At 39.8% G+C, this 119569-nt stretch overlaps 19 protein-coding genes and 4 long non-coding RNA genes across 38 annotated transcripts; 11 read left to right on the forward strand and 12 right to left on the reverse strand.

Annotated features, from left to right (window-relative positions):
* The first annotated feature begins 9987 nt into the window (after nt 1-9987).
* LOC116208584 (LEAF RUST 10 DISEASE-RESISTANCE LOCUS RECEPTOR-LIKE PROTEIN KINASE-like 2.5) lies at nt 9988-13393 on the forward strand. The gene is made up of 3 exons (XM_031542111.1): nt 9988-10885; nt 11783-11818; nt 11941-13393. The coding sequence occupies exons 1-3, from the start codon at nt 10066-10068 to the stop codon at nt 13110-13112; spliced, it is 2028 nt and encodes a 675-aa protein (XP_031397971.1). The 5' UTR covers nt 9988-10065; the 3' UTR covers nt 13113-13393.
* LOC116208588 lies at nt 11379-12289 on the reverse strand. The gene is made up of 2 exons (XR_004157097.1): nt 11908-12289; nt 11379-11803 (listed from the first exon to the last, which is right to left on the reverse strand). It is a non-coding gene; the product is annotated as an uncharacterized LOC116208588 (long non-coding RNA).
* LOC116208582 (chloroplastic group IIA intron splicing facilitator CRS1, chloroplastic) lies at nt 13317-17539 on the reverse strand. The gene is made up of 8 exons (XM_031542106.1): nt 16720-17539; nt 16046-16550; nt 15543-15673; nt 14810-15160; nt 14577-14733; nt 14111-14403; nt 13926-13985; nt 13317-13454 (listed from the first exon to the last, which is right to left on the reverse strand). Exons 1-8 carry the CDS (start codon nt 17512-17514, stop codon nt 13404-13406), a joined length of 2343 nt encoding a protein of 780 aa, XP_031397966.1. The 5' UTR covers nt 17515-17539; the 3' UTR covers nt 13317-13403.
* Nucleotides 17540-18137: 598 nt separating this feature from the next.
* Nucleotides 18138-19925, reverse strand: LOC116208794 (glycosyltransferase BC10). The gene is made up of 2 exons (XM_031542355.1): nt 19055-19925; nt 18138-18944 (listed from the first exon to the last, which is right to left on the reverse strand). The coding sequence occupies exons 1-2, from the start codon at nt 19664-19666 to the stop codon at nt 18300-18302; spliced, it is 1257 nt and encodes a 418-aa protein (XP_031398215.1). The 5' UTR covers nt 19667-19925; the 3' UTR covers nt 18138-18299.
* A 1063-nt stretch (nt 19926-20988) lies between these two features.
* On the reverse strand, nt 20989-25821 carry LOC116208866 (plastidic glucose transporter 4). 2 transcript variants are annotated; one of them, XM_031542432.1, is made up of 14 exons: nt 25395-25821; nt 24874-25138; nt 24134-24248; nt 23875-23942; nt 23614-23746; nt 23423-23522; nt 23232-23344; nt 22994-23087; nt 22702-22855; nt 22439-22585; nt 22255-22328; nt 21838-21926; nt 21623-21737; nt 20989-21534 (listed from the first exon to the last, which is right to left on the reverse strand). In XM_031542432.1, exons 2-14 carry the CDS (start codon nt 25130-25132, stop codon nt 21352-21354), a joined length of 1644 nt encoding a protein of 547 aa, XP_031398292.1. In that variant the 5' UTR covers nt 25133-25138; nt 25395-25821; the 3' UTR covers nt 20989-21351. The 2 variants fall into 2 exon arrangements, with proteins under 2 accessions (XP_031398292.1, XP_031398293.1); XM_031542433.1 differs by lacking the exons at nt 24874-25138; nt 25395-25821 and adding an exon at nt 24546-24700.
* A 9598-nt stretch (nt 25822-35419) lies between these two features.
* On the forward strand, nt 35420-36450 carry LOC116207192 (zinc finger protein 6). Its single transcript, XM_031540076.1, has one exon. It carries the CDS (start codon nt 35697-35699, stop codon nt 36279-36281), a length of 585 nt encoding a protein of 194 aa, XP_031395936.1. The 5' UTR covers nt 35420-35696; the 3' UTR covers nt 36282-36450.
* Nucleotides 36451-37192: 742 nt separating this feature from the next.
* LOC116207585 (chloroplastic group IIB intron splicing facilitator CRS2-B, chloroplastic-like) lies at nt 37193-40279 on the forward strand. Of its 3 annotated transcripts, none has more exons than XM_031540595.1 (9): nt 37193-37373; nt 38081-38303; nt 38402-38583; nt 38746-38818; nt 38913-38963; nt 39081-39154; nt 39246-39304; nt 39411-39537; nt 39883-40279. In XM_031540595.1, exons 2-8 carry the CDS (start codon nt 38085-38087, stop codon nt 39524-39526), a joined length of 774 nt encoding a protein of 257 aa, XP_031396455.1. In that variant the 5' UTR covers nt 37193-37373; nt 38081-38084; the 3' UTR covers nt 39527-39537; nt 39883-40279. The 3 variants fall into 3 exon arrangements, with proteins under 3 accessions (XP_031396455.1, XP_031396454.1, XP_031396456.1); XM_031540594.1 differs by having other exon boundaries at nt 37201-37373; nt 39411-39487; nt 39883-40181; XM_031540596.1 differs by having other exon boundaries at nt 37210-37373; nt 38402-38486; nt 38751-38818; nt 39411-39487; nt 39883-40181.
* A 565-nt stretch (nt 40280-40844) lies between these two features.
* Nucleotides 40845-42023, forward strand: LOC116207586. Its single transcript, XM_031540597.1, has one exon. The coding sequence runs from the start codon at nt 41042-41044 to the stop codon at nt 41702-41704; it is 663 nt and encodes a 220-aa protein (XP_031396457.1). The 5' UTR covers nt 40845-41041; the 3' UTR covers nt 41705-42023.
* A 42-nt stretch (nt 42024-42065) lies between these two features.
* LOC116207584 lies at nt 42066-46309 on the reverse strand. Of its 2 annotated transcripts, XM_031540592.1 has the most exons (5): nt 45723-46309; nt 45075-45620; nt 44886-44956; nt 43131-44730; nt 42066-42925 (listed from the first exon to the last, which is right to left on the reverse strand). In XM_031540592.1, the coding sequence occupies exons 2-5, from the start codon at nt 45256-45258 to the stop codon at nt 42222-42224; spliced, it is 2559 nt and encodes an 852-aa protein (XP_031396452.1). In that variant the 5' UTR covers nt 45259-45620; nt 45723-46309; the 3' UTR covers nt 42066-42221. The 2 variants fall into 2 exon arrangements, with proteins under 2 accessions (XP_031396452.1, XP_031396451.1); XM_031540591.1 differs by having other exon boundaries at nt 45075-46309.
* Nucleotides 46310-47085: 776 nt separating this feature from the next.
* On the reverse strand, nt 47086-48575 carry LOC116209462. The gene is made up of 2 exons (XR_004157238.1): nt 47920-48575; nt 47086-47404 (listed from the first exon to the last, which is right to left on the reverse strand). It is a non-coding gene; the product is annotated as an uncharacterized LOC116209462 (long non-coding RNA).
* A 1325-nt stretch (nt 48576-49900) lies between these two features.
* LOC116207037 (ubiquitin carboxyl-terminal hydrolase 51-like) lies at nt 49901-51293 on the reverse strand. The gene has a single exon (XM_031539890.1). The coding sequence runs from the start codon at nt 50916-50918 to the stop codon at nt 50052-50054; it is 867 nt and encodes a 288-aa protein (XP_031395750.1). The 5' UTR covers nt 50919-51293; the 3' UTR covers nt 49901-50051.
* A 3326-nt stretch (nt 51294-54619) lies between these two features.
* On the forward strand, nt 54620-57237 carry LOC116208592. 4 transcript variants are annotated; one of them, XM_031542120.1, is made up of 10 exons: nt 54640-55104; nt 55351-55446; nt 55728-55812; nt 55949-56070; nt 56168-56192; nt 56280-56363; nt 56458-56487; nt 56575-56680; nt 56780-56844; nt 56927-57237. In XM_031542120.1, the coding sequence occupies exons 1-9, from the start codon at nt 55015-55017 to the stop codon at nt 56841-56843; spliced, it is 702 nt and encodes a 233-aa protein (XP_031397980.1). In that variant the 5' UTR covers nt 54640-55014; the 3' UTR covers nt 56844; nt 56927-57237. The 4 variants fall into 4 exon arrangements, with proteins under 4 accessions (XP_031397981.1, XP_031397980.1, XP_031397979.1 ...); XM_031542119.1 differs by having other exon boundaries at nt 54647-55104; nt 56978-57237; XM_031542121.1 differs by lacking the exon at nt 55351-55446 and having other exon boundaries at nt 54620-55104; nt 56978-57237.
* Nucleotides 57238-58635: 1398 nt separating this feature from the next.
* LOC116208593 lies at nt 58636-59590 on the reverse strand. The gene is made up of 2 exons (XR_004157098.1): nt 59313-59590; nt 58636-59224 (listed from the first exon to the last, which is right to left on the reverse strand). It is a non-coding gene; the product is annotated as an uncharacterized LOC116208593 (long non-coding RNA).
* A 4558-nt stretch (nt 59591-64148) lies between these two features.
* LOC116207948 (elongator complex protein 5) lies at nt 64149-67678 on the reverse strand. The gene is made up of 9 exons (XM_031541094.1): nt 67440-67678; nt 67270-67362; nt 66827-66993; nt 66642-66688; nt 65437-65506; nt 65061-65287; nt 64867-64956; nt 64664-64739; nt 64149-64563 (listed from the first exon to the last, which is right to left on the reverse strand). The coding sequence occupies exons 1-9, from the start codon at nt 67604-67606 to the stop codon at nt 64373-64375; spliced, it is 1128 nt and encodes a 375-aa protein (XP_031396954.1). The 5' UTR covers nt 67607-67678; the 3' UTR covers nt 64149-64372.
* A 912-nt stretch (nt 67679-68590) lies between these two features.
* LOC116207945 (mannose-6-phosphate isomerase 2-like) lies at nt 68591-72069 on the forward strand. The gene is made up of 5 exons (XM_031541087.1): nt 68591-69194; nt 69525-69692; nt 70385-70594; nt 71017-71283; nt 71546-72069. Exons 1-5 carry the CDS (start codon nt 68874-68876, stop codon nt 71864-71866), a joined length of 1287 nt encoding a protein of 428 aa, XP_031396947.1. The 5' UTR covers nt 68591-68873; the 3' UTR covers nt 71867-72069.
* LOC116207950 lies at nt 71931-74619 on the reverse strand. Its single transcript, XR_004156989.1, has 3 exons — nt 73446-74619; nt 73123-73275; nt 71931-73024 (listed from the first exon to the last, which is right to left on the reverse strand). It is a non-coding gene; the product is annotated as an uncharacterized LOC116207950 (long non-coding RNA).
* A 25-nt stretch (nt 74620-74644) lies between these two features.
* Nucleotides 74645-76303, forward strand: LOC116207947 (UDP-N-acetylenolpyruvoylglucosamine reductase-like). Of its 4 annotated transcripts, none has more exons than XM_031541093.1 (4): nt 74649-75087; nt 75262-75542; nt 75616-75815; nt 75907-76303. In XM_031541093.1, exons 1-4 carry the CDS (start codon nt 74853-74855, stop codon nt 76193-76195), a joined length of 1005 nt encoding a protein of 334 aa, XP_031396953.1. In that variant the 5' UTR covers nt 74649-74852; the 3' UTR covers nt 76196-76303. The 4 variants fall into 4 exon arrangements, with proteins under 4 accessions (XP_031396951.1, XP_031396950.1, XP_031396953.1 ...); XM_031541092.1 differs by having other exon boundaries at nt 74653-75187; nt 75269-75542; XM_031541091.1 differs by having other exon boundaries at nt 74645-75542; nt 75673-75815.
* LOC116207949 (protein ABA DEFICIENT 4, chloroplastic) lies at nt 76172-78872 on the reverse strand. 3 transcript variants are annotated; one of them, XM_031541096.1, is made up of 7 exons: nt 78735-78872; nt 78374-78510; nt 77810-78011; nt 77579-77679; nt 77252-77380; nt 76550-76638; nt 76172-76469 (listed from the first exon to the last, which is right to left on the reverse strand). In XM_031541096.1, exons 2-7 carry the CDS (start codon nt 78425-78427, stop codon nt 76328-76330), a joined length of 717 nt encoding a protein of 238 aa, XP_031396956.1. In that variant the 5' UTR covers nt 78428-78510; nt 78735-78872; the 3' UTR covers nt 76172-76327. The 3 variants fall into 3 exon arrangements, with proteins under 3 accessions (XP_031396956.1, XP_031396955.1, XP_031396957.1); XM_031541095.1 differs by lacking the exon at nt 78735-78872 and having other exon boundaries at nt 78374-78723; XM_031541097.1 differs by lacking the exons at nt 76172-76469; nt 76550-76638; nt 78735-78872 and adding an exon at nt 76645-77145 and having other exon boundaries at nt 78374-78728.
* Nucleotides 78873-79132: 260 nt separating this feature from the next.
* Nucleotides 79133-83904, reverse strand: LOC116207946 (caffeoylshikimate esterase). Its single transcript, XM_031541088.1, has 9 exons — nt 83456-83904; nt 83163-83368; nt 82249-82278; nt 81483-81609; nt 81243-81389; nt 80553-80683; nt 80317-80454; nt 80112-80210; nt 79133-79568 (listed from the first exon to the last, which is right to left on the reverse strand). Exons 1-9 carry the CDS (start codon nt 83511-83513, stop codon nt 79326-79328), a joined length of 1179 nt encoding a protein of 392 aa, XP_031396948.1. The 5' UTR covers nt 83514-83904; the 3' UTR covers nt 79133-79325.
* Nucleotides 83905-87357: 3453 nt separating this feature from the next.
* On the forward strand, nt 87358-89568 carry LOC116209540. 2 transcript variants are annotated; one of them, XM_031543196.1, is made up of 4 exons: nt 87358-87612; nt 88329-88518; nt 88606-88669; nt 88835-89568. In XM_031543196.1, exons 1-4 carry the CDS (start codon nt 87387-87389, stop codon nt 89129-89131), a joined length of 777 nt encoding a protein of 258 aa, XP_031399056.1. In that variant the 5' UTR covers nt 87358-87386; the 3' UTR covers nt 89132-89568. The 2 variants fall into 2 exon arrangements, with proteins under 2 accessions (XP_031399056.1, XP_031399057.1); XM_031543197.1 differs by having other exon boundaries at nt 87597-87684.
* An 11357-nt stretch (nt 89569-100925) lies between these two features.
* Nucleotides 100926-102498, forward strand: LOC116209521 (LOB domain-containing protein 40). The gene is made up of 2 exons (XM_031543178.1): nt 100926-101364; nt 101585-102498. Exons 1-2 carry the CDS (start codon nt 101175-101177, stop codon nt 102262-102264), a joined length of 870 nt encoding a protein of 289 aa, XP_031399038.1. The 5' UTR covers nt 100926-101174; the 3' UTR covers nt 102265-102498.
* Nucleotides 102499-103318: 820 nt separating this feature from the next.
* On the forward strand, nt 103319-107981 carry LOC116208324 (KH domain-containing protein HEN4-like). 3 transcript variants are annotated; one of them, XM_031541698.1, is made up of 8 exons: nt 103319-103578; nt 104046-104730; nt 105469-105939; nt 106074-106319; nt 106418-106630; nt 106886-107031; nt 107110-107209; nt 107348-107981. In XM_031541698.1, exons 2-8 carry the CDS (start codon nt 104104-104106, stop codon nt 107663-107665), a joined length of 2121 nt encoding a protein of 706 aa, XP_031397558.1. In that variant the 5' UTR covers nt 103319-103578; nt 104046-104103; the 3' UTR covers nt 107666-107981. The 3 variants fall into 3 exon arrangements, with proteins under 3 accessions (XP_031397558.1, XP_031397560.1, XP_031397559.1); XM_031541700.1 differs by having other exon boundaries at nt 107128-107209; XM_031541699.1 differs by lacking the exon at nt 103319-103578 and adding an exon at nt 103638-103841.
* Nucleotides 107982-118611: 10630 nt separating this feature from the next.
* On the forward strand, nt 118612-119343 carry LOC116207776. The gene is made up of 3 exons (XM_031540871.1): nt 118612-118639; nt 118759-118964; nt 119059-119343. The coding sequence occupies exons 1-3, from the start codon at nt 118612-118614 to the stop codon at nt 119341-119343; spliced, it is 519 nt and encodes a 172-aa protein (XP_031396731.1).
* Nucleotides 119344-119569: the final 226 nt, after the last annotated feature.

Below are 119569 nucleotides of genomic sequence, written 5' to 3' on the forward strand. Positions count from 1 at the left end.
CGCGTTTCCATCTGTTGTCTGCTGTTTGATGCGTGTGGTTTCTTACTTGTAGGGGCCCCTGGCTGTGGTCTGTTGGCTGCTCAATTTGCCGATATAAGGAGCGGCATACAACAGAAGAATAGCAGAAGCATTCCTCTGTTAAGGTAATTTCCCTTTCATCTGTGTCCGAGTTCTTGAACGATTTCTGCATCTTCCTTGACTGCTTATTCGGTTGCTGAGCTAAATCATCTGAAAATATAAGCTGTGGTATGGTTTTCTTTTTGGCGTGTTGTTGCGATGCGATGATTTTGTTGCTGATGTCTAATTGCTGGTGCATATGTTATGTCAGTCTGTTTGTGTGATTTTTGAAAGCTGAGAGACGAGCTGTGCTACTGGTTTCTGTCTGCCGAAGTACTGATGGAATTGTCAATTTTTACATGCAATTTCCATCAATGCCTTAGCTTCAGATATGTGATTGTACTTGCTAGATCTTCACATACTATGCTGTTAAACGTTTGCTAAGTGTTGTATGAGGGTCATGCATGTTGATTCATCTTTGTTGCATCTTCGAAAAGCATCAGTTCTGTTTTGCATTGTCTGAAAAAAGTAATGCATGTCAGTGCAATTTCATTCTGCAAGCTTTAGTCTGAGGACTGAGATTGCGCTGCGGTATGGGGTTATAATACTAGCTAAAATCGTGTTCTGTTTTTGATTCATTTGTTGCGAGAAACACCATAGATGTTGGTATCTGGACTAATACCCCTCAAACAAATTTGTTTTGCATGTGATTTTGTTGAGGTCTTGGAACAGCATGGCTCAAAAAGGTGAAAATATCATCGAATGGAGTGATGAAATGGATGTCGGTTTCCTAAACGTACTGCTTGAGATGAAGAGAAGAACACACACTACAACATGGAAGAGTAGCACTTGGAAAGAGATCACACAGGAAATGATCAACCTTTTTCCCGAAAAGCATCTGTGCTTGCAGAAGGTGAAGGAAAAGTATCAAAGAATGAAGACAAATTTCACCCGATTTGCTGAAATATTAAAGCATACAGGCGTCGGATGGGATGCTGACACAAACACCATCACCGCCGACTCAGATTTTTGGGATATGATTATAAAGGTACATGCTTTTTTCTTTGTCCTTTTATGATTCTATTGTTGTTTCCAGCATCTGTCACTGATGCTGGACGATCATGTCGTTGTTCTTGGTACAGAAGAATAGGGCGTACAAGACTTTCCGGAGTAAGGGATGCAAGCACTACGATATGCAGAAGCAACTGTTCAGTTCTTCCGTGGCCACCGGTGTTCTGCGCATATCCTCGACTGATCCACCACCAACTTTAGAGGAAGAACGGCGGCTGAATGCGGAATTCTTATCTAGGGGGAAGGGAAAGCAGAAACAGAAGGGAAGTGAGACTTCCACTTCAGGTATCCATGTTATAGAGATTAATGTATCTACTACTTCTACATCTTGGGTATTAGATACCGGATGTGGTGCTCATATTTGTGGAAATATGCAGGACCTAAAGGACAGTAGATCGTTGACAAAGGGCGAGGTGGACCTACGAGTTGGAAATGGAGCAAGAGTTGCTACATTAACTGTAGGGACTTATCACCTAGTTTTACCTACTGGGCTTGTATTAGATCTTAATGACTGTTATTATGTACCTGCTATTAGTAGAAACATAATATCTGTTTCTTGTTTGGACAAGAAGGGATTTTGTTTCACTATAAAGAACAAGTGTTGTTCTATGTACATGAATGATGTATATTATGGCAGTGCACATTTAAGTAATGGTCTGTATGTTCTTGATCTAGATACGCCTATTTATAATGTGGAAACCAAACGGCTCAAATCTAATGATTCGAATCCGACTTACCTCTGGCATTGTCGTTTAGGCCATATTAGCGAGAATCGCATCTCTAGACTCCATAAGGATGAATTACTGGACTCGTTTGATTTAGAATCGATCGAGACATGCGAACCTTGCTTAATGGGGAAAATGACTAAGGCCCCTTTTACCGGAAAAGGTGAGCGAGCTAGTGATCTTTTGGCTCTCATACATACCGATGTATGTGGACCAGTGAACAAGCTTGCTAGAGGTGGGTATCTCTACTTCATTACATTTACTGATGATTTCAGTAGATTTGGATATGTGTTTTTGATGAAACACAAATCTGAATCCTTTGAAAAGTTCAAAGAATTTAAGAATGAAGTGGAGAATCAGTTGGGTAAGAGCATTAAAGTTCTTCGATCAGATCGAGGAGGTGAATATTTGAGCTATGAGTTCGCTGACTATCTTAAACAGTGTGGGATTTTATCTCTACTGACTCCACCTGGAACACCACAATGGAATGGTGTAGCTGAGAGGAGGAATCGAACTTTATTAGATATGGTTCGATCTTTGATGAGTCATGCAAACTTATCTGACTCCTTCTGGGGATATGCTCTACAGACAGCTACTCTCATATTAAACAATGCTCCGTCGAAATCAGTTGAAAGGACACCATATGAGATGTGGTATGGGAAACGTCCCAAGATGTCTTTTCTAAAGATATGGGGTTGCGAAGCTTATGTGAAGAGATTGTCTTCGGATAAGCTTGGCCCTAAATCGGACAAATGTTACTTCGTGGGGTATCCTAAGGAAACTCGAGGATACTATTTCTATAATCCCATCGAGGGCAAAGTGTTTGTCGCTCGAACTGCGGTATTTCTTGAGAAAGAGTTTCTCTCCAAAGGAACTAGTGGGAGGAAATTAGAACTTGGGGAAGTTCTACCACAAAATGACATTGACCAATCGACGGGCGATGTTGCAGAACAAGTACCACAAGTTGTTGTGGCACAATCTTCTACACAGGTGACACAGGAGCCTCGTAGGTCTAGTAGGATACGTCATGAGCCCGAGAGATATGGATTTCTCGTGACTCAAGACAATGACGTATTGCTCATAGATAATGATGAGCCTACAACCTATGCGGAAGCCGTAATAGGCCCAGACTCTGAGAAATGGCTGGAGGCCATGAGATCTGAGATGGAGTCCATGTACACTAACCAAGTATGGACTTTGGTTGATCCACCTGAAGGGGCAAAACCCATTGGGTGTAAGTGGGTCTTCAAGAAGAAGACTGACATGGACGGTAATGTGATTACCTTTAAGGGCCGACTTGTGGCAAAAGGTTTTAGACAAGTTCATGGTGTTGACTATGACGAAACCTTTTCCCCGGTAGCTATGCTTAAATCCATCAGGATCTTGCTTGCAATTGCAGCTTATTATGATTATGAGATCTGGCAAATGGATGTCAAAACTGCTTTCCTGAACGGGAAGCTCCTCGAGGATGTGTTTATGACACAACCTGAGGGTTTTGTCGATCCACATTGTGCCGGAAAGGTTTGTAAGCTACAACGGTCTATTTATGGACTGAAGCAAGCTTCTAGGAGCTGGAATCTTCGTTTTGATGATGCAATCAAAGAGTTTGGTTTCATCAAGAATGAAGATGAACCCTGTGTTTACAAGAAGGTTAGTGGGAGCGTAGTAATCTTCCTGGTGTTGTATGTAGACGACATACTTCTGATTGGGAATGACATTCCTTCCCTACAGTCTGTGAAGACTTGGTTGGGAAGGTGTTTCTCTATGAAGGACTTAGGCGAAGCTACCTACGTGCTAGGTATTAGGATCTATAGAGATAGATCCAAGAGACTGCTTGGCCTAAGTCAGAGTGCATACATAGATAAAGTGCTTCGGCGCTTTAGCATGCAGGATTCTAAGAAAGGGTCGCTGCCTATGTTACATGGCATAAGCCTTTCGAAGGCTCAGAGTCCTTCTACTCGAGAGGAGAGGGACAGAATGAATAGGATTCCATATGCGTCAGCTATTGGATCTATCATGTATGCTATGTTATGCACTCGATCAGATGTCTCGTATGCTTTGAGTATGACGAGTCGATACCAATCAGATCCAGGTGAAAGACATTGGATTGCAGTAAAGAACATCCTTAAGTACTTACGAAGGACTAAGGAGATGTTTTTGGTATATGGAAGCGAAGAAGAGCTCGTTGTAAGAGGTTACACCGATGCTAGCTTCCAGACCGATAAGGACGACAGTAGATCGCAGTCAGGGTATGTGTTCTGCCTGAATGGAGGTGCTGTGAGTTGGAAGAGTTCCAAACAGGAGACAGTAGCCGACTCTACCACAGAGGCCGAGTATATTGCTGCCTCTAACGCTGCAAAAGAGGCCGTTTGGATCAAGAAGTTCATAACAGAACTTGCTGTGGTTCCTAGCATCGCAGACCCAGTGGATCTCTATTGTGACAACAATGGAGCCATTGCGCAAGCTAAGGAACCCAGGTCTCACCAACGATCTAAACATATACTCAGGCGCTTCCATCTCATTCGCGAGATTATTGACAGAGGAGATGTGAAGATATGCAGAATATCAACAGATGAGAATCTCGCAGATCCACTTACGAAGCCTCTTGTGCAGCGCAAGCACGAGGCTCACACTAGATCTATTGGCATTAGACAGATGCCAGATTGGCTCTAGTGCAAGTGGGAGATTGTTGGGAATTGGTGTATGCCCTAGATGCAATCTATCATCAGTTCTGTAATATGACATGTATTTCATTATATTACGAGGCATATCTGTTATTGTGTAGATTGCGCTAAATATGATTTTACACAATAATGTCCTTGGAATAGTAGGTTCAATAGGCATCAAGTGTGACTTGATTGTGAGATCCTATAATTACTGAACATTATTCCTAAATGTCCATAGTCAAAGTATTATCGTTAATTAGGACAACGATAATACGGTTAGATTAGTGTAAGTGTTGATTGATGATCAAATCTCATAGGTCATGGATATGGAGATATCAAATCACACCACATGTATACATTAAGAGTAATGTGTATAGGACTGATCCGCCATGAGATTGCTACATGGGTTGTTACGTGACTGTCATTAGCATATCTCAAAGTGACTATAGTGTAATGGTCCTTTGACTTGAGGTCACCATAGATTCCTACATGTAATGTCATATACTTTGATACTGTCAAACGCCACTGTAACAGGATGGTTATAAAGACAGTTATTGGGTATACCACAGAGCATGGAGAGGAATGTGAGTGATCAAGATAGGATTTGTCCCTCCTACGAAACGGGAGCGATATCTCACGGCCACTTGGTGGTTAAGTCTAAAAGTGTATGCATACCCAAATGAGTCGATATAATGATATCGAGCTCATTTGTTCTGATAGACTTACCCGGTAAACCAAGAAAAAGAGATATTGAGCCATACAAGGATGTCATCGACCATGCCTTGGGCTCAATAGAGATATAGAGGACAAAGGGATTATATTACACGGTAACGGAGGTCACAAGGTTCGTCGAGAAATTGACTTTCCGATTACTTGAGTAACAGTGATGCATTGCTAGATGCCACTCACTGTTTGTAATATTGAAATAGAGATTTTGATATTACTGTCAACGTAATTGGGAACCTACAGGGTCACACACTACGACTAAATTGACGAGATATTTTGAAACAATAAAATCATCTAATAGAGATTAGATGATCTATGGTGCGACTAATTAATTGGATATTTAATGAGATTAAATTTGTCGATTAATTAGACTCGATTTATTAGATTAAATGGACCAAATTGATGCACGATTAATATGGTGACACATGGCTTTTATGTGGATTAACATGTGTAAGGACACATGTCATAAGGGAACCTTAATTCCCTAAATCCCACATCGGTTGGGATTTCATCCTCACCCCCCCATATTGCTTATAAAAAGGGGCAGTAAGCATGATTATATATATATATGCTTATATATAAAAACGCACACATATTATATATATATGCTAATATATATATGTACGTGCATATATGTGTGCATATAAAATATATATATTTTGGGTTGAATTGTTCAACTCAAATTAGGTCCATTAGTCTGAAAATTTCGGGTGTCGCATCGGTGTTTCTTTCGAGTGTTGGTCGCTAGCACCGCCGATCTCGAAGACTCGTCGACAAAGTCGGTGTGGATTCCAGTAGAGGCGTCACGCGTGGGACGCTCGGTCGACAACTTTAAATATTCCAGGTACGTTTTTATTTACTCTTATTCTTCTAGTAGGTCTTGGAATTAGTTTCACGGGTAGGAAATTTTGAATTTCTGTTCCTTTTTCGTAGTGTGTGACCCTGTAGGTTCCCAATTACGTTGACAGTAATATCAAAATCTCTATTTCAATATTACAAACAGTGAGTGGCATCTAGCAATGCATCACTGTTACTCAAGTAATCGGAAAGTCAATTTCTCGACGAACCTTGTGACCTCCGTTACCGTGTAATATAATCCCTTTGTCCTCTATATCTCTATTGAGCCCAAGGCATGGTCGATGACATCCTTGTATGGCTCAATATCTCTTTTTCTTGGTTTACCGGGTAAGTCTATCAGAACAAATGAGCTCGATATCATTATATCGACTCATTTGGGTATGCATACACTTTTAGACTTAACCACCAAGTGGCCGTGAGATATCGCTCCCGTTTCGTAGGAGGGACAAATCCTATCTTGATCACTCACATTCCTCTCCATGCTCTGTGGTATACCCAATAACTGTCTTTATAACCATCCTGTTACAGTGGCGTTTGACAGTATCAAAGTATATGACATTACATGTAGGAATCTATGGTGACCTCAAGTCAAAGGACCATTACACTATAGTCACTTTGAGATATGCTAATGACAGTCACGTAACAACCCATGTAGCAATCTCATGGTGGATCAGTCCTATACACATTACTCTTAATGTATACATGTGGTGTGATTTGATATCTCCATATCCATGACCTATGAGATTTGATCATCAATCAACACTTACACTAATCTAACCGTATTATTGTTGTCCTAATTAACGATAATACTTTGACTATGGACATTTAGGAATAATGTTCAGTAATTATAGGATCTCACAATCAAGTCACACTTGATGCCTATTGAACCTACTATTCCAAGGACATTATTGTGTAAAATCATATTTAGCGCAATCTACACAATAACAGATATGCCTCGTAATATAATGAAATACATGTCATATTACAGAACTGATGATAGATTGCATCTAGGGCATACACCAATTCCCAACAGAAACACCATGTCGATCTCGAAGAAGGATCCGACGAGAGTGACGATCCCGTCAATGTTGCAGATCCCATTTTAACCGAGTGTCGACATCGAGTGCCGAAAAGATCGCAAAGCAAGAGCTCACAAATGCAGGAGTGCATGGACATATTCAGGGGGAGTTTCACGAAAAACCAACAGCACACCCCACAGTCAGCAAAGAAAAGCAAGTCTGTATCGAGCCCCGAAAAACCTGAGAAGAATAGCATCGAGGAAGCCCTCGATGAGTTGGCTAAGTTGGAATCGAAAATCCCTCAGTCCTTGTTTGTGAAAGCGGGCAAAGCACTCCTTGATCCGGCCTCTCGAAGGCTTTTCATGTGGTTCAAGGAAGAGTCACGAATGGAATGGATAATGCAGCTGGAGCAACCTTGAAGCAAGGGTTATCAGAGCTTCCTTTTTTTTCCTCGCGCATCGAACACAACATTTTTTAAATTCCTTTGACTGAACTCGTACTGCTGATGTTTGTTATGTGTGTTTGATAATGGTGATGCGTTATTTTTTTCATGTGTGTGATGAATGTTATTGTGTTATGATTATAATTGAGTTGTCTCACTGTTAACGATTCATTCATGATTTCATTTCCACAGTAAAAGGCAATCATTTGGCGAACAATATGTCTCGTTATCGGACGCCTTCAGACAATGACAATAATCCCGGAGAGAACGACAATGAACGTATGCAACGTATGTTCTACTCCTTGATGATGCAATATTATCAGATGGATGATGCCGTTCCACAGAACTTGCCGTGTAGAAATTCTGCCCTTCAAGGACGGCAGTATATTGTTGAACTATTAAGGAGTGACGTCCGGTACTTCGAAAGCTTCAGAATAGAACCACACGTGTTTAGAAATCTATGCGACACGTTGCGGTTGCGCAGTGGCATCACAGATACTAGAAAAGGTATTACCGTTGAAGAGCAAGTCGGCATGTTCATGTTGGTTATTTCACATAGTATGCGATTTTCAATGGTCGCTGAAAGGTTTCAGCATTCGAAGGAAACGGTTTCACGAATTATCAAACAAATTGCACGCGGAATGCACGATTTATCTGCCCATTTTATAACACCGCGGAACGTTATTGTCCAGCCGGAAATTGAAAATGATGAAAGGTGGCGCTTCTTTAGGGTATGTTATCTACTAATTCCATATTGTAGACATGCATGTATTCGGATTAATATTTGAGATAGATATAATTGTGCGTTTTTTTTCATGCAGCATTGTATTGGAGCTATCGATGGAACTCATGTCGATGCATGCATGCCACATGCGAACAGAGTACCTTATCGCGATCGTAATGCCGATATATCACAAAATATATTGGCTGCTTGTTCACACGACATGATGTTCACATACGTGATGACCGGCTGGGAGGGTTCAGCTCATGATTCAAGAATATTGTCTGATGCTGCGTCACTTGATCGCTTTCCAGCACCGCGTGGCCATGAGTATTTGCTTTTAATTCTTATGATGTTAAACGAAATTGCTTGTCGAAATTCGTTTTCTTTAAATTTCATTTTTTTTTCCAGGACAATATTATGTTGTTGACGCAGGGTTTTCAAATATACCGGGATATTTGGCTCCATACAAGGGAGAACGGTATCATCGGAGCGATTTCCCTAATCATTATCCGCCGACATCAGAAAAAGAGCTATTCAACCATCGCCATGCGTCAGTGCGTAATGTTATCGAGCGTTGCTTCGGTATTTTGAAGAAGAGATTCGCAATACTGACTGCCATGACGAACTTCAAACCGTATACTCAAGGAGAAATTGTCCTTGCTTGTTTTGTTTTGCATAATTTCATACGCCGTAATAATTATCATGATAAATTATTTATGGAGTACGGCGATACGTGGGCGGATTACGATGAATTTCGCAATCCACCGCAACAACAAGGAACTAGAGTTGATGTGGACATGAATAGCACGGAAATGAATGTTGTACGCGACCGTATCGCTAATCGGTTATGGCGTGCTGAGCGAGGAGGTCGATGATATACGCTGAGGTTTTTGTATTTGAAATTAGTAATAATTATTGTTATGATTCATCATTGTTGCAGTTTGATTTTTGCTGGCATGCGTATTTTTTTCATGTGTACAATCACCCGATTGTTGCGGCACGTTAATCCGAACAAAAGTCACAGGAAGATAAACAAAAAAAAAAATTGCCTCAAAGGCAGCCACTTTAAATTGAACTGCAGGAAGCCGTGCAAAGCAACTGTTCAAGGGGGAAAATGTATCAGTCAATTGTCATGATTATGGGTCCCACAATATTAATTTATTTCAATCATATTTTGTCCTTTTATGAATTAAATTGAGTTGAGTTGGACATAGTTTCAAATCCAAACGAACCCTAATTGATTTGTAATGATTGTATAGTTGAATTATGAGAAAAAATGTAAAAAAGTAATAAATAATTGAGAGAAAATAATGATTAAGTAATGATTGTGTTGTTGAATTGTGAAAAAATAATGAATAGTTGAGAGAATTTAATATTAAAAATTGAATTAAATGATTAAAAAAATTTAAAAAATAAAATAAAATAATGACTGTGATGTTGAATTAAATATAAGTGGAGTTGAGTTGAGTTGAACAATTTTTCGAAAACAAACACACTCACCTTAAACAACACGATATATATAATAATGTAAAAGGCCTGTTGATGGTATACTTCAATGCAGGACTGGAGGACCTTTTGATCAAACTAGGAAGAATGGGTCAAAGTCTGACCCATCAATTTAACGCGGCTTTTTATGTTATACTGGCCAGCCGCCATCGTCAGAATTTTCTAAAAGCTGTTTTTTTTTTTAATTATCATTATTGTACCGGCACGCCTCCACCCAAGTTAGTAAAAGAAACTCCGTTCCAAGTGGTCAGTTCTATAGCCATTGCCAGTAATGGGTCATCCTTGTTTAACAATATCCCTCGTCACCACCCTGATCCTGATCCAAGTCCCGGCATCTCTCGCGGCCGACAAAGCTGAGTATACAAACTGCAGCGCCCCAATCCAATGCGGCACCGCGCAGAATGTGAGCTACCCTTTCTGGGGAGTGAATCGGGCGGACTACTGTGGTCTCTCGTCGGATTTCCAGCTAACCTGTGTAGATGACACAAGCCTGCAGATCAATATCTCAGGGCTAAGCTACCGAGTCCTTCGGGTGGATAACTCCTCCCGTCTCTTCACCGTAGCGAGAGCGGATTACAACAGCACCATCTGTCCCCAGTATCTCCATAACAGCAGCATAGATACGAACATTTTCTCCTACAGCTCAGACACAGTGGCGACCAACCTGACTCTCTATTACGGCTGTGATACTCCGCCCGCGTCAGTCTCGCAATCCCTGAACACTACGAGTCAGTTCAAGTGCTCGGTCAATGGCAGTACTGATAGTCCTGGATATTTCCTAACAAGGAGCCCAGAAGATATCACCGTTGTTGGTGTGTCAATCGGGGCACAACTCACGAGTTACTTTGGGAGTTGCGACACGAGTGTTGTCGTGCCAGCGAACAGGTCAGCAATTCAGACGATAGAGGATCTTCCAACTCAGGCCAGCGTGGAGGCGGCTCTTGAGGCCGGTTTCGGGCTGCAGTGGGCGGCGAATGATAGCGGTAGATGCCAGGCGTGCATCCAATCAGGCGGTCAATGCGGGAGGGAGCCAAATTTGGTTGATTTCGCATGCTATTGTTCCGATAAGTCCTACTCATCCACTTGTGGAGGTGAGTTCCCTAAATCCTTCCTACCTGATATCTTAGGTCTGATGAGTTGATAGCTGAGACAAATTGGTACATGGCGAATTTATTATTCATAACAATGCCAAAACTTTAGCTGTTAGCACCAAATTTTTAGGGAAAAAGCTCACGGCCAAGTCCTAAGATGCTAAAAACTATAGATGCCAGAGCTTAGAACTCAATCTGGGTATCTAAGAGCCTTCTCGTTCCGCAAAGTTTCCGGTATGACTGAGTCATGCCGGGTGAATTAGTTTCCGGTACAGCTGAGTCATGCCGGGTGAATTTCTAATCAATTTTTACATTCAATATCTTCTCGATTAATTGATTGATTGATTGATTGATTACAAGAATGGTTCATCGCGACAGTACCCCCTCCAAAAATTCCTGAATATCTCTTCCTTCCCCAATCTAGTCCATGTCACGTACGGAGCCTGTGGATCAGCGTTCATGAGCCGTAAGACAACCCATAAGAATAAGCAAGAGAAGTCAACATCCTTCTAGTTACATCTGCATAAGCGGTCAACAAAAGACAGCCGCAGGTTGCCGAAGACGACCCACGATGTTATCTTCATTAACAATTGAAATATCCAGCTATACCTCTCTAGCCAGAAATAATAGATATAGTTACAATTAAAAAGTTGCTTTGGAACCTTAGCTGCATCCCTGGTCAGGCCAAATGAGCTGAAAAAAAAAAAGAAAAAAAACTTCACAAGCTTCCTCCAGCTGCTTCACTCCACAACTGGTTCAGTTGTTCATCAGTTGACCTGAAAGCACTTTCCATGTTTACCATTGAGTCGTATGTGAGTGGATGTTCGTGTGCATGCTTGTCTCCATGAGAGTCTCTTTCATCTGAATCACTTGAATTCTGCCGTCTCACTGCCACAGGATCGGGCCACAATCTAGCCACTGCAATCATTGGAGGTAAGTATTAGTTGAGAAAAATTCACAGCTAATTTTTCTCCGAGGAAGTGAATGAGTATTTATGGTTTTGAATCAGTCAAATGAAACACCTGACAGAACTTTCTTATTTGGATGTTTTGCAGTTGTAGCTGGTCTGTCTGGTGCTGCTGTTTTGTTTATCCTTGTAATAATCTGCCGCCGCAAAAGCTGGTGCTTATTGCTGAAGACTATTATTTGCAGCCACAAAAATGGTCAGGATCATGTCGATGTCGAGGCATTCATTGCTGCTCATGGATCTTTGGCTCCAAAGAGGTACACATATTCGGATGTGAAGAAAATGACAAATTCATTCTCCGAGAAATTAGGCAAAGGAGGATATGGCAGCGTGTACAAAGGGAAGTTGAGCAACGGCCATCAGGTGGCTGTCAAGGTCTTGACAGAGAGCAAAGCAAATGGTGAAGAGTTTCTGAATGAAGTTACAAGCATCAGCAGAACAGCTCATGTCAATGTGGTCACTCTGCTGGGATTCTGTTATGAGAGGAAGAGAAGAGCTCTGATTTACGAGTACATGCCCAATGGCTCTCTGGATAAGTTCACACCGACCACAGAAGCTTCAGATATGGACTGCCCCTCCCTGGAATGGAAGACCTTATACCAAATTGCGCTTGGCATTGCACGAGGTCTGGAGTACCTGCATCAAGGCTGCAACACGAGGATTCTGCATTTTGACATAAAACCGCAAAACATTTTATTGGATCAGGATTTCTCCCCAAAGATATCGGACTTCGGCCTAGCTAAGCTGTGCAAGGGGAAAGAAAGTATTGTATCGATGCTGGGGACAAGGGGAACTGTCGGGTATATTGCACCGGAAGTGTTCTCGAGAAACTTTGGGGGCGTCTCCCACAAATCTGATGTGTACAGCTACGGAATGTTGGTTCTTGATATGGCAGGTGGAAGAAATAAATCTACTGCTCAGATGTCACATACCGGTGAATCGTACTTCCCTGATTCAATCTACAGGCATCTCGAGCGAGGTGGATGCCTAGAATTGCCTGGGCACACAACGGAAGAGGAAGAGATAGCAAGAAAGTTGATTCTGGTGGGTTTGTGGTGCATTCAAACCCGTCCATCTGACCGCCCATCGATAAAGAAGGTCATCGAGATGTTGGATGAAAGCAATCAAGTTCTGGAAATACCACCAAAGCCCTTCCTGTCTTCTCCCGCGAGTTTGCCTCATAACTCCTTTACATCATCAAGTTTCATTAGCAGCATCCTAAACAAGGAGACAGTTCCAGAATTACAAGTGAAGTTGTAGCAGCACCGTTGTATTGGACACAGCTCCTAGGATCTTCTCCTAGAATGGCACAGTACCTTTTCAGAATTATATTAGTTAAAACGTAGTTCTTTCCTCCAATGATAATAGAAGGGAAACAAAGAAAAACATTTATATAAGAATAACCAGTATGTTTCAATGTGTACCTCGTACGATTGCAGAGGCATTTGCAAATGACTTCGAAGGCTTATATGGTAGAAAAAATAGGCCAGGGTTACTGATGACCCAGGGATCCTCCTAAGTATAAGAGAAGAATCCAAGATTATCCATGTCTCATGGTTTCTGAATTTCGTGGTCCTTGAGCAGCTGACTCTCCAGTTGAGCCTAACATTTCACAAGAATCACAATCACATGTCCATTCCACAAATCAAATGCAATGTGAACTAGAAGCAGAAACAGAATTTAGTTCTCAACATTTTACTCTAATTTGGAGTTGAAACAACTCCCAGTAAACTTCCAAAAGTTGCACTTGAAAAGTTAAAATAATGTAGTGCAATACAAGGAATAACTTATTAACGAGAAAAAAAAGCGTCAAAACAGTTCTGTGCACAGATCAGTGTCTAGAAAGAAGTAGATGCACTCTTAAGAGCCAAAAATCTTCTGAAAAGATCTAGTATGCCCATAACAGGAGAGACGCATTCTACATGAGTTTTCATGATCTATCTATTATTGGATTAACATATACCTTAAGAAAAGCTGAATAGCTGCATCATGGTTTTCGATGAAATTATCACCAATTGCTAGCAGATGCAACAAAGGAGATAAATTAAATTATCTATCTGCGAGAATCCTTACCAGCTTCAGTTTCAAATCAGAGATTGCCCGCTCTTTACGACGTGCGAAAAACTTCAAAGACTGGGAAGAAAGAATGATTAAACTCAAACAAGTGCCCCCAAAAGTGAAATCGTAACAAAGTAATAGGCATTTTCTTAAACAATAAAAGTGGTTGAATTACTGGAAATCATTGGAGCCATACTTACACCCAATCTCTGCATTTCAAGAGATCTAAGCAATGCTCTTCTCTTCGTCAAAAGATGCTTAGCTGGCAGCTTCAAAGGACGCCTGTAGTTTTTTCCACGATAAATTATTATAGCATGGCCCTCCTTTTGCTCATCAACTGATACTAGAATCCCGCCACTTTCTGCTTCAAGCAAATTTGCTGTCTCGATTATTTGTGCATACATTCTTTGCATAGTAATAACCTTCACCACCTCCCTGTGCTTCCAGTGCTGATGTAAGGCCTCTATTGCACCATCAAAGACCCCACGCCTCCCTGAAGAAACCAAATTAGATCATCAGCACAGCTTGCAAGAAACAGCTGTATCTGGAAAGAACATACACCAAAGGAAGTATAACTTTCTGGTAAAATGATAATCAGGAAAAGTTCATTCATATCCCACCTAAAGGATGAAGTCATCATAAAATTATATAAAATATCCCCCTTACCAAGCGCCAAGTAATCATCCATCTTCAGTCCTATCTTCCTTAAACATTCTCTCTCCTCTTCTGTCATCATGCCTTGGTCAGGGTCCCATTCTGCAGGCTTCCATCCAGAGTTCAACTTCAGGAGCCGTTTCTCTGATATATTTGACTTACTTTTGAGCTGCAGGTACATTGGTGAATGTTATTGCAAGTAGAAGAGCACAAAAGACAGTAGGAGAGCTGTTGGATGGACATACAATGAAAAGCCTACGCCCTTGTTTCCTCAATTCCTTCCTCAGTCTCTCTATTTCAGCTTCCACTTGGAGATTGGCCCCTTTGTTTCCCACTCCTAGGTCCCGATGTTCTGTGTGGATCTTGTTGAAGTCCGACAAAGTACCAGTTGTACTAGAGGTTGGCAGAGGATCATCAGCCAGAGGAATACTTTCAGAGGCTTTGCATCTTGCATCTTCTTCTTGGAGTTGGCATCTCTTCAGCTTTAGCTCCCTCTCTGCCACTGAAGTGGCGACTCCACTTGGAAGGAAGTCCTTCCCTCTAAAAAGAATTATATAAAACTTGTTACGCAGCAACAGAACACCTCCTGTCAGATGCTGCATCACAAAGATTCAGATTTTATAACGCAGATAAATACAGTTTAGAGTTGAGACTAATTGTACAGAAAGATTGCAATTTGCAAGCATAGCATTTCCCTTGTAGAAAAAAAATCACATAAATAAGTACGTATGACTGTACTCCTAAGTGATTGTAGCCCATACAAATTAAACACATATGACGATAGAAAACAGCTTTTGTGGGTAGCTTTGGGGCTTCAGGCAAATCTATTTACAGCAAATATGCAGCTCATCTAGCCCCAATTTTAGCCCTTAATATGGTCCCAAGGCTACTCGATGAGGCTGTGTATAAGTATGCAGGAAAGTAACTAACTGATAAAGCAAAATTAAAGAACCATCGATCTCTCACAGATATACTTACCTTGAGCTCATTCGCCATTTCCTCATTGTCAGTGTTTGGTACACCCCACTTCACAGCTATCTTCGCAATAAGACTTTTCTCCCACAAATATATTATGGCAGCAGCTAAGCCTTGAAGTCTCCTGTTTCTCCCTTCACATATAAGAGCACACTGGATCAATGAAACCTCTTTTTTGATGAATGGATCAATAAAACCTCAGTATAACTAAGAATTGTACTAACAAAAAGTATGAAAGCAAATTGTCTATTGTTATATAGATATCACCATGTCTACACCACTCACAAATTATTCAAACTATTTCTCATGGGAGAGATCGTAACACCTAGAAGCTTTAGTATATGCCGTTTTCTCTTCTTGTCTTATTATCATCAGTTGATAGATTTAGAAGTAAATAAACCTTCTCTGTCTATCATCTGTACCATCTGTATAGCCATTTGAATTTTGAAGCTGAGTTATTTTTCTAAAAGAACCCTACTGGTTAGGTTTATAGGTAGCGATAATACCAAGGACAAAATGGGTTGGTAAAGGGTGTGCTATCTTCCTCAAGTATGTCAGCTCATCATCTGTGAGCTGTGATCTCTCATTTGGAGGACACATTCTCAGGGGAGGTCTGAATCCGGGGACAACTTCCGGAAGCACGTCTGCATCGACAGGCAATGGCTTTCGCATCCACCAGTCCTCAAAGCGAGGACCTAAACTGTCTAATAGCCTATCGGTTTCCCTCTCATACAATGATTTATCGACTGATGCAGGACTTTTTCCAGCACTCATGAAAATGAAATCTTCCCATTGACCAGTCACTCCTTTGAATTCTTTATCCATGGCACGTCCATTATACTCTACTGGACGTATATCAGCACTGCCTGAGCTCATTTGCTGGGTATCTGATATCTGACCATTATATAAACCACCATCTCTTTCGGAAGATCTTTTCGAGTGATAATCAACCCCCCTGTAGATAAAAAGAGTATCTTTCCTTCTCCAAACAACCAAACCTCCAGTCTTCTCCTGTGGGCAAGAAATAATTGAAGAAAAACCATCTATAAGTTCGGTGATAGAATCAATATACGCAATAAGAAAGACGGAATACGGGCATTTTGGTTGTTTTGATGATCAAGAAAATTTGCTTGAAGAGCATACTATCTTCCAAGTAACACAAAAGGTACCCAGAACGAACCTCCACAATCTCTTGCGCTCTGTCCATATTTCGGGATAGTGGTATATCGAACTTCACCATAACCAGCTCATTCCTCCTCCAAATCCTATTGATCTCGTCAACGACCTCCTCTGAGACTCCAATTTTCATCACCTTCACCCATTTCCTCATCTTCTTAGCTTCTCCTCTCAACCTCGCCAACAACTCCTTCTCGAGAGTCAGCTCCGCTGCAGTCACCACCTTCTCTTTCTTCACCCTCCTGAAAAGAATCCTCTCGTCCTGCACCCAAGGCAATTTCCCGCCAGAATCAGATTTTCCGTCACCCTCAACTTCTTTATAGGGAATCCGCAACCCGAGGTCAATGTCCTCCGAGTCGGAATGACATCCAGCTGACTGTCGGGTCCGCTGCAATCTCTCAATGCTCCGAACTATCTTCTGTACTGTCTTGCTCCCCCTGACGCCGCCAACCTTGTCAGTCAACGCTCTGTCTGCTTTCTCAACTTTGCCACTGCCCGAGCTCTTGCCAACCTGAGTTTTTTTGGGGTCCAGAACCTCGTGGGATGGGAGAAGAAGGGGACCCTTCATCCATGGAGCTGTGGGCATCTTGACGAAAGCATTGGATCGGGAATTCAGCTCCGGCGAAGGCGGAATTTCTTGGATTTTGGAGGGGAACCTTTGCGCGGGAACTCTAGTCGGAGGCTTAGAGCTGGAGGAGGAGGATACAGAAAGGGGTGGAGCTGGAGATGGTGCATTGCGGGAGAGGGTATTGGAGGGCTTCGGTGCTGGGGATGGAGAGAGAAATAGAGTGGCCATCATTTCGGATTGGAATCAGTTTCAGTTATCATCGGGCACTGATGAAGAAAAAGAGGAAGAGGATCAGCAGAGGAGAGAGATCTCAGTTATGGGCCGTGACATTGGGCCTCTGTCGATGGAGTTCGGCTTGCATGCTCCAGAGAAAGCCCAGTAAAAGCACTGGCAACTGGAAAGTACAGTGTTGGGCTTCTTTGTGGACTCAGCTTTTGTTAAAAGGCCTGAAAGAACTTCATGGGCCGTGGGCTTGTGGGGGCCTGACAGCCATCTGGGCTTGAGCCTAACATTTAGTCGTTGCAATTAGTACTCTCCTGCAAACCGTCTAGAGAATTTTCCCTGAAGAATTTGTACGTATGGATTGACAGAAAATGTAACTGTCGAATTTCTGGTAGGCAATAAGGAAGTTAGGATTCTAGTGTTTGGAAACTTCTGAAGTCCCACTGTAACAAGATTTTCTGCATAATGTGGTAAGAAGTCGTCCTGTGATGTGACTAGCATCATGAAGATTGAAGAAGTTCTGTCGATCTATCAAGGAATAGAAAGTGAAAACTCGAACTAAATTAGTTCAAAATAAGTATCTAAAAGTTTTCTTCGTGAGATTTATTACTGGATCAGTTCAGTAGCAGCAATCTTTGTGTTATTATATTTTTGACAAATACACACCGTTGAAGTTGACAAGTTCTTGTCTCTATATTAAAGGTCTGCAATAGGTGGAAGAATGGAGATCAAATTTCAAGAGTTATTGTCCCCATAAAACTGCCGAGGAGTCAAGGATCAATACAGTATGGTTTTCATGGATCTAGACCAAGCAACACAGGCAAGATTCTCAGGAGCTGCTCGAGAGTGCTTGGTAGAAATTTCCGAGCAAAGAGGAAGCACATGGTGGTCGACTTGCCACTGTAAGTGCAGTTCGACCCGTACCTGATTTTGTCCAGGAACTCATCGGTCATGTCATCCCAACCAAACTTCCTAGGGTGGGGCCCATCTCTCGACCAGTCGACCCAAGTCACAGTCCGGTTGGAATTCAAACTCGGTTGAAGTATGTTCAACAGGGTGGGGATATAGTGCTCGTCCACATAGCATGGTGGGTGGCAGAATTCTTGGAAGATCGGGTAGTATTTCTGATCCGCTATAACTTGGTGGGCAAGATCTCGACGGAGCTCAAACCACTGGGACCCTTTCCTCCAGTTGGTGACGTTTATGGTGGGGGCCATCTGAGGATTGTAGCGGCCCCGAGCATTCTTCCTGGGATGGTCGAAAGACGCTTGGAGGCTGAGGTTTGTGTTCACGAGGTAGTTGTAAATAGTCTTGAAATCAAACAGCGGAATGCAGGATTCTGAGAGGAGGATGAATCTTAGGTTGGAAGGGTCTAAGAGGGCATTCGCCAGTAGACGCCTCTCAGCATCCATCATGCTTGAAGTCCCCCATTTCACCTCCTGCCAGTATATATATATATATATATAGGTTTCATCAGTCAGAATCCGAACATGCGGGAGAGGCATAAGAGTTAGTAAGGATTTGCCACAAGGCCAGCCTACTAACCGACCTGACTTGGAATTCTCGTGCCATAGAATACAGAGTCTTCCGGCATAGCATCATTGTACGAAGGACGTGCATGCCAGTAAACAGAATAAAAGCCTTCGTGCCCAATAAAGAACTTTTCCCACACGGGAGACAGATGCAGAGGCCCGTAGGTCAAGAACATGAATGCCACTTTTGGCACTATTGACCCATCCGAGAATTCCTGCCCCTGAACCATCGCAGCCCTCCTCAGCAGCTCGTCATCGCTCATGTTATGCACCAGGGACACCTTCTCTTTTGAAACAGGAACACTGTCATGATGATCAGGTATTGTGTCATTGGTCCCTCGTGACCATTCCTGTAATCTCGAAGGAAATAACAGATGCCCCCGTTCAAGAAGGTCACGATGATCGGGAAGCAATGGGATCAAGGGCTTGATGAACGCAGGGGCAGGAACATTGATCGCCAGTAACCAGAAGCTCGTGATGTATATGAATATGATTCCAAGGGAGAGGCCAACAATGAAGAGTAGGAAATGGTGGAAATGGCCGAGCTTGAGCTGCGAACAGTGGGAACCGGAAAAACTCCGGTTCAGCTGCTTGATTTTGGAAGGCATTAGGTCCCATTCACTGCCCATTGGTGCCTGCCAGTTTGACTGAGGGAGGGAAGACGGTGCCTGAGGTCTATGCTACATTATTTATTACTGCAAGAGAATGGGTGGAAATCCCTTGTTTGAATTGGCAATTCCTAGTCGAAATACTTCCATCGTAAGTGATGGAGGAAGATTTCTACTCAGCATGTGCTTATTGACTTTCTCTTACTGAGGAATGAAGCTACCGGTTTAGGACCTTAACTTCATCCCATTTTCATCATGGACGAGAGTAATGTCCATCTATCTCAACGAAGGCAAGCAACGTTATACATTGCGTGCTTCGTAAGTTTGATCGCTCTGCCAGACTCCAATTCCTTTACTTAACTTTGCGTAGGACAATCATATAAAAAGTGAGCGGAGAATCTTCAATCCTTTTTTGAGGATATATATTACTGGGTTTGCAGGTGAAGACGAGTGTGCTAAAAGAAAGGAGAATTAAGCATACATTAGTTGCTAGTTTAATTCCACTCGGAAGTGTCAGGTCATTCCTGGAATGAATCTAACGGCCACGCCAGCAAGGCCCCTGCAGAAGAAGACAAACCACAATCTAAGCTCAATTTCAGGCCATTCCGTTCTCTTCCCTTCCCCGCACGTTACTCTTTTCACTGCATGTTCCCATTCGCCTATAGTCAAGTCAAAGAGTTCTTTCTTTCAAGGGTTGATTTAAGGAATAGAATTGCCTGTCATTGTGAGAAAATGTGGACTCAGAGATCTGCTATAGTATCTAATCACAATTAGTTTATGACCCTGCCTGTCATTCTTGGAGGTTTCATCATATGGGTGTTTGACCCTGCTGAATAGACTAATCATCTCCATTCTCCACTAACATTTGCTTAATGGCTTCATGTAGACTTGGCTGAAGTTCTTTATTTGCAGTTGAGAATAGGAAGCAATAAGCATCCCTCCAAAGATTTGGCAGCACATTTATTTGTATGACTAATCTCAACAAGATGAGCGGAATATGAAAATCCAGAAAAGACTTGACATTTTTAGGTGACATTTGATAACGGAATATAATATGATTCTACTTAATTTCACGGTGGGAAGATAAAAGTAATTAGAAAAATTTATTATTAAAAAATTAATTATAATTACGATTAAATATATATATATATATATATGTGAGAGAATTTATTATTAAATTGAAGGAGAAGATAAAAAAATAATTATTGTATTGTTGAATTAAGAGAAAAGTAATGAATTGTTTGAAGAATTTAGTATTAAAATATTAATTGTAATAATGACTAATAAAAAGTACGTGATAATTTATTATGAAATTGAAAAAAAATAATGATTGTGTTATTGAATTACGGAAAAAGCAAGGTGGAGTTAAATTGAGTAGAGTATGACTCCGTAAACAAACAAGACTTCCTCAAGGTTTTGTTCCCCATGGAGCTTATTCATGGTTAACTCTCGCATATATTGACAGACAAGACTCTAGTTCAATGTCTCACGATGTCTTATGGTGACTAACCTAACGATTCTACAGAAAATTCCAGTAAGAAACTGGTTAACTGTCGAGGTCGAACAGCCAAGCCCAAAACATCAAAATGCTGGATTAAGGACGAATCTTCACATTTAAGAACAAGAAACGCTATTATATCTGCAGGAGTGAGTGGTCCGCCTGAGGGAAGAATTCACGTAGAGTAGTTGCTGCCAGTGAAATTTTATCATATTGCAGGATTAAGAGCACGCTCTATTTCCTCCAGTGAGCGTCCTTTAGTTTCCACTACATTACCAGCTATGTACAGGACAGCAAGGAGACAGACAGATGCGAATCCCAAGTACACTGAGCTGATCCCAAACTTGTTCACGACGCTCAGGAACCACAGTCCAATCACAAAGTTGGATATCTGATCAAATGGGAGGAAAATAAGAAAAAGCATGATTAATCAACTACATGCAATGACTATACCCGAAATAAAAATAGAAAACATTTACCCAATGCATGCCCAGTGAGAGTGAAACAGCTTTCGCACGGATCCTCGAAGCAAATATTTCAGGAAGAAGAAGTGCGGGCACGGGTCCGGCACCAAGGGAGAAGGACAAAACATAGCTGTATAATCGGAATGGATATCAGATAAACAATCCATAGGCCACTGCAGTAGAATCACACTTTCAGAGAAAAAGAATTTTGCTTTAAGAGGTACACTCACAGGACAGTGCCGATAACAGCAAGAGAGCCCGCATATGGTGCCAGGACATTCCAGGTGAAGGACAGGGAAAGAAGCAGCATTGAAGCAGCCTGTATAGAGAATGAAGACATGAAAACATAAGTAAACCCAGAATATGGAAATGGAAGTTGGACTCAGATAAATGGTGAAGAAGACATAAGACTTGGAAACATGATTGCAATATTAAGAATCCAAATACGCATGAAGAATGAAGATATCTAATTTTTAGGGATAGCAAGATCAACCTATGGAATCAACTAATTGCCACAAAAAGAATAATTTCCTGTAACTAGTACTAGGTTTAATATCAACTGAGTAGGCTTGTGATTTGATTCAGGAAATAGCGAATAGTCACAGGTAATCTGATCGAGCTGGAATCTTGATAGGAAGTAACAATACCATTCCACCAAAGCTTATTAGCAGAAGACTCTTTCTCCCTTGCCTGTCCATCAAAGAAGATGCAACAGTTGTACCTGCATGAAGAATGCATACAAGTTAGTGATGTGTAATGTATTTGCAAAATTTGCCCCAGGTTAAAAGCATATTTCTTGATTTTCAGATGGACAGCTGGCTGCAGACTAACCAAGAACATTCGCTGTCCCAACTAGAGCACTTGCAGCGACATCAGACTCAATCCCAGCACTGCGGAACACAGAAGTCGAGTAATATACCACAGCATTTATGCCTGCCAACTGCTGAAACAAGAAAAGTGCAGCACCAACACTCACAACTGCATAACGGAAGCACCATAGTTAGGTTTACATATGTACATATATATGCTACTCTAGTTAACTAAAGTTGAGTAATGTTTATTTATCTATTGTTCTCAGGGTGGATACTACATACCTTTCCAGTAACGGCTACTGAACAGGTCGAACCACCCCACTTCGGGTTCCACATTGCCTTGACAAGATGCAGTTAAATCTTGCATAACTTCAGCAACCCTTTCTTTCCCACACAATGTCTTTATGGCCTTTTCAGCCTCAACAATTTTCCCTCTCTAGGAATAGATATTATGGCTTAGTGCTTGCAACAATAATACCAACAACAAACTGCCTAGGATAAGAAGCTGAAACAGAGAACTAAAACCACAAGTAAAAGAGCCAGTTGTTGCACGTAAGGACTTGGGGGCAAGAACCTGAAAGAGCCAGCGAGGGCTTTCTGGAGAAAATATCATCCCTATTGCCAGAAGAACAGAAGGAACAACCGCAATACCAAACATTGTCCTCCACCTGTCATATGATTGAGAACAAATTTATACCAAAAGAACAGAATCACCAGCATCGGCCCAACTCTCCATGAACTGCCAACACCGAAGCTAAAATTTGTGTAATGGATAGGGAGCTAAACAAGGAGTGGGGAAATTGTGGAACTACCATAAAGGATTTCCGGATAAGGGCAATCCAGCTACCAATGCTGCGAGAATTCCGATGCATATGAACAGTTGATTAACTGATCCTAGGGCACCGCGAATCTCAGTTGGTGATATCTGACAATGAGAAGAAAGACTCAGCAGCAAAATACAATATTGAATGTCAAAGGCAGGGCAGAAGAGAAGCCAAACTACCTCAGATATGTATAGAGGAACAATAGCGGAAGAGATCCCAATTCCAATTCCAGCAAGCAGACGACCAATTATCATTGTTTGCACACTTTGTGCAGTAGCACTGAATATATTTGGACCCATTAGTCAGATTACTGGAAGTGATTTTGTGCACAAAATTGTCAATTTATGATATAAACCAGACAGCAACATACCAAAGAAATGCACCTATAGCTAGTGGGATCGCATCTAGCTGGAATGTTCTTGTCCTGCCAAATTTATCTGCTAATGCTCCTCCAGTGAATGAGCCAACCGTGGCACCAGCGAGAAGTGTGCTCACAACCCATCCTGGAAAAGATAACACATTATGGAATGAAATTCTATACCTAACTGAAAGTCTGAAACTATGGGGTTCAGGTGTCAAGCAGAAGATATCACGTCGGACCAAAGCCAATACGCAGGTAAGAAATACATGCCTTGTAAAACGGTATTCTCAGCAATTCCAAGATCTCTAGCAAGGTACTCAAGAGCACCATTGACAACTCTGCAGCAATGCGGAAGGAAGCATAGTAGTTGAGTGAATTTTCATGCACCATCAAGTCAATATACAGATATATATTGGTTGCTCAAAGAAAGTGAGATTTCATTGCGAGAATCATGCACCCCATCTATAATATTCTGAAAAACTACACACTCGACAAGCTAACAAAGAAACACAGATTTTATAAATCATACCCGAGATGATAGCCAAACAAAATCGCTCCAAGACAAGCCACCCCGACGTAAGGCAAAACTGATCCAGAACTTTTGCCTTGTGGCATCATTGGAACAACATCCTCAAGATCTTCTCCTACACATTCAGTTTCATAAGCCATTTAGAGCAGAAAGAAGTAAACGGATTTTTGTGCACTCATCATTCACAAGAAGGATATATAAACCCTTTAATATACTAAGCAGAGAGAGGGTGCCATCAACAAGATTTTATGCATCTCATAGCAGAACAATGCACAATAATATAGTTCTGGACAGGATAAGCCACATTCCATCTGACGGAAAGCATCAGAACTTTCAAAACAATCAAAACAAACGAGAACATGAACTCCCAGAAACTTTTATTCAAGGAACTTCTGAATGAAGACAGTACTACCCATCACTGCCGTTTCAAATCTGAGATTGTTCACACTCACAGGCTCCATCCACAACATAGAAATGCAGCAGTTTCATACTATAGCTAAAGTTTCTAGAGTGGGGGTCCTTCCACAGTACAAGCAATTACTGAAGCATTAATGTGGGTGGTAGCATATGAAAGCTACGACTGACCCAAACTAAAGGTAAAGGAATAGAAGCTAAATGGAACTTAAATTGTTATATGACAACAGCATGCCTAACTCTGGCTTGAGAAAGAATCAAGAAAACAGCAAGCAAGCGAAAGACGAAGATCACAAGGTTTATATAATACAAACAGAGAAACGCACCCGAGGCTTGGGATTTGACTGATCTAGACTTGGCAGAGGACCTAAAGAGACTGTCGATGCCGCTTCTAGCACGTGCAAGCTCTGGCCCCATTGAGCCCGAACTGAGACGCAATCCCCTGCAGCTGACCTTATCAGTCTGCCGAGTACTCCTCAACTCTGTACATCCTCTGCATCCAAAACCAGACAAGCCTGTTGACCTCTGAAGCCCATACCCATACCCTATACTTCCTTTCACAGTACAAGGTGCAGTCGCTTGCATCTTCAGCTGAAACATCAACACGAAAAGTCAAAAGAGAGTCCAAGCAAGCCAATCGATAAATGAATTAAATTAAATAATTAAGGCGTTACGTAAATACATTTGTACAGAGGAAGGGAAGAAAACCCGATAACGGGCAGAGTCCAAAATTATATAGTAAATCAAGAACAAGAAATTGAAGAACAATGCGTGGACCCAGAAGTTCTGATCCGTGGTCAAGAAACAGGAAAGACACGAGCTTTAATCGTCAAAGGTGCCAGATTACCAGATTCCAACGGAGACCCGCAACGCTGATCGCTTGAGCTTGTAAAAAATCTCTCTTTCTACCTCCTCCTCAGCGGCTAATGTATATCGATTCGTAGGAATTAATATTGCTCAGGAGTGAAAAATGAGAAAAGCTTCGGAAAGTCCGCTGACAAAAGAGGAAGCAGGAGACTTGTCTGCTCACAAACAACAAACATATGACGAGAAAGTATGGGTGACAAAAAACGATGAAAGGGGGTGAACAAAGAAAAAGGGGGCAATTAAACAGTAGCAACGAAGTTGGTGGAGAACTCGATTCTCTTCTCTGCTAGAAAATTTTCATCTGTGATGAGATGACCTTCACTATCATGAGCCGATCATAAGAACAGGGAAAAAGAAGATAATTTACTCTCTTTTTTTCTTCTTCTTTTTTTGCCTTTTTCCTCTTTTGGAACTTTTATTCTCCGGAGTAAATTTCCCAAAAATAGTGAGGAAATGCGCAAAAACAGAACAAAATTTCTATTAATTAATTACTAACGAAATAAATAAATAAAAAACCTTTTTATTAAACCCAAGAAAAAAAAAAAGAGAGAAATAGAAAAAAAGAGTGAAGCGAAGGGACGATGACGATGTATGGGGGATGAGTACGGCCGTACACGTGGGATTCAGATTAGATTTGGGATTCGGATTAGATTTGGTTTTGCGTCGGAGATGTCAAAGCGGACGTGGCACGCTCAGCCGAGTTTTTTATTCTCTGCTTCCCACTCCACTGCAATCGCTTCTATCATTTTTTTTCCCCATGATTACTGCAGTCGCATCTATAGTATGATCATTTCCTTTCTGTTCCTTTCCTTTTTCCTCTCTTTCTTTTTTTTTTCCCCCATAAAATCGACAACTTCCTTTTTCTTCCTTTCTGCATAATTTCACTGTCGACAACAATTAGTACATGAGAGCATCATAATATAAGAGCTCTGAGCAAAAAAAAAAAAGGAAAAAGAAAAAGGAGAGAGCATTATAAGAGCTCATCTATGATTAGAAGGATAATACATTTTTTTTTATTTATTACTGAATGGTAATTGGCCCATGGAAGAACTATTTCTTCATAATTTTTCTATTGATGACGACATATTTCCATCCAAAAAAGAAAAAGAAAAATATTATCCTTTAGTAAGTATTGAAAAAATTGTTACGATGACTTTCCCTATCAGAGACTTAAACTTGACATATTCGAGGCTAGGATTTTGATGGATCCGAAGCACAGCCATGCCATGATCTGCATGCTAGGATTTTGATGGATCCGAGGCACTGCCCTGCCATGATCTGCATGGGCATGCATGATCTATTTATTAATTAATGTCTAATATTAATAGCATCGGTTTCTTTTCTTGCAGAAGGAATTAAGAGAAATAATTAAAAGAGCTGCTTAAAGAAAAGAAGGAAGTAGGAAGCATCAAACATCTAAAATGATTTGTTTGAATATCTAGCAGATTTCTATAGAAATCGCCGCCGCCGCCGCCTCCTCCTCCAGTCTTTCACTATGTTTCTCTCAATTTAAATAGAAGATAAGGCGTTCATTTTCATTGGGGCAGAAGGCGTCTACTATGAGTCCAAGAGTTTCCTCATGGTTCGTTCTGTCATAAATTGGTTTGGAACTTTCTCTAGTCACGTTCGCCAACTTATTTCATATGGTGGTCGTATAAGCATCTCTCCCAGAACAAGGGATCGACTGGCCTAATTAATTAATTCACGCAACAGACCCACAACAGATGGCTACAAATGTTACGCAGGCCCATACTCTCTCTTCTTGGGCTATATATATAGTCCCTCTCGTTCTTGATCTTTTTTGCCATTCATGTGGCAGAGCAGATCTCTCTTTAGGCTTGTTTGAGAGATTATTTTATCCAGCGGCCGGCCCAGCAATTTATATTTCCCTCTCCCAGAAGACAGCAGTGTTCCTTCCAGGGCGATTATTACTGATTCCTTCCAGAAAAAGCCATCCGCTTTGGCAGCAGCAGCAGCAGCTGTATTATTATTATTATTTTCCATTTTTCTTGTAAGCTTGGTTTTCTTTCTTGGGCTAACTAACTGCAAGCCTTGCCTTTAGTGCGATCCAAGTAATTAAGAGACTTTAGCTATATATAAGTCTTCTTCTTGGGAGTACGTACTAGGTACTACCAAATTGAATGAGAAATTCTTTCCAAAACTCTTCTAGAATATTACATTGTACCATGCATATTTTATCAATATTATTTACAAGAAGATCATCACCACGTCGATCGATTCTTCCAAGACAAGTTTCTTATATCGATCTGCTTCCGTAGCTGTTTATCTCGTCTGCAAGTTTTGAGAACTAATCAATAATCACCTCCTTATAATCAATAAATCACATTAATTGTAGGATATATGAAAGAGCATTAAGAGATTGGTCTAAGTTAACATGGTACTTTCAAATCCCATATATCTGATATAGTCATCAAGTCTAGAAGACTGCATGCAGCCAAAGTCCTTCTTAACTCCACCAGTATCCAATCGGGAGAAGATTAATGATCCAAGGACCTTTTTCAATCCTACTACTTGCATTGACTCGCAGGACTTGGATCATGTTCTTCGTCGATAATAATAATAGTAACAATAATAATAATAATGATAATAAAAGGACATCAATTATGTTCCTAGTATACCGCAGCAATAACCAAAAGGGAAAAAATAATCATTTTTCTGAAACTAGTTATAAGATTATATGTAATTTCGTATAGCCTCTCCCGATGGAACGAGCTAGAAGGACAATTAGAAGCGAAGAGATAATTAATAACAAAAGTTTCTTGATCAGATCTATGGCAGCAAATAATTTATATGCGGAGTACATTTGTAATTCTTTGGGAAAGCCTGGACCTTCATGTGTTGGAGGTCTCCTTCGTGACTCGAATGGTAAATAATTTGTCTATTTGCTGCTCCGGTTGGGATTATTGGATCAAATATATATTTGCGGAGCTGCTTGCTGTTAAGATGGCGCTTCGACCGTCATCTTGCAGCTCACTGCTATTTGGCTCTTGTCTCATAATCTAGTCAGACTCCATGAATGTTGTGGGATGGATTCAAACGGATTATGGTTCACCTTGGAAGTACAAGGAGATTTTTGCTGATATTCATCATTCCGCTCCTCACTTCAGCATCATCGAATACCCACACTCCTGTACAGAGAAGGATAAACAATCACTGACATGCTTGCTACATAAGTCGCGAGTCAATAGGACCCAAGATTTAATTTTTCTTGGTCTCGTCCTCAAGCTATGTTTTCTAATAAAACCTCATTGAGTTTTAGAAAAAGAAAGTATAAACAATTAACGTTCTATCTTTTCTTTCCCTCGTTTTGTCTTTTTTATTCTTAAGAAGAATATTAATATTTATACTCGTGTAGGAGAATATCTGCAAAATTATATGCATGCAAGAAGTTTGGCAGGCGAGCTGATCGAATATATAAGCTGCTATGTATATTTGTTTGAGCAATAATATGTAACACCGTAATCAATTAACATCTGCCTCAGGTTCTAGGAAACAAAGAACAAAAAAAGGACTCCTTAATCAGTGGGTTCTTATATCATATTATGTCGCTTTTCAATTACCGGGTGCATAGACTATAATCATTGAGGAGATTCAAAAAAACATCTTAATTATCTAATAAAAGGAAAGAAAAAAGACTTATTTCTTATAATATGATCTCTATCATATTTTCTACTGAAGCAGATTTATTTTTAGAATAAAAAAAGATATAAAAAAAATGATGAAAATACGAGAGAGTATCGTTCTTGCCGAACAAATAGATGGTCTATATATATATATATAAAGTTATATCCCCGTAATTAATAGAGTTAGAAAGGTAATTTTATATATAGTACAATGTCATAAATGTAAATGTCTAAAAAAATTGTAAATGTATATACAATTATAATTAAATTAATAAATGCATATAAATCATTAAATACTTAATAATTTTGTTATGCAAGCACATTCTTAATTTTAAAAAAAGTAATCTCAAAATTTATTTTAAAAAAATATAATTTCTTAAAATAACATGAAATAATTGATAATTAAATATACAAATCTATTGATATGAAAAACACTTTTGAAATAATAAAAGATAAATCTATTTATCAATTTTTTAAAAGTAAGAATTCGCATGAAGAACTTATGATTTTAGACGATTTGAACTTCTTTTTTTTTTTTACAAAATACATGGAAATCATCTATTACATTTTTTTAGAATTTGATATTTAAGAAAATGTAATATGTTTTCTAGGTAAGATCATTTTATTCGTCCATATTTGGTATTATAATTCATTTTCAATTGTCCTTACTTTGTTATTGTATGCACTAATATTTGAATAATTTCAATTTAAGAATATATATATATAAGTTATTGAACATCTCAATTGCGATGTCAAAATTTTAAAAATCCATATAAAAATAACCACTCTAACCAATAACTTGTGCTTAGCATGGGCAAAAAAGCTAGTTTCAGCAATAATTAAGTTCCCATGAGCAACATTAATTTGGTGCCTGTCCCTGTATATTTATGTATAACAGTGTAGAGATGATGATAAATTGATTAGGTATACTTTTATTGGTAACTGTCAAAGGAAGCACTGGATTCTCCGTTCATGTGTATATATGTAATTTAGTAGCATATATATATATATATATACATAGGTGATAGGTAAACGATGAAAATAAAAGACGTCGTTGCTTGCAGTGACACTTTATTGATAATATATGACCTATGTTCACATGTGTTTGCAAGCATATATATATATATATATATATATATTATTAGGGTTTCTCAGGTTTTCTTCAATCCCATGTGCGTCATTTCTTCAAATTTTCTTCAGTAATGTTGGGGATCGGGCCCCACCCGAATGATCCGGTGTGATCCCCCCCGGCCCCCCATTGATTTGAACAACGTAGAATACTGAAAATTTTGGTAAGTGAGAGAAGTGCACAACCTAACTTAGAAAGATTGATTGATATGCCTAATGAAGAAGATATCATATATATAATGAATGATCAAGTTATATATGTTACATATACAAGGTAGCTTTAATAATCTGATAATATATGTCGTGTGGCTTTTAGCTAGCTTATGTCAACACTTTGCCGCTTAATGTCTATTCTTGTCGTCTAGATCTCACTTTGAAAATCATACACAACGCATAGCTTCATCGTGCAATATGAAAGAGGCCCTTGTCTGTTAGGTAGGACTCACTAGAGACAGGAGAAAGCCCAGAAAGTTTTTCCAACCAAAAGAGAGAGCTAGTGTCATGTTTCAACGACTTTAAGCAAAGCTAGCTAGCGGTTGCAGCAAATAAAGCTATATATATGTATATATAACTATCTACTTACATAAATATCACTATTAATTAATTTTGGCTAAGGATTAGATGTTTGTCTAAAAAAAAAAAAAGCTGAAGAAAGAGAGAATTATAGCAAATTGGATCTTTTAATTAGGACAGAAGAGAAATGGTAGTGTGGTGGTTCAGAAAGAGAGAGACAAGAGAGCACTCCAGGGTCATTTTTTTCCCCCTCCGTGAGAAATGGGATGAAGTTCAGAGTGATTATCAAGCTTCGCTCCTCAGTTTTGGTATCAATAATTAAATATATTATGGGAAGATTTCTTCCCATAATAATATAAAATTTTATTTCTCATTAAATTGTTTTGAAACTTTTTAATTGCTATTTGTATAATTTTTAAAGGTATAATACACTCTTTTTTTTTGGATAGTCTTATTGCCTAATATAAGGATGGAAGACAAAGTAAAAAAAAAAAAAGGACACATAAATCTAACTAGTAATAATTGAACGCATAACCTCTTGACCCTGATTCGACACCTTATCCTACTATGTACACTAACACCTCTTCCTCGGGTATAATACACTATTACACTTTCCAACTAAACAAATTTACATTTTCGATTATAAGGGAGGTCAATGTATCTAATACAAGAAAATAAAAATTATTATATAGCTAATAAAGTGATTGGCCTTATATATATATATATATATATATATATTCTTGTTCAGAGAGTGGAAACCACAGTAACACACACACATATATATATATATATATATATGTCAAATGATGGAATCATGCAGGTTAGGTTTAATTAGTTACTGTAAACAAATGTGGATGTGATGACCAGTTGCTCTCAATTAAGCAAGCTGTAACATTCACTCATTCATTCATCAACCACCAAAAAGAAACCTGTTTGACGCGTATCACTTCCTACTCCCTGCTCTTCATATGTTCCCTCCGTCCTTACTACTAACTCCAATGAGAGGTCGTCCCGTGTCAATAATGGCTTATGATCATAAAGCAATGTGCCAATAAGATCATAGATAGAGGACTATATATATTTCTCATCATCACATCATCAGACAAATTAATTAATGCTTGTGAAGAACAGTATTATTATTATTATTATTAATTGGTTATTGACTCCGTGCATTGCAAATATTTTATAAAGAAAATTTTATTATGATAAGTTAAAATATTTAGACAATAATTGATATCGATTTATAGTTTATACTAGGTTATTGAACCCGTGCGTTGCATGAAATTTATAAAGGAAAATTTATTATAAGAATTTAAATATGGAGACACTAATTACTATCATTTTATAATTTATATTAGTTTATAGAAAAATCATTTTTTATATTATATAAATTTCAATTGGGTAAATTTCAAACTCATGTTAAATAATAATAATTGAAGAGTTCAAGTAAATAATTCAAATAAAATATTTCGCATACATAATCACAATCATCAATCTAATTTATAAAAAAATAATTTTAAAATCCTAAAAATTTATATTTTTAGCTTTATTTAATGAAATAATAATAATCATAATATTTATAAATTTTTACAGTTAGCACTGAGTTAATTTTTATTCTCAAACACATTTCGTGTATTAAGTTTTGTGAGTTTGAATAATTTTTGATAAAATGGGTTTGATGTGAATTTTTTTATTGAAATTTTATAAAGCTAACGGTGATTCTTAATATATATTTCTAAATTTTAAATAATTCTCAATTTTCTTAAAATAATGAATAATTATTTACTAATGAAATCCTGAAAATTATGAATATTTATCTACTTATGAAATAATGATAAGTGATTAATATATTTTTTGGATATATTTAGTTCTTTATTGCCAATAATAATAATTGTTTAATTTCTATATTATATATTAATTTATTAAGACATTTACTATATTGATATATTTATCTTTTTATAATAATAACTATTATTATTGTGATTTAAAATCTATAATGCATATTAGTTTATTAAAATATTTACCATTCTACTCTATTTATTACTGTGGATACAACTTTATATATATATATATATAACATGTTAATTTTATTAAGACATTTATTATTGTATATACTTATTTCTTTATAAGAATTATTATTATTATTATTATTATTATTATTATTATTATTATTATTATTATTGTGATTTAAAATCTATATTGTGTATTAACTTATTAAGATATTTACCATTCTACCCCTATTTATTATGGTGGATACAACTTTATATATATATATATATTAGTATACAAAAAAATTATTTTTATACTATATAAGCTTAATATGCTAACTTTCAAATTTACGCTAGATAGTGCAAATCAAGAGTGCGGAAGCAAGTAATTCATGTAAAATATGTCATCGACATATAATCTCAATTATCAATTTAATATTTAAGAAAATTAGAATATTGAAAATTCAAATTTATAGATTTAGTTAATGAAATAATGATAATCATAAAATTTATAAAATTTTAAAAGGGAAGTATTGACCATTGTCTTATACTATCTCATATTTCATTCATTATATATAAATTTTTCTGAATATGAATAATTAAAAATAAAATGACCAATCATTTCGTTGAGAGATTTACTTAATTTAAATTCTATAAGGCTAACAATGATTGTTAAAATTAATAAAGAAAATTATAATATAATTTTAAATAATTCTTAATTTCCTCAAAATTATGTATATTTATTTACTAATAAAATAACAATAAGTGATTGTCATGCTTCTTTAATATTTATTTGGAATATTATCTTTAATTACAATAATAATTATTATTTTTATTTCATTTCTATACGACATACACAATTATGAAGATATTTACTATTTTACTCCCATAAATGAGGGTGTTGTGAAGTTTATATTCTTTCGATATTTGCTAATAAGATAACAATAAGTGATTGGCATCTTTTGTTTGATATTTTATGGGCATATTATCTTTAATTACAATAATAATAATTATTATTATTATTTAATTTACATACAACATACTGAATTATTAAGATATTTAGTGCTATTCCACCCATATTTATTAGGATGTTGTCGAGTTTGTATATTATATAGATTACTAATTGAACCCTAAAATTGTGGGTAGTTAGTAAGATTCGAATAGATTTCCTCCATTATTAATTAAACAAAACCCCACAAAAGGAAGAAGCCCCATCAATCACGCAAACAAGCAAGCGATAGACAAGTTCATTAGATTAGTCACGGTTGTCCTTCATGTGTTAAGTGGACCCTTGATTAGCTAGCTTTCATCCATCGATCACCTTAACTAATAATAATCGCAGCCATGTATTATCAACCCACTCTCTCTTTTTAGGTGAAGCCGGCCAGTGTTTTTGCTGTTGCTGACACTGCCCTTCTCCGGAAGTATATAAAATTGCATGTGCATTTTGAGAAGTGTTTGAGTGAGACTGATTAGACAAGGTACACATTATAAGTATGATGATGTGTTGATATACATTGAACTCGGAGCTTTTACAGCACTTTCACGCATGTAAAAAGAAATGTCTCTCCACAGTACTTAATAGAATTCTACATTTATATTTATATTTATATATACACGCACACATACAATAATATTACAAACTATATATATATATGGGCAATTTCCCTACAAACTATATATGTATGCACATATATCCAATTGGGAAAGTTAATAAAATAATTTGAGATAATTAATACCGCCGCATGTTTTTATAAAATAGTTCGAGATAATTAAGTACAGGTCTAACTTTTGTAAGCGATAGCTACCTACATCAATCCCTTTACGTGCGTACATATACAGATAGATCATCATATAGGAATTAAATAATCAATTAAATTTCGAGCAAAAAAAAAATTAATTAAATGCATAGTGATTAGATGGAACACCAGCCGAATCCAGCAAAAATTACGTGGGATCACCGACTGCAGCATATACATATAGCTAGCGACGGAAACAACATCTATCGGACGACGACTACTTCACCCTTTTCTTCTCTTCTATTGTCTATTATGGGGGTCCCCCTTCTCCCTAAAGCTATGTATCTGTTTGTTATTGATTTCTTTCAATGTCGTAGATATGTTATTCGGCGAAACTATAATTTAATTTGTGTATTATTTTATTCCACCATTGCCTTATCATCCAATTGAATCCATTATGTATATATGGCGTAATTCATTAAGGCAAATTTAAAATTCAGATATCATCAAATACTATAATGCGTGTTAAAAGAGTTTCACATTATTTCACTGAAAGGAGGAAAAAAAGAAAAAAGAAAAGGAGTTTCACATGTATAACCACAATGGTCTAGCTACTGAAACTTATTATCATAGTTGTCTTGCCACGTAATTTTTCTGTTTTCCATCATATATAAGAGAGACTCACGATTTAGCGGATAGAGAAAATGAAAATAATTTTGTTTAAAAAGTCCCACAATGAGAATCGAATTTATAACATATTAATTTGATATTAAAGTATCACTATATTAAACCTTAACATTATTATCACATATATAGTTGGATACTTCCAAGAGTTCCCATATGGTTTGGAGAGACTTATTCCTTCTTTTGGAAGGATACTTTAGCTAGAATAGCACGAGTATTAATTTGACTTCTATGCTTTGCTTCTCCAAGATGTATATATAAACTAAGAAGCTTCGCTAAAACAAGAAATATTCCCGACCAAACTCTCTTACTCCTTAATTTCTTGCGTCTTTCTCAGTCACATCCATCTCCTCCCGTACGTCTCATTGATGAACGCACCTCCCCCTGCACCCCCACACACTTCAACTTCATTTATATATATTAAGTAGTACACACACACACACACACAGATATATATGTATATAAGAATAAGAAAGCCATATCGATCACCACTTTTAACGTTACCCATCAATTTTGTGCTCTCTCTCCAACCAAACCAAACCAAACCAAACCTGAGCGTGCCTCTCCTCTCTGTCTCTCTCCAGTAATGGCGGATATAGACTGCAGTCAGTTGTCGAAGCCGCCGCTAAAGCTCTTCGGCATCGATATCTCATCTTCATCGGAATTCACAGAAGTAGACAGCACCAACACCGGCTCAGATGCCCCGACCAAGTCCCCATCCGACGGCCGCAAGTTCGAGTGCCAGTACTGCTGCCGTGAGTTCGCTAACTCTCAGGCGCTCGGCGGCCACCAGAACGCCCACAAGAAGGAGCGCCAGCTGCTCAAGCGCGTCCAGATGCAGGCCGCGCGTCGGAATCCGGCCCCACCGCTCGTCCCTTGCAACCCCTTTGTGGCAACGTTCACGCCGCCGCCCCACCTCATTGCCCATGCCCATGCAACTGGCAGTGCAGGCCCAGCCTCCCCGTGGCAGCTGTACCTTCCACAAAGTGGGGCCGCCATGCTGGCCCATGGGCTGCAGGCGCGCGGTGGGAGCTTTCCGGCTCTCAGAAGCTTGGCCGGAGGAGATGGTACTAATGGTGGTGGTGGTGGTGGGCAGGGAAGGCAGGTCTTAGAGAAGGGTATGGGCTTGGACTTGCAACTGGGTCTCGGGCCTGGTGCTTCATGGTCGTGATTTTTTTCATTGATGATGATCTTATTTTTGTCCTTCTTTGGTTAATGTTTAACCCGATCCACTCGTAAGTTTGGTGGATTTGGAGTTACACGGCTCTACAAAGTCGATTATTGTTGCATCAAAATGTTTTTAAGAATTCAAATCACTGAGACGACGGAGCCACCGCAAATTCCATGCACCCTTCTCTCTTTTATTGAAAAATATTCAATGAGTATTACTCATTCACAGATAATAAGTAATAATCAATGAAAATATTTATAAGTGGAACCTATGGACCCATTACGAAGCCAATTATTCACTTTCAAGCATTTTGATTGGAAGTTATATGGCCAAGAGGCTAATACTCATCGAATATTTATTTCTCTTTTTTAACTCTCGAGACGAGATGTGCCATAAATGTAAGATCAACCCATTAATTAGCGATGCTGTAGCTTCTTTGTGTATGTGCATCCTCATCGAATAAGAATTCATGTTGATTATTCTACTGATAGAGACTGATCTTAAAGCACACGCATTATATATATTTGAATCCTCTCGCAGTTCATTATATTCTTCTCGACCTTTGTCGTAACAGTAACAATTAAAGAGAACTAGATTTAAACGAGCCAAGAAATCATTTGGCGAGAAAAAAAAGGTTGCATATCAAAGTTCAAAGGTAGTTCACTGGACTATATGATATATGCAACCATCATACATACATACATACATACATATATGTATCATATAGTCCAGTACATATATGATGGTTACCTATATATGTCATAATGTAACCAATCAACCTATCAATAAAAATATGTAACCATCAACATCCATTATTAACGGGGAAATGAATAACAAGCCCAATATGCAGCGGGCAGGACCCATCATTATTATTTTGTCTACAAGCCCAAGAGCCTCGTTTCTCTTCTGGGCTGTGAAGAGATCAACTGCGGAAGAAAGGCGAAAGGGACGGAGTCCTTATAGCTTACCAGCGGCCGAAAAAATCTGAGCTTTAATCATCATCAGCTGAGCTGAGCTGCGCTCCTCTGTCTGTCTCCGTCTCTGCTTGCCCAGTCTTCTTCGAACCGAGGCTGCTGAATTTAATCACAGAAGGTTCGGTATTTCTGACAAATTTAGTCACTGTTCTTGCTTGAAAGTAGTGGTCTTTGCTGTTGTCATACGCTCACATATCTGTGTCGGAAGTTTTTCCATCTCTACTTCAGCCATCATGTTGCCATTCTCTGCTCTCTTTGCACCTTCACAGCTTGTTTGGACATAAAGGAGTTGAGGGGAGGGAAGGGGAGGGGAAGGGAAGGATAAGGAGGGGTGGGGAAGGGAAGTATAATGAATAACATGGATAGAAAAAATTATAATGTGGGTGGGGAAGGGTGGGATAAAATAGGCCATTCCATGTTTGGATAGAAAATTAAAATGGTGAGATGGGAAGGTGTTATTTCGATGAAAGTATTTTTTTGTTCTTATCATTTTATAAGATTACTGGAGAGGGATAGATAAACTAGTCTTTTCACATCAATTAAAATGTGGGGTTTGGAGGGATAACTAATCCCTCCTAGTCCCTCCCCTCCCCTTAAAATAAATACCCAAACATGGGTTAAAGAATCCAACCCCTCCCCACCCCTCCTGATTCCTTCCAATCCCTCAATCTAAACATAGCGTCACTCCTTTTCAATGAATATTATGTGCCGGCCGTGTCTCGGTTTTGGTCCTGGGAGTTGAGTCCAATGTTTTCCTCCTTTCAGAGGCTATTGAGCTCAAGTTAGGATCTCTAAACTAAGTAAATTTGGTATTCTTGCACGCAGGTAGATGTTGAATGCAGTTTCTGCCACTAACTTGAGCATATCATGTCCGAGAAGACTTCAATTTCAGCATCCCTGCCTTAGGAAAATTCGCTCAGCTCCCATTAGGATTCGAATATATGCTTCCGCGCCAAATGATGAGGAAAGACTTAAAGTGGAGTACACTCCTTGGCTAATTGTCGGATTGGGTAACCCTGGAAATAAGTACCATGGCACTAGGCATAATGTAATTTCACTCGCGGAACATAGTCCCTTGTTTGATATATTTTTTCTTTCAAGCAATTTGCTTGTGTCCTGAATGGTCTGAGGACTTTGTTTTGATAGGTTGGGTTTGAAATGATTGATCAAATATCTCAAGCAGAGGGTGTTCCAATGAACACAATCCAGTCAAAGGCCTTAATTGGCATAGGTAGTTTCTGTGGTGCTTTTCCCTTTCAGCAAGATGCTACCACCAGCACATTGTTTATTGGCCAAAACATATACATACTGTACCATACACGGAAAATGTGCGTATGACTTAACAACTGAAAGTGGAGTTCTGTTTAATGCTCAAATAAATTGGTGTGCAGTGCTTATTGGATTACTTGTTGCTTTGAACTTCATCGTAGAAATGCGGCTTTAGTTCAGTGTTCAGCTAGATTAGTTATATCGCCGTTTGGTGTTATCAGTGCAGGTTCTATTGGAGAGGTACCAATTGTATTGGCCAAGCCTCAGGCATACATAAATTTCAGCGGGGAATCGGTTAGTTCCTGTAATATATTTTGTTTGATGGTCGTGCTCTTGTGCAAATGCAGCACATGTATCTGAGTTCTGACCTTTCTTCATCATTCTTAAGGTTGCGCCACTCGCATTATATTACCAAGTGCCCCTACGACATATTTTACTGGTATGTGCATATGCATTTTCACTCTTGCTGTAATTATGAAATAATGAATAGTTTATGCTTCTATTGTAAGGATAGCAATTTGACGAATTTAGATATGGCCTATCTAAAATCTTGCAGATTTATGATGAGATGAGCTTACCCAATGGTGTTATGAAGCTCCAGCCAAAAGGAGGACATGGGCATCACAATGGGTAACTGTTTGTCATCTTAAACCTTCCCCGCGTTTATGAGAGAAGACAATGAGAAGTGACTGTTGCTGATAACTGATTCCATTCATCGCAGTGTGAGGAGCGTTGTGGGTCATTTAGATGGCCGTCGCGAATTTCCTCGTTTATGCATAGGTAATTGAGTGTTGTTTCGATTCTCTGCGCACTATTTTCTTAGCTTCTTCTATAAATCTAAATGCATCTGATTTCTTGGTTGCTGTAAATTTTATGCATTTTGCAGGAATTGGAAATCCACCGGGCAATATGGATATGAAAGCTTTCCTTCTGCAGAAGTTCAGCTCAGTAGAGCGAGAACAGGTACATATATTATCCTTCTGCAGAAGTTCAGCTCAGTAGAGCGAGAACAGGTACATATATTATCATTTACACAGTTTTCGAGTGGAAAGTCAGCTCATGATTTTAGTCGTCAAGGACACCCTGAGTCGTGTTCGGTGAAGTCATAGTTGATTTACTGCTCATGTTTCATTCAATCTATGGCACAGGCGATTCAAGATTATGTCGACTAATTCTTCCTTGAATATGTACTCCTCATATAAATGAATCGAACCATTCTTTTTAACATCATCTGTACAAGTGAAACATCTGAAAGATCTTTGTGCGTAAGCCAAGTTCATGTGCGCATATGCAGAATGACTTTAAATGCTGGAAATTGCTATGATTGTCTTTTTATCGTTTCTGGATTGCGTGGACAGATCAATGCAGCATTGGTCCAAGGAGCTGCAGCTGTAAGGACCCTGGTGCTCCATGGATTTGATAAAAGTATCAGAAGATTTAATTTGGGCCAGAGATACAAGTATCACAAAGTTTGACATATTTTTCCATATCGCTCAGTGCTGATGTAGAGAATGATGAAACAAAGAGGTTCTGTCATGTATAGACAGTTGCAGCTAGAGGCGTCGTTTTTGCTTTTGTCATCCCATGTTATGAGCACGTTACATAATGTTTCGAAACTACAAGCTGAAAGCCTGAAACCCGAATAAACTGGACCGAAGGATAAAGTGATTGCACGGTCCAAAAAATTGCACCGGAGGAGAAGGTCTTGTGACATCACCACATGATATATCACATTTGATTACAAAATTTTCTTGTACTGGAGGACTAAAATTGCAGTTTTTATTCCATCTTGTAAATTACAATTACTGAATTATTGGGCGTATTTGTATCAAATTGCACTCTTTTTTTTAGTATAATGAAAGAGAAATCTTAAATAACTAATAAAAGGCGCGAATAGTCTCACTAGTATTGAGTCTGCGAGTTAATAAGTGAGAGCTGCATGATTGAGCTATATCCTTTTTTAAACCACAAGTTTATTATTGGACTAAAAAAAGAGCAAGAACAACTATTCTGAGAAGAGTCGAAAATTAAATTCAACTTTAAGAGAAATTTTAAATAATTAATAAATAATACGAATAATCTCACTAATATTAAATCTAAAACCTCTAAATCAATAAATGAAAATATATATCATTCCGTTACCTCCCTTTTATTAAAAAAGAACAAGAACCAGCTCCAGATCAGGAGAAGAACCGAAAACTAGATCCAACGGTCATCATCCACTCCGACTTCTTTTCAAACAGTGCATTTCTTTTTTCAAGGGGAGGGACCCGCCGCCTCAATCGGACCGTTGAAAGCAAAACAGAGTAAGACTCTCTCTCTCTCTCTCTCTCTCTCTATCTATCTTCTCTTTCTGCTCTACCTTGAGCCTACAGGATTGGAATTAGACCGTTGGCCAACTCGATCTGTTCAATATCCTACACAAAAAGAAAGTTTACCCCCAACAAGATTTTACTCCCGACGGATAGGAAAAGCAGAGCAACAGACACAGTATCCCTTCCTCAATTCCAATCGACAATGGCAGAGATCAATGGCTCTCTGCAAGGAAGGGATGCCCTCCAATCCCTCTTCCACGCCCTCGACCCAGCTTCTGTCCTCATCTCCGAGAACTCTCGCTCCGATGATCAGCCCATCATCCCTCTCAGCCTCAGACCCGTCACGGATGCCTACTTTTTCATGGAGAGAGGGCCCAGATACACGGAATACGCAGAGCTGCGAGAAGCGAAGCTGAGAAGGAAGCACATGAGGCCGCCAGAACCCGACATTCGCGACACCATGCAAACCCCGCCCAGGAAACAGGTCAAGTTTCAGGGAAGTTCGGTCAGTGGCGGTCGGAAGGGGTTGTCCATCTTGACCCAGTCGGTGCCGGATTTCTCCTCCGTTATCAGGAAAGAGAACAGGAAGCCGATGAATGCTCTCCCTCCGCTGCTTGAAATGACTCCTCCCCCGTCCAAGAATAGGCCCAAGGGCACCGCTGTCGGTTCGAGCGCCAGGGGATCCAAGTCTGCGAACGCGGGTGAGAAGAAGCAAGGTGGGATGATGGTGAGAAAAAGCTATGCATGTGCTGAGGAACTGAAGGGATTGTCTTCCGCGGCAGCCGCTTCCATTGGCCGAGATAGGATTGGAGGGAGGAGCCTCCGAGGGACTAGAAGGACTGTTCTCGGGTCTAGACCAATTTGAATGAATTCGGGTTTTTACATAAGGCTTGATTTTACTGCTGTGAGGTTCTGACGATCCACGAGAACTATAGGAAACAGGTGGACCGTTCGTTTTCTTTTCTTTTTTTTTTTTCTCGAAGGTCAATCGACCGGAGTGTTCATAATGGATTTGCTTTTTCTTTCATCCTTCTTTCGTATTCAGCTTTTGAGATAGGTTCAGAGTGAGGTTAATAATATACAGTCTCGAGCTTTCGGGGTATCAAAGATTGGCTTCCGCCTGTTCCGGTTTCGTATTCAGCTACTCCTTTATTGAAGTGGAATTCAAATTCTTCTCAGTTGAACATGATCCGAGCGCATTTGATATATCGAATTGCATCTTGACAAAAAGATAAAAAGAGCAGCGACTTAAATTTCTCAAAGGCAAATGGATGTAACTTAAATTTACAGCTTGAAGAAGCAGCCGTCTCTTTGTACAATAAAGTTGGCCTTAACAACAAAAAAGGAACAACAAAAAGTACTCGGGTCACTTTGAAACCTAGCTAGATGGAATATTTCAGCTTGCTTGCACCATGAAGGTCTTCGATAAGTTCTTCCATTAAACTTTTAAATATGTAGCCATCAATTGCAATACCATTCTCCAGCGCCTCGTTTCGGAAATTTGTCCATTTCTCAGAGAAATTACCCATCTCCCATTCTATTATCTCATCGATGCTCATGCTTGATAGACCAGCCCAGCTTCTGATTTCACCCTCGACATCTTGGATCCACGTCTCCAAATCCATAGATAATGGCAGTTTTTTCCATGGGCTGCATTTATCATGGCAAAAGAACCTCGAGTCCAGACATTCTAACAAGCAGTTCAGCAGAAATTCCCTGAACTGATTTCGACTATTTTCAGTATCAGAACCCATGAATGCAGTAATACTCGACAAAGAAGAACTGGCACTCCTCTCCAGTTTGTTAAGGAGAAGACGGATAACTCCGAAATCCATCTCACAGCATGTGTTGAATGAATTCGCATCTGGAAAGAGCAGTTTGACGTCCTTGGCAACCATTTGGGCATGGCTTAGCTTGTACCTTGATGCCCTAGCAACACCAAAATTGCAAAAATCTTTGGTTGTACGGGCATAGAGATTAGTTACTGTATTCCTGTGAAGCCCTTCCCGTTGGTTCAATTTTCCGGATCCAAAAGGTCGTGGGTGATCATAAGTTTTGTTTGCAAAATCTTGGTGCACCCTGGGTACTGTAAATCGTAGATAAACCATTAGAATAGACTCCAAGAATTCAATTTAAACATGGGGAAAGCATTCAGATAATTTCAATGTCACGTTCACGGACAAATACTGCCAAGCCAGTTAATAAATTCATTGCCTCATAGTCTATGTAAACGTGTCCTATACAGTTGTGGTTGCTAAATAACATGCCAGTAAAGATCAAATATTGTTTACCTGAAGGATCAATCAAATTGCTTGAGATACATCTGCAATTGGAAAATGAATCCGCAGCATTAGGGATACGGAAAAATTCACCCATGTGCGTTGAGGATGAATTAGATGCTAAAGATATAGCACAATTGACGTTCTTCCGATTTACTGGAACACTTTTTGCTCGGTTTTGTGATCTTCTTTCGATTAAGGCATCATTATAGCAGTGAACCACAAGACCCTTCTCTTTCCCTGTCAATAGAGGGCCTTCTAGATTCCTTTGAGTCCTTGATGTGGAGCTGACAAAGCTTGGATTTTCAACAAGGCATTGCGCTTCTATGAATCTCCTCTTCTGCCCTGGGGTCCTCAGCTGAGATGAAGAGTTGGCTCGCCCTATTTTGGCGACATAAGCATCAGCATTGGAGGTCTCCGGTACAGCTGACACCATCCTATCAATCTGGCCAGTTGGCCTACTATTGATGCCAACAAAACCTTTTGTCCCATCAACATAATCTGCAGCAGATGCAATTCTTTTCTTGTGAAAATTACTGACTTTTGCCAGTGTTGGCATTCTCTCTTCTGCAGATGAAAGCCACCTCTCTTTCATGGTCCCATTCTTCAAGGCAGTGGACGGCGATTTGTCATGTAGATTACTGTCACTTTGTCCACGATGTTCCTGAGTATTTTGCGAAACTGAGATTCCATTCTGGAGCAACACTCTGTGCTCCATTGTATCATTCCTCAGTCGTGCAGCTAACGACACTGAATTCTGTTGACTTGCCATGCAAGATACTTTCTTCTCTTGCTCGCCAGGGCCCAGAGATGGCCGTTGTTGAGTCACTCCTGAATGATTAGGAGCATCAACAAAATCTGAGGTAGAGGCAGCACATTCTGATAACCTCGCAGCTACATTTGGTCTTAAGTCTGCATTTTCCAGCAGATAGCCACAGTTCCTGCAAGCCGCGTGTCCAGCAAAGAGCTTAGCTGAAGCTGTATTATAATCAGATTGGTTAGCCCTGTCTGCTGGGCAAACTTGGGATCCAACTAGCATGACCTTGTCTGGGGCGGAACAAGTTGCGTCGCTGGGAAAGCCGAGGGAGTGTCTGTATTTATTTTTAGCCACCAATCCTGGTTCTAGTATCTTGGTGGCAGCATCAATTAGCCGAGAACGAGATACCCTAGAGACATTCCTCGCAGAAGACACCCTTGGACTCTTCACTGGTGCTGCAAGCTTGGAATGATGATGCTTCCTGTTTCTCGATAGGACACCCTTAAATTGCATTCCTTCATGTGCAAATCGAGTCAGAGCTTGCCTATTGGACAGCCCTGTCTTCTGAAGCTTCTGAGGTCTGTTTTCATGCTTTAGCTGCCCCTTTTCCAAATGCAAACCTTCTCTTTCACCCTCCTCACTGGTATCCACGACCACAGATTCATGTCTCCGATCATTGCGAGGTACACCCAGTGATGGTTTTTTGTTTTTATCCCGATGCACGGCCGGCATGAACTCGAGACCCATCAACCTCGCAACCAAGCAAGGGGCTCGCATTTCTTGCTTCTGTACTAGTTCAGTACCCTTTGAGTTCTTCTTCAATTTGGGGAAGCCTCCTTTATTCTCGTCAGCTATCTGTAGTGCAATGACAGAGCAGTACTATGTTTATCAGTGAGTCCCAAAAAGAGCTACATGAAAGGCAAAAAGTCGCCGGCCAAGAAAAGAAGAAGAAGAAGAAGAAGAAGAAGAAAGGCAAACAGTCGTTAAGAAAGTGAAAGCGAAGGCAGTACCAGTTGGAGCTTGCCCATGGGCATCTTCTCATCTCCTTTGAACTTCTTTGCGGCCTGTTTTGCTTGATAGGCTGCAAGAAGAGCGAACAAGAACATAAAAATTCAAGCTTTACGGTATTCTTGAGAGAATGAGTGAGAAAGAAACCAGTGAAGGAGGGGAGGAAGCAAGCAAAGCCGTGACAAGGTTACCTGCAGGAGTGAGCAGCTTCCGGGAGAAGAGCTTCTTCTTGGCGAACCTTCGGTTCCAGTCGAAGAGGCGGAAGAGGATGCCGGTGCAGCCTCCAGTTCTGTGTTCCTGCCGCTTCTCAGTGATGGCCGTACAAGAGGCCGTTTCACTCTCACAGACTGAATCATTCATCTCGTCCAACCCCATCAACAACCACCTGAACTTCAAGCAGTCCACTCAGTACTCCCGCCACATACATTAATGTCCGTAAGATCTTCCTCGACCTCCGGAAGCAATTGCATTTACTCCATCCATCATATAAAACCAGTTCAAGTACATATCATCTCTCACTCTCTCTCCATCAGCCATTAAACCCATGATAAGATCGCGAGTGTCCGTACATTGTTAACACGATTACAGCACTGAAAGAGTCAGATCAGATCAGCATTTTCACCGTTGATCACTCACTCATCTCGTCAATCCATGAAAGTAGAACTGATGTGGAGCGATCAGGCGGATAATCCGTACCCTATCGCAGGAATTCGCAGTCAAAAGCGACTCCGGTCACCCTGCCGAGATGCAAGAGCAAGAGCAAACCCTGATAATAATACCGAAAAAAAGCCTGAGATGAAAAGCGACAACTGAGGGAGAGGGCTGAAAGAATGGGGCACCTTTCATCTGTCTTCTTCGATTCTTCCCCTCTCTCTCTCTCTCTCTCTCTCTCTCTCTAGTCTCTCCTAACCTAAAGGCTACAGCTTTATACAGCACTCCACGCAAAGCCGAAACGCTACTGTACAAGGGAGATGCTGAAAGATGCTGCTAAAAAGTTTCCGATTGCATGGAAAAGCTCATGAATGAATTGAAGAGGAGAAACAGAAGAGGCCAAAAAGATTTTGGGAAAGCACTGACGAACAGATAGAAGAGAGAGATTGTCTGTGCTGTCTCCTTCCATATGCTATCTGTAAGACAGACGGTAGCTCGAGGAAGGAAAGTCACTTTGCATGCAGTCGAGAGCGGGAGCCTCGGTCGGCGCGCCGGAAGGGAGAACGACGGAGTGCGAAAGCAAAGCAGTCGAAGAGCTTGTCATCGTATTGTGACCGACCTGTCTGTGGGTCTTGATGGGTGCATGCAGTGCAGTGCATCCGATGATGTTCGTAATTTCATTTTTTGGCTCGAGAAGGAGAAATGGTCCCTTCCCCTATCTATTTTGGGGGCACATAAGTTCGAGTGAATTATTGTATTCTACCTAAGGAAGCTTGATAACCTAATCGAAGGCTCGTTTCTAGTGGACGCTCGGCCGAACATGCTCATTGCACCTAACATGGCAATGGAGACTTATCGGTTAGCTTATGGAAAAAAACAAAAATCTCTAGTTATTTTTAATTTCGAAGGGTGAAAAAACAAAACCATCACATGGTTGGTTGGGCCCGAATTCGAGCGAACTAGTTAGTACATATGATATATAGGCAAGGCAACAAGAGAGAGTGAACTAGGTTGCTCCCTCCAATTGTATGTGTAAGGGCTGCTTCATGTAGGGTCATGTCAAGAAAACCATGGGCATGGGATAGGGCCGGCAATTCGTATCGTGTCGTGTCTAAACGGGTTCGTATTATCGAAGTCATAACCCGTATACGACACGATTATTAAACGGGTTAGGTTTTGGAAACCCGTACACGACATGGTTATATTCGTGTCAACCCGTACACGACACGTTTAAACCCGTTTATCGAAACGTGTCATAATAGGTACACGAATACACGACACGATTATAACCGCTACCCGGATACGTTTACACGACCCGTTTATCCGATAAACCCGATTACCCGTATACGTTTACACGACCCGTTTATCCGATAAACCCATTTACCCGGACACGTTTACACGACCCATTTACCCGTTCAATCCGGTTACCCGAACACGTTATACGACCCGTTTATCCGTTTATTTCCTCCATGCATTGCACAGTTGCACTGCAAGCTCAACAAAATTTCAAACAATACAATTCAGATCTTACCAATACAATTAGTTCCGGAATTATGCAAACACGACATGTTCATTGACAATTCCACTGGCAACTTAATCATTAAGGAGTTCCGCCATCAATGTCAAAGAACGAGACTCAAAAATGAATTCATCAGTTCATAAATTCAACCCAGTAAATGAACTGTCTTGCTTACGACATCAAATGAAAAGCTGTAATGAACGAGACTAAAAAATGAACTGTCTTCTGATTCTCCTTTAGACTCTTCATCCGACACTTTTTCCTCTTCATCGTATGGAACGTCAGTTTCCTCCAGGAGATGTCAATTGAATCACGCCTCTCACCTTCACCGTTGCTCTCGCTCTTGTACATCTGGATATAACAACTGGACACTCAGTATCTGAATACATAAATGCTCAATATCAGGGACAAACCGTTCTCTTTTCAGCAGATAAGTCAACAAAATCTTTTCAATAGTACAATGTAGATGCTTATAGCATTCTCACAGGATTAAGCCCCCGAAGATTTACATATGGGTTCAACAGATGCACAAGTTTCATAATGCATGAGGAAAGAGGAAGGGAGGGAGAGAGAGACAATACTAGAAAGATATTTTGAGCTGTCAAACAGTTAGGTGTTACTAAACACAATCATAAACTGAACGGACAAAAAGGAACACAAAAGCAATGTTGAACTTTGGAAGATGAACTCAAAGAATGTTGAACTTTGGAAGACGAACTCATCGGAACTAGTCTCATATAATTTCCTCAAGAGGAAGAAATAGCTAGTAGCCAAGTAAAAATATCTTCCAACCGAGTTCTCCTCCAAGCCGCCTCACCTAATTCCTCTCCGGCAACAGAAACAGTGACGAGAATCAGCAAGCATACCTGATACTAGAAGGTGGATGCGAAGAGGAGTATGTTGATGATGAGGAATGTGACGGAGAGGATCAGAGTGGAAACCGTGTCCGATCGAGATCCAATCGAAGCTCCGACGACGGAAGGGGAAGGATACTTCCAGTGAGGTTCTCCTCCGGCCAAAAGGCAACGAAGACGAGAGATCTTTGACTGGACTGTGAAGACGATCGAAGTCGTCCTTGACTCAGGTGGAGGCTGGATCTGCAAGAATTCAACTCAAGGATCCAAATTTCGAAGGAAATCGGGTGGAACCGTGGAAGCAGGAGGGAAATCGACTTCGACTTGTGAAGATGAAGGATGAAGGGGGGCGTGTGAAAGATTGAAAGTTGAAATCGGGTACTGCGGCTACTGCCAATGGAAATTTCGAAATTAGGGTTAACCTAAGGATATTTTCGTAAATTCAGTTAGATACACGGATTAATGGGTTACACGATTACAGTAACACGATTAAATACGGTTAAATAAACAAGTTTAATCGTGTATAATCGGGTTACACGGGTTCAACCCGCTAAGACACGTTTATTAATCGTGTCTAAACGGGTTGGACCCGTTTAACTCGAATATCAAAAATACCCAACCCAAACCCGTTTAACTCCGTGTCGTGTAATCGTGTCGTATCAAATATTTCTGGCCTTACATGGGGAGGGGCCTAATGTGAAGCTTGAATCTGTGGTGGAGAAGCTGCTTTAGAAACATTGCCGCCACTACTACCCAAAATAAAAATGACATTCAGCAAAATATATAGAGCCTGAAAAATTACAGCCTGCCTTGATTTTTTGATGAACAGGTTGTTGTGTGTTTGCTTATATCGGATGTGATGTACCTTGATCTTCCTATTACAACCGCGAATGTCAAATAGTTTCATGTTAAACGCCCAACATATATAGTAATACAACGAAAGCTAACAGTCTTCTTCATAAAGGGGTGCTCTCTTTGCAAAGATAGTAATTCTAACACTTCCAAAATTGAAGATCTTGTAACAACATATCAAGGTCCAAAAGGATAGTGGGAAATCCTAAAGCTAGCCCCTAGGATCACAATTACGATATTACACAGAGAAGGGGCAGCCTGGCAAGAGCAGGACGGGAGGAAACGGAAGAGACAGATTTTGGGCTAACTCCTCCCTTTCCTTGCATGTCATTTTGATGTGAATGTGGGCTCAGTACCGAGAGCCTCGGGCCTATTTGATGTTTTGATTCCATCGTTAAAATGGCATGGCTCAACTCACGAGTCTGCCCAAACAACGTTTCTAGCTCTCCGGGTGGGCCCACACACCCGACACCAAAAGATTTGGCTTCCGGGACTCGAAGATTCAGTAACATATATACAAAATACATATAATATATATAAGCAAACTAACAAGGTCAGGTCATTGGTCAGGTCAGGTCACCCGTCACTGGTATAATGGTATTCCATCATTCCTATCCTGCCTCCTGATGGGTAGGCTGCTCGAATTATTTTGATTAGATTTCTTTCTATTGCCACCGCAAGCTTCAATTTTATATTTTGCTCTTCAGCGCCCAATGTTTATAGATTACACGCTATCATTCGGATCAAGGATTTTGAATTCAATTCTCGGTTGGGACAGTGTTTGTGTAGGGTATATATATATGTATATATATGTATTGTTTCGAGGAAAGAGGAACAGCATTTTGGGACAGCCATTTATAGCAGTGTTGGTACCTGTCAGTAGTTAGTCTTTAGTCTCTCCAAAGTCCAAACAAAACAAAACAGCATGTGACCCTCAATTATATGTATTGCAAATGGATGGCCCCCCATCCCAACTTTTGATAACTCTATCCCTTTTGTCTTCTTCATCAAAATTTACCCATTACTACTACTAGTACTATACTAACTCTAAAGCACTTTTTCCATAATCTCTTCTCTTCTTCCATAGCTGCAAATCTTATATCATAAGAAATATTGAAGTGAGTCTATATAATAAGATGAATTGGCAATGTCAACAACATATAATTCAACCATATGATCATAAACATAATTAAACACAATGAAATATAATTCAATTTCAGAGACTGCATTACTGCATGCATGATGTTATCCACAGCGACAAGCAAACAGCAGAGGATCAGGAACAAGAACAATCACTTCCTCCTGTTCTTATCCTTCCCATTGAAAATGATGGAACCTAACCCAAACAGATTCCCCGAGTGCACATTCAAAGCTGGATTGACCCTCATGGTATTGGTACTCCCATTGTAAGAAGAGGTAACACCGCTCCTCCTCAGCGGAGGCCGCTGACTCTGGTTATAACCATTGGATAACCGAGCTTGAAGCGGCTTCGATGCAGGAGGTGGTGGTGGTGGTGGCGGAGGAGCAGGAGGAGGGTGCTTTTGAGAACAATTACTTGGCAGCAGCTGCTGCTGCTGTTTCTGATAATAAGGATGGCCTTCCTTTGTCAATGGCACTTCCGTGGACCCGGTCGAGTTGCTCCTCGACAGGAGCGGCAGGGGACACAGCTTCCTCCCATATCCACTCCCACAGTTCAAACTGCTACTCCTCTTGAACCGCCAGAACGACTTCGAATTCGAGCTCTGCTGCTTCTCAGGTTCACCGCTCAGTTTCGGATTCTGCTTCATGCTCGGCTCCCTTCCTGCAGCTGAAAACTGCAGAGAAGTCACGCGGCGTACTTGCTCTTCTCCTCCTCCTCCTCCTCCTCCTCCTCCTCCTCCCCTTTTAAGGATTGGAGCCGTTGAAGACGTGGTGGTGGTCTTCTTCTTGATCTCTGTGGGGAGAATCTTCCCTTGGGAGAAGAGCTCGTCCGCCACAGAGCAAGACTCGTGGTCGAAACTCTGGGGGTTGCCGAGGTCGAACTCGAAGCCCGGGTTGAGCGCGGAGTGTGAATCAGGCTTGAAGTGGGGCTGCTCCACAGGCACGACATCGTACAAGGTGAGGTCGTGGGAGAAGGAAATCCTAGGGCTGATGGTTGAACTCTCTGTCAGGATCTCCATGGGGATTGATCAAATGCAGGCTCAGCTCAGGGGGAAAGCTGTTTTGGTGATATAAGAAGAAAATCTTATCTGAAGCAGAACAGAGAGGGGAGGGAGAGAGAATTGAGAAGAGATGAAATGAAAGGACGTTTGTTTCTTGGGGAAGACGACTAGGACTAGGACTAGGAAGGGGATTTTGAAAGGAAAGGCCGGCCAGTGGCCAACAGTATCGTCGGTTTGAGGAGGACTGGACTGGACTGGAGAATCAAACAATTTCGTACAAGGGCAGCTCTAAGGCAAGGCAACAACAATGTTTGCTATTTGAAAGGTGGTTCCTAGGACCAGTTGACTGAAATTTCAGTCAATTTTTGTTCTATTATGTTACCTGAGGGTTTGGCGGGTAACTTCTTCTTTTTTTCTAAGGTAGGTGGAGCCCACCCCTCTCACAAAAGGTAGGTCCCACTAAAGAAAAAAAAGCATGCGAAGTTGTGCGTCCCACCCCCAATGAAAACCCCACCTTGCCCCAAAAAATATTTGCCAAAAAATTTTAAATCGGATTACGACGTGGATTAATTGAAATACGACGAGGCATTGTATATGAGACTCGTTGTCGTACATTTAAAAAAGGATAAGAGTACAATGCAGATGAATTGAAATACGATGAGGCGTCGTATACGATACTCAAGTCGTCGTACAAGGGAAAAAGATAAGAGTACGACGTGCATGAACTAAAATATAACGAGGCATCATACAAGAGATTCCAGGATATCATATAAGGGAAAAAGACAAGAGCATGATGCAAATGAATTGAAATGCGACGAGACATCATACATGAGACTCGGGGGTTTGTATAAGAGAAAAAGACAAGAGTATCAAGCGGGTGAATTGAAATACGACGAGACGTCGTACACGAGACTCGGGCGTTGTACAAGGGAAAAAGACAAGAATACCACGGAGGTGAATTGAAATACGACGAGAAGTTGCACACAAGACTCAGGCGTTGTACAAGGGAAAAAGACAAGAGTACGACACGGATTGACTGAAATACGATGAGGCGTCGTACGTAGAAAAAAGATAAGAGTACGACGCGGATGAACTAAAATATAACAAGATGTCGTACACAAGACTCGGGTTGTCGTACATAGAAAAAATACGAGTACGATGCGGATGAACTGAAATATGACGAGGCGTCGTACAAGGAAAAAAAGATAAGAGTACGACGCGAATGAACTGAAATACGAAAAAGCGTCGTACAATGAAAAAAACAAGAGTACGACGCTGAAAAACTAAAATACAACAAGGCGTTGCATACGAGACTCGGGATGTCGTATAAGGGAAAACAACAAGACTATGACGCGAATGAACAAAATATAACGAGGCGCCGTATACGAGACTGTGATCATTGTACAAAGGAAAAAGACAAGAGTACAACGCGAGTGAACTAAATTACGACAATGTGTTGTACTCGAAACTTGAAGCGTTATATAAGGAAAAAAAGACAATAGTACGACGCATATGAATTAAAATACGACGAGACGTCGTATCCATGACTCGTGACGTCTTATAAAGGTAAAAAAATAAGAGTACGATATCGATGAACTAGAATACACCGATGAACGGTTGATTGTTGTGTCCTGGGGTAGCTCGACTGCAAGAAGATGTCGGAAGAACACTTGTAGTAAAAACTTGTCACCTGTCGACTGTAATATCATGTGTAGAGTTTGACTGCTTTCGACAATGCCCTTTTCAAATTTCAACGGGTACCTTTAATTTTCGAAATTTAAAAAATATTAATAGAGCAACCTACTATAAAAGGGACAAGGGAAGAATGGAGAAGGGATAGCAGATCGAGCCTCGGCAGTCTCCTAGATCTGACGAGCCCCTTCCCTAATATTGAAGCAATGATGGCCCTAATATTGAAGCAATGATGGCACGTCTCCTTTTCTTCCCTCTCAACTTCTCCCACTAAGTCAAGCTTCACAGCTCCTCCTCTTCCCTCCACCAGCTCGGTCTCGGACTCCACATCACCTCATTCCCGGTGCTATCAAGCTTGACCGGAGCATCTCTGTGAGTCTCTCTCATTTCTCTCTTCTTATTCCTGTTTGGTTCCGTCTTCATCTCTCTCCCTTGCAGCGCCGCTGAGTTCTACTCTGCCAAGCTAGGCTCTTCCTCTGAGTAACAAGACGACAACAACAACACCATGTCCTGGCCAGCGAAGTCCTCGGCTCGGCAACTTCATAACCCCGATCAAACTCATCTATAGTTTGTAACTCCTACACAGATTCGAGCTTCACGATCATACTCATCTATAGCTTGCTTGTTCGTGCTTAGCTGAGTAGATCAGTGTCCCTATATTCGATTTTTGGGTTGATTTACTCAATCTTGATAGCTTGAGGCCATGTTTATGATGTGAGCTGAGTTGTAGACTAATTCTATGTTCAATTGGATGTATCATAGGTTCTTTTCGATGACTAGAATTTGAGTTTGGGTATTTGATTGAGTTATGGTATGATTCTTCAAATAATTGAGGTGGCTCTACCTTAGTTTCGAGTTTTGAAGTCGTGTTTGGGTAGGGGCTGAGTCATATGATGATTATTAGATTTATCCAAAGTTATTTCACTCGACTTCCATAGCTTGAAGTTGGATCTAAGGTGATTATTTGTCGATTCAATTTGTGATGGTTTGGCTTGACCTTAGTGACTTATTTTTATGTTGAAAGCATGACTAAACTAAATGATAATGGGAGAATGGTATTTGCTTGATATTTTCGAAAAATAAATGATATGGAAGAGTGGCCGAGGCATGGCATGGCCACTTTGGTGATCGATTTGGAGATGGGTTGTTTTCATTGATTAATTTTGTCTTGGTCTCTTTGGTTTTTGAGGATGTGCTCGGATAGATCGTTAAATCCTATAAAGAGTATGGAGATTGAGTTTCATGTTGTTTCAGTCTCCTTAGGACCCACTTAAACAACTTGTGCGTGTTGGTTAGTCCCGGTCCCCAGAGGCTCGAGTTAGTGAGGGCGAGGGAGGAAATTATAAGAAGAATCGAGTGAATATTTTTGAAATTGGTTGATAGCCGAGAGTTGGCTCAAGGGCCTCTTTTATTCTAGATCTATCTCATGAAAGTCGTAGTGTTATTATTTATTCTCGATCAATCTCATGTGAAAATCCTACAGTTAGCATATGGGTGAGTGGCCGAACTGGAAGTTTCACTCAAATAATGCAAATAATGTTTGGGTGTTCTTCATTTTCCCATTTCCACGGCATGGTTTAGGCTGAATGATGTCGATATGCCGTGGTTCGGGAACTTCTCGAATAACGAATTGAACGAGGAACATAAACGAAGTACATCATGAAAGCTGTATTGGGCCGGCCGGCCTGCCTGCCTGCCTCATGGTTCTTGCATGTTTAGGAGGGGTGCCTGTTTGAATCCAACAGGAAGAATTTGCTGGGCTGCAAGTGGCAGGTGGCCCAACTCATGAGTCGTGCCCACCTCTTTCACCTTGGGAAAATGTTATAATGTTGCCATAGAATAGGATTTCCCCGTTGATGGACTTATATATCAATGTCCATCCCCACTGAGAATGGAACAGAAATTATAGGGTTTGAATCAACAGTAAAATGCTTTTCAATGATTAATCACAGAGATGGCAAAAAAAAAAGAAAAAGAAGAGAGTAATCACAGAGAAGCAGAGAGAGATGGCAAAAGAAAAAAAGAAAAAAAACTCTGTTTAGTTTTGGTCAACAAAATGGAAATGGTTGACCGAGCTGACATTGGGTTAGACAGTGTTCTTTCCCATTGGGAAACCGATTGGCCAACAGTTGACGTTTCATACGGAATTCAAGAACCAACCAGCATAGAGAAAGAAGGGGACCCAGATAAAACACCAACCTCATCAACCAATCCAAGTCCTTCTGTCGTGTCGTGAAAGAATAAAGCTACTCTGATGAATCTTCTTTCGTGTTTCGCGATTTTGACCTGATCAATTCAATCATCAATTGATCCCTGTAACCCCCATAGCCATAGCTTTACTTCGAATTGAGCTCAGAGCAGAGAGCAGAGATAGAGAATACAGAGAGAGAGAGAGAGAGAGAGAGAGAGAGAGAGGAGAATAATGCCAAACTGGGAGCTCAAGAACTGCTGCAAGCACGATCAAGTCGTGTTCTTGACGTGCATTGGCGTATTCACTGTTGTTATCCTCCTGGTAAGCTTAAATTCTTTCTTTACCCTCCTTTTTTCCTCCTCTTCTTACTTACTGCCCATCCATTCTTGATGGAATTGTGGTTCAAAAGGAGAAACTGAGGGAACAGAACAGTTAAGCCATCGAATGATTGGCTCTCCGATTTGGGTTTTTCAAAAGGAGCGCCTTTTTTGGAATTTTCGGTTCATGATTTCTTGTGTAAGTGGTAGTGCTTTGCTCATTGTCTGGTATTTGATGGTTTCTTTGTAGCTATGGAGAACTTTTCTGCTGACCCCTTTCAAGCTTATCACTGTGTTCCTGCACGAGGCAAGCCATGCTATTGCGTGTAAACTCACCTGTGGTGATGTAAATATCTCTACTTCTTCGGATATATCACTGCCTATTTCAGGACATACTCGGTTATTGGTTGGCTGCTTTATTTACTTCTGGCCAAATTTAGAATGTCATCTAGTTTTCTACCTGATATATCGAACTGCTTGTTGAGCTATAGAGGGAGTTACCAAGAGGGAAGATGACTAGGTAGTTCGGTTCACTATGTCGATAAGCAAAGCAACTGCATAGCGTTCACAATGCTTCGGCAGCTTAATAATTTTGCCATATCATGTTTCTTGCCCTGCGTAATTCAGGTTGAGGGAATCCAAGTTCATGCAGATGAAGGTGGCGTGACACGGACTCGTGGTGGAATATACTGGGTGATCTTACCTGCAGGATGTAATTAATGCCCTTCTTTACAAAATAATTTCATCTACTTCCCTGAAAAAGAGAGGAAAAAGAAATTGATTATTTGTGCGATATAAAGTTTACTCATCCATAAAAGGTTCACAGCGGAGATTTCGTTTCTTATCAGATCTTGGTTCATCGTTCTGGGGAATGGCTCTGATACTTGCCTCGACGAACATTCTCTCTGCAAGAATTGCTGCTGGTTGTTTCATTCTGGCACTAATTGTCGTGCTCTTTATTGCGAAAAATGTAAGATAGACAGCTAGTATTGAACAATCCTTATTTGTTTATGCAGCTGCTCTTGGCTAAATAAAAGTATTACTTGTTTTTCCTCTCATTCTTGTAGTGGACGCTAAGGGGTCTTTGCATTGGTAAGTACTTCCTACAAACCTCTATGGGGGATAATATTGTTAGCTTGTAGTGTGAAGAAGCTGCTCATTGGAACTGAACCATCTCAGGATTCATTATTTTCATTGGAGTAGTCTGGGTTCTGCAAGAAACAACAAAAGTCCGAATCCTTCGCTATGTCATCCTATTTATTGGTAAATATAGATATTTTTATTCTGCCTAATCTTGAGATTTATTACTTACTAAAACCATTCTCGGAATTTTTATATCTTGTTTGGTGGACTGCAGGTGTTATGAACAGCTTGTTCTCAGTTTATGGTATGATCAAACACATTGCCTCAAGTAAAATTTGTAAGTTGACACAATAGTAGAACATAACTCATCATATTCATACGAATGGATCAGATATCTATGATGATTTGATTTCTCGAAGAGTCCACTCAAGTGACGCCGAGAAGTTTGCGGAGGTTTGTCCCTGCCCTTGTAATGGTGTTGCATGGGGAGTTATCTGGTGAGCTTCTGTTTCCCTCCTGCCTACAAGAATTGAAGGGGAAATATCACTGAGTCTTGTGTTGCTGACTTCCCTTGTCTCATGTTCATTGGAATGAAGGGGGATGATCTCGTTCATATTTCTTGCTGGAGCAATGTACCTTGGACTTGTCATCTTATCGTGAGGTATGTTCTCTGTCCAGAAAATTCGCATCTTTCATCTAAAGAGGAAAATCTCAGTTGCTCTCATGTTGCTCTCATGTTGCAGTTGCAGAAGTTAATCTGTTGCAGTGACAAATCTCGGATGTTTTTGTTTCAGATTGATCTCGGTTGGTTGAAGACTCTTGTTGCCTTCGTGGAGTTAGAGTGCACAGATTCTTTACAGATCTTTCTGTTCATTTGCTTCTGTTGAATTGACACGCTTTTGCATCTTTCTGATGCACCCATTTTTCGTACCATTTGTATAATGAGCACAGGCTCACTTAATTGAATGTGTAGAAGAGATTCTATATGACGATTCTTGTCGAATCTGTTAAATGTTTTGACCTCATCAAATAATGCTCAACAGTTTTTCTGCCATAACCTTTCGCACCTCATATAAATGGTCTTGTAGAAGACGGCAGATTTTCGGTTGACCTAGTCAAATCAGATAATCTATCTATTGATGATCTTTCCCTAACCATGTCAAGGTGTAAAGCATGGCTCAGGTAAATGGTTGAACTTGTTATTGTCAAGTTGGTGAAGTTTCTGCTTTAGTCATCTGACCTGACGAGTTATGAGGATATGGCCATAACAAGTTAAGGTAGTTACCTTTCAACCAGATGGGCTGAGGCCCCGAGAGATACTGGCTGAGGCCAGAGAGATACGGGGCTGGTCCTGGCCTGTATATCAGTTACGGGCTATCTCATGGGGAATAGAGGTGAATTTTTTTAAATTTGGTTTGAAATTTTTTTTTTACTGAAGGGTAATGGAAGGAAACTGTCTCTCTCTCTCTCTCTCCAATCCAGAGAAGGACGATCCTCCTCCTTCGAAAAAGCGACTGGAGAATGATGGGGACAAGGGTTCTGAGATGGAGATGGATGACCGTGGAGGTGATGTGCTTGGCCAGAAGACGGTTTCTTAGCAAGGAGCCATCGAATACTGTAACGGGCGGAAGAATTGAACGTGCTGCGGAGAGGTCTTTCACTGGTGGAAGGCCTCCTCATGGCTCGATCCACAAGGTCGCCATCGATGTTCATAGGCCTGCAAGGGGCCCGGTCCAAACGAAGGTAAGTGAGGGTTGTTTGGCCTCTACTATGCCGGACAAGAACACACAGAAGTGGAGAAACCAAGCTGTGGGTGGGTGTTGGATTGCTTTCACAGAATGCGTCCCCGATCCCACCGAAAGCCACTGATGTCCACCCTCCCTTGATGAATGCCACAGAGCTGCAGCATGAAGTTCTTGGTATGGAAGGGGGATATGAGTGATGCTCTGCTCAACCCGGTGTCCATTTTCATTAGTCCTGACCCCGGACCTGCGGAGTAGTGATAACATTAATTCTATGGTTGATGGGATGCTTGTGGATGGAGCACGGGTCTCATGTTGGAGTGTTGAGGAGATTATCCCAGAATCACAATTGGATGGTCCTAAGCTACTGGTTTCGGGTGCCGATGGAGGGGATATCCAGATGCCGGATATGCACGCATAGTGCATTCTTCTTTTCTCTTTGCCTATTATTTATGCGTCTTATAAGTTGTAACTATCGAGGTGCCGGTGATAGAAGGTTTGTTCGAGATGCTAAGGCATTTATCCGTTCCGAGCAACCTGAGATATTCATTGTCGTAGAACCGCGTATTAGCGGGTCTACTGCCGATAGAATATGCAGGAGGTTACGCAGTTTCTCTCACATCCGTGTGGAAGCTCGGGGGTTTTCTAGTGGAATCTGGATTTTCTGGTGTTCGGATAGAGTTCATTTAGTCGAATTACAATGGCATGAGCAGGCCATTCAATTGAAAGTTGGGATTGGACAAAATTGTTGGTTTCTGACCGCGGTATACGAAAAGTCCTAATGAGGTTCGTCGACGTGAATTATGGGGGTTTCTTGAATCACTCGCCTCACAGATAGTTGGTCCTTGGTTCATCATTGGAGACTTTAATGAAATTGTGGATCCTACGGAGAAACAAGGTGGAGCTCCCTTCAATCCAACACGTGCACTCCGTTTTCGGGCAGCTCTTGAGACGTGCGGTTTGATGGACATGGGCAGCTGTGGTCCACGCTTCACGTGGCAGGATCGTCAATTCACTGGACGTGAACGCGTTTTCGAACGCCTTGATCGAGCCGGCTGTAATGCAGCTTAGTGGACGGCCTTCCCGGAGGCTGCAATTAAGGTGTTGGCTCGAATCAAATCTGACCATCATCCACTACTTCTGAACACTTTGGGCTTTGGCGATACTCGTAGAGTGCAGCGACCTTTTCGTTTTCTAGCTGCCTGGCATTCCCTTTCAGATTTCCCTCGATTGCTTGAGTCTATATGGGCGTCTAGTATGAATCTTCCAGCGAACCTGGCCATTTTTCCGGACGCTGTTCTGCAATGGAACAAAGATGTCTTTGGCAACATACACCATCGCAAAGCAAGTTTATTGGCTCGTTTAGCAGGGATACAAAGGGCCTTACATGAACGGCCTTTCTGATTTCTTCGACGACTGGAAGCTCGTCTCACCGATGAGTTGGAGGAAACTTTGGCACAAGAGGAGATATTTTGGTTTCAAAAGTCACGGAGCGAATGGATCCAATGGGTGATCGGAATACTAATGCCTTGTTTGAGATTAGAGTTGAGTTAAGTTCAGCTCTATTCTAACTTTACATATATATTTAATTAAGTTGTAATGATTGTTGAATTATGATAAAATGTATGAAAAAATAATGAATAGTTGAGAGAAAGTAATGATTGTGAAAAAAGTGATGAATAGTTAAAAAAAATTTAATATAAAAAATAAAAAATTGAATTGAATTATTAAAAAAATTGAAGAAAAAATGAAAAATAATAATTGTATTGTTGAATTGAAGATAAGTGAAGTATAGTTAAAAATAAACTCTCAAACCAAACAAAGCATGAGTATTTTCCCACACAGACGATAATTAAAAGGAAGAGAATCATGATTACAGCACTTAAGGATGATAATGGTGATTGGGTCATGGATGCAGAGAGGTTGATGAACATGGTTGTTAAATCATTTTCAAGCTTTGTACTCATCCTCAGATAATGGTGATGTCTCCATCTTGTCAAATGGATTTCCCTAGATTGCAGCAGCAATTTGGTTAGTCTTGTTTCGTTGGCTGAGATTCGCAGGGCGTTATTTGATGTGAAGCCTCATAAAGCACCGAGGCCAGATGGATTCCAGTCTATTTTCTACCGGCATAATTGGGAGACGGTTGGACCCTCTGTTTATACATTCATCTGAGATGTGTTTGAGGGTAAGGTGTCTATTTCGCCCGTCAATAACACGCTTATTGCATTGATTCCTAAGGTTGAGCTACCGGAAACAGCTCATAACTTTCGTCCGATTAGCCTTTGTAATGTATCCTACAAGATGGTGACCAAATTGGTGGCTAATAGACTTCGGATTCACATGGCAGAGTTGGTTTCGCCTAATCAGGTCAGCTTTGTACCAGGTAGGCACATCCAAGATAACATTGTTATTGCCCAAGAGCTCGTCCACTCAATGAGTAGGCTTCAGGATGACAAAAAATTTATGTCGATTAAAATCGATCTGGAGAAGGCATGTGACCGGCTGAGCTGGACCTTCATAGCAGACACTCTAATTAAAGCCAGTCTACCCCCTAATTTGAGGAGGGTGATCATGGAGTGCATGACCACACCAAGAATGCAGGTCTTATGGAATGATTCACCTACTGATTCTTTCGCTATGGATCATGGTATAAGGCAAGGCTGTCCTTTATCGCCATACATATTTGTCCTTTGTCTTGAACAGTTAGCTCATCTAATTAATGATGCTGTTGGAGAAAACTGCTGAATTCCGATGAGAGTGGGTCGATTTGGTCTAGTGATTTCACATCTTATGTTTGCGGATGATCTACTTATTTTCTCAAAAGCATTTGTTCAACAAATGAGGGTTATTGGGAATGTTTTGGACCGCTTTTGTAGTGCATCAGTGCAACGACTCAGTGCTACTAAATCTCTGGTATTTTTCTCCCGCACGGTTCCTACTATGGAAAGAAACCAGCTATTGTAGGTTTGTTCTTTCTCTGCGGCGATTTCTGTGGGGCGTTATCTAGGTATTCCCATCATCCACAGGAGAGTTAACAAGGAGCATTTCCGTCACATCGTTTATCGTGTTCATTCTAGACTTGCGGGATGGTCCATGAATACCTTATCGATGGCGGGAAGGGTTACTTTGGCTCAATCAGTGTTTCAGGCTATCCCTACGTATTTGATGCATATCGTGAAGCTTCCGATCTCGATTTGCTCCATGATGGACAAAGCTTGCCGGAATTTCATACGGGGGCATTCGGAGGAAAGGAGGATAATTCACCTGGTTCATTGGGCCACTATTATGCAACCTAAGGAGTGTGGCGGTTTTTTTATTTGACGTATGGAGGAATATAATGATGCTTTGCTAGCTAAATTAGGCTAAGGAGTCCTCACTCGTCCAAATGATATCTTGGTCTAGGATCTCAGGGGGAAGTACCTGAACCGTATCGAGGGAACACAGTTCCACAAAAATTCAACTGATTCGTGGCTCTGGAAGGCGATTACACGAGCTTGGGATCAAGTATCTAAGGGAGCTATGTGGGCTGTTGGCAGAGGTGATAGGGTCCGCTTCTGGGAGGATGTCTAGATACCGGGTGGGAATTCTCTGCTGACTCGTGCCTTAATCGATGTTCCTCCTCAGTTATGCAATAAACCAGTGACTGATTTCACCAGGGTTGATGGTTCTTGGCTTTGGGAGTTGTTTAGTCATTTACTAAATAATAATACACTACTTCATGTAGCTTCAGTTCGTCCCCCACAACCTAGTGCTGATTTTGATAAACTGTACTAGTCACATGAATCGTTGGGTATGTTTTTTGTTTCCTATGCTTATCGGCTCTCAGTTGAGCGTACGCTTGCTACTCCTGTAGCTATTTGGCGCTTAATTTGGAGATGGTCAGAGGCACAAGGGGTTCGACAAATTTTGTGGCTTGTTGCGCATGATCGGCTTCTCACAAATGAATTACGTTTGTGGACCCATATTGTAACATCAGCTTCTTGTTATGTCTGCTTGGGACAAACTGAGTCCACAATTCATGTCCTTCGGGATTGCACCTTAGCGAGGGAGGTATGGCTACAGTTAGTTCCTACACGCCAACAACATACTTTCTTTTCCTTGCCACTCCAGCCTTGGCCTATGGCAAATCTGCAGCAAGATACTCTCTGTAGTAGCGGTTCTAGCTGGTCTGTTCTCTTTGGGAAGGGTTGTTGGATGTTGTGGAGTAATAAGGGGTTGTTTGATGAGCAGTTCTCTCCTCCATAGGATGGTGCTGTGAAAATTCGTTCTGTAGCTTATTGATTTACTGTTGTAATGCTGCGGAGTGGTCTTAGAGATCGGACCCGAACACTACGTTGGATCCAGTGGCTTCGACCACCGTGGGGATGGGTGAAGTTGAACATGGATTGGGCTTCTTCCGGTAATCCTGTGGTGGTTGGAGCTGGAGGAATATTAGGAGATACTGATGGTAACTGGATTTCGCTCACAAGATTGGCATATCTACGGCTGTCACTGCTGAATTGTGGGAAGTACTAACCGGCTTGGAGATGGTGTGGCGTCTTGGTCATAGACAGGTTGTCCTTGAGCTGGATACCGAGGTGGTAAGTCGATTTTTATTTGTTCCCCTGATGCTTGTGCGCCTCAACTTACATCCCTAGCAGAACCTGTTCGGGAATTGTTGGCACGAAATTGGAATATCCAGGTTTTACACACTTTTCGTGAGGGAAATTCGTATGTTGATTGGTTAGCTCGGAGTGCGCTTCATTTGCCGATAGGGGTTCACTTCTATCAGTTTCCTCTGACACGTCTTGGGCCACTGATTTTTGGCGATATCATGGGGGCTTTCATACTCCGCTTTTATAGTTCTTAGTCATTTCGTTTGTTTTGTTTTTGTTCTAGGCGTTTGCGTCGTTTTCTTACTGAAAAGGTGAATTTTGGACGAACTTCGTGACCATAGATAAGAATTTCCAGCTGTGGGATTCGAATTTCCATTGCCATGGAAACTAGTCGCTAGCTAAACCATCTAAATTAACTGTGCAATCGTAATAAATCCATGTGATAGGGCAGGCAGGGTTGTAGTATCACTTACCAAGCAGTTTATTCAAGACATTGGCCTTCTTATGGATGTTCATCTCCCAATCCACCAAGCAAGTGAAGTGAGCAATCGGTCAACCCGAAAAGCCCGTGAACTTCAATCTCCGATTCAGTAAGGAGAAAAGCCTTCAGTCTGCCTTAAAGGCATCCAAAGTACATTTTGGAAGCCTTTGAGGGAGGCTGGAGGCTTCTCCATTCACCTCAATTCGCCTCATGTAAAACTAAGGGCGTGCCAATCGGTTTATATAGGGACGACTGATCTCTCTTGGCATGTCATAATTGATTATAAAACTGTGATCAAATCCGAAGCACGAGATCCGATCGAATCCGAACCCATTATCGACGATCCGATTCGCCAATAATAAATGTTCATCCCTCCTTTCTGTTATTCTAAAGATTATGGTTTTCCCTTCACTTTTCTCAATTAACAGTAGCCAACAGGGGGAGCAAAATATAAGAGATTGGATCAACCAGAGGGGGAGGCCAGGCTCCAGAGAGAGCAGCATGCAAGCATGTGCTTAGACTTTTTGGTTAAAAATTCCCCTTTCGGGAGAATAAAGATTAAAGAGGGGGGCAATTCTTGATGGACGGACTTTTCCCTCTGTCAAGGGCCAAGGGAATTTTCCATCTCACTCTGAATTTTCAACCTTTCGTGAATGGATATATTATATAAAATATGGTGTTCTATCTATATACATCAAGAAAAGAAGTCCACTACCTCCCTCCCCCGGGGAGATGTCGATCTCTAGTAGCCATGGAATAGAATCTCTAGTAGTTCGGAGAAAAAATCGTTTTAGGGTTGACATGTTTTTGTCGAGGAATAAAGGCTATTAAGCCAAAAACGTGCGAAAGCATAATGCCACATCGGTTCATGGAATACCAGATATGGCAGTTTGTTCTGGTTTCATTTTTGATAAGAGAGAACTTGGAGATCAAAGCAAAGGTTTTCCTCTCAGTGACACGCATGGCCTATTCTCGTGAAGGGAAGTTATTGGTCCTACTTCTTTGCATTTTACTACATGTTCCGCATTATATGGTCTCCTGATGGATCGAGTCCACAGAGTGAATCTCTGTTGGACCTATTGATTTCTCATTGCTCGACCGTTGATTCCCCATTTAGACAACAGTTACGGAAAAGTTATATCTATCGAGAAGCAAAGCCAAAGTCGAGAAATTTGCAGATTCAAAGCATTCACATTTCACGGCATTAAGCTTTGCATATTTCACTGCTCAGCACTATCAGATTCCTCTGCATTCCAGCACAACTCCACCACTTTTGATCTCTTCCTAGATCCGAACGTTACAAGACACATCTTACTGAGCTCGACTATCTGTACTAGAATGTCATCATCTACGATGGTACAAGGACGACTATATGTCCAAATCATCATCTGGATCCTCATCAGAGTCTGGCCTCTCATCATCCGAGTCCCGAAGATAAATTATTTCACCCTTACGAGGATCAGCCGCTTCCGATGCCTCCGTTGGAACATGTACTGTGTTAGTCCTTGTATCTGCGAGTGATCTCCGACCATCATATATCTGAATCGGTTTACCATTTCCTACAGAAACAAAACAGACAGCAAAATTCCTTAGTTCAAATTACAACTAATAAAATACATAAGAGTCTTCGGCTTATACTCGATGAATCCTTCATCATACCTTGGTGTTCAAAGGGAAGTACGACGCTCGCCCTGTCCATTTGCTCCTTTTCCGACAGCTCTAGATTGAACTGTACCTGTTAAAATAATTGTCAATAGAGAAGCTAGATTATAAGAAGTGGCTTAACTCTCGGTAAGGTTTGAGAAAGAAAAATCATCTAAGGGAACAAAAATTCCTATTGCTAATAACGCATCACAGCTGACCTTAGGTAAGGGGCCTCCACCAATCGCTTGCCCATCAGATGAAACCGGAGTGAACTTGATGCCTGACTGCTCGACACTAATTTCTTCACACTAAATTGCATGTCATTAGAATTCCCAGTCAGGTCACATAAAGAAAGAGAGATTTCCTCACATCTATGTATGCGGAAGGAGAGGGGTGGAATTGGTAGTGTTACCATCTGGCGGACACGTCCATTTCGCCGCTTAAAACGAACTGAAAAGTTTCCCCTGCTTAAGTTTTCGTTTCTCAAAGAACGGTTTTCCGAAGAGAGCCTCTCGCCATTCGAAGGATGAATCATTGGTTCTAAACTGGCAATCATAGAGGATATGTAGTCGAAAACAGCAGCAATCTTGGCTTCATGAAGGTCCGAATGCAATAACCAAAAAATGCTAGAGACTTGATCTGCAAACATGAAAATCAGCCCAGAACTTCAGCTTGTAATTAAAACTTATCGCTGGCCTTCATAAGATGCAAGATCTCAGTATGGAAAGTTCAGAGGGAAAGAGGGGGAAGAGAGTAAAGACAACGCCTAAAGATGTATAAACTCATACCATGACTACGAAGTTTGCTGATGAAGGAGGCAACTGATGTCAAAGAGGCATGTCTCAACATCTCACTTACCTGATAGAATTGGAAATTAATACATTTGGATGAAAAAAGACGGATTAAAAAGGGAAAAAATGGGGGGGGGGGGGGGGGCGCATGTACTACGAATTCAGCATTATTTTAGCTGGGAATCTTTGGCCTAAAGCAGAAAAGGAATTAGACAGCAGATAAGAAGAAGATGAAATAAAGGTTATCAAAACATTTTATTCTACTGGAATAAAATATATGAGGTTCAAAGATCTGAAAATTCATAACAGAGTCTTCTTCATCGATCATACATACGTGAGCGTTAGACAGGTCAAGAAGGAATATAACTTAATAGTAAAATGCTTCCAGTGCAAACAAAACCCATCTCTTTCTACACCACCTAATTTTGAATCACAAACACATCTTTCTCGGGAAGTAAATGTACTGAAACCATTCATCTAACTGCATATAATTCCTAGGTATTATTCTAGTATCAAAAATAGTTGTCTGGGAAGCATCAAAGTAATATTACTAATAACTGTCAAAAATAGTCCTTTGGCCAAAACTGTCATGCAAATGCCAACCGAAATATCGTTGCATCAGAGGAAGTTTCTTGTCTGCCTGAAGAAAACCATAGCTCCTTAGAAACAAAACATTCTAAATTTCTGTGCCTCCTCAAGACACTAGGAAGTTTCTCAGCACACCTTGCTCCTTACAGTTTAGGGGGAAAAAGAAATGATGTTGGTTATTTATCTACAAGAATATAACTGAGCTCTCCTAATTTATACACGTACTTACCAGATTCATCAAGTATCGTATATCAAAATCAATGCCTTCGGGAAGAGTAGAAAAGGACATAGTTAGGAAGTTTCCAATTGCCATTTATATGGTGCCCAGCAATAAGTAGGAAGTTTCCTAGTACCACCCATGTGGAATAAGAGATCGTCAAGACATTAATAACACATAAATCCATAGCTTCATTATCTTGTATTCTTTTTAGGGTAAAAACCTAATCTAATTAATAAGCTATGGACTAATGCAGCCACGAAAGAAATATTATAATCCTAGCCCTTACTCAGCAAGGTACTTGAATATCAATAGAAATGAGGATTTGCATTTTGTATAGGAAAGAAGCATCACTGAATATCATGATTCAATCAAGTGCATTGGACTGTTGCATTACCGAGTCTATAGCAACAGAGAAACGGCCTTTTATTGGTCCAAGCAATTCTGCAGGAATTAAAGGCTATCCATGAGATGTTATTTCTGAATCTAACAAGCAAACATGAATATAACATCCTGCAAAGCAGTGATTGAAGGTGCAACCAAGAAAGGTAATACATTGCAAGGTGAGGAAGATAACTGTACCCTTCCCCAATTCAGAAACTGAGCAGAAGAGCTTATTAGCATCCTTGACGTCTCTAAAAAGTGCAACTGTGCCCGGATTTTCATCAGTAGCAGTGTTAGCTTTTTCATGCCTGGATGGGTTATCCTTCCAACCAAGGGGGTCCGAATAACAATCCAATATGTGAATCCTACAGACCAACCAAACACAAAAAGAAGAATAGAGACAATGTTCAGTCATTTCTGAATTTACTGGTACATTGCCAGTGATTGAAGGAGGACAATAAAATATCAAAATGTGAACTTCCGGAAATTATTTTACTTTCTTTCGTTGCTTATATTTCCATTCTCTCAGCAACTACATATACAAGAAGTAAAAAGCTCTCCACAGTTGAGGAAGTTCCGTGAGCAAATTAAAGAACAAATCTGCTAATCGAACAAAACAAAGTAAAAGAATAATCAATCACCATTTTTGAGCTGAATTGAGCTGGACTCCTCCGCTCTTCAAGAGTTCCAAGTAAAATGACGGGCTTCGAGTGAGCGCAACCAGCACGAGACCTCTGTACCCACACATCAAATTCAAGCTCACCCACTCATAATATTAAAGAAAACCACTTCGATGGGAAATGGGAAGAACCTTGACTGGGACTTCCCAGCGAGAATGAAGGAAGAGAGCTGGGCAAGGACGTGATTGAAGACATCCAAACCGAGCGGTGAGCTTATGCGGTCCTTGATGGTGAGAGCTGGGGCGTGCTCGCCTTCTAATCCGCCGTCCCGGAGTGTTCTACAGATTGAATCCGCCATAAATGTGAAGGTTTTGCGGTAGTGTCAACCAGACCGTTGACGGTAACCAAACCCTAACTCGCGGGAAATGAGGATGAACAATGGGGAATGGAGGAATTTGTTGCCGCGAACTCCTCATAATTTTAGATAATTTTACTATTAGTCCCAAAAGTTTAGTTTTATTACACTACACACCCCATTCTTGTTTTGTTTGCCATTTGGACTCAATTGGGCCCAATAATCGGCTCTCTTGTAGCCTCGTAGGCCATTTTGACCAATCGTATGGGCTTGAATGAGCCTATCTTATTATTAACCAGGATTTGTTGCCTTCTCCCTTCGATCGTTCCAATACAAGTTTTTTTTTTTTTTTTTGGTCTCATGCTTCTCTTTTTTATTTATCAATATTAAAAAATGAAGACTTGACAGGTGTCCCTCTCGATATGCGAACGGACCCATTTTAATTAATTGAGATTCTATGAGAGCATGAAATCACATGGCTTTTTGAGAAGCACGTCCATCCAATACCTTATCACTTAAGATTGGCTTGTAAAGCATTATACGTTAGAGGCTGTGCCAATTGGCGTTGTTTCATCGTCAGCAGCATCTCATGATTTTGACCTTTCACCCTTCGACATCATATTATTAGGACTTCTATCTAACATGACAGCGTAACAACACGATCAAATATTATATTATTTTGACTCACTCCACGCATGCCCCCACTATTACTCATTAACCGAGACGATAAGTTCACAGGTTCGACGGTGCAGTAGCAACACCAACACCGGAGGACTGGGACTGGGAGTCGTCCCAACCAAAGGCAATGCCTCTGTATCCACCCCAACCGGCCCACCCCATGACGGGTTTTATCTTTATCTATGCTTTGGTACGAAAAAGCCTGCCTTTTTATTTGTTTTTTTTTACTCCTCGGATAGGTAGGAAAAAGCTTGGACCGCAATAAAAAGCGGAACCGCATCTGATGAGATATGATTCAGTTCAGATCCCCCACCCCTTCTTCCATCAATCTCTCTCTTCCGCCCTCGCCCTGGCTGTCTCTCTGTCACACACACGACAAGGCAACCTCTCTTGTGCTGGCAGCTGGCCTTTAAAACGGAACCTTTGGAAAGCAAAAGTCAGTACCCTTTCCACGGAGCAGAGGAATTAGCCCCAATTTGCCTTTCCTTTATAGCACCTCTCTGAGTCTGACAGCTGTCTCGCTAGCCTATATCACTGCCGAGTTCGATTCCAAGGAGGAGACGTTACGGTTCACTTCAGCTCATTCATTGAGATGGAATCTCCAAAACTGCTGAGGCTTACCTGTTCCGTCAAGAACTATGATTGGGGCTGCAAAGGCGGAGGATCGCAGGTTGCAAAGCTCGCTGCTTTGAACTGCGGGAACCAAATCGACCCCGATTTGCCCTATGCTGAATTTTGGATGGGCACCCATGAGTCTGGACCCTCGTTTGTGGAACAACCCAAGGGTGAAAAGGGGGTCTCTGAAGATTCACCGGAAAGAGTGACTCTGAGCTCCTGGATTTCCAGAAATCCCAGTGTCCTTGGCGATAAGGTTGTAGAGAAATGGGGTTCTGATCTCCCCTTCCTGTTCAAGGTATACCACACCACCCCCCCCCCCCCCCCCCCCCCCAAACCTTTTTTTTTTTCTTGAATTGTATTTCAAGATTCAGATTTGCACGAGTACAATTTCACTATTAAGATTTCTTGTTTCTCTGGTGTTAATTTGATTGTTCATGCAATTTTAACATCTTGGCTACTTGACTGACACTCATATGCGTTTTCTGGTAATTATTCATCTTTACTTAACAAATGAAATTCCTGCTGAAACAATTTTGGTCTTTCAGTAGCAGGGAATTGCTATTCGCGCTTAGTATGAGGACCTCATAATACAATATTACCCCAATAACTCTTTGTTCTGTCTTAGGTACTTTCTGTTGCAAAAGCATTATCCATACAGGCTCATCCAGATAAGAAATTGGCCGAGGCATTGCACAGTGCACGTCCTGATCTCTATAAGGACGATAATCACAAGCCTGAGATGGCCTTGGCAATTACGGAGTACGAGGCCCTCTGCGGATTTATTAGCGTGGAGGTATACTTGCTGAAGTTTTGGCCTTTTGCTTTTGTTTATAAAGGCTTCTTTCCATCGGTGCCCTTTCATTGCAAACTTATTTGTTTGTGATAGCTGATAGGATGATGCTACTCTTGCGTAAGAGTGAGTGGGCCAGTTGCACATGCCTAGCATGAGTAGAAAATCGTACTACTCAAGACTATTTAATTACTAAGTATTGCCTAAAACTATCTTTTCTGAATCTGACTAATTCACGTACGAGATTGCCATCATGTCTTGCTGGAAGCTTTCTTCAATGGTTGAATAGGTCTCTAGGAAGTTTCAGTGCTTAGGATGTCTTCCTGTTTGACTTGTCCAAAGTGAGATAAGCACTGCCATTTAATTATATCATAGCGCTGCACTTCAAGTTGTATCTCTACTTCATAATTTTTCCAAGCCCATAGGGAAATGAGATCTTTGGATCATGAGTGTCTTTGAGTTTGTTGTCATAGGAAGATGAAGTCAAAACTGATCTTTACTAATTTGATGTTCACTTTCTGCGGATGCCATCTCATTGGAATTGCACAAATGATTCCAGTATTTCTTGAAATGACTGGCCATGTGAAGGATGAAAGTAGATCTTGATTTTAGCATGCCTTGTATCTTGAATGCGACTCACATTCTTGTAGGTGTTATTCTCCTCAATTTACGCAGGCTCTGTATTTTCTTTACAGGAACTTAAAGATGTGCTGCGGAATGTTCCTGAGATAGTGGAACTGGTTGGAACTGCAGAGACAGAGCAGTTCTTAAGTTTAAATGAGAAAGATGATGGGAAAGCCAAGTCTACCCTGCAGTCAATTTTCACCCAGCTCATATCAGCTAGCAAGGAGCGAGTGGCTGAGGTGGTATCAAAGTTGAAAACTCGTTTGGAGTCACAAAGCCAGGTATTTGGGAAAGTGGTCAAGGATTTCATTTTTTTCCCGTTAATTATTGTTTAAAAACTTTAATTTTTTTGGCGATTTCCGAAGAACTCCTCGAGGTTGTCACTGTAATTGGTCCTACCACAAAGATGCAGAACCATCTGTTATTTGTCTGCTGATGGTGAGTTTGGTTGCCATTTCTCCACATAGGTCTTGTAGCTGATGCATACTTAAAAAATCTTTTGGTCATGCATTTCCCTAACCTTGCCAGACACTATAAGATGCTTGATGTTAAAAGGGATATGAACAAAATTAGGTTCCCAAAATGAGGTTTTGCAGGTTAGTCATGTGTATTTTACAATTAGCTGCAGCCTGTCTGAGTAATTCACAATTAGCTGCAGTCCGAATATGTCTCTGATCTAGTGATCATCCTATTACCATACCAGGTAAGGGGATTGACTGGCAAAGAACAATTGGTGCTGCGGTTGGAGAAGCAGTATCCGGCTGATATAGGGGTAATTTCGGCATTCTTTTTCAATTACGTGAAGCTGAATCCAGGTGAAGCTCTGTATCTAGGGGCAAATGAACCCCATGCGTACTTATCTGGTGAATGCATCGAATGCATGGCTACATCAGACAATGTTGTACGAGCTGGTCTGACGCCCAAACATCGGGATGTCCAAACTCTGTGTTCCATGCTTACTTACAAGCAGGTATTGAGACTTTCTTTTATACTCTTTTCTAACCATTATATTCAGCATATCAACATCATAAAATTAATTTTTTGCTTGGTCTTTAGTTGCTTTCATACTCAAGCCAGAATTGGGCATTTCCATTTTTCATTGGTCGGTTGTTGATTTCATAGTGGATCGGCCAATCCAATCTGATTCTCTAGTGCCTCTCTTGATAGTTCAACCACATAATACGCAAAACTCCCACTGATGGCGTGAATGGTTCATTTGTCATGAATTTCAGGGCTCGCCTGAAATCCTTCGAGGGGTTCCCTTGAATACATACATAAAGAGGTACCTTCCCCCTTTTGATGAGTTTGAGGTCGACTCGTGTATCCTACCCAAGGAGACATCGACTGTGTTCCCTGCGGCCTTGGGTCCTTCCATTTTCTTGTTCACAGTTGGCAAAGGGAAAATCAGCATCGGGTCTTCTGCAGAGGGAGTTCCAGTGAATGAAGGGGACGTCATTTTTGTACCTGCAAACATAGAGATCAGCTTGACGTCTGAGACCGGATTGCAAGTGTATAGAGCGGGAGTGAGCAGCAGGTTTTTCAAGCCTTCTTGAATTATATATCATATGCGTATTTAGGCTTGGGAACGTCTGGGTTCCCGGTTGAGTGAATAAGTGAATGGCTTACGTGTGTTGCTACTGGCTGTTGCCTCCACCGGACATCTTTGTACTTGTATGTGACATTTTAGGTTCTTGCATGTACTAGCAGGAGATGTTAGAAAAATCTTAGCGGAAATAAATGCATACGATGCAAGTTTCGACGTGGACGGAGATGAAACCATTCTGTACAGGGAGACCTTATTCTGTTCCCAAGATCAAATTTTGGGTATATGGTGTATAGTAGAGTTTAGTCCCTCCTTTGGAAGGTCCGCCAAATACAAGCACAAGTTAGGTCTACGTACATCATTAGTAGCCGATCTGGCCTTGCGCGAATTGCCCATGGTCACAGACTCACAGCCGCATAAGATCTGACCTGGCTCTGGTTGTGGATCCGTCAGCATCAATTAATGAAAGACAGCCTCGTCCTAGTATACAAAAGATGCTCACAGTGATTTAGTCTCATTATCAGGGACGGATTGTACGTCGCGTAAAGCAGCAAAAGACACTATTTCTGGCGGCGTTATGTTGATGGCTTGCAAAAATCTTTTTTCTCTAGAATCTAATCGTTCATCTGTAAATGTCTCGTGAAATAAATGACTCGAAAATAGAAACTCACCATTCAAAGTAAGTACATTTCGAACAATGTCGTTATTAGTAGAAACCTAGGAAATCACTTTTCATTCGCAGGGTAACGTATCAATGACAGCAGGAAGAGAAGCTTACTAGTTTCCTAATAAACCATAGCTATTATTTAAGCAGCCTGGCCTCTCGGTAGTTCTCTATGAAGTCTATGAATATTTAGTCGAGCGGCCAGTAAGTCCATCCCAGCTTCCGCAGCCTCTCTGAGCTCAACTTCTTGGGTTAATTCTCGACATATGTAAATGTCATAACAAAAACCCTCTAGGCCAGATAGATGGATGTAGTATTTGTTGCGCCGTACGGAGAAGAGCTTACTTCTTCGGGTAAGTAAAGACTACGGAGCTTGTCTGCCAAATCACGGGACTTGATAGCTCGCACTGTGCATATGTATATACCTTCAGCCTTGGGTATTTCATATGCCATTATTCGGCTTCAGCAACATCTCGCATCGGTTGGGAACAAAATCCTCACCACCTGTGTTACAACAAAATTTACCGGTGAATTATTGAGTCGAACCATAGACCTCCCTCGGCAAATATTTTTAAATAAAATAGGACTTGGACCCCATGTACCATCCACAAGCTTTACGACGACCAACGTGCTCGGGACTGCAGAATAGGCCCGGATATAAAGCCTGGACAAACTGCTACAACATCAAACCCGTTCTCTTTCCCATACTCAAAAGCAGCGCCTTTTGCTTCAGTCTTCGAAAGACAATACCAGTTCTATTTAAATGTAAAAAAGATTATTACTAGTTGCACAAAGAAGAGCTATCAAGAGCACATTCCCGATAAATTTCAGGGAAAGTAATGTTAAAATCAGGATGGCCACCGTCCATCCTATGAATGAACATTTGGGAAGCAAATTCTTTCATTCACTTTAGCAAATGTTTTACCTCAAAGGATCCGCAGTATTCCTTGTCCGACCAGCAAACATCATCCACAAGTTGGTTCTTAGGCCAGTTTGGGTTCACATTCCCACAGCCCCGATAAATGAGACATGAACAACCCGTGTAACTTCCGCTTCAGGGCATGCCTTGAGAACATTGTGTCCCTCGTACCACTGGTTTGAGCAATTCAACCTGAGACAAGGTATTGAGCACGCACAAGAGACTGGTACCATCTAAACATGTAAAATCATCAAACTACAGAAGTTCTTTTTTTTTTTTTGGGTGCTCATGGTCTTGCGACAGGGTCGCAAAAGGTAGCAGAGGAAGATGGGACCGAGAGGTGACGTGAAGAACTCCGGTGCATCCTACGATTGCTGGCGAGAGGGAGTCATAGTACAATAAATTTGCCTTGAAGAGTTCAAGGTTGTCAGATGTTCACTCGAGCTTGTTCAAGTGAGCAATGAGCATACTTCTCGTCGTCTATTCACTCCATTCAAATATTCCAGAGAATCAACTGCCAAAAACTATACGTTCCATGGACTATCCACAGTGCCATCAAGCCTGCCGCACCCATCACGAGCTCACTCTCTTCTTCTCCATCTCCATTTCCATGGCCTCCTCTCTGTCTCACTCTCTTTTGCTCTTTGTGGGTTTTTCATATGCCCTTATTACAGCCTCATCAACGACTCGCAACCTCAACTAGAGGATAGAGCCTGTTGGAAACAGAGAGAATCCTCATCACCTATGTCACATAAAAATTTACCAGTCAACAATTGAACCAAACCATAAACCTCCCTCGCCAAATGTTTTATCTTTATAAGTCGCATCAGTATCTGTATTTCCGGTTTCAGTCCAATCATGGGCTTGACTCACACGGCTGTCCAAAGACAAGATTACCATGGAAAAGGAGAAAATAAATGTGGAGCATTTATACACTATATATGATAAAGATATGAGTTTAATAACAAAAAATAAAAACAAACCTCAATTTTTTTTTACATTTTAATAAATGATTTTTTTCTACTTTCACCAAAAAAATCACAAATTACTGATTTAATAATAATATTAGCATGGGTTAATATTTTTATTAATTTTAATAAAAATTAATGGCGTGTATATCAGGGTGCCACGTGTCTCAAAATGATTGGTCAATATCATTTCAAATGAAAACAATTATGTAAAAAAAAATCGAAGGGAAGGAGGGGGAGGTGACCCGCGACGGGGCCTTAGCACCGGCCACCACCCCCAATCGAGGTTCCACAGGCCGGAATCGTAGTACCCCCACGGTGGGGCTTGACGCAGGCCACCGCCCCCATTGGGCTTTTGAATTATCCATTTCCATTAGCTTTGAGATTTGACTTGATGATACGAGTTTGACTCCCCTTCGCTGGAGAGAACTTCACGAAGACATCCATGGCTTCCCCCTTTCGACAGGGCCTCCTCCACTTCCCCATCCTAAATCCCACCGTCTCACCATACCATTTCCCTAAACAACTTCACGCGCCGCCGCCGGACCCCCCACTGAGAGCACGCATATATAAGCCCCTCGCCCCCCAGCTCAGCCGCAAGTTGGACCGACAACAGCACGAGGCCCGAGTCGAGCACTGGAAGTGGAAGTGGAAACGGAACGGCCTGAAGATCGAGCGAGGTACGAAGCTTTTGAAGGATCTGAGCACTTGGGGCATAGGTGGGCCCTGCGACTACTTTGTCCAAGTCTTCAACCGCACCCAACTCGTCTCCGCTGTGCGGTGCGGCAAAAGTTCCAAACTTTCCAAATTTTTTCTGGCGGGAAAGCTATGTGATGTGATCGTTTCCTTTAAAGGATGCAGGTTCTGTCAGGAGAATGAGATTCCGTTCATCATCATTGGGAACGGCTCCAACTGTCTCTTCGATGACTCGGGCTTCAGGGGCTGCGTGATCTTGAATCGGATCGAGTTCTTGGAGAGGATCGAACCTGGAATTTACAGAGTCGGCAGTGGCTTCGGGTTTAACCGCCTGGGCTTGCAATGTTCTAATGAAGGGTTCACCGGGCTGGAATTTGCCGGCGGCATCCCCGGGACTGTGGGGGGCGCCGTGTATATGAATGCTGGAGCAAATGGTCAGGTAGGTTCTGATATTATCTTTCGAGTCATGCTTTGTGCTAAATGCTCTGATTTTGCTCTGGCGTCTTCTGCAGGAGACTGCTGATGTTGTAGACAGTGTGAATATCCTAACAACTGAATATAAGCTTCAGAGATACAGGAGAAACGAGCTCAACTTCGGATACCGGTATTCAGCATGTCAAGATATGAACGATTTAGCTGCCATTGTCGAGGCAACTTTTCGACTTCAGAGCTCAGGCTCAGCGAGAACGAGACAGCTAGAATATTTGGAAAGGTCAGTTATAAAATCTGGAACACCCTTAAACTGCACAATTATCATGGGTCAATCAACTGACCGACATTGCAAATATTCCTCCTGAGAGCAGGAGAAAGCTTTCACAGCCGATCCGAGAGAAAAGTGCAGGGTCTGTATTCCGAAACCCACCCGATGATGGAGTTTCAGCAGCAAAGTTGATTGAAGAAGCTGGGTTGAAAGGGTTGAGAGTGGGAGGAGCGATGGTTTCAAAGATCCACGCCAACTTCTTCATAAACGCTGGTGGCTCAACTTCACAGGACATGCTTGATCTCATTGATCTCGTTAAAGGTCAGGTTCGTAGGAAGTTTGATATAGAACTACAGGAAGAAATTTCATACATTCAGCCATGTAATTTTTAGCAGCTTGGATCTGGAATAAGCAGATGACAACCTTGTAACATTCAATGACAGACATCAGAAAGGAACTCATCGAATATCAAAACAAGGTCAGGTTCTTGTTCATTATGATGTTCAAGGAATGAATTGTTTTCATTACAAGCCATGCTTGGAGGTGTTCTTGGTCAGTGCTTTGGTGATGAAATGAGTGACGAGCCCAATTGGACAAAAGAAGAGGCAAAGTGAGACCGAATGGCGGGTCTCGATTTGGTTCTCCAGCCCATCATGGAAGACTTGCCTGCATATTTCATGAGATTCTTATTTGTCAAAATTATGTTAAATTGAAAAAGGAAGGAGAGGAGCAGGACAGTGCTTGACCTTGCGGCGAAGAGATCAATAGCTAGCAAATGAATCCATGCAGAAGCCAAGGTCATTTCATTAGCGAACATCTTAGCTATTCCAGACAACTGTACAATATGATTCAAAGAATTAAGGGCAAAATACATGGCATGGTACAACATTTAAGGGTTGTGTCAGCTGTGGCACAAACTTTTAAAAGTGCGCGATGTGGCACCAACTATGAGATTAATGTTAAACGTGGCACGACGTTATTATTTCCATAAAAAAACTAACGGGATGCATACATGGCGCATACGTAGAATGTCCGTAGATCCCAATTATTGCCAAATAAATTTACGGCCCTTAACCCACACGACCCAAACCCCCTCCTGACTTGAATTTGGAGTCCCAGTTACAAAGAGCACTTGCTATAGAGATAGGACGGGGCCAAATTCAGGTCGGAAGGGGGTTTGGGTTAACGAGCATAAATCTATTTGGCAATAATTGGGACCCACAACATTTCACGTGCGTATGCATCCCGTTAGTTTTTTACGGAAAGAATAATGTTGTGCCACGTTTGACACAAATCTCATAATTGGTGCCATGCCGAGCAATTTTGAGAGCTTGTGCCACAGCTGACACAACGGTGTGGCATGCCATGTATTTGGATGAGAATGATTGATTGAGAGAGACTGAGCCAAGAGAAAAAAAAATATCCTTGCTGATCAGATAGATGCCCACCTCAGGTAGCATATATTTATTTGCAAAAATCAGCCGCCATGTATCGGGTGTCCAAGAGAGGTATAGTAGGTAAGCATAAAGAAGCCCAAGGACTATATAGGGTATGCCACTCTCCATGGATTTCTTAGTCTGCACTCAGCACATACAAATACAGTCATTCAAGTGCATTATGCAAACAGATACTCAAAAGTATTCCAAAATGGCTTCCTGAAGAGGAAGTCATGATCAAGAGAGAAGCAAGGGCGACTATTTGCAGTAGCAACCTCCTCAAAGGAAGCTAAAAGAGCAGCAAAGAATGATGGAAAAGAAAACAACGGATGGTTTTACCAGTTCGGCCTTCGGGGCAACCACCATTAGAGTGTAGAATGGGAGAACTGCGACAGTTCCTAAAGTGAAAACGCTGCTAGCAATTTGAGAAGTTGCAAGCCCTGCGACAAGTTTAATAGCCAAAGATCAGAGATCAAAACATTAATTAAAGACCAAAAGAAATACTAGCAAGTGGCAACCCAGAGAATAATGGCTACAGTTTGCACAGTGCAAAAGTATTGAGACAATTACATGAAGCATGTACTTGGGAGCATCTTCTACTGATGCTGATAGTTGCAATCTGAGGTCTGACTGCAAATCTTGACCCTCCAGCAAAACTCCAGTTATCGATGGGAAACTCAGACTTACAGCTTGTTACAGCAATAGAGTGGGCTCGATAAGTTCGAACGTGCAATGGGACCGGAGACGTATCACTCAGCCTCGAGCCACCAATCTGTTGGACACAACAGATTTAAATTTGCAGGGAACGTCATAAGAAACCACTCATCTGCCAGAGAAATGACAATGTTGCCCATGAATGTCCCCCGAGCCCAATGAATTGTAATTTCCCAGAACAAGATATGGGAGCCAAGGGATCAAGAACCTTTTATTTAGCAGAGCACTACATAAAAAGCTTCGAGATTTTTCATAAAAAAGAAGATAATTGCTTCGGCGAAGCTGCAATCGTTTGAACCCGTCACAGGATTAGCAATTTCGAACGGAAGAAACTGGCAAATGGAAATTATACAGAGATAGCAGAGAAGCCGGCGAAGGAAATACACGAGAAATAATTAAACAGGGAGAGAGAGGCAGAACCTTGAAGTGGATTCGGGGGGCACTGGCACTGCAAGAGGGAAAAGAGAAGACCATGGCTGCTGGATGGAAGAGGAGGTGCTCTGTATCAATGACAATGGCTTCTTCATCCGCTCAAAGTCAGTTCTGAATCAGGAAAGCTATAAAGCTATGACGCTAAATTAGTGAGGTGGAGGGAAATTTCCACTAAGAGCCAGCTTTGCGAAGAACGGACACGCATCTCAGAGAGACAAAAGGAAAAAAAAGGCGAAAGCTTTTATGTCGTAAACAAATTGGGGAAAAACCTTCCCTCTTTCATGGCGCACTTCACAGAGAGAGAGAGAGAGAGAGAGAGAGAGAGGGACAGGCTTGGAAGAAGCACTACCACTTGTGATAAATTAGTGCAGACAGCGTGAAGTGCTGAGCTCAGTCCGCTCCCAGTGCTCAAGCAAAGCAACCATGCCAAAGCCCAAACAAGCCACGGATTATACATCGCCAGGGAGGGGACAACGTCACACGGCGTCCACGTGTGACCCACATGCGTGATGCGATGGGACGGGTCGTATGTATTGTATTGAGCTGTGCCATAGATATATTTGTCTATAACTGGTAGTTGCCTCGTCAGAAACCGTGACGGAATTGAAGACGGGTGATATATTTGATCTAATATAGATAGCATGCTATTACATTTGAAAAAAATTAAGAGTTGATGTTAGATTTGAAAAAGCAATATAAATTTATGATTTTTGGCGTGATTAACACAAATAACATATGCTAAAGGAATTCACTACAATCAACAAGATTGGATTACGTACGTATTCCAGTACTTAAAATTTCAGCACTTAATCTAAGTGAAGTTGTAAACGAATACAATATACTATTTCTTTGATTGATGGCTCTTAAACTCCATTCAGAAAAAATAAACATGCGTTCTTGATTTTGTACAAAGTTTAAATAATAATAATAATAATACTAATTAGGATTCGGATCTCTGTTGAGTCTGCGCTTTCAAGATGTGTTCTTCGATCCAGGCGATTATATCATTAAAAACTTGAATAATAGTCTCGTCAGGTTCCCCCTCGAGAAGAGCGTGATATGCATCGGGATAGAGGATGAGCTTCTTGTCCGAGGAGGGGGCTTTCTCATACAAGGCCTTGCTTACTGACGGATCAGTCACCTTATCAGCCTCTCCATGCAAAATCAGCAATGGAAGAGAGACCTGCAACAAGCATCATTGCAGCATTACGAGTTGGGTTGTGTTTGGTATTAGAATTGAATTTTAATTTTAATTAGTTTGTAATAATTACGTTATTGAATTATGAGAAAAAATATGAAAAAATAACGAATAGTTGAGAGAAATTAATGATTAAGTAATAATTGCATTGTTGAATTGTGAACAAAAAATTAATAATTTAGAGAATTTAATATTAAAAATTAAATTGAATGATTAAAAAAATTGAAAAATAATTATTATTATGTTATTAAATTTAAAAAAAAAGTTGAATTGAATTGAGTTAAAAAAAAATTTCTAAAGTCAAACGGGACTTAATATGTCCATTTGAACTCGACATATAGCCTTGTGCCAATTTCTATTTAACTAGCTTGCACACACGAGTCTAGCTAAACGCGTCTGTCTATTAACATGTTTGAATATGAAGAAAACCTGACACGGGAGAAACTGAATCGCGTAGAAAAGCAAGAAGATCCCAAATGAAAGGATAGAATAAAATAAACAAAGAGAGTGCGCATAAAGTCAAGATACCTCTTTTAGTCGGCGTTCTAACTCTTGAGTTGTCCGCAGCATCTCCACAGCTGTCTGCAAGCGTGGCTTGTCTTTATATGCTATAACATTGTAGGCGGCCTGCAGTCAGTATTAAATTTGTGCGCCTTAGTCCATTGCCAAAGTAGAACCCACTTGACGTTGTTAAGACACAAAACGTTTTGCGTCAAATGACAAACCAGCAAACCTGCTCTCTCTTCTTTGGCTCCTTAAATGCTGATTCTGCTAAATCAGCTTGTGGAACTAACTTCTGCCTCGGAAGAAATTTCGATACACCAATCAGCATCTGTGTGAGAATCCATGGTGGCATCATGTCATCTGCGATCTAAATGATTTAAAGAGAAAGTCAGCCATTTCTTATTTTTGCATAGCCTGGAAAGCGAAAAGGCAGAACAGACGTGTGCTATCGGAAAGGACTAATACTTTGCACATTGGTGCCGCAAGAATGGCTCCATCCCAGTTTTCAGGTTGCTTTAAGTGCACCTTGAGAGCAACAGCCCCACCCATTGACTGCCCAAAGAGGAAGCTTGGGAGTGTACGATACTCTGGATTTCCTGCATTAATAATAGGAAGCTGTTGATGGCCAGACTCGTTGGCATCGTGACTAATACCTTTAAAAACTATCTTGCAAATTTGTTAAATACACTGTCTTTTGCGTATGTAAATACACGAGGAAAGATTTCTCTCCAAAGCAAAGGCAAACATAGATATAGAAATACAAAAGTGTGCTCAGTTCACATGTAAATGATCAACCTCCTCGCACAAGCACAAGCAAAAGCAATCGAGTCGCTACTTTGCCTTAAGCCACCGAGAAGGAATGAGATACCCCTCGAGCCTCAACAATCAGTTCTCCAGTAAGTCAACTTATTTCTAGTTCGAAATGAATGACATCTTAAAGTTTATAGAATTTACCACTCTCTGGCACCTTGAGAGTTAGCAACAGCACGAAGAGCATTTCCAATACAGGTGATACCAAGAAGTCAAAATGTGAGACAGACCAGCTCTTTTCTGGTCATGTAATAAATGAGGAAGATAGTCTTGGACAAAAATGAGAAGCCGGTACAAGTTTTTGCTAGGAGGTTCAATATTACGCAACTCTAATGGTAAATATACCTTTAACTCCAGAGAAATACTCAATGACATCATCGATGATCCTGTCAAGGCTGGGGATGTGGCAATGAAGACCTTCCGAAAGTCCAAATCCAGGATAATCCATCGCAAAAACACCATAACCAGATGATGCCAACTTCCTTGCAATTCCTACATGTGATGAGGTGAGATAGTTTTATCAAATAGAACAGACATTGGATCGTACAGAAGAATTCGAAAATTCCAGAGGTGCCAGGGATGTGCCTTCGAAGAAAAAAGTACAGGTGTCTCCATATCCATGGCAATAGCAGATGACAGCCTTGGGGCGTGAGGACTCTGGAAGCCAACTTTTCGTGAAAATTTCCAATCCTCTGGAATTGACTACATATGCCTGAACAATCATATATAAAACGGTGCATTTCATCCTAAAATGTGCACACAAATATTTGAACAATCACTGAAAGAAACCCAAGCAGACATTTCGCAACAATTACAGATATTGATCCGCCCAGAAAAAAATAGATTTAACTGTATTATCATTAAGTTGTGAGAATAGAAGGAGGAAGAAAAGAAACATATTTCTAAGTTCAATGTAAGAGTTACTTGCCATCAGGGAGGGCAGCCATTCAAAGTTGGGCAGCTCTTTAGAAATTTCTAAAAAATCTTCAACTCAACTTAACTCAACTCCACTTCTCTTCAATTCAACAACACAGTCATTACTTTTTTTTTTCATTTTTTTAATCATTCAATTCAATTTTTAATATTAAATTCTCTCAACTATTCATTACTTTTTCACAATTCAACAACACAATTATTACTTAATCATTACTTTCTCTTAACTATTCATTACTTTTTCATACTTTTTCTCATAATTCAACGATACAATCATTACAAACTAATTAAAACCAAAATTCAAATCAACTTAACTCTAAATCCAAACGCATTCTTAATATTCAACCTTTGAGCAAAATTGCAATATCCATTCATGCAAAAATCCAAAAGGCTATAGATGTTACAGTTCATGACCAACCTCTGTCATCTTCAATCCGTCACATGGTGTCTGCAGCACAGATGAAAAGAAACAGAATCAGACGCATTTACTCAGCAAACGTACTTGGCCATGGGGGTACGAGCAACCAGTAGAAGTGTATCGTATCACTTGCAGAGAAATGTTCCATTATACACCAACTTGACCTTATCGTTCAGACAAACGCCTGATGAATGAGAAGAGGGTAAAATTTTATGTACTGGGGGGAACTATTTGACCTATATGCCAACCTGAAGAACTTGGAATTACTGAGTTTGGAAACGCATCGGACCGCTAACCAAGCTGTACTCTGACAAGTGACAAGTTCCATTGAAAGTGACCGTTGAAGAATGTGAGAATAAAACAAATATCGAATGTGGCTAATAACCATAATATATAGATCCAAATTACGGTTATTAGTGAGCTCGAGAAATGCAGAAAACTGGGAAGATCCATGGAAGGAGTGCCACAAAAGATTGGAATGCAAAGACATATTCCCAGACTAGAACTACATCTCTCCAGAGATGGTAAACCGGAGAAAATACCGGCGAACTAGCAAATTTATCAACCGCATAATCGGAAACGAGCAGTAAACATTAAGGGACCACCAATCCCACGGAACCTCAGGTTCAACTGCTAGGGGATAAACAGGGGATTAGTTGGGACAGAGCGAACAAGAATTAGGGGAACAGGGCTTTTATAGATGACATATTGTTCCCGTTGGCTCAGATGTTCAATTCAGTTCACCTAGCTAGTGGTGAGAGGAATTAATTAGGCTCAACTAACTCAAACCTCCCGACAGAAACCTACACTATTTCAAGAGTCAAACTTTAACGCACCGTTTGGTTTCGCAGTTAAAATATAATTAATGAGAGAGAGCAACAGACATGGCAACACCGACAGCCTCCAATCCGTACCTTGAAGAGAATATGGTCGATGCCGAGCTGAATATCCTTGAAGGCTTCGCGGGCGCGCCTCCTCTCAGGCGCCTGATCCATATTCGCTTCCAGAAGTTTCAGCACCTCCTCGTCCACGCCCGGAAACTTCGGCGGCAGTCCCATTGCTCTCCTCCGGTTCGTGCTCCTCCTCCTCCGGAAGCAGGTCGAGACTCTATCTCCCAGCTCTAGCACGGCGTTGTCCGAGGATCAGCCCACCCACCTCTCAAAGTCAAGCTCCCTAATGGACGGAGGCAGAAGGTTAGGTCAGGTACCTCTGATCTGCAGCAGAGAATGGTGGCGCCCCAGCAGCTTTACAGGTTTCATGGACATGTGAGGATGACAGGAAGGTGATGAGAGAGAGAGAGTGCGAAAAAGACTCTTGAGATAACGTGTGGAATGTCGAATTAAAAATGAGGAGAAGAATGAAAGCTTCAAGTCTTTTTTATTGGCAGATCCCCTTTCCTTTTCCAGGTTTGATTTGATGATTTGGTTTGAATGAAGAATTTGGGGAGGTGTTGAGGTTGAGCACGTCGTTTGGCCTTCGACTGGTTCGAAACTTCCAACTGCAGTCAGATCGGAGCGGGGAAGAGACAGCCACAGCCACAGGGACAGACACAGACAGTGTCGACGACGATGGAGATATCACCCTGAAGCGAAGCTGGACCCGGTGCACATCCCAGCGTGAGATTGATTAGCATTGGGGCCCACAGTCCATATCTGTCAAGATTCTCTGCACCGGGAGCAGAGCAGGCAAAGGAATAGGAGAGAAGACCACGGCCTGGGTGCCACGTCTCGTGTTTGTACTTTACTAATCAAACTAGAGAAGAAAGTGAAGATTCTTTTACTTTTAATTAAGTATTAATTAATAATTCATTCATCAAAAAGAAAGTATTAATCATTAATTAAATTATTTAAATTTCACCGCCTTAAAGATTGTCGTGGCGAGAGAGTTGATTAGTAAGTGATGTATTGCAGTCATGCGTCCACGTTAAGCAATGCTGAACATATGATGCTGGCTGAGTCATACAAAAGAGATGGAGACATCAATGCTCATTAATCATATCCTAAAATTTCATTTGATCAGAAATTATTTTAGATTCTGCTTTGGATACTATGCAGGTCGATTGATCATATCCTAAAATCGATTAGGCCAACTAGGGCGGTTATCAAAGGCTTCACTAGATTACATTCTATATGCTGTCTTCAATTAAAATTTAAAACCGACGGTCTTTCTACTGGAAAAATATTCATATAAATTTAATAATAATAGCCGAAACCTTTGTCTAGCCCATTCCGCCCCTAGAAACCAAAAGAGATTAGGCCCATTTGACTTTAATTACCGCACCTCGTCAAACCACCTGGAGCTACTAAATGGGACAGTTAAATGGGCCAGTTTGATTTTACAATTTTTTTATTATTTTACTCTATTTAACTCTATTTACCTTCGATTCAACAATACGATTATTTTTTTTTATTTTTCTTTTTTAATTTTTTAAATCATTTAATTTAATTTTTAATATTAAATTATTTCAACTATTAATTATTTTTTTCACAATTTAACAATACAATTATTATTTTCTCTCGACTATTCATTACTTTTTCACTTTTTTTTCTCATAATTGAACAACGCAATCATTACAAACCAATTAAAACTAAAACTCAACTCAACTCAGCTCTAAAACTAAACACAACATTTATGGTGTGTTTGGTTTCAAAAAAATTTTCAACTCTACTCCACTTAACACCACTTATCTTCAATTCAACAACACAACTATTACTTTTCCATTTTTTCTTCAATTTTGTTAACCATTCAATTCAATTTTTAATATTAAATTCTCTAAACTATTCATTACTTTTTTCACAATTCAACAATACAATCATTACTTTCTCTCAACTATTAATTACTTTTTCCACAATTTAACAGTACAATAATTACTTTCTCTCAATTATTCGTTACTTTCTCATATTTTTTCTCATAATTTAACAACACAATTATTACAAACTAATTAAAATCAAAACTCAATTCAACTCAAATCTAAAACTAAACACAACCTTACATACCCTCACTCAAAATTTGTTACTTCGAACGAAACCTACCTAAATATCTCTTGCATGAGTGGAGAGGTAGGATCCTATCGACAAACAAGATTCGTTCCGTATTTCTTTTTGATGAGGTTACCAAACTACTTCCCGGACCTCTTTACTGATTTGCTCTCCAAAGTGAAGATTATTTCATACCGACTCCGTATATGAGCCATAAAAATCACATATGCAAAACTTTCTCATGAACGAATGAATGAAGCCCGATAAAAAAATGCGATGCACGTTTTTCCTTTTATTACTACGGAGGTGGGTGGGATGTATCCACTAAGCATGACAACGGGAATCGAATCGAGTCCCAATCACCGTCCGTCCATTCACCCAAGATCATACAACGAAACTAAACAACTGAAGGAGAAAGAAAGCATCCCGCAAGTGAGCGTGAGGCTGAGGTGAGGGAAGGATGGGCTCTATCCATTGCCTCTGTCAGTGTGGGTGTGGGAGAGAAAGCCTTGCACGTCAATTTTGCCCCGTTTTGTAGTGACATTATTAGTACAAATGAAATGTCTGTCCTCCTACTCCTTTGATTTCTTCTCAATGATGGATATTTTTTATTTATTTCATTTTTATTTTAGTGATTTTCCGTTTATATTTATATATAAATAATACTAAGAATATAATTTCCTTTTTCGATACACTTATAGACATATTCATTTGAAAAAGAAAGAAAAAAAATGAAGAATAAGAACAAAAAAGAGTAAGAATTGGAGATATAATTTAAAAAAGAAACAAAAATAATGTGAATAAAATATGCAAATCCGGAGGCTGAAATGAGAGAGTAAAATAAAGAGGGGTTGACTCCTGGGATAAAAGAGAAAACAATGAATAATATTAAGTCAATAATATTTTCATTCAACTTATCTCTTTTATGTTAAGTTATATTATCCTTAAACTAAGAGTAAGAGATACCGTTAAATTTTCAAGTACATTCTATATAAATAGGATAAAAAAATCGAATTTTCACTTAAATAATAGTATATAAAAAAAGATATTAGCACTTTATTTGGTTTTACAACTTATTTTTAACTCTATTCCACTTAACTCCACATGCTTTCAATTCAATAATAAAATTATTATGGCCCGTTTGTTTTCAAGGTTAAAATTACAAAAAATTTAATTTTAACTTTAACTCAACCCATCACACAACAAAAATACACATTTCCTAAGTCAAAAATTTTAACTTTAACTTTAACTCAACACATTACACAACATTTTGTCATTTTTCACAATCAAAATCAAAGTTACTTTAACTCTGAAACCAAACGCACCGTTACTTTTTCATTTTTCTTCAAATTTTTAACAATTCAATTGAATTTTTAATACAAAATTTTTTCGACTATTCATTATTTCTTACATAATTTAACAATATAATTATTACTTTCTTTCAACTATTTATTATTTTTTCATACTTTATCTTATAATTCAACAATATAATTATTACAATTCAATTAATTTATGTATATTCAAAGTTAAAACAGAATTGGGTTAAAATTCAATGCAAATGCCAAATAAAGGATAGATAAGTAATTCTGCATATGATTAGATTGAGGGAGATGTCAATTTACAAGAAGGACGGCAGACCGGAATATCAATTCCAGGGGGGGAAGTCAAAGTTTTTAATAAATATTATATTATATTATATTATATTATATTATATTATATTATATTATATTATATCATGGGTGGAAGCCACTGCCAGGCCAGGCAGCTTTGAGAAAAGAAGAATTAAGGCATGTGCGGGAATGGGTCAGCGTGTCTTCTCTTCTCGAAGGCAGCATAGGCATGACATTGATGCTCTGGTCAAAGTCAATGTGCCGCGCGTCGTGAAGGGATTCACCAAAAAAAAAAAAATGTGCCGCCCTCTCCTCTCCACATCGTATCGTATTTGTGTGTGTATATATATAACCTAATCCCACAAGCCAATCAATTCCCCCACAATATATGTATATATATTTAATTTAACTTATTATTATTATTATTATTATTTTCATTTGAATGTAAAAACAAATTTGCCCAGGAAATAAATATATTGACAAAAGCATAAGTTATATATACACGTTAATATCGAGTTAATTTGTTCATGTACGATGCAAGTATGTATGGATGGGGAAAAATGGGAGAAAACGACGACGTAGCTTTTGCCCGTTCAACGGGCAGGCAGAAGCAGATGCACCAACAGAGACCACCACTTTTCATTTTCGCTGTGTTATTATTTATATGGAGCAGCGACCTTCCTTGAACCTTCCCTCGTGGCGCACTCTTTTCCATCCCTCGCCCGCCTCGCCTCGCCTCGCCTCTCTACTCCTTCTGAGGAATTCCCCCTTTCAAGGTAATCACTCTTCCTGAGCTTATAGACACCTCTGTCAGCTTTTTGTGGATCCGTTGCCGATTACGGCTTCAGGTCCTCTCTCTCTCTCTCTGCTGGATCTGTTGAAAAATGGCGGTTTCCATTCCACTAAGTTTGCCGTGTATTTATTTTGAGCTAGCTGTTTCTTTTCTTCCAATTTAATTTCCCCTTATTATGTTTACTTCTTGTTCAGTTGCAAATGCGTCAGTTTAATCTCAATCAATTCAAACCCGGCCTGGAAGGTCTCTATAATTAGATATATGTTGTTCGTGTTCCTTTCATATTTGATCTGATCTGGTCTGGTCTGGTCCACCGGGACGAGGCGGAGGTGGATTTCTGTTTTCTTGTCTGGTCTAAGCTCCGATCTGCTAGATCGCATCGTAAACGCATAGCTTATATAAGATTATATGTGTTTTCTGTTCGGTTTCTAGTTGAAGGGAATAATAGTGGGGAATTCTCAGGCCGTTAAGCAGCTTTTTTTCTTTTCTTTTTTTTTGTTCTTTAGACGTTGACGAAAAACTGATAGGCCGTCAGCTTCTGCTGAATCGAAGTAAACTCGACCGATCTTCTGCTTCAGTCTTCGAATTACCTTGTCTGTCTCCAGTCCATGATCTGATTGAACTTGGTCTGGATGTTCGATCTGATTGCTTTGACTCCATCTATCGCTTGAACTTATTGTGATCTATTCGTATTGGTAGGCGTTCTTCTCCAGAACTTCATTGATCTGGCGATGGATCACTTTAGAGGTGTAGATCAGAACGCCTTTGCTGCCGCTCTTGAAGAGATGAGGGGCTTCACTTCCATCTCCGACAGAATAGGTGCGGTTGTTTGCCCCAAGCCTCGCCGACTCGGGCCTTTGTCCAGTGACCTTTTGACGCTTCAAGTGAGGTAACTTTCACTTTAATTTTGATCGTTCTCGTTGCTGATTTTTCCAATGTTCCAACTCTTAACATTGGTGCCGTTTTTCATGGTCAGTCATCGGCCTGAGGTCTGTGAGTCAAGAGCAGGGGCACCGCATCTCGACCTCTTCCTTACAGAGGTATATCTATGCTTGCTTCATATGTTTCCTAACTCATTTGACCTATCTTATGCTGTCAAATTTTAATTTTGGAAGGTGTACTTGTGGTTTTCTTTTTGTTCTTGATTGATGATTAGGATATGGATTTACCCATTCACTTCGTTGAATGTGATCTTTATTTTACAGGAGGATTTTGAAGTTGAACAGCAGCCTGCTTCAGCAGCAGCATTTTTCAGTGGATCTCCTCCGAGCAGGGCTGATAACCCATTAGCTCAAGATCCTCGATTCAGGGATGAGAGGATCAATCCGGTTATGGCACTGCCAACTAATTTTTTGCCTTCAGGTTTGCCTTCTCCTTCATCATCTGCCCGAAAAGGGTGTGTGAGGATGAAGTTTGGGCTTAAACCTGCTACTGTTAGGATAGAAGGTTTTGATTGTCTTAATAGGGATGGCCAAAATTCCAGCATCCCTGCCTTTGCTTAGAAGAAGAAGCTCTATCACAAAAGGAACTGTAAATATATGGGCTGGAGCTCGATCCCCTCATAAATTCAAGCATGAGAAGAGTAGAACAGAGACGACGGGCATTCCGATATATTGGGTAAGAGAATTCTATTGTTAGTAATATGTATATACGGGGGTGTTGTAGTCTTGTTATCGATTTGTTACACTTCTAGTTTTATCGTTGTAAGTAATGTTTGATTCGACAAGGAGGGAGCAAATCATTCGTTGTAGAAATATCTGAGTCTGTTTCTAGAATTCCCTTTTTGTAACAATGGGAGGAGTTGAGAGAATGATTATTTAGTAGGAGAATTGCCCACTAGGAAGTTTGTGTGTATAGTCTACAAATTGGACGGGCCACACTGTAAATGTACTCTGCTAATACCTAATCCAGTATTTTTGTAATATTCGGCATTGCCTTTTGCTCCCTCTCTGAATTTTTTTGGCTATATTTGATGATGGTTTGTTTCTCCTAGTTCATGCGGCAAACTGGGTCGGGTTGGTGGACACCATAGGCACAGGATCAAAATCCATATTGCATTTGATTTGTGTTACCGTGACCGCAGAAAATAGTTGCCTATACGAAACGAACTATGGGGTGCATTTGACCTCCCCCACAACCCGGGTAAGGAATCAGAATGACCTTAGAATGAGATAATATGTAGGAGGATCGGGTCAGAATAAACTAGAATGAGGTAATGTACAGGGATCCCCAATAACTGTCCCCAGCAAAAACACCCTCGAGATTTTTACAACTGGAGTCAAGTCGATATCTGATCAGTGGATTAGTTTCAAGCAGCACGTTGAACGAAGAAAGAAAGAAAGAAAGGAAGGAAGGGAAGGTGTCGTCCAGCTCAGGCTTTCGAGTTTATATACCACAAAAGAATTGGGCCCATATCAAATATGGGCCTGATTCCGTTCTACTAATCTCGGTGGAATCATTTCCAAATAACAACCAATCGACGCGGATATATGTTTATTACTTTCTTTTTGTTTTTCTTTATATATATAAATAATACGAATATGAATATACATTAAAAGGAAAAGGTTTGACTATCCAAGCAAGGATAACCTGCATACAACCGAAGAAAATCAAAAGTTTTGAGTTAAGCCCGAGTTGGCATAAGTCGTGGGCATAGCGGTTCCCAATCCACAATTCTACCGAGAAGGGAGCGAGATATCTAAGACTTAAGTTCCTAATTAATATCTCAAGGGATAGAACGATCAAAGAGAGTCCAATTTCAGCCAAATCTTCGACCATACTTCCTCGAGTGCTATAGAGATGGCGAGGAGGATAGCCCGGCCTTCAGCTTGGAGCGGGGATGAGGTAGCTGTCTGTCTTGGCATGCCATGAATTGATAGGAAGATGGCACCTTCATTTCACCGTAAATTCAAGGCCGACATATCATCACGCTGGTCAATAACTAATTAGCAATAGAACTATACCTCTGTCCTGATTATAAAATCACAAAAGAAAAATCTAACCAAGACCGTTCTACTCTGCATGTGAATTATGAGAAAATATTCGGTAAGTATTAATATTAAAATAAAATTGTAAATACTGCTCGTAACGTGGGGATGGCCTAGCATTAATATTAGAGGTGATGCGGAAAAAATCTTCAGGTCGCTCCTTCCGACTCCAACAGCCGGCCCGTACCTACAAGAAGGGCTCTCGGATTGTTGCTCGAGAGCCCTTTCCACCGCCCAAGTAAGAAGAGTTGTAAATGTGTAAGAGTGTTTTTTAAGAGTTACCTTATAATTTCTATATATATATATATATATATCAAGAATGAAGATGATGGTGTATGTAGGGTAGATGACAATCATTTGGGCCTTGATCATGGACCCATATTTCTTCATAAGCACACACAATCTGATTAGGACTTCTATTATGTTACGGGCCGAATATCACTTGTATGGGGCCAAAATTCACATACGTATCGAGAGGCTTTTCAATTGCATCAATTTGGGTCGATAGGCTCAACGAGGCGGGAGAAGATGCTGGGGACCGTGCGCATTCTCTCATTAGGTCTATTGGAGGTCAAAAAATGGCCTCTTGAGTCTTGACCTTCCCATATGCTAGAGGGCCAAATAACCACAACTCTGTTAGTACAATGCAGCATCAACTCAGTTTTACAAAACAAGCTGGACTAGAATAATTTAACTATTACCTTTTCCCTTCTCATCCCAAGAAAAATTTATTCAGCTCGACACAATTTTGGGTTAATAATTACAATGTCGGTTTGTACAAATGAGTTTTCTCCTCTTTTAATTTAGACAATAAACGAATCCTAGCTAGGGCCTATTTTTACTCAACTTGCAGGACATAGGAAATGGACAAACAAAGAGATAGCCAAAGAGATCTCTATTATTGCAATTAACAACGCCAAGCTAACATTTAAAGAAAATGAGTGTGCCCTTTTCTTTCCTAGCGAAACTCTACAAACACGATAAACTTTCGCAACACGATAACCTTATCCGCCCCTCTTTTCTAATTGAGTATAAGTCTCTCCTATAGAAATTGGTCATCGGAATAGAGAAAAAAAAAAGATCTCTCTATTTTTTTTTCTATTTTGGAATTTCAAGAATTTCTTCACTCACTTCATGCAAATAAACAAAGTTGTACATTTGGATTTTACCTAGATGATCAAATACATAGCATAACAAACCAACTAGTGTAGTGGAAATAAAATATGCGCATCAATCCGTTATAATATATAAAGTCGAAGATCGATTTGAGAAAGTGCCACAATACTGTCTTTTTGAAAATCTCATCTCAACTGACGATTGATTGTTTTTTTAATTGTTCGAAAAATTATGCAATTTTTTTTAAAAAAGTTTTAAATATACGAATATACATTATAGTGGAAAAAAATACCAATTTATGAATATACACATTTATTTATTTAAATAGCCTTGCGATATAAAAATTATCTCTTTAAATAAAAAAAATTCTCCATAAAATGTCAAATGAAATTAAATTTTGCGAGAATTTTCAGTTATCCACGCAATAGGCCAGACTGCACCTAATATATGTGTGTGTGTGGATGTGTTATTTATAGGTGCCCATGAAAAAGATGAATAAAATAATCCAAAATAGGAGATTAAGCATGTGTTTGGTTTTCAAGTTGAATAATAATTCAACTAGACTTAATCTTGTGCAATAATTGAAATGTTAATAAATATATTGATGTGTGAGAATATATGTATGTATATATAAATGTGAAAGTAGATTAAAAAATTATTATGTATTTATAGATGTGAAAGTAGATGGAAAATTTAGTATTGAAAAATTAATTATAAAAATGGTTAGAAAAAGTATGTGATGGAAATTAATATTAAATTAAAGAAAAAGATATAAAATAATTATTGTGTTGTTAAATTTAGCGAAGAATAGAGTTGAGTTGGGTTGAATAAGATTATTATCTTAAATAACCAGCGACCGGAAAAGGATGAGTTGCAATATGCAAAGTTGCAAACAGTCCTCCAAATTCCTCGCGGCCAACCTCCTCCTCAAATAACCAGCGACGAAGCCGGAAGGGCCCCCAACTGTGGATGGGACTCTCCACCAACTTGCACTTTTGCTCAGGTCAAGAAAACGGATAATATTCTTCAAGATTAATTGATATCAATATCTACCCCTCAGAGAAAAGGAAAAAAAAAAAAAAAAGAGAGAGAGAAAAAATATAACCGAGCTCGAACATACTATGAATTCGAATTGGAAACGGGGAAATTCTGAATGAGTGGAATAAACCACAGTAGCTAACATATGTTACATACATGTTATGTAGATGTAGTTACGATAATAAATATATCTGCTTTAAGGTCTTGAATATGTTCTAATTGAAAATTAAAATGAGATTTGGCAATTTGCATGCTAGTTTGCGAGGGTAATTAAGATGCCCGATTAAAATATTAATAATTTACACCAGTCAATGTGAATGTGCAGGGCCCAATAGATTGCCCGAGCAGTTGGGTGTCTATTAAAAAAAAACAAGAATCAGGGGCCGCAGAGAAGTTGGAAGAGAAATTATTCTCTTTGGCGGACATTGGAAGTTCACCATTTTGTTAAGTTATTTGCCCACTTTCTTTTTGCTAATTCTGATATCTTTTTGGTCCGACCTCTAGTAATTATCTAAAGTTGACTCTGCCCTTTGTTTCGGAAATAAATCATCAGTATGTATATAAAGACTAATTCTCGGTAATTAAACAATTTGCGCTCTATACCCTTGTTATAATACTTGTCGAAGCGATTTTTAATTTTATTTTTTTTTTGCGTTTCTATTGATTGTTCATGAAATCTTAAATTTCACTGTGTTTGAATATCCCTCGGCATACCCGAATATCGCTTGCTCTTGAGGTAGAATTTCAGATGCAGTTTTCTCCAAGCTAGAGTCGGTTTTTCCTCATTGGCTAATGAGAACACCATATTGTTAATGCTATATTTTATTTTATTTTTTTGCTGAAAATGCTATATATGTTGTTTTCGCACTAACTTCCTTAAGTCCAGCATGTGATTGTTAACAATTATATATAATAATATACCCGATCAATTAAGATTAGTTGCGGTTCATCCCCCTTAGCTATAGTTCAGCCAAGTTGGTGAATAGAATAATGCCGCCCTATAACCCTATATGCCTAGATTTCAATTACATCGATTTCTTAACGCCCATTGTTTTGGATTATTAAACCCTATTTGCAACCGCAATTAGATTCGATCATGACCAGTAGGATATCTATGTAGACAATAGATTAGCCTTTAATATTTCATTTTGAAAAACTCCAAATTAAAAACCGAACAATGCCCTTATTTGTAATATACAAGTACTGGAAGTTTTCAAAATGAAAGTTTCCTATTATATTTGAAAAATAATTAAAAAAGAAGAAGAATACGCGAATGGCCTTATTATCTATTTTTTGAATCGATTAGGGAGAAAACTGAATTGCCGCCATACGTGTATATGTGCTATTTGTGAAAGAATCCCTCACCAGAACTTTTGATTCAGTGGGAATCAATTACTTGGGTAAATATATGAACTAGGGGACAATATATAGTATTTTATTCTATTAGCTATTTTATTTTTTGCCACTATTTTATTATCGATACATATGTAGATGAATACGTGAAAGCATTTTCAAAGTCCAGAACCGGGGAAAGATTCTTTTCTCTCGTTGAAGCAATGTGTACAAATTAATTAATTACGTCGTCCTTGATAAATAAAAGGTGGCGAAATATTGTACAAATTATTCCCAGCCGACACAGCCAAATTAATTGTACATATTGTCGGCCGATTAATTCTGCCTTTTGCTTTATTATTATTATTATTATTAAGCATACACATATAATGCAATACAATCAAGCCAGTTAAAAAAGGATCAGAAAAGACTTTCGAGGAGCCCTCGCAGATCCATTATCGGAGGTAAACAGGATATTATTATATAAAGCACGAATCACTATTGCTTTGATGCGAAAAACTAGTCTTTATCTATTATCTATTTGATAATACATATATACACATATATGTGTGCGTGCGACGCGCTAGTACTGACCAAAGTTTTATCATTGATTTGATTTGAGGGTTTGATACATCCACGTAGAATAATCGGTACACCCCGTCTCTGTCCTGTTTAATTTTCTCTAGGTATTTGGCCCTGTTAGCTTACTTACTGAAAAAAAGAATAATCGCTGCATCATAATTTGTATGTATCCGAGTAACATATGGCTCCTTTCCTTTCCTTTCTTTTTTTTTTATATTTTTTTCCCATTAATACCAGCATATATGTTAATGTCCCAACAACTAATTGAACCATCATCGATGTGTTTAAGCAGTCACCGTGCACACACAAAGCTACCATTAATTTTATTTTTTTATCTAAAACCGTCGAGAGAACCCTATATGACAATTTTATTTATTTTTCGAACGATATAAATTAATTTAATTATCATCTTCTTTAAAGAATTTTCCTCGTATGTAGTGCACTTATAATCAAGATTTAATATTTAGTAATACTACACGTATCTTTTTAATGGTCATTAAAATTTTTATTTCATTATATAATATCTATAAACCTTTTTTCCAATTCAAAAAATATTTCCTCTTTTTATAATGATAAATAAGAAAGGTCCTAAAAGCAAAGCCCCGACAAGCCTTTTCCACAGTAAATTTAAAAAGAATGAACAACGCAACAAAGTTACAGAAGAATGGCCCAAAAAAAGAAAAGGGAAAATTAGAAATAGAATGAGAAGAAAAAGATGGGCGAGGGACGGGAGAGACACAGTCGGACGACGAGGCAAAGGTGGCGGGCATGCAGAGGAGAAACAGCACGTGAAGACAGACCCAGGCCACGTGGGCCGAGGCTCTCCTCTCCAGTCCTGTCATTTCCCTTCAGCTCAGCTTAGCTCGGAGGTTGTGTCGTGTTTCCCAATTGCCGCATCCTACGTGGACATCGACCTCTGCCCAGAATCATCAGATTCATCAGCATGCACCCAATCGTAGGAATCTTCAGCATAAGTGGGCCCCACCCTTCCTCTCTTTTTAAATTTCTGGGTGCACCAAACACCGGGAGCACTGTATCAAGTTGTCACCATCATAAATACAGAAGTACAGCGCCCCCCCCCCCCCCCCCCCCCACCCCAAACTTTTTCTCCCGGTTTCTGGGAACCGGGTTGGGTCCACCCCGAAAAAACCGCTCTCCACTTGACCCTCACAACACAATCCCACCATCCATATTTCCGGTTTTGCTCGTGGACCATGGGCGCCTCTTCTATTTATTTATTTGTTTATTATTTGTATTTTGTTAATTATCAAAATTATCCAGTACAAATAATAATTAGGCGAAATTTTCAAACAAAAAAGAAAAAATAACGCGGAGGAAAATATACTAGAATATATTTAGGTTGAGGAAACCAGTCCCGGTTTTGGGAAAGCGGTATTAATTGGAAAACAACCGCTCCTAAATACCGGGAGCTATACGGATTTGGCATATACCTGCATTCATGCAGTACGGCGGGATGGAGACTTTTGGATTTTTATTTTTATTTTAATTTTCCCCTTTTTTTGATCCTATTAAGATTCTTGTCAAACGCACAGCAACTATCAAGGACAAGGCTTGTTTGCTTGGTTGGAAAATTGGTAGTTGATACCAAAAACAAATATGTTCTTCCTTTGAAATCACGCTTTTTTCCCTAAAAAATAACGTGCTCATTCAAAGTGGGCCTACTGCATTGAAGTTTGATTTTCGTACCATGATCATAACATTCCTAGTCCATCCATTCATAACTACGACATGTCCAACGCGATGGAATTAACATAAAATCTCGAGAGTGTACAAGTAAAACTCTTGGCCGAGAAGCTAATATTATAAGTCGGGTATAAATCTAGTAAAATTTAATTGGTTGACAAGATAATTTCAGGTGATCAAATATTGACAAGATAAAATTTAAAATTTAATGTTTTTCACGTGGAATGATACATCATGAGATGTGTATGTGGAGAAAATAAAATTTAATGATTTGGATTAGAAAACCATAAAGTAATTAAAAAAGTATCGAGTTGGTTTGTTCGTCATGCCTTGGACACTCGTGTTTTCTAAAAATGTTAGTATCATCGGACAGTGACAATTACTGGAGCATATAAATAGAAGTTCCTGAACCACTCGAATTTGGAAATTTCATACGCAAGTTTAATTATGAATGCCAACTGCCTAGAGGAGAATCGTCCACCTATGAATAATCTCGTCGTTGCCTAATAGCATATAGCCGATCACTTTGGTCAATTTCAATATTAATGACGACATGGCCACCGGGCACATACTGCATATGAACGACATTAGGAGATTGAGCTCTTCCACATTATCGTGGCAACCCACCTATCAGAGTTTGTTAAAAAGACATTCAATCTGGTAAAGTGATTTGACTCATTTAACTACGCCGAACAATAATAGCTGGGTATGCTCATCATACTGCTTTCCTTAGATACATTTTTAATTTTCTCAATTGTATTTACTATTTACCAGGTCGCAGATTAACATTTTCTTTGTTGGATATTAATTCCTTATGATTTAACATTGGCAAAATTTTCACTATGCATGCGCACACACATATATATAAAAAAGTGATCGGACCCATTCCTAACTCAAAGGCTCGAGAATTTATTATAAATCCAATATCGTCTTTTCTATTTTTATTATGCAGGATAGGATTTACTATCCTCAACAAAAATAAAGCAATTTTACTATTTTAAAGAAATTTCATAGAATTTTCATGACAACACCGTCTCATTCAAGTTAATAACTTCTCAAACTTATGGAGCATGCTGCTCGTGGAGAGCAGCACATATGGGAAACATGAATAGTTGTAACTTGTGTGGATTTAACGCCCCATGAGAGTGGCATGTTGGTATGGCCTTTGTCATAAGCAAAATGTGAAGCTCCCTGTCTTACTTTTTTTGATAGCTGCCCATTGATTTTGCTTGTCGCATTTTTTAAATAATATTATGACAGAGGCGTATTGTGCATCCTGCATAGTTGTCGGAGCCAACAGGATGTAAGTTTCTCAAGTCCGAATAGAAGACTTCCTAGAAGCTAAAGTTTATAAGATAAAGAGATGTGAAACAATTAAGTTGCGGTTGCGGTGCACAAATCATAACGAATATAATTATATCATAAGAATACATATAATAAATTTCGCTCAAAATATACTTATTTATTAGAATTGTATCATGACATTGCTGGTGCTACCGGGACTCTTCCGATCAAATCTGGTTAGCTTAAACTGTTCCTACTTAATTTGATAGATAAATTGAAATCTAATGTGATCCAATAAAATGGATAATATTTGGGAGAAAAAAAGAGGGGAAAAGAAAAATCCCCACTTGCGTGAAGAAGAAAAAGAAAAGAAAAGAAAAGAAAAGTCCCTCCCTCCCCTAATTTATTGGATAAGCACGAAAAAGATCAGCACCTCCAAAACCATTGGCGATGGTCCCTTGCAGTAGTACCACGTACAGAGTAGCGCGCCCACAGTCCCGTCCCGAAACCAGAAACCGGCTACCGGTTTTGTTATAGGCTGGTTTCACCTCCCGAAAACCGGGAGCCCATCTTCATTTTTAACTCTTTATTTATTTTTTAAGGGGAAACTGGGAGCTGGGCGGGCCCCGCTCCCTGACCTCCTGTATGTGGCGATTCGACCGCACTCTGACACCTGAACGTGCTCGCCACGCGCTTGCTCTGCTTCGGGCCCTCCTGGACCCACTTGCATGGCGTCCCGTCCCCGTCCCTCATCCTTCGAAGTTCAAATACCTGTCCTGTGCCGTGAGATTACGGTTATACCCTCACCTAGACAGGGACTTTTACTCGGGTGTCTCGTAATTATTGGACGTCCGGGAGGGCAGTTTTTCGTCATAAAGCCAAAGGCCAAAAGGAGGGAGCTAGTGGCGTCCATCCCTCTAATAGAACAGGCCAATGGAGCTTAAACTTTGTGGTGGAAACATACAATATCGATTGAGCGATTCAATCACATGTATGTAAACTGATACAAGAAAATGCTTGCTGTGTGATGGTATAAATAAATGTAAACGGACTCCACAATATAAGTTAATTTAGTCGACTTGGTGTGCTACTAGGCCCGATTAAGGTAAAGAGCAACGGTACTGCAAGCAAACCAGCTGAGGATAAATCTTCGCATCTGACGGTAAACGTAATAAATTACTCACGGAAAAACCAAAACAAAAAATGGCATAGGAAGAGCTCGGAAGCAAAGCACTAGAGGACGACAATAATAATAATAAGCCCGTGTGTGTTGGCATAGCCTACGGAGAAACGCAACAGTTCGCTCCTGCTGGGCGGTGAGTCCACGCGCTTTGGATGGCCAGTGAAATATGGATCCTGTCTTCCCTGGATGTGGTAAAAGAAAGATATCAGTTTTTTTTTAGTAAATTGACAAATTAGTTCTCCAAATATGTATATTACATAAAATCTGACATAAAAATTTTTTTTACATCAAATTGAATCTTGAGAGATTAAGTGTACATCAAATCCGATCTCAAGAATTTTTGTACATCAAATTGAACATTGAGAGATTAAGTATACATCAAATTGAACATTGAGAGATTAAGTGTACATTAAATCCGATCTCAATAAATTTTTTACATCAAATTGAATCTTGACAGATTAAGGGTGTGTTTGTTTTTTGAGAATTTTTTAACTCAACTCAACTTATCTTTAATTCAACATCACAATCATTACTTTTTTTATTTTTAATTTTTTTTAACCATTTAATTCAATTTTTAATATTAAATTATCTCAATTATTCATTACTTTTTCATAATTCAACAACACAATCATTACTTAATCATTACTTTCACTCAATTATTTATTACTTTTTCACACTTTTTCTCATAATTCAACAATACAATCATTACAAACAAATTAAAATCAAAACTCAACTCAACTCAACTCTAAATCCAAACGCACTCTAAATGTACATCAAATCTGACCTTCGTTAGAATGTCGTCCAAAAATGGATGAAAAAATCAAATCTGGCATTCAACAGCTAATGTGACATTGTTTGATTATTTTCTTCCATTTTTTTATTATTCCTCATTTCTATCTAACTTTAAAAAGTATTTCTTACAGTTCCCTCACTTTTCAGTCAGAGGTGGGAAAAACTTCCTCCTCCTGGCGTTTCTTCCTCAATCGCTAGTGCTCTCAGCGTAGAGAGCTAGAGACAAGGAGAGAGAGGGTGACAAAGAAATTATGGTGGCAATGATTGACGAGTCTCCGCTGAGAGCACCGACGATTGAGGAGGACGCGCCGAGAGGAAGAAGTTTTTCCCGCCTCCGACTGAAAAGTAAGGGAACTGTAGGGAATACTTTTTTAAGTCAGATAGAATTGTGAAATAATTTTAAAAATGAAAGAAAACAATCAAACAATGCCACATTAGCTGTTGAATGCTATATCAAATTTTTCAATTCATTTTTGGATGGTATTCTGACGGAAGGTCGGATTTGATGTACACTTAATCTCTCAAAGTTCAATTTGATGTAAAAAATTTCTTGAGATCGAATTTGATGTATAGTTAATCTTTCAAGGTTCAATTTGATACACACTTATTCTCTCAAGGTTCAATTTGATGTAAAAAAGTTTTTGAGATCTGATTTGATGTACACTTAATCTCTCAAGATTCAATTTGATGTATACTTAATCTCTTAAGGTTCAATTTGATGTAAAAAAATTTTTGAGGTCAGATTTGATGTACACTGGGCCTGTTTGGTTTCGCAATTGTATTTTAGAATCACAATTCTAACTTAATTCTACCAACTACAAAACAAAATAACTCATACAAAGTCAAAGAGTGGGTCCCATTTTTATCACTTTTTCCCACAACAAAACAACATAACTCATACAAAGTCAAAGAGTGGGCCCCATTTATACCACTCAAAATCAAAATCAAAATTTGATTTTAAAATCCTACTATGAAACCAAACATCACCTTAATCTCTCAAGGTTCAATTTGACGTAAAAAAATTTTTGAGGTTTGATTTGATGTAACATGCATTTCTAGATGATTAATTTGTCAATTTTCTCTTCTTTTTTTTTGGTTGAATTAATAAATTAATAAATATTATTTAATAATAATAAAAACAAAAATGGAGGAGGGGTAGGAGGAGAAAGAGAAAGAGAAACAGCTGCGGTTCCGGGGGAGTACCTGAAATCCTAAATTCAGCGGCCACTTACCATATATTATAAGATACAGATACATAGATATATAGATATAGAGCTACCCCTCTTCCCCACTTAAATACCCCTCCCAAACTTCTCCTTCTTTCCGCCTTCCCCCCTTCAAACTCAATCGACCCCCAAAGAGCAAAGACTCTCTCCCTCTCTCTCTCTCTCTCCCCATCTGCAACTCTCCCCTCCTCCCTACTTCTTCTTCTTCTTCTGCCTCTGTTTGCTCTCGGGCCAAACTGTAAGTAAGATAAGAGCGATCCAATCTGAGTGCTTAGGTTTAGCACAGGTACAGAGAACGAAAATGCGGATGAGCTGTAATGGATGCAGAGTCCTGCGAAAAGGGTGCAGCGAGAACTGCAGCATAAGGCCCTGCTTGCAGTGGATCAAGAGCCCTGAGTCTCAGGCCAACGCCACCGTCTTCCTCGCCAAGTTCTACGGCCGCGCTGGCCTCATGAATCTCATCAACGCCGGCCCCGAGCACCTCCGCCCTGGTCAGTATACATCTCTCTCCCTCCTCCGCCCAGACAAAAAGTGGAACTTTTCTGAAAGACTCAATCTTTTAATCATGCAAATATGCGGAATTGATCTATTAAGGATCAAAGGCTTCGTTTTTTACCGCAGGAAATTGGGAAAGATGATGCCTTTTATTTTTTAAGGCGGCGCATTAACTTCTGTTTGGGCTTCCTTCACTGACGGCTCTGTCTGTTGCAGCCATTTTCAGGTCCCTGCTGTACGAGGCTTGCGGGCGGATCGTGAACCCTATCTACGGGTCGGTGGGCCTGCTGTGGTCCGGGAGCTGGCAGCTCTGCCAGGCTGCCGTGGAAGCCGTCCTCAAGGGCGCCCCGATCACTCCGATCACCTCCGAGGCCGCCGTCACCAGCGAGGGCCCGCCCCTCAAGGCCTACGACATTCGCCACGTCTCCAAGGACGAGAACTCGGCCGCTTCCAACGACCTACACCGCCCCAAGACCCGCTGCAGGTTCAAGCGCAGCGGGGGGAAGAACAAGCCGAGCCGCGCTGCCAAGCCCCAGCCGGAACCCTCCCCCGAGGCCGAGCCGAACCGGTCGACGAGCCACGAATCGTCCCTGAGCCACCAGTCGGAGCCAGCGGCGAACATGGACGGAGACAGCAAGGAGATCGAGAGCATAGTGTCGGAGGAGACGGCAGAGCCAGCTCTGCTCTTCAGGGCAGAGACCGAGTCCGCGGCGGCTCCGCAGACGGAGGAAGTGCAAGTGCAAGTGCGGGGGACGCCGGACATAGGGCTTGAGCTGACCCTTGGGTTTGAGCCGGTGGCGCGTGCACCCCACGTGGTCCCGGTCAAAAAGAGAAAGTTCGAACAATGTGGGTCCCCAGTGGGTGGCGGTGACTGTAAGGTGGAGTTGGGGCTTTAATTAGGCCCGTCTTGGATCCCCATGGGCTTCTGTTAATTAATTTTGATAGGATTAGGTTGGGAATTTCCTTCTGTTTTTTTTTTGCCCCCCCTCCTTTTATTCTTTTTTCTTTTTTGGGGGTTCATTTTTTTTTTCTTTTTTTGCTTTTCCCCTTGTTAAGGTAGTGGTGAAAGACTGAGGTGTACAAAATGTTTTTACAGATACAGGCATGAGGTATACCTTTTTATCCATCCATCCAAGTTGGCCTAATCTCGTTTTTATTGCCTTAACAAACTGACTCTGCATGTCCTCATCAGATGTGCATTCTTGTTTGAAAATGCAGTAGCTCGATTACAGATAAGTCAGTTGTCGAAAACTTGATCCGAAATGGTCTTGCGAGGTCAACCTTAAATAACACATTTCTATCTCTATGTAATAAAAAAAAAAATTGAAGTATCTAAAGAGACCATAATAGGATGGAAGGGTTTCAGCATTGATGCCCCGGGATTGTCCATCGACGGTAAAGACCCCTCGAGCAAGAATGCGCCTTCATAGCATATGTGCAGCTGTACACTTAAAAACATAATTAGACATTCAATGCGTATGTGCAGCTATACATTTAACATAATTAGACATTCAATGCAAAAGTGCAGCTATACATTCAACAAAATTAGACATTCAAATAATAGTTGAGAAGGTATTCTGCATGATGATACCCTGCTGCCTACAGAAGAATGGAGTCGAGCCGAGAACTGCTGGGTCTGCTGCCTATAGAAGAAAGGACTCGAAAAACTGCTACGATAAAATGTCCGACAGGGCGGTGTTTCGCTCTATTGAATCCTCACCTCACGGTTGGCATCCTTAATAATGTCTTTGCTCATGCCTATTTTGGTTAGATTCATATTTGGGACACCATTACATTAATGTTTATGTTGTTCTCGGGCTCAAGAGATGTGGCCCAATTAACGAAGAGCTCAAAGTTTCAAGCCCAAATCCTATCTACGGGTCGACCCAATTCTCTTCGAGTTCGGATCGGAATCCAGTAACGGGGGCTGCCCGCTAAGATGCATCCATTGATCGCGTCCCTACTCTCCTTCCCTATTCTCCTCCCCGCTTTCCTCGCCCAGGCCATGGAGAGAACGGCCACTTTCCGACGATTTCCGGCAGCTACATCTTCAGTTTCAGTCACCCTCCTTCTCGCCTTCACGCCTTTCCTTCATAGCTCAGCTACCTGTCCACCTTTCTGCGCAAGTGTCTTTCTTTGTCCTGATAAGCCCTAATTCACTGCCTCCACTCTGGCCTTCTTCCCATATTCCCAGCTGAATTGTACGAGAGGTATTTTATATATATATATATATATAGAGGCTGGTGGAGAGAAGTTGAGCTCATTTTCAGAATTCTCTGCTCGAATTTTTGCTACTCTTCGCGGGACGGGCGTAAATGGCACTGTTAGTAGGGAATCGAGTTCAAGTTTTCTGTAGACATATTGTAGTTCCAAATTGAAGTCTGTGGGAACAAAGTTGAATCCTTTGGCAGCACTTTTTTGGGAAACTCGCACACTATGATTTTGCCTACTCTTAAAAGATCGAGCATTGCAAGTTATGGGTGTTTCCCTTCCCTTGACCTATAAGCATTTACTTCTGGGAAATTCGCACGCTATGATTTAGTTGTGCTCTTACATTTGGATCTTTGTGGGTATCTTCTGAGAGCGCTGGTTAATGGAACACTTGCTGGTTTCATCTGCTCTTAATTTTGTATATTATCTTTCTCGTCCTTAATCCTGTATGCCCTTTCTGTGGCAGGTGTTTCCCTTGACGTATAGTATTGACCTGTGTTATCAATATATTCGCTGATTGGACAATGGACAGGAACAACAGAGATTTGTTCACGAAACGGTCAGGTTCATTTAAAAAGAAAGGGTTGAACCACAAGAAAGTAAGGAATGTTAATCATGAACGATCTTCGGGGACTGTTGAATCCGCTGACACGGTGTATCGCATACTATGCCCTTCAAATAAAATTGGCAGTGTTATTGGCAAAGCTGGTGGCGTTATAAAAGCCCTGAGAGATGAGACCCATGCAAAGATTACTGTTTCAGATGCAGTTCCTGGATCTGATGAAAGAGTAATTATAATTTACAGCTCTCCTACTACAATTTTAAAGAAGCAAAATGGCGATGAAGAAGGTTCTGGTGCCGAGAATGAAGAGCGAGACATGGAGCCATATTGTGCTGCTCAAGATGCTCTATTGAAAGTGCACGATAGGATACTTGAGGAAGATCTTTTTGGTGGAATGACTTTTGACGATGATAACGACAGCAGTGATGTCACTATACGGCTTCTAGTTCCAAGTAATATGGTGGGGTGTCTTCTAGGCAGAAAAGGAGACGTGATTCAAACACTGCGAAAAGAAACTGGTGCAGGCATTCGTGTTCTCCCTTCACAACACCTTCCTACTTGTGCTATGAGCACTGACGAGTTGGTCCAGGTAGATTTTTCTTATGTTCTTGATTTTCCCTTCTTCTGTAGGTTGCAGCTGATACTTGCATTTGCTGCCTTTGTATATGTAATGATGAAACTAAAAGAAAATTTTTCTTTGAGTTTGATTAGGTCCTAAGAACAATTACAGAAGACTAAACTCATCTACTACTCCTTACAAGACTTGGGCTTCAGTTTTATAAAGACATTTTAAGTAGAGAGGTTGGCACTTTTACCACCTACCCTCTTATAAGTTCTATGAAGTACGTAGTAATTTTTATATACATATAATTACAATTACCATTGCACATGAAAATGTTAAGGGGATAATTAATTACATTCTTGGAAGTAAGGTGAAACATAGAAAAAGAACTATAGTTTAGTGACCATGGCTGAGGCAAGGATGAAATGAATGTCTTATAGATGGTTTGGTCATTCAGCGACCAGTGTTTTGTATTGCTGAATGAGGTGAATTGCCCAAGTATGTTTCGCTTACTCAGTTGCTCTACCCGAGTTTGTGTTTGGAATTTTTTTGGTCATGGTTCCACACAGGTGGTTTTGGATGCATGAATCCTTACACTTATTAAGTTCAACCTGCCAAATCCTTCATGGTGAAATTGCTTGCTGCACTTCTTCATTTTGAAAGGATAATTCGGATCGCTTGAAGCTTTCTTCCAAATATGTGTATATATATATATATATCATGCAAGTCCTACTGTACTGACTCTATCTGGAAACTACCCTGCAGATAACAGGTAAACCTGATGTTGCAAAGAGGGCTCTTTATGAAGTTTCTATGCGACTCCACCAGAATCCCCGCAAAGACCAACAACTGTTGAACCGTTCAATGTTGCGCACTGGGCATGGGTTGCATCATCCAGGAGGCCCTATGCCAAATGTTCCTCCTCTTGGAAGCCCCATGTGGACTGGCCGAAACTCAGATCCTTATGGCATGCGACCAACACCATGGATGGGTGAACACGGGCAACGGCCTTCTGGCTTTGTCAAGGGGGGTTATGATGATGTTCCACCTGGACCAGTAGGGGAACCTTCTGAGTTTTCCTTGAAGATTTTGTGTTCTGGCGAAAAGATTCGAGGAGTAATAGGCAGGGGAGGCTGCAATGTGAAACAGTTAGAGCAGGAGACTGGAGCCAGTATTCATGTCGAAGATGCATCAAATGAGGATGATGAACGCGTAATTCTTGTTTCTGCTGTTGAGGTCTGCCATTTTCAGCATAAGATAGTATCTCACTTATATATCCTTGTACCACTGGTTTGTTTAACTTTAGAAAGCCAAGCTGCTGTATACAAATTCTTATGCAAACAGTATGCTAATGTCGAACATCATTGCAGACTATTTGGAACCCTAGATCACAAACCATTGATGCGATTCTTCAGCTTCAGAATAAAACAAGTGAATTTTCTGAGGGAGGCACCATTACTACGAAACTTCTTGTTCCGTCTAGTAAGGTCGGTTGCATCCTTGGACAAGGAGGTCATGTCATTAATGAGATGAGGAGACGAACTCGGGCAGATATCCGGGTCATTTCCAAGGATGATAAACCCAGTTGTGCATACGGTGACGAGGAGCTTGTGCAGGTGGTGTAGTTGCATAATGCCTTTCATGATGAATAACTCTCTAATCTTGTTCGACTTTGGACTTCCATTTATGAACCAATTCTCAGCTTCATGTCTAGGTCTCTGGAAATTTGGCTGTTGCTAGAGATGCTCTCGCAGAGATTTTGTCAAGGCTTAGAGTTAGGACACTTAGGGACTCAAATGCTGGAAACGGGCCTCCTCCTCTTGGACCTCCTCTGAGATTAGCATCGGGAGGAAGCTTTCCTGCTGGAAGATCATTGTCATCAGGAGCTATAGCAGCAGGGAGCTCTGGAGGTTATGAACCTTATAAGGTATCTGGCTAACACATCTACTAAGTTATTCTCTTAGGAACTATGTACAGCAGAGGGTTGCGTGTGATTAGTGTCTGTTTTTGTGAGCTTGTGCTGAGAGTCGTGAATGACAATCTTGCTGACCATATGACCATCAGAGGCAACTAATATGAAATTAGCCTTTCCTGTTGTGCATTAGTTCAAATGGAACATCGATAGGTCAAGTCACCTCCGTGTTGTTTTGACATGGCTAATTGTTTGTTTCCCCTTGCAAAGGGTGGTGAGCATGACTATGAACCACGTGGTTACCCAGGCCCAAGAGCTGCGGCAGGGTTCCTTCCCTCTTCTAATCCCGGTATGAAGGGTGGTGGTGGACATGAATACGAGCCACACATTTACCCGGGACCCCGAGCAGCTTCTGGGTAATGTTGCTGTTGGAGTGTTTGTCATTGAGATATGGCTGTTGATTGAGCGACTGAGTTTTTTGATTTGAAATCTAGATACCCTGATGTCAGCAGCAATGTGGAGTTAAGAGTTCTGAACAGTTCTATGGGTTCTGCTACGGGAGTGGATGGGAGAAAAATTTCAAACATAAGTGAGGTTTGTCTCCAGTGGTACCTTGTGCTCCTGCTGTTGTGAAGTAATCTTTTACCTTTATACTGAGAAAATGAAACCGGGATTTCCCCATGCCCAAGAAGTAGTTAACGATCTCAACTTCTTTGATGTATGAAATTTTAGATTGCTGGAGGAAGGATGAAGCATCAAGATCCTCAACTTAGTGGATCCGAATCTTATTTCGACAGTCACAGGTCTGTCGTGCAAAGCATGTATGAGCCATACATGATTTCAGCTGCAGCCGGCACTAACTCTCGACAATTTCCTTCTTACCATCCCACAAATGCTCCACACGGCTCTTATCAGAACATAAGGGAGCAACAAGATTCATATTCTATTCCAAACACTCAGCAAAGTCCATATTCTCGGCAAGGTGCGTATCCTAAAGTCAATGCGGCGTACCAGGATATTGCTGAGCAGCGCGGCTCCTACAAATACTGACAGGGATTGTGGCACAATTGTATTATACATATAGTGTATGCACCGGTACCGGCTGTTGAAATGGGTTCTGGCCGGGTTTATGAGGGAGAAGTTGAGGGGATAAAGAGAAGCTAGGTACTTGATGTCACCTAATGTAGCATTACAACCCTTTTAAGCGTGATGGTTCGTAGAGCAAAATCAACCGCAATGATGGGTTGGGAATGAAATATATAGATCTCCTCGAGTGAGTCTAGAGCGGTTTCTTTCTTTGATTGGATATTTTATAAGCTTCTTGTATTTTTAAGTTAAATTAATGAATAAATCATTCAATTTTATTTGTTTTGCCGAACAGAAATCACAGATGATTACTGTTTGGTTTTTGTACTGGTTTTGGAAACAAAGAGCATGCATGGGCTTCATGGTAACCAACGAAGCCCAGAGTTCAAGGCCGCTGGTGGGTCCAACAGTAACCCATTTCAGTATCAGGTTCTAGGCCCAAATTGGAAATAATGCCCCAGGAAAAGGAACCAAGTCTAAGCCCCCAATGTAGGTCAAGGATTGGGTTTTGCTGCATTCCCTTGTAGCCCACAGTTTTAAGGCTCGAAGCCCTTAATGGGTCCAGCAGGAGCCCAATTCAAAGTTTGGTTCCAGGCCACAACGCCCCATAAACATCACCAAGTCTACCACAAAGATGAGTTTTTCTTTTTACTGAATTCTCGTCTTTTAACCAAAAATAAAATTGACAAATCTCAAAGCTTTAGGCCGCAGTGTGAGCTTCTGACCCAATTAGTGGGCGTTTGGTTCCGCGGAGTAGCATTGTAACTCTACTCTACTCTACTCCATCGAGTGAAGATAAAGTAATTAGGAAAATTTATTATTAAAAAATTAGTTATAATAATGGTTAAGAAAAAGCATGTGATAGAATTTATCATAAAATTGAAGAAAAAGACGAAAGTAATGAATAGTTCGGGAAATTTAGTATTAAAAAATTAGTTGTAATAATGGTTAAGAAAAAAGTATGTGAGAGAATTTATTATTTAATTGGAGAAAAAGATAAATAATAATGATTGCGTTATTGAATTGATGAAATAATATAATAGAGTAGAGTAAAGTTGAGTAAAATTTTGATTTAGAAACTAGACAGAGCCGATGTCCATTTCTCCTCGATTTATTCCCGATCTGTATGTATAACTTCACAACAGAAGCCTTTTGAAGTTATGATAAGATGAGCTTGTACCTTGTTGATGTTACATATGCCAGTCTGTAACTCGGTGCATTTCCGAGCAATGTCATAGTTCGTTAACTTCATAAGTCAAATTGCGTACCTAGTTTTTTTCAAATGTATACCATGATATTCGGAAGTCTAATGTCCTCTAAGACATACCTAATTAATTTTTTTTAGATCATATCATCTCGTCTACTCGTGGTTGAAAGAATTCTACAGAGATGGGATTGCAGGATGATCAACTAGTCATGCAAATTGCATGAAAATACCACACATAATATATGTAGTCTTAAGAATTATTTATAACAAAAAAAAGAAAGAAAGAAATAAAATCTAAGAATTAATGGACAGTTCGGAGAAAAAAAAGAAAAAAGAAAAATAGAGATAATGGCAGCGGCGACAGGTCCCATCTGTACAAATCTTTCGCAACTCGGCAACCTGCCCACAGGCACACACCATGGGAGGGAGGGAGCACTTTTTTGTCATTAATGGAGGGTTGAGTTGACTTTTTTAACCCTTTGACATTTAATCCCCTCCCCTCCCCTGGGTGGGCTCTCCATTTGGTACAGAGAAAGTACAACGTCACATCAAAACACCCAATTACTATTATTTCAAGTCCTATATATACTTATCAAAAAAAAAAATCTTTTATATAATTAAAATTTTTATTTCAAATAGTTCATGATTTACCCGTTTTGTCAAATTTATTTCATATTTTTTTTTGTGAGCTATATCCCATAATTTACATTTTGCTTCAAATATATCACGCCGTTATATTTCCGTCAACGTCTAACGGTTTTGCTACAGTAATCTCTTTTATTCGGGATAGATTTGAGAAAAAATTAAAATCATTGGATAGTTTTAAGGAAATAATTAAAATCATATGATAGATTTGGGATAAAATTAGAATCATGTGATAGATTTGGAGCCTACTAACGTTTCATTGACCGACAACAAAAATAACGGGATAGATTTCGAACAAAATATAAATCATAAGATATATCTGACAAAAAAATATAGGATATATTTGACTAAACGGATAAATCATTGATCATTTGACGTAAAAAGCCCTATATAATTCTATTCAACTATATATGTATATCTTTCAAGAAGGTACGGAGAAGAAGTTGTTTTTGGTTCGACCCTTATTATCAGGGTTCCAAAAAGGAAGTGACACGCGTGCAGAAATAGAGTCAACATGGCCAGTGACTACAGGTCCTCATATGTTTGGAATTTCAAGGGTTTTGATTTGATTTTTCATATGTGTGAAAATACTCTACCTAGACCCCTGTGCATGAACAGAGTCGACCTAAAAAGAACACTGTCAAGTTCCTCTCTCCCCATATATGTATGTACGTACCTATGCATGCATAACAAGTAGAAATGGCGAATGAATAGGGATTCAATTGACATTTATATATTGTCGTCATTTCAACCCCACAGCTTGGCCACTTGCCCTTTTATTAGTCGATACATATACATATATTGTGGTGGTGAGTCCTGTTTGTTTGCATGAGTAAAATAGAAAGTGAGACGGAAGTGCTTTTGATCGATTTGCCTTATCATCCCAAATCTCTACATTGCCCAAAGACGGATTAGAAATACACTGTACATGCATGTGTGCCCATGGCATATATTTATATTGATATATACATATATATATATATATATATATATATAGTCCCATCATCCATATTACCCTTATTATAAACATAAAAAAATTGGGAAATATTTACTTTTTGTGTCTGAAAATATTATATTTGTTGGATGAAAATATCATTGTAATAAACAAACAGGCACTTATACGTATTTCCATACATGATTGATGTGTACCTGTATAAATACATATCAAATGGTTTATCATAAAATTGCTGTTATAGTGCGCACAAATGATTGCATTATCAGAGCTAGCTAGCTAGAGATCATCCCAACAAATCCCGACGTACACTCAGTGCGACATTTGATGGGGGGGGGGGGGGGGGGGGGGGGGGGGGGGGGGGCGACATTACTGGGTAACCCATTAATACTTAGGCAATGCAAGCTAAGGTCGTCTCGATACTTCCTCGTGTTTGCCTAGCTTGCTATACTAATGGTACCTAGGCCTGAGGTCGCTGTCGCCTTGCCTCATGAATTTAATGGAGAGGGATTCATTTTCTTTGGCTTTCCAATCCCGCTAATTGTCGCATCAATGTAATGATAAAAAAGCAAACCAGCTCATGAAAAAGAAAAAGAAAAAAATAAAAAGCCCCTTTCACGATCCGTTTTCTGCTCCTCTTGCGAATGTGTTGTCATGCACCAAACAGGATCTTGTGGCTGCCTGTACCGTATGCCCACTCCAAACACCACAGTTTGATCTTGATATGATTTGGTTTTGCTATCAACATATAAGTATTATGTAATCGAATTATATATATATATATATATATATATATAAGATTGACTATGAATCGATCTTATAGGTTAATTAACTCTCTATTTATACATGGACGAAGACTTTTTGTTTTTCGTTTTTTTTCCCCCCATTATCCCGTACGTTTTTCTCCCATCATGTAATCGACCATTGCACAAATGTCATCATGCACTCAGCCGCCTACCGCATGTCCTGATATGCATCCACCTGAGAAGTTGCAGATATATACCACAAAAAATATATACTTGATAAGTTTTGATATATTTTCTCTATCGATAAGAAATCATTTCATATGGATAAAAAGCATGCATGCCAGCAAGAAGGAAGTATAGTGCACATTAAAATACGTCATCGCCTAGGAAACCTAGAGATTTTATGTATGCTTCTCGTTTATTTTCATTAGTCTTCTTTAAATCGAAAAAAACAAAAACGCACACACTTAGCAATTTCTTATGCCTCTAGATCGTTGGGCGGCATGCCCATTTCCAGACAAATTCCCTTCCTTCCCCTCTTCCCTCTGTTTTTCTCCATCCAAACGGATCGAGGGTTAATCTCAATCACACCACATAAAACATCACATATATATCTGGATATAAATACATTATGCATAAACGTGAATATTTTCCTTTTACCGCTAATTGTGAGATAAGAAAAGGTAATTAATTACATGACCACAATTATGAAATTTTTTTGAACTTTATCATTTAATTAATCGACCCTGTTCGGACCTAAATTAATCGAGAGCCATTGGACTTTTAAATACAAGATGATTCACATCAAAAAAGAAAAAAAGCTGGACTGTGTAGTCTAAACACTGTACATTCCTCTTTTCAAACACAATCATATATGTATAGTAGTGAATCTACACATGTGTTGCACGTGGAATGTTTCTCAATTAAGTGGTAAGACGCGGTACTAATAAAAATGCTATAAAATATATAAAATTAAATTTCATTAAAAATATATATAATTAATCATATGACATCACGAATAATTAATCTTATTTGTTGGTTTAAATATACAAAATCAATAAATGTGAATTACTTAATATCATTAATGTATATTCATAATTTTTATTATAAAAAATTATAAATAATTAATTCAATTTTTCTTGCAAGAATTAAGTCTATTTATTAAAAAATTTAAGGTTAATATAAGAAGTGAAGGTACAATTTTTTTTAACATTGCACATTACCAAACTATTATATATTTGTTGGACTTTCGAAGTAGTTAACTGAAACAAAAGGAGAAAAGTTTAATTCTAGTATTTAATCGAAAAGAAATTGTAATAAATATTCATTATAAATACATTAATTTAATATTCTTGTTGTACTATACATATAATAAATTTTAAAATACACAAAAATAAAACATGAGCACTAAATTAATTAATATAAAAAAGGGCAAATTACAAAAAAAAACCTAAATTTTGTAAAATGTCTCAGTTTTGTCCTAAATTTTGTTTTGTAACAAAAAAAACCATAAGTTTTCTAAAATGTCTCAAAAATGACCTCCGTTATAACTTCCGTCAATTTTTGCCTACGTGTGACCTACGTGGACTGTTAAAGGGACCCACTAGCCTACGTGTGACCTACGTGGACTGTTAAAGGGACCCACCATCAGCATCAAAAATTGACGGAAGTTATAACGGTGGTCATTTTTGAAACATTTTAGAAAACTTATGGTTTTTTTTGTTACAAAACAAAATTTAGGACAAAATTGAGATATTTTACAAAACTTGGGTTTTTTTTTTGTAATTTACCCTATAAAAAAAGCCTTACGGGTTTTTTGTAATTTACCCTACGTGTGACCTACGTGGACTGTTAAAGGGACCCACCATCAGCATCAAAAATTGACGGAAGTTATAACGGTGGTCATTTTTGAAACATTTTAGAAAACTTATGGTTTGTTTTGTTACAAAACAAAATTTAGGACAAAATTGAGACATTTTACAAAACTTGGGTTTTTTTTTGTAATTTACCCTATAAAAAAAGCCTTAGTGAAAGTCGGATTAAAATCATGATAATCAAGAGCAAGAACAGTGAACACCGTTAAAGGAAAATATGAGAAAAGCAAAAATAATAAAAAAAGATCATATAATTTTTTATAATTCTAATTCTTTGTAAAAAAATTACCTAAAAGTTTTGTTAATTTTCTTTCGAGTGTAAATCACTTATAATTTTTATTTCTTCTCAATTTTCACTTGGGATAAGTACACAATAAGATAAAAACTTTCTCTTTCAAACCAAACCGTTTATTTTTGTATAAACATGACATAACATTTGTAAATATTTACATAAGACATTTTCACTATTTTGAATATTTTTAAATTTTAAAAGTTAAACCTAAAATCTATAATAAAAAATATAACAATTACATATACACATGAGGAGCAAACTTACGAGATCGAAGAATGAAAGAGAAAGGCAGATCATGCCAGTGGTGGTTCATCGAAGGGCACCACACGCTTGGCAAGGTCGTTGGCGGGTGTTAGCTGCCAGCCAAAGGCCCGCCTGCGCTGAATTTCCTGCTTCCTATAAAAATATGAACAAGAGAACGGAGAAAAAATTAACAATAAAATAATATCTCGAAATATAGAGGGAAACTTATGATATTATAAAAAAAGAGTAAAATTTATGAAGGAAAAAAAAACATATAAAGGGTTGTTGGAGAATCATACGTAAATATTCTCTTTCAAATACCTATAAAGAATATATAAGTTATAAGGGGATAGATATCTATAAGAATGACACATCCTTTGAAATATAAGAACACGATTATTAAGATTTTCGAGCAACAACGTCAAGAATCTTTTAATACTTTTTAATGAACTATCTAGGACAAAAGTTTTAGAAGGAGAAGTGAGTTCAAATGATTTTTCATATATTTATTTGAAAACTAAAATGTATATATAGCATAAATAAATGTCGCTCTTTAAATAGTCACATCCCTTTAGCAGACACATCATTTTACTAGAAAATCATATTTAATCAAATATGAAATAGTATTTGATGATCGGATTTATCTATAGTTATTTAACTATTAAATTTATCTTTTTAGTAAATTATAGCTTTCTCATTTTTTTGTCGAATCTTTATATTTTTCTGTTATACTAAAGAAGATATAATTTTATAATAAAAAAATAACTGTTGTATAAATTACGAGATACAAGGGTCTCTTGAAATGTAATTTGAAAAGTTGTTTCGCTCATATTGTTTGAATGAATGGACATTTACCAAAAGGTAAGATGATTTCAAGAATTACTATGATATTGTTAATAATTTAAAGCGATAATTTTGTAAAATCATTATTTAAGTAAGGGAAAAATAGAAAAAAAGTTGAAGAAACACCTCATACTTTTATTTTTTCCATTAATAGCATGAAAGGGTGCATGAGATAAAGACTGAGTGAAATCATGGGGCAGAAAACATATAATGCATCGAAGTTTGGAAATTATAAGTCAATATTGAAAAATAGAACAAACGTACCTACGACAAGGGCTACTTGATTGAAATTGATGTAAGGGGAGAAAAGATAGTGATAAAGAGAGAAAACCCAAATATAAACATTATAAAAGCATGCGATGAAAAAGTAACAAAAGGGTGCAACAAAAATTCACTAGAGTATATGGGTATTTTTAGAATAAAAAAATTAGAGAAAACTTCATACTTTTATTTAAGTATATATATATATATATATTTTGCTTACTGTTTTCATTATCTAATTTATTACCAAAAAAATTAATCAAATTTGAATAAATTGTTTAATAATTTATATGAGAACGAAATTTCCTACTTTTATAACATCATAAATTAGAACATATATAGTGCATAACTAGGGCATTCTACCCGGTGTGATGCCGTGGGTCGGAAAAAAATTTCATGAATTTTTTGATTTAATGACAATATTACTTATATCTCATAAATTTCATGATTGCGATAGGTTCATTTTTTAGTAGGTCGATCTCGCTTGAACCTAAATTAATTTGCAAGATATTCATCTCTCAGTGAGTAAGCAACATTGATTGAGCCTAGATTGATTGTACCTAGTGGATTTCCAAATATCAAATATGCACGAGGGAAAAAAAATATTTATATACCTCAAAATAATAAAAATTTGACTTTTTTTTGAAAAGGGGGTGGGTCTTGTAATCGAAAAGGATTTATAATCGGGAGAGGTTTATCCCATAGTGAATTAACAACCTCGCTCAAGTCTAAATTGATCAAACCTAGTGGACTTCCGAATATCAAGTAGGTACACCTGTAAAAATATTTATAGGCCTAAATTTAACAAAAATAAAAAAAATGTTGAGTTAGAAAAGGGGGGGAGGGGGCTGAGGGTGGGAAAAGCCACCCCACTCGCCCCCTCCTTCATCCCAACAACAATTTTAATTATATGTATAAAATATAATCTAAAATGGTATATTTTTCAGGTAAAAAGTTTGCTTCTAGATTATCGATCATTGAACAACCATCGATCATAAAATTGTGATTAAAAATAAAAATAAATAAAAAATCAATATGAACAATAAAAGGGAAATAAATTCAGCAAAGATTTTCTTATTTTTCCCGCCGTGGCTCAAAACCCAAAAGATTCTTTTACTTGTTTCCAATTCAATAATCAATAACTGCTTTTACATCGTAGATTTTTAGATTTTCGACACCATACAACAACAATATCAACCCTTAGATCCCCTATTTAATATGGACTGTCCATTGTATATTATTTTTTTAAGTATCTATAGTCTTTATTTTTCTATTTTCCTCCTAACGAACCTTAACTAGTGTTATAAATTAGCCCTTACGCGTGGACCAATGGGGAAGTGGTGGCCGCAATAGGGCGACTCGGAACTGTCATCGATTGTGAACTTAAGAGACTGGTATGAGACGGTGCTTAGGCATGATCCTTTCGAGGTCTATGCGCTTGAGAATTCTAGTGGGGATAAAGTACTATCCATGAACTCTCATGGGGTTGTTTGATTTTGAACCGCTAAGTGCAAAGAAAGAAGGGGAGGATTAGGAAAAAAGGTTCAGAGGGCACAATGATGCAAGGCCCTAAGGTCCTCAATACATCAGCTTCAATGTTTCAATCTATGGAGCTGATTTTTTTTATGGGATACATGAACATGCCACTAGCCTCGCCCTTAAGTCGACCTGTGGCCCCAATATTGACCATTCTGAACCGTACAGACTATTCAATTTGGACATACGTACATAGACGACTCACCTTTTGGGATTTACAGTTACGAGTCTATTCCTTTCATGCTTTCCCATGGGAAATAGAGACAAACTTCTAGGTTCTTTTGGTTGAATGCAGTCGGGATGCAAATAGATGTTCTTCGGAAGGTTAGGATGCAGATTCAGGCATTTCACTCTCATCTTCAGGGAATCGGATTGATACATTTTGGATGAGCAAGGCGGGGATTGTGGACACGTTCTTCTTCGTGGGCCCTGGGCCTAAGGATGTCGTGAGGCAGTATACGAGCATAACTGTTACCCCTGCAATGCCTCAGCTATTTGCCGTAGCTTGCCACCAATGTAGGTGAAACTATACGGATAAAGAGGATGTAGAGAATGTGGAACTATTGGTGGACCAATGACATCCCTTACAATGTCTTATGGCTTGATATTGACTTTGCCTTAGCTATTTTGCAACTATAGGGATGACGAGGCCAGTGACTCCGATTGGGGGTGATTGTCGCAATTGGGGCCACTATCTTCAGAATCGAAGGATTTCTCTCTTTTTTTTTTTATAAAAAACTTTTTAATATTTTTTATTTTAAAAACTCGACGGAAACACGAGTGGACTATAATCACATTTTATATAATTGAAGGATGAGATCACAATTTTTTGGGTGTCTTTAAAATTTTAAAACTTGAAAAAGTGAACGGTCGAGATTAAATTGAGGGAGATTTAAATGCTTAAAAATGTTTCACACAGTATAAAACTTTTAAAATCCGTACTGAAAAATTTGGGATAATCGACAAAGTCTTATCATATCGAGGGGTTGACCACACTTGCACTTGCCATACAAGGTTGTGGTTTTTTCTGTATATCCAAAGGCTGTCCATTTCAAAAGGGCAGAATGTAACCCTCCCTCAAATTAGAAAATGTAATATTGCTTGTGTCCATCATATTCAATCACTACATTGTGGTCAGGAATCGTGCACGATCTCCGGATTTGATGTCGCATCATTAATCTTAATCATAACAATCCCGATGGTACAAAATCTGGTATGAAGAACTTGATGGAAGAAAACAATACCATTAGAGATCATGGAGACATATAAAAGAGGACATATGGAGGATTTCGTACGCGTATGTCTCATCATATACTTATCGAGGATTGATGACCATGTTACAATTTGAGGGATGGAGTCAATAAGATAATTCCCAGCACTAAGTCAAGTTGGTAGTGTAGATTGGTCAGAGCAGATTTTGTTGGATTCTTTTTCTTCTTCCATCAACCAAAACTATCCATTATTTAGCCAAAAAAAAAACCAAAACCAAAACTATCCATTGTTTGCCGCGCAATGGGCGAAATGAGCGTGCTATTAGCAATATCGCTTCTTTTAACGAAGAAAAGGCTTCTACTAGCCAGGTTGATTAAAGTCTAGTCAAACAATAATTAGAAGCAATATATATACATATATATATATATATATATAATGAACGTACAAGTGAGATGATTGATTCTAATTGACTCCAATTTAATAAGAAGCTAGAGGTGGGCCACTCTAGATTGTGTGTGAATAAATAGGTCTAAAGTTGATTTGACCACATATTATGTGTGTATATGTATTATTACAATGATACGTACATGGCTAGGGATGTTTTTTGAATCAAGTATGATTTTGGTCTCTTAAAGATACCATTACCTTGAGTTTGATTCCTCAAAAATTTTTGCCACGATTTTCGTCCCTCAATCACCATTCTGTTAGATGTTTTAGTCATACCGTCTTCTTGCATGTGCCAACCGTGACGGAAATCTCACATGACGGATGAGTTGGACTTAATTCCGTTAACCACTCATAAATTCCCAAAGACGACGTCATTTGTCTTCCTTGAAAACTCTCTCTCTCTCTCTCTCTCTGATTCAGGGCGAGGGCCGACTTACCATGAACTCGTAAACGAGGGCTTTGAAATCATTACCTCTGCCATCGATCCCTGAACAGGCTGTGAGTACTTTGACGAAATTGCGTGTCAAATGTTTCTCAGGGCCTCACACTCAACCAAGAAGCTCTTGATTGTTCCCATCTTCGACATGTTCAGAACTTTTACTGCAACAATCTTTTGGTCCTCCTCCACCCCTCCCCTGCATGATCTCCGGCAATGGCCTCCGCCTGCGTCAACAACATCGGCATGTCGCCGGATAACTTCCCCGCCCCGTCCTACCCCACTTACGGCTGGCTCAGCTAAACCCGCCTCTCTTTCACCCCTAACGACGACTACTCCATGTCCTCTACCACTGCATTCCAGAGGTAACCCCTGTCGCCTCTTCAGCAGCAGGCGAGGGACACCAGCTTCCGGATCCGGATCCAGAGCTGTTCGGCGGGGACTTCGAGTTCTGCCTCGAAGATCCGGTGGCAATGCTGCCCGCTGACGAGCTCTTCTCCAAAGGAAAATTCGTGCCCCTCCAGGTGTCACTGTTGAAGCCCTCTGTTAAGGCCGTGACCTCGATGAAGGTCAGCTCACCGGATATGGCGGAGAGGCGTAAAAGTATCGATATGTCCGCCATGGATCCCTACTCTCCTCTCCCAAAGCTCAGAGGTGTTCCAGCCAGTTGAGGGAGCTCCTAGGCTTGAAGAAGCAGTCTCAGAAGCAAATGCCAAGGCCCCCGCCGAGTCCACTGCATCTTGTAGGAACTCGATGTCGTCTTCATTTTCGAACTCGAAATCCTTCAAGAATTTCCTCAACAGAGGCTCCAACGCCTCGAGCTCCTCGGATTCCTCCCTCAACATGCCCCTTCTCAAGGACTTGGATTCCGATTTCGTCATGATCTACTCCCGCTTGTCGCTGTCCTCTTCGTCTTTCGGAAGCCACGAGCACGAAGAAGTGTTCTGAAGCTGTTCGAAAAAGACAAACGGCGTCGTTTTTGGCAATTTGGCGGTGGTTAACGGAGTTAAATCCAGCTTTTTCGCCACTTGAGATTTCCGTCACGGTTGGTACCGGCAAGAAGACGGCGGGACTAAAACATCTGACAGAATGGTGATTGAAGGACGAAAACCATGGCACAAAACTTTTAGGGATCAAATCCTTGGTTCTGGTATCTTTCAGGGACTAAAACCAT

This window comes from Punica granatum, chromosome 5 (assembly GCF_007655135.1).
Source record: "Punica granatum isolate Tunisia-2019 chromosome 5, ASM765513v2, whole genome shotgun sequence".
Lineage (NCBI taxonomy): Eukaryota > Viridiplantae > Streptophyta > Magnoliopsida > Myrtales > Lythraceae > Punica > Punica granatum.

What these genes read in the sequence shown, in the direction of transcription:
- LOC116208584 (XM_031542111.1), top strand. Translation starts at nt 10,066, where the DNA reads ATGGGTCATCCTTGTTTAACAATATCCCTCGTCACCACCCTGATCCTG. An exon ending in CTACTCATCCACTTGTGGAG is followed by an intron (nt 10,886 to 11,782) that starts GTGAGTTCCCTA and finishes TCACTGCCACAG; the next exon opens with GATCGGGCCACAATCTAGCC. An exon ending in AGCCACTGCAATCATTGGAG is followed by an intron (nt 11,819 to 11,940) that starts GTAAGTATTAGT and finishes GATGTTTTGCAG; the next exon opens with TTGTAGCTGGTCTGTCTGGT.
- LOC116208582 (XM_031542106.1), bottom strand. Translation starts at nt 17,514, where the DNA reads ATGATGGCCACTCTATTTCTCTCTCCATCCCCAGCACCGAAGCCCTCC. An exon ending in AAGGGCGTAGGCTTTTCATT is followed by an intron (nt 14,734 to 14,809) that starts GTATGTCCATCC and finishes ATGTACCTGCAG; the next exon opens with CTCAAAAGTAAGTCAAATAT. An exon ending in TTGAAATGCAGAGATTGGGT is followed by an intron (nt 13,986 to 14,110) that starts GTAAGTATGGCT and finishes CTTTCTTCCCAG; the next exon opens with TCTTTGAAGTTTTTCGCACG.
- LOC116208794 (XM_031542355.1), bottom strand. Translation starts at nt 19,666, where the DNA reads ATGGGCAGTGAATGGGACCTAATGCCTTCCAAAATCAAGCAGCTGAAC. An exon ending in GCACGAGAATTCCAAGTCAG is followed by an intron (nt 18,945 to 19,054) that starts GTCGGTTAGTAG and finishes ATATACTGGCAG; the next exon opens with GAGGTGAAATGGGGGACTTC.
- LOC116208866 (XM_031542432.1), bottom strand. Translation starts at nt 25,132, where the DNA reads ATGCAAGCGACTGCACCTTGTACTGTGAAAGGAAGTATAGGGTATGGG. An exon ending in GCTATAGGTGCATTTCTTTG is followed by an intron (nt 23,523 to 23,613) that starts GTATGTTGCTGT and finishes AAATATATTCAG; the next exon opens with TGCTACTGCACAAAGTGTGC. An exon ending in TGGGACAGCGAATGTTCTTG is followed by an intron (nt 22,329 to 22,438) that starts GTTAGTCTGCAG and finishes TTCTTCATGCAG; the next exon opens with GTACAACTGTTGCATCTTCT.
- LOC116207192 (XM_031540076.1), top strand. Translation starts at nt 35,697, where the DNA reads ATGGCGGATATAGACTGCAGTCAGTTGTCGAAGCCGCCGCTAAAGCTC.
- LOC116207585 (XM_031540594.1), top strand. Translation starts at nt 38,085, where the DNA reads ATGTTGAATGCAGTTTCTGCCACTAACTTGAGCATATCATGTCCGAGA. An exon ending in TAAATTTCAGCGGGGAATCG is followed by an intron (nt 38,819 to 38,912) that starts GTTAGTTCCTGT and finishes ATCATTCTTAAG; the next exon opens with GTTGCGCCACTCGCATTATA. An exon ending in GCTCAGTAGAGCGAGAACAG is followed by an intron (nt 39,488 to 39,882) that starts GTACATATATTA and finishes TTGCGTGGACAG; the next exon opens with ATCAATGCAGCATTGGTCCA.
- LOC116207586 (XM_031540597.1), top strand. Translation starts at nt 41,042, where the DNA reads ATGGCAGAGATCAATGGCTCTCTGCAAGGAAGGGATGCCCTCCAATCC.
- LOC116207584 (XM_031540592.1), bottom strand. Translation starts at nt 45,258, where the DNA reads ATGGGGTTGGACGAGATGAATGATTCAGTCTGTGAGAGTGAAACGGCC. An exon ending in GAAGCTGCTCACTCCTGCAG is followed by an intron (nt 44,957 to 45,074) that starts GTAACCTTGTCA and finishes CTCTTCTTGCAG; the next exon opens with CCTATCAAGCAAAACAGGCC. An exon ending in CAATTTGATTGATCCTTCAG is followed by an intron (nt 42,926 to 43,130) that starts GTAAACAATATT and finishes TACGATTTACAG; the next exon opens with TACCCAGGGTGCACCAAGAT.
- LOC116207037 (XM_031539890.1), bottom strand. Translation starts at nt 50,918, where the DNA reads ATGGAGATCCTGACAGAGAGTTCAACCATCAGCCCTAGGATTTCCTTC.
- LOC116208592 (XM_031542120.1), top strand. Translation starts at nt 55,015, where the DNA reads ATGCCAAACTGGGAGCTCAAGAACTGCTGCAAGCACGATCAAGTCGTG. An exon ending in TGCTCTTTATTGCGAAAAAT is followed by an intron (nt 56,071 to 56,167) that starts GTAAGATAGACA and finishes TCATTCTTGTAG; the next exon opens with TGGACGCTAAGGGGTCTTTG. An exon ending in CTATGTCATCCTATTTATTG is followed by an intron (nt 56,364 to 56,457) that starts GTAAATATAGAT and finishes GGTGGACTGCAG; the next exon opens with GTGTTATGAACAGCTTGTTC.
- LOC116207948 (XM_031541094.1), bottom strand. Translation starts at nt 67,606, where the DNA reads ATGGCGGATTCAATCTGTAGAACACTCCGGGACGGCGGATTAGAAGGC. An exon ending in TCTCTGTTGCTATAGACTCG is followed by an intron (nt 65,507 to 66,641) that starts GTAATGCAACAG and finishes CAATTCTATCAG; the next exon opens with GTAAGTGAGATGTTGAGACA. An exon ending in ATGGACGTGTCCGCCAGATG is followed by an intron (nt 64,957 to 65,060) that starts GTAACACTACCA and finishes CATGCAATTTAG; the next exon opens with TGTGAAGAAATTAGTGTCGA.
- LOC116207945 (XM_031541087.1), top strand. Translation starts at nt 68,874, where the DNA reads ATGGAATCTCCAAAACTGCTGAGGCTTACCTGTTCCGTCAAGAACTAT. An exon ending in GCGGATTTATTAGCGTGGAG is followed by an intron (nt 69,693 to 70,384) that starts GTATACTTGCTG and finishes TTTTCTTTACAG; the next exon opens with GAACTTAAAGATGTGCTGCG. An exon ending in GTTTGGAGTCACAAAGCCAG is followed by an intron (nt 70,595 to 71,016) that starts GTATTTGGGAAA and finishes TTACCATACCAG; the next exon opens with GTAAGGGGATTGACTGGCAA.
- LOC116207947 (XM_031541090.1), top strand. Translation starts at nt 74,853, where the DNA reads ATGGCTTCCCCCTTTCGACAGGGCCTCCTCCACTTCCCCATCCTAAAT. An exon ending in ATGCTGGAGCAAATGGTCAG is followed by an intron (nt 75,543 to 75,615) that starts GTAGGTTCTGAT and finishes CGTCTTCTGCAG; the next exon opens with GAGACTGCTGATGTTGTAGA. An exon ending in CAGCTAGAATATTTGGAAAG is followed by an intron (nt 75,816 to 75,906) that starts GTCAGTTATAAA and finishes TCCTGAGAGCAG; the next exon opens with GAGAAAGCTTTCACAGCCGA.
- LOC116207949 (XM_031541096.1), bottom strand. Translation starts at nt 78,427, where the DNA reads ATGGTCTTCTCTTTTCCCTCTTGCAGTGCCAGTGCCCCCCGAATCCAC. An exon ending in CTCCCAAGTACATGCTTCAT is followed by an intron (nt 77,680 to 77,809) that starts GTAATTGTCTCA and finishes AACTTGTCGCAG; the next exon opens with GGCTTGCAACTTCTCAAATT. An exon ending in ATAAATATATGCTACCTGAG is followed by an intron (nt 76,639 to 77,251) that starts GTGGGCATCTAT and finishes CATATTGTACAG; the next exon opens with TTGTCTGGAATAGCTAAGAT.
- LOC116207946 (XM_031541088.1), bottom strand. Translation starts at nt 83,513, where the DNA reads ATGTCCATGAAACCTGTAAAGCTGCTGGGGCGCCACCATTCTCTGCTG. An exon ending in TTCTCTGCTGCAGATCAGAG is followed by an intron (nt 83,369 to 83,455) that starts GTACCTGACCTA and finishes ACGCCGTGCTAG; the next exon opens with AGCTGGGAGATAGAGTCTCG. An exon ending in TCGACCATATTCTCTTCAAG is followed by an intron (nt 82,279 to 83,162) that starts GTACGGATTGGA and finishes TCTGTGCTGCAG; the next exon opens with ACACCATGTGACGGATTGAA.
- LOC116209540 (XM_031543196.1), top strand. Translation starts at nt 87,387, where the DNA reads ATGGGGAAAAATGGGAGAAAACGACGACGTAGCTTTTGCCCGTTCAAC. An exon ending in GAGGAATTCCCCCTTTCAAG is followed by an intron (nt 87,613 to 88,328) that starts GTAATCACTCTT and finishes TCGTATTGGTAG; the next exon opens with GCGTTCTTCTCCAGAACTTC. An exon ending in CTTTTGACGCTTCAAGTGAG is followed by an intron (nt 88,519 to 88,605) that starts GTAACTTTCACT and finishes TTTCATGGTCAG; the next exon opens with TCATCGGCCTGAGGTCTGTG.
- LOC116209521 (XM_031543178.1), top strand. Translation starts at nt 101,175, where the DNA reads ATGCGGATGAGCTGTAATGGATGCAGAGTCCTGCGAAAAGGGTGCAGC. An exon ending in CCCCGAGCACCTCCGCCCTG is followed by an intron (nt 101,365 to 101,584) that starts GTCAGTATACAT and finishes TGTCTGTTGCAG; the next exon opens with CCATTTTCAGGTCCCTGCTG.
- LOC116208324 (XM_031541698.1), top strand. Translation starts at nt 104,104, where the DNA reads ATGGACAGGAACAACAGAGATTTGTTCACGAAACGGTCAGGTTCATTT. An exon ending in GTGACGAGGAGCTTGTGCAG is followed by an intron (nt 106,320 to 106,417) that starts GTGGTGTAGTTG and finishes CTTCATGTCTAG; the next exon opens with GTCTCTGGAAATTTGGCTGT. An exon ending in GAGGTTATGAACCTTATAAG is followed by an intron (nt 106,631 to 106,885) that starts GTATCTGGCTAA and finishes CCCCTTGCAAAG; the next exon opens with GGTGGTGAGCATGACTATGA.
- LOC116207776 (XM_031540871.1), top strand. Translation starts at nt 118,612, where the DNA reads ATGGCCTCCGCCTGCGTCAACAACATCG. An exon ending in CGCCTGCGTCAACAACATCG is followed by an intron (nt 118,640 to 118,758) that starts GCATGTCGCCGG and finishes ACTGCATTCCAG; the next exon opens with AGGTAACCCCTGTCGCCTCT. An exon ending in AGGCCGTGACCTCGATGAAG is followed by an intron (nt 118,965 to 119,058) that starts GTCAGCTCACCG and finishes GAGGTGTTCCAG; the next exon opens with CCAGTTGAGGGAGCTCCTAG.